General features: G+C 45.5%; 2 protein-coding genes across 9 annotated transcripts in view; one reads left to right on the forward strand and one right to left on the reverse strand.

Annotated features, from left to right (window-relative positions):
• Positions 1-22,599: 22,599 nt before the first annotated feature.
• Positions 22,600-121,099, forward strand: NUMA1 (nuclear mitotic apparatus protein 1). Of its 7 annotated transcripts, XM_075592815.1 has the most exons (27): positions 30,949-31,170; positions 63,324-63,395; positions 65,906-65,991; positions 68,032-68,114; positions 69,405-69,493; positions 70,596-70,676; positions 73,018-73,108; positions 73,906-74,032; positions 74,444-74,601; positions 76,353-76,467; positions 82,953-83,070; positions 84,363-84,503; positions 85,741-85,863; positions 90,201-93,917; positions 95,804-95,845; positions 98,268-98,336; positions 99,123-99,233; positions 100,986-101,216; positions 104,680-104,852; positions 106,585-106,840; positions 108,469-108,748; positions 111,542-111,678; positions 112,172-112,411; positions 113,547-113,651; positions 114,422-114,676; positions 115,905-115,926; positions 117,975-121,099. In XM_075592815.1, the coding sequence occupies exons 2-26, from the start codon at positions 63,354-63,356 to the stop codon at positions 115,914-115,916; spliced, it is 6,882 nt and encodes a 2,293-aa protein (XP_075448930.1). In that variant the 5' UTR covers positions 30,949-31,170; positions 63,324-63,353; the 3' UTR covers positions 115,917-115,926; positions 117,975-121,099. The 7 variants fall into 7 exon arrangements, with proteins under 7 accessions (XP_075448925.1, XP_075448930.1, XP_075448924.1 ...); XM_075592810.1 differs by lacking the exons at positions 30,949-31,170; positions 115,905-115,926 and adding an exon at positions 22,600-23,052; XM_075592809.1 differs by lacking the exon at positions 115,905-115,926.
• Positions 121,100-126,699: 5,600 nt separating this feature from the next.
• The window catches only part of IL18BP (interleukin 18 binding protein), a 27,041-nt gene continuing 9,561 nt past the window's right edge, over positions 126,700-144,179 (reverse strand). Inside the window, exons 2-6 of one of the 2 annotated variants that reach the window (XM_075592816.1) lie at positions 142,509-142,583; positions 132,521-132,580; positions 131,655-131,784; positions 129,032-129,208; positions 126,700-128,586 (exon numbers count right to left, since the gene is read on the reverse strand). In XM_075592816.1, the coding sequence (XP_075448931.1) occupies positions 128,544-128,586; positions 129,032-129,208; positions 131,655-131,784; positions 132,521-132,580; positions 142,509-142,583 (485 nt within the window). In that variant the 3' untranslated portion in view covers positions 126,700-128,543. The remainder of the gene's footprint in view (positions 128,587-129,031; positions 129,209-131,654; positions 131,785-132,520; positions 132,581-142,508; positions 142,584-144,179) is intronic. The other variant, XM_075592817.1, reaches the window with a different exon arrangement.

Here is a 144,179-nt window from a genome sequence, read left to right on the forward strand (position 1 = left end):
TCCTCCCTAGCCTGACTAAATTTTCCTCTACGGATTTTTTTTATGTGAACTTTCCAACTTTATAATTTTTCCGTTAAATATTTTTGTTTTTCCATTTTTATTTTCTTTCTGTAAGACGCTATTGAGATGAGCTGTCCTCTGATCATGGTCTTGTGTGCCTCCCATACAATTGCTGTTGATTCTACAGGTCCATTGTTGGTCTGAAAATAATTTTTAAATGAGTCTCCAATTTGTTTACTAATCTCTGGGTCACAAAACCCCAGCAAGCTCTTTTTGGGAACCCCTGAGCCCCCACAAAATATATATATGTATATGTGTCAAAAAGGAGTGCTATTGAGCGTTGCATATGTATACAACAGACGACAGAGAAATCTAATTACATGAAATTAATGAATAATATACAACTAATGTTATAAACAAAAAATTTCAACTAAAGGCACTCTATATAAATAAAATTATTAAACTAAATCATAAATAATCTAATTAATAATTTATTTAAATAAGTAATTAATTGAGTACATATATAAACATAGATATCTTTAAGGTAAAACCATACTTATAAATATTACATAAATTAAATAAATATTAAATCATATCTATGTGTAGCCCCGAGGTAAATTTAAGCTCCCTGACCTCCCTCCGCGCTTACCGGGTGGTCGCGGGTGCCGTCGGAGGCAGCGGTGGACCCGCCGGGAGAACGCGAGGGTGGGGGCCAGTGCAGGGAGCAGACCGGGACTGTGTGGCGCAGGCCGGTTGCCGGGGACGCGATCGGGCCGTCGCTAGGGCCGCGATCACGTTGCCACCGGCTCGGCGGCTTGAGAAGAGGGCGCCGCCATTGCGCGTTAGCTCGCGCATGCGCAGTAGGCGCACAGTGCAGGGAAGGCCCCAGAGAGATCGCGCGAGGGCAGGACAGGGAAGAGAGAGGTTGAGGCGGCCATTAGGGGTTCGCGCATGCGCAGGGCAAGTGCGCACGCGGTCCCAATGCTTAGGCAGCCCCCTGGGAACTACAATTCCCAGGAGGCATAGGGAGACGGGGGTCAGGTGTTCTATTGCGGCCAATAGGGCTGGAGGAAGCTCAGCCCGGGAATATAGATACATTTCCCGGGCTTTGCAGAGTCAGTCAGGAAGAGGCAGAGGAAGGAGTAGGAAGGGTGTAGGGAGCGAGTGGCTCCTGCACCAGGTAAGGGTTCTCCTTAGGTCCCCAGGCAGGCCCCAATTCCCGGTAAGGGCAGGGGGTAACTGAAGAGGGACGGCCCTAGATAAGGAGGTTACCCTTAGGTGCGGAAGGTGCAGTTTGGCAGTGCCACAGCGGATAGGGCTGTGCGCACTGGCAAATAGGCACAGCGTGCAAGCAGTGGATTTGCTGCGGGTTCCAGTGAATGGTGTGTATCGTTCTGTGTATGTTGCTGCATGTGCTGGGCGCAGTGTGTGCAGCGTGTGTGGATGTCTGCAGGCTGACAGTGTGAGCTGTGTGTCTGCTGCAGACTGTTAGCTAGTTAATAGCTAGTTGTTAGTGAGACAGATAGGACTGGGTAGCTAGGGGAGGAGGGGGGCAGGTTATTGTTCCACAGGCCCTAGGAGTTTTCCCCAAGCCATCCCAGGTTGCGGTTCATCAGGGACAGGCCCTAGGTTAGGGTTACTATCACTCTAGGAGTAGTTAGTGATAGGAAGGGATAGCGGCGGTTGCTGTTCCCGTGCGACGGTGGTGTTACCGAGAGACGGTTGAGTTCCCGTGGAGCGGTGGGACCCTCGTTGGGGTCCACGGCAGAAGTACCTGGAAAGGATCAGACGGACGTCTGACCCTTTGAGAAGTGTGTTGCGGTCCCGAGCATCGGAGTGCTCGGAAGGTACTTCAGTATTATAAGTGCACCAACAGGCCTATTCACATAGTGACTGCGCAGTCACCCACGACCTCCGTAGGAGTACGGGACATTGGGTGTGGGGGATCACAGGACACTGGGTGGGAACACCAGACATTGGGCTGAGGTGATGCGGATAGAGCATCAGGTTATGTTATGTTATGTTATGTGATGTGTGACATGTCGTGTTAGTAAAGTGTTAGTATTTTATCTATGAGTGTTATTGTATTTCTTACCCAAGGCTATCTTTCATAACGGGGATCCTGGGTAAGTGGAGGCGCTGCACCAGGTAATGGTAAGGGTTTCCCCAGGCTCCCAGCTAGCGGAGGCTCAGATCTCCTGGAGCCACAGGTGTTATGCAGTTACCAGTAGTCCCTTAGAGCAACAAGAAAGAAAAAAGTGAGAAGCGCAGACAGTGGGGGCTGTGATTAAACTAAAATTCTTTATTAAAAAATGTAACATCAGCAAACACTCATTTGCACCGGACTGGTTCATGTCACATGCCTTTTTTGTTTTTGTGATTATATCTTTTTTATTTTGCTCCAGTGCCCATTTTCAAATATCAACCCATTCGGCGCTTTTATACTTTTTTTGTTTTTTTCTTGTTGTAGTCCCTTAGAGCAGGTGTGTTGCGGGGAAAGGAACCGGTTAGACCACGAGGGGCCAATGTGAGATTGGGTGGGTCGGCCGGTTCACAAAAAGGGCTACATATGCATAACAAATTCTGTTCTGAAACAGAATTTGTTATGCATAGATATGATTTAATATTTATAATTATGGTTTTACCTTAAAGATATCTATGTTTATATATTTACTCAATTAATTACTTATTTAAATACATTATTCATTAGATTATTTATGATTTAGTTTAATAATTTAAATTATTTAGAGTGTCTTTAGTTGAAAAATTTTGTTTATAACATTAGTTGTATATTATTCATTAATTTCATCTAATTAGATGTATTATTATGATTCATGTTTATGAGCTCTGGGTGATCTTGATTGTTTGCTTTTGATCTCACTACTTCAGTATGTGTGTTTTTAATTTAGTGTGTGCAACAATATAGTTGATATATGTACCTGCTTATTGTTGCATCAGAGATTTATATAAGTGTTTATTGTATATGTTTTTATGATATGTGTTGTTATGTTATCTGGTATCTCTGTGAGTATATACTGCCCTCGGAGTACTACAGACTGTGATTGGTTGTCTGTTTTGTATTCATTAGTATTCAGTTATGCAGAGTACATGCCACTTTTGGATTGGCTTAGTACGAACCAATCAGGGTTCTGTGAGTGCTTTATAGAGGAGCATGCAGAGATATTGAATCACTTACTCTTTGACAAAGTCCCGGACGGGACGAAACACGTCAGAGTGGCGCTGACTTAGGAGATGCTGTTTGTCTGTTTCATTAAATAGCCAATTTTCATTCAGCTGCGTTTTTGGTCATTTTATTGGATGCAGTGCACCGCTCCCTCCTCTTTGGATTTCTCTTGGTTTCTCAGCTTACAGCACGCATACTCACCAGGAAGAGAGACGTAACGACTTAGCCGAAGAACCTGTAACCGGATAGTGGTTCCGGCGTCGACAGCAGGTACTCTGTGGGGGTGGGGGCTGAGGGAGAGAGGAGGTTTTTCCTGACGGTTCTCAGGCAGGACGGTTGGTCATTCCCTTCCATACCCGGTTTAACACCACCTCCCCCAACATGCTTAATAGTCCGCTTGGCTTTATTGGTGTAGTCTCATCATGTTCCTATCTGGAGGATTATTTAGGTTATTGACCTTTCATTTTTCAAGATGGATATCTGTGCAATTATTAGCTCTTGAGCACTGTCGGTGGGATTTATTTCCTACATTTTCTCCTGAGAGAAGACCAGGGACCACAAGTGACCTCCCTTCTTGGCCTCTCTTGACCTCCAATGTCTGAAACGGGATATCCAGTTTTATCAAAATCGCAACCCCCCTTTTCTTGCTAGTAAAAGACGAATAAAATACTACGGAGTATGTCCCGCTAAAAGTGTTTGGGGGTTCCTGGGTGTCAAAATGCGTCTCGCAGAAAAACAGTATCTGCTTTCAGTTTCCTAAATTCTTTTAGGGCCAGCCTACGCTTACCATTACCATCAGGTCCTTAACATTTAAGGACACCAAATGCAATGGCACTTGACTAGCCATTCCCGGTGTCACATCTCTCTCTTCCATGTGAAGATTGTGCTCGAGAAACTTTAATGGTTGTGGTGGGCAAATGGGAAAAGGAAAAAAAAGGGAGGAACTGTCCCCAGGGCCGCCAACAGAAATCATGAGGCCCAGGACAAATGAAATGAGCAGCCCCCCCCCCCACTCAAACTCATAGCGCACCTACCACGAAAAAATATTTTTTAGTGCGCAACTTTTACTTAACTGTTTTCTTATTGTAATACAGAAAAAAACATTACAATGCAATCTGTTTATTTTTTATATTTTCAACAAAAGACAGGTGACTGCCTGCCTGCCTGGGTGGGTGACTGACTGGCTGGGTGACTGACTGACTGGGTGACTCACTGGGTGGGTGACAGACTGTCTGGTTGGGTGGGTCACTGCCTGCCCGGGTAGGTGGGTGTGCCTGCCTTCACTGACTGCCTGGGTCGGGGGGGAGGGGTGACTGACTGCCTGGGTGGGGGGTGAATGCCTTGGTGGGTGACTGACTGCCAGGGTGGGTGACAGCCTGGGTGGGTGACTGCCTGGGTGGTGGGTGACTGACTGCCTGGGCGACTGACTGCCTTGACTGACTGCTTGGGTGGGTAGGTGACTGACTGCCTGGGTGGGTGACTGAGTGACTGGTTGGGTGGGTAACTGGGTGGGTGAGGGACTGGGTGGGTGAGGACACCCTGCTTCCCTGCGCATGCGCGCCGAAACCTGACTTTTTTTTTTATAAAACGGGCATGGCCGCGCTGGGGGCCAGGGTGGCTGGGCCCTCTGACTCACGGGGACCAGGACGCCAACACCGGCAGACTCCCCCTGTTGGCGGCCCTGACTGTCCCACTTTGGGAACTTGGGAAAGAACAAAAACAACAACAACAAATAATAAGATGTGTAACCAGCCACTCATTCCAATTTTGCAGCCAGACCCTACATGGTCTGGTGGGCATATGGCCCTACTGGGGGCATCCTGACGTCGGGCATACAGGTCTCCATCCCCCTCTGAGCACCCCACCCACTGGTATTCTCAACCTCCTGAACGCACCTCCGCTTTAACTTGGTCCGAATATAGAAGCTTAACAAAAACAACAACAATTCCTACCAACTGTGGAACACTAGTAGGCAAGGTGGTCTGCCAGCAAATGAATGCAGCAGAAACTCTGCTCAAGCACTAGGAGGGAGGGAAAACGCCAAACAGTGGATAAGGGCGGTGCTCACAGGGAATGGGGTATTGACAAGTATAGAGAAAAGAAAGAGTCCCTATTGTGTGGCACTGGAGAGTACACCCTAATTAAAAATTAAACTTTATTCTTGACTTGGTTAAAATAAACTGTTTGGAAGAACCACATACATAGAACAAACACAAAATATTTATTAAAAGACGGGGAGGTGTGGTAGGGTGTTTAATGGGGATATTATATATATTCCCTCTTAATTAAACCTTAGTGAACCCTACTCCTGGGTAGTCTCTAGCAATGGGTCTAAAAGGTCCCTATTAGCAATGGGGTATGTGTAATGAAATACAAGCCTGTCTGTTGAATGGAAGACAAGGTTACACCTGGTGCTAACTAATATGAAGCAGCAGAAGGTACCTTGATCTGCATATAGTCTGCTGTTAACAGTACATGAATGCCGCTAATAACATTAAGATGTATGCAGTAAAGTGCAGGTCCATTTGTGCGATGTCAGGCAGAGCTGTGCCTGAATATTACCGGTACCTGGGTCCCTGTATACAATGGAGTGTATGTAGGTTGAGTGCAGGTCTATATATGGAGTGCCAAGCAGAGCTGTGCTTGGCAAATACCGGAGTAGAGACAACTTTGGCACTTCAGTAGATTTAAACTGCACACAGGCTGTACACATATATACCAGAGAGACTGACCCTAAAGTCTGAGTTTCTCCCTCTGCAGTGATTCACCCTCAGGAGCAGCTCTCACCTCTGAATCTTTGCCAGCGGTGTCCTTGTTTGCTAAGTTTCTCAGTGTTGCCCGTCGCTCTAGAGCCTCTCCCTCCAGCCCAGCAGCCTGTCTCTCTATCTCCCGGTCTGGGGCTGGTGCTGCGCACTCCTCTGTACTCACGTTGACGCCTGTTAGGACCAGTTTGACAGGCCAGAATCTGCACTCATGTTAAGCTTCCATTTTGTCTGGTCATAACTAGTTAAGATTCTGTAGTCAGCCTTTTGCTGAAATATAATTCATAAATGCACTCAGTTTCTCTGCTAAATTGCATTTCCTTTCTTCCTGGTCAGGATATTACTAGATACTTTTGTGATGTCAATTTCCTGGTGTTTTAGTAGAATATAATAGAATGGTTCTCTGCAAAAAGTCAAAATAGTGTAATATAGTTGCAAGACTCAAGGTCTCTTTTGATAACAGACAATGAATAAGCTATGTATTTAGACAATTGCTTGTATTGAAAAAGACACGTCTCAAAAGTCACGCCACTAATATGTCCTGCCCCTAAATCACGCCTCTAATCAAAGCTACGCCCAAGACACACGTAGAGGTATACGCCTATGTCATGCCTATGATACGCCTATGTTACGCCTCTAACCAATATCTTTTTTTTTTCTGTATAAAAATCATTACCCTTGAGTAATAAATTGAGACAAAGGATTTGAAACCTGGCGTGCGTTACGTTTCATTTCGTTCGTCTTCCAGGCCTGAAGTTCATCAAAGACCGGAGATAACAGTTGCAGGGCGTGAAAGCTTCTCCGGGGAAGTCTGCTGCAAAACGGGTGCAGATGGTGTAGTATCCAGTCACAAGGCTTCAGTGTACCTGGCAGAGGAAAGGTTCCTCTCGGTTCTGAAGCCCGGGGAGGAAATAACGGATTTTCCTTCAGTTTTGGCGTCCAGAAGTGGGAAGTTCACAGAGGTTGTGAGTATATATGTAAATTTTTATATATGATGCTTCACCCCCTCTGGGAATTTTATAGACCTAAATTGTGACTGAAGAATTGGGATAGGCCCTTTTAAACAGAATTTTTGGTAAGAGTCCAGTAAATTCTGTGCACGACTGGACTGTTATCTCTGATCTAGCTGAACGACCATTGTATATTGTGTAAGTATAAATATTGCAATTATTTGTCATAATTAAGCTGTTTTTCTTTAAGCCACTAATGGGTGCTTGCATGAGTAAGAATGACTCTGGACGGAAGCCTAGGAATGTACAATTTTTAAATGCGAGTGTAAATCTGGTCTGATTCCTGAGGAATTTGTTACTCAGACAGCTAGTCATTACCCGTTTGTCGAATATGCAGAAGGTTGTTCTCGGCATGAAAATAAGGCAATGTATTTACAAGGCAGAGGGCAGAATAGACGGAGATCTTATGCTGGTCCCAGAAATCAATCAGGGAGAATAGCTCAGAATAATGGTGTCTGTTTTAATTGTGGTGGTTTTGGTCATTGGCAGAGAGTGTGCCACTATCAGTCAGAAGCAGGGAAGTGCTGCTTTGCCCGTGGGGGCTCAGAGTGAAAGTCTCTGTAAAAAAAAAAAAAAAACACCGCTACTTTATGTAAAGCTTGTTTGTAACCCTGATGAATTTTTTCCTGAATGATTTCTTGTGTGAAAGACACTGTGTGGTCATGCTGATTAACATCTGTACAAAAATATGAATATTAGTTGCTCATGATGAAATCTAAATTTTAAAAGGTTTTAAAAAGGTGTACACCGAATAAGGGAGAAATACCTCACAACGGAAGGGGAGTATATTCAGCTCGGTCCCTGGTTATAGTTTGAAAGGTTTATTCATCCTGGCCACGCGGATACTTTTTAAACCGGACACATTTCTTTTCGTTTGTGGTATTTCTATCTTAATAAAAGGAGGGGCACAGCCTCTCCCTTACAGTTTAAAGAATGCGAAGCATTCACATTAAAATTAACTAGCTCTGTGCTTAAGCAGTTCATGAGTAAAAAGGTAATGTAGAACTGTCTTCTTTTCCGTAAAGCAGTAAGATAACACATTTCAATTTTATTTCTGCAGGATTAAGATGTTTTTGTTTAAAATGCTTGTAAGAGCTCATAAGCACTGTTTGAATTAATATATTGTATTATATATGTATATAACGCCATTAATGTACATAGCGCTTCAAAAGGAGGGTGTGCGTGGTGTGAGCGGAGTGTGATGATATCTGTCTTTAGCAGCATGAAGGTCAGTTATTTTAGCGAGAATTGTCTCCGTTAAATAAGCAGTGTAGAAGCCATACAAGACAGGTAGGGTCAAGCTTGCTGTTTTTTTAGTCATGGTATAACTGTTGCATGTTTGAAGATATTATGTTTAGTTTAAGAGAGGGCATAGTTAAAAAGGGATAGCAATTGTATTGATGTAAGTTTGCAGGAATATGAGATTTCTTTCAGAAGGCATTCAGAGGAATGAGTGAAAGAATGTTGCATGCTCTTGTTGGCATAGACTTGGTGTTTATAAGTAACTAGCTGAGAGACCCGGCGTTGCCCGGGATGTGAACCGTGCTCACACTGACACACACTGCTCATTGTTCACACTGCACACTGCACACACACACTGCACATTGCACACACACTGCTCATTGGTCGCACTGACGCACACTGCGCACACACAGCTCACAGTGACACACACTGCACACTGCACACACACTGGTCACACTGACACACTCTGCACACTGCACACACACTGCTCACTGGTCACACTGCACACACACACATACACAGCTCATTGCTCACACTGACACACTGCACACTCCACACACACTGCTCACACTGCACACACTGACGCATACTGCACACACACTGCTCAATGGTCACACTGCACACTGCACACACACTGCTCAGACTGACACACACTGCATACTGCACACACACTGCTCATTGGTCACACTGCACACACTGACACACTGCTCATTGCTCACACTGCACACAGTGCACACACACTGCTCATTGCTCACACTGCACACACACTGCTCACACTGAAACACACTGCACACTGCACACACACTGCTCACACTGCACACACAGTGGTCATTGCTCACACTGCACACACTGACACACTGCTCATTGCTCACACTGCACAGTGCACCACACACACACACACACACACACACACACACACACACACACACACACACACACACACACACACACACACACACACTTACAGACAATCACAGAGAGTTACACACACTCACACACAGTCACACACACTTACACACACTTTCACAGTTTCAAACAGTTTCACACAGTCATAGACAGTTACACAGACTTACACACACTCACACACTCTCACACTGTGAAACACTTACACACACTGTCACACACAGTTACACACAGTCACAGACACTTACACACAGTTTCACACAGTCACAGACACTTACACACACTTACACACAGTCACAGACACTCACACACAGTCTCACACAATTACACACACCAGCACCAACACCCGCTCCCCCCCCTCCTCCTGCGCAGGCAGCGGGGACAACGATGGGGAGAAGGTGAAGCGGAGACCGGAGGGGCATCCCCCCTCCCATCTCACGTCCCGCGGCCTGTCACGCGGTGACAGGGGGGAGCCGGGACCGGAGGGGCATCCCCCCTCCCATCTCACGTCCCGCGGCCTAGGGGGGAGCCGGGACCGGAGGGGCATCCCCCCTCCCATCTCACGTCCCGCGGCCTGTCACGCGGTGACAGGGGGGAGCCGGGACCGGAGGGGCATCCCCCCTCCCATCTCACGTCCCGCGGCCTGTCACGCGGTGACAGGGGGGAGCCGGGAGCGGAGGGGCAAGAGCAGCACGTAGCATGTGGAGGGGGGGGAGCTCACCCGTCCTGCCGCTGCCTCACTCATCCTGCCGCTGCCTCACTGATCCGGCCGCTGCCTCACTCATCCGGTCGCTCCCACGTGGATGTGAGGCGGGAGGCCGCGTGTTGTGGCCGCTCCCCCGCGTGTGTCCCGGGCGCTCGCTCCGCTCCCCCGCTGACTGTAGCGGCGCCGGGGTGTGAGCTTGGGGGGGTGGGGGGGTGAGCTTGGGGGGGGATGAGCTTGGGGGGGGGTGAGGTGTGTGTGAGCTTGGGGAGGGTGGGAATGTGTGTGTGTGTGTACACGGGACTCCGGGTAAGTTCGGGCACAGGGAGGGTGGGGGGGGGTGTGGAAGTTGAGGTGCGGTCCAGCTGACGGGGGAGAGTGAGGGGCACCCGGGAGGGGATTGTGTGTGTGTGTCCCCGTCCGTGTCCGTGTGTGTGTGTGTCTGTGTGTGTGTGTCTGTGTGTGTCCCTGTGTGTGTGTGTGTGTCTGTGTGTCCTTTGGCCCGTCACTCCGCCTCAGGCCAATGAGAGGTGTGCGGGCCAAGGGACCAATGAGATTTCCCCTAGGGACACCGGACATCCAGGCAGGCAGGCAGGCAGGCAGGCAGGCAGGCAGGCAGGCAGGCAGGCATACAGTGCTTTCACTAATATAGTATAAGATTTGAAATATTCCCGTTATTTAATTTTTGAAAGGCCATACAAAATGCAGTTTTAGGACAGCGTGGAAAGCTTCATATTTAACATTAAACTAATGTTACAATCCCCTGCGTGAGGATTAATCCAGCAGTTAATATGAATTAGACAGTGAAACCCATTGTCTGCTATCTGTACTGTGAAATTTCTGGCTGTTTTCCCAGAAAGAAAAAAAAAAAAAAAAAAAAAGAGAAAGCGCTTTGGGGGTTGTTGTTTTTTCCTTTTTGGGGTCAGAGTGTCTTTTGGAGTTGGTGCTGGCCGTGTGCTCGGCACTTTGCAAGGAGTTCAAGGTTGTTTGTCTGTTTTGGAGGGAGGTCTTTTGTTCGGGATTTCAGGATTTTTTCTTGTATTGTGGATGCCACGGTTGTTGGGGGACCTGCTGCAGGCTTTTTCTTTTAACACAAGCAGTAAATATTTTTATAGTCACAACACATACAAATCTATTTACCAGTTTAATGTTGCTATATATCAAAGCATAAGAGAACAAAAAAAATACTGGGGTTGAAACCCCAATTAACCAATGCTACAGAGCTTTTAACCCACTGTTTTAAATGTTATAAAAATCTTTCTGCTTAAGAGACCAGGTCACGTGATGTGGTGAATGCATGCTCGAGGCTATGTATATTAACCCCCTGAGTGTCATAGACTGTAAAAAAGATTCAACACCATTGTATTTTATTACACAACACAGTCGACAAGCAAATACCATACGCTCCATCGTAGCTAGACACTGGAACATCTTGTCATTAGACAACAAACTCAAACCACACATTGAGGAATTACCAAAATTTGTGTTTAAAAAAGCCAAAACCTTATCAAATTACATATCACCTAGTATGTATAGAAAACCATACAAAAAAACTAGGGGCTTTGTTCCCCCAATTGGCTTCTTCAAGTGTGGTTTTTGTAAAGTCTGTACCCATGCAAAGTCGATCAAAGCAATCCATTCAAAGGTAAACAGAAACAAGATCAGATTGAGGAGTTTTATCACATGCAATACCAACTATGTGGTATATATTCTAACATGTGGCTGTGGCATGAGCTACATAGGGCGTACAATACGTCCACTAAAGCTTCGAATAATGGAGCACATTAGAAGTATTAAGAACAAAGATCAGAGGTTCCCGGTGGCACGACACTTTATGGAATGCCCTAAAGGTAATTTAAACCATCTAACCTTTAGTGGTTTAGAACATATTCCACTCCCAGTCCGACGTGGAGATCGCCAGAGGATCCTGAATCAAAAGGAAATGTTCTGGATCTTCACGTTGGATACCATGACACCTCGAGGTATCAATGTGGACTGGGAGATAAAACACTTTCTGTAAAAAACCTAAATAAACTTAAACATGGAGTGGTCTTGCCATTAGGAATTCCCGATATACCTACATATTCTTGTATATGTTCCTACACATGCTCTTACCTGTGTTGTTGACCCATGTGGCTTGTTCATACTGCTGCGGCACAGTTTATTCGAGCATTTGCCCGTTCTGTGCCGCAGCAGTAGCCTGGCGCGCGCCCGAGAGTGACGGGCGCACGCCGAAGCAGCGGAAGAGCGCCCTCCGATCGGGGCGCTCTCCCTACCGCTGCCGGGTCCGCCGGGTCCCCCGGAACCCCCTGCCGCTGTCCCGCAATCGCGGGACACCAGGGCTCCCTCGGGGAGCCCCTGGACGCGCGTGCAGGGGGCGCACGCTCCCGAAGACGCGTGACCGCGCGTCTATGACGCGCGGCACGCCGAGGGGCGGCCACTAGCAAGCCGGGAAATCTCCCGGCTTGCGGATCTGGCCGCAGTGTAATAAACTGTGTCGCCAGTGTATACACACTAATCTGTAACAGCAATTACCATGTGTATACTATATGTATACATGACATGTATAGGTAACAAATCGAATGATTAATTAGTTGTCCTTTTGTATACCTTTCAGTTCCAGTATATACATCTCTCTCCCTTGATGTGTTAAAAATACCTTGGATTCAGGTTAATGACCTAAGAATTATGAATATTCATTTTATTCTTGACACAACATGTTCACTAAATGATCCAATTTGATTGTCACATGATAATACTGTATACATTATTTAATACATACTCTGGATCATATAACTAAGTCGTGTTCCAACTTTCCTATTATGTCTTCCCCATAATCCCCCTTCCTCCCTTCCCCTCCCCCCCCCTTCCCCCCCCCTTTCCCCCCCCCCCCCCTCCTCCTCTCCCTCCCCCCCCCCCTCCCCTTTCCATTTTTTTCCCACCATTTGAGAACACATTATCCATTTAGGTCTCTAATACTCATATTGGTGTTGATGTAAAAATCATTATTAATATCAATCATTCTCTCAATGATCGAAAATTGCATAACAAATGGTGCCCTTCATGTTTTAACTTTAATCATGAATTATGTTGGTGTTAGTAATATCAAGATTTTCTATTTTTTATTGATTAGGAATTATTTGAGCTTTCCACATATATGTACTGACTATTTGGTTATGAATTTATTTGAATATTATGACTCATGTTATTTGGAAATAACAATTACCCCTTGCTATTACTTGTTTTTAAACTTAAAATCATTATTGTTAGTTGCCATCCATAGTTAAAAATATAGCCAATTGAATAACCTCTTTATATACTACCACATACATATATATGTCACCGGCCGTTTAAGACATATATTAAATTAATTAATTAACATCTATTGTTAGTATAGCTATATGTGGATCGCAAGATGAATTTACTTTGTTTTTAATCCCTTCGATTTCTACTGTGTATGACACTGATGCCCCTGTATGCCGCGCGAGCGCCCTCCAGCCAGGGACTCAGTTTCCCATCATGCTGTTCGCAGCATACTGGCAGTCCATTGGCTGGGTGACGTCACGTCCGGTCTACATCCGGTATATCAGAGCTCACCAGACACGAGTATGCTACTCTTTGAAAAAGCCCAATTGCAGGGTGAAACGCGTTAGAGGTGCAGGGGTATGCCTCCCCTCCTCTATTTAACCATTTTTCAATAAAGGTTTTTGTATGCAGCACAGTCCGGCCTCAGAAACTTTCTTCCTGCATCGTGGTGCCCGCTGGTCTGCCTGTCCCCGTCGGTATAGGTACCTGTTCTATATATCAAAGCAACCTGTTTTCATAATTTTTTTTGTATTTTTGTTCACATATATAGATAATATATGAACAAAAGAGGGGAGATACATACATAGGTTATTGAATTTATTATAGCAATGTTAACTCCAAGAGCTGACAGGCCCCTGGTAAATAATAATAATACCTTTGCAGATGTCACAGCAAAGCAGGTAGCAAGCCGTCCCTATGTTGAGGGATATATGATATGTGCCAAATTTATAATTTTGTAACCATTTATTTGTTTTTGGGTATGTCCTGGAAATAGAGTTAAAGGACAGGGGATATATATATAATTGCATAAGTGAACAGGGTATATATTATATACAAGGCATTTCACATTTTTAGCAGAATAGTTACAGTGGAGTGCTTGAGGTGAAAGCCAGGAGTGACTGTGGGTGTGGGACAATAGCCATGAGTGCAGGCTGTTGGGATGCTTGATTTGTGGGGCGAGTTTTAAGGTTAGTTAGTATTAAATGACTAAAAGGTTGACACCATTTGCATCAGAGAAAATGGCAGATGGCAGTTAGGTATGAATGAGAGTAAGTGTGTATTGGGAGAAGAGAGATTGATTTGTAGTTTGAGACAGTGTTTTTGTCCCCATTTTTGTAGATTGGGACAACTCTAGCAGTTTTCCAGGTCTTAGGGATTTGGCCTGCAGACAGGATAGAGTTGATTATGGAAGCAATTGGTTTGGCACAGGCTGAGGTTCCAAGTTTTAGGAACTTGGATTATAGCAAAGTTAAGTCCATATTGGTTGCTTAGTTTAAAATTTGAGGAGCATTAATAGAGAATATCTCTGTTTAATATTGCGGATGCTAATAATAGTAGTAACCATCTTAATACAAGAATTTATTTCTAGGTATAAATTCTCTCCCTATGAGACACTTATGGGATGAGTTATGACCATCAGTAGTTCAAAGTAACGAATTAAGGACCATGTTATTGGTAATAAAACAATTAATAAGTATTGCATGCAATTAATATATATTTTTGAGTCTTTCTAGGCACAGGTTAAAGCTGAAAGTGCACCTACGCAAGACGGGTTAATGGTCAAGCATTTTCTACGCAAGCACGCTCTTCATCCCAGATGAAAAGGCCATTTAAATGCTACTCATCACCAGCATTGCAGTAAAAATTTCTTATCATCATGGATACACATCACGCACGTCAAAATAGTGCCAGTCTAAGCACAAACAGCTAATAAAGACAAAGACATAGCACCTGCAAATAAGTGTTTTGATGGACACAATACTCTCTGACCACTAATCATCAAGGGAGAAAGGTTATAGGCAAAAATGTCCAGGCCTCAACACACGAACTTTGACATTTTTATTTTTACAGGTTTTTATTATTTTTCAGTTACAATGTATGCTCCATTATGTTTGTGTACGTGGCGTCCCATAAGGATGACAAAATAGTATAAGGTATTATTTGTTTAACTTTGTTTATTTTGTTTGGATTTCTAGGTTAATAGAATCTCCCTGCAGAATGATATCCTGGTGGGAGAATGCTTTATCAGTCAAACACACGGTTATGTTAATTGCTCACAGGTAGAGTTAGAAACAGAAGAGATGCACCCAATACACAAGTGCTAAAAAGTAGTCTATGGGAAGAATAAGTTTCAGGGAATTTATTCCCAAATGTAGGAGTTGGGTTACTGTATGACAGGTTTACAGGGATATCCCAAATCATACAGCCACAGACATTTACTCACTTAAGCAAGAATAGGTTTAGTTTAAATTAATGACCCCGCAGAATAAAATAGCTCTAGACTATATTTTAGCCTCAAAAGGAGGGGCATGTTTGCGCCCTAGTTAAAGCGCAATGTTGTGTATTTATCCAGGATTTAGGGACCATGGGGACTTGGTGGTTGGATTGATTTGCTTTGAGCGAAGCTAGCGAATGTTTTTGTATGTGTGTGTTTGTCCTACTCATTGCTCTCTATGTATCAAGTACAGCAAAACTCTGATCCAGAAGTGCGTTGCAACCCCCACCGACGCTATGCCTCTCTGCGGTGATGATGTCGCCAGTCCCCCAGAAGAAGAGACCAAAGAAGAAATCAACTGGGCTGATATAATGGCCGGAAAAGAAAGGAATGAAGTTATTCACAACTTGGACATCTTGGTCCATCAGGACTATGAAACGGTTAACTGTTCTGTTCTTTAAATAGACTGTCTCTTAAGGATATGGGGGGACTGAGAAGACTGGATATGAGGAAGGTGGGAGGTCACAAAGGGACGTGAGTCAATCACAAGGAAAGGATCATAAGTCATTCATTTTGACCACAGCAGCCATCTTGGTCCGTTTTGCCATTCTGAATAAATGCAGTATGAAAGATGTGTGCAAGAAGAATGTTTGTGCAGTCGCTCTTAGCAGAAATTAGCCCCCACCAATTCTCACAGATAGCTGACTCTTAGATTATGTGACATATTGAAATGTAAGCCATTTTCTCATCTATAGAAATATTTAATGATATATATATATATATTGGTTGTGTGGCATGTGGGCCACTAAGATTGTACCCTGCAATCACACTGCCCTTTGTTATCTGGGATTCATCCTTCCCACTTTCGTATGTATCTGACACATTACCCCAAGGGAAGCTGAGAAATCGAAAAGATCTGACCAGGACCATTAGTTCAACCCGCATTGCAGCTGGGGTTTTTATACCAGTTTAGGTGTTCTGGATCTCTATTCTAAATTAAGTGATGTTATGGTAAATATTAATGATGCTCTTAATCAGACAAGTGATGCTATTATCCGTCTGACTAATGAACAAGAGCAGATCCGAACAGTATTATTACAGAATAGAATGGCTCTTGATTATCTGCTAGCCTCACAAGGAGGTGTTTGTAAACTTGTAGGATAGAAGTGCTGTGCCTATATTGAAGATGAGTCTGGCGCTATTCATGAAGATATGGATAAGTTACAGGAAATTCAGGCAAGGATGCGTAAAGAATCCTCAGGCCTTAGCTTAAATTGGATGTCAGGACTCACTAGTTGGAATCGGAGAATTGGGTATGAAAATTCTCTATGGTTTTATTGTAGTGATTAGTATAATTGCAGCAATTTTTGTTATTTTTCACTGTGCTAAGTGTGCAATGCTTTCATTTGTCTCAAGGAAACCTTCAGTTTCATCTCACACCATGTATGCAACTGATAATTTATATGTGGCCATGAACAGAGTCTATGATACTATTGGTCCCCATAAGGCCATAGTCATAGAGAATTGTACCTAGTAAGGGTATTTGTTCTTTTAGAGAACAAAAAGGAGGGATTGTTAGAACCAGTATGCCAGGCCAGAATCTGCACTCATGTTAAGCTTCCATTTTGTCTGGTCATAACTAGTTAAGATTCTGTAGTCAGCCTTTTGCTGAAATATAATTCATAAATGCACTCAGTTTCTCTGCTAAATTGCATTTCCTTTCTTCCTGGTCAGGATATTACTAGATACTTTTGTGATGTCAATTTCCTGGTGTTTTAGTAGAATATAATAGAATGGTTCTCTGCAAAAAGTCAAAATAGTGTAATATAGTTGCAAGACTCAAGGTCTCTTTTGATAACAGACAATGAAAAAGCTATGTATTTAGACAATTGCTTGTATTGAAAAAGACACGTCTCAAAAGTCACGCCACTAATATGTCCTGCCCCTAAATCACGCCTCTAATCAAAGCTACGCCCAAGACACACCTAGTATACGCCTATGTCACGCCTATGATACGCCTCTAACCAATATCTTTTTTTTTCCAGTATAAAAATCATTACCCTATGAGTAATAAATTGAGACAAAGGATTTGAAACCTGGCGTGCGTTACGTTTCATTTCGTTCGTCTTCCAGGCTTGAAGTTCATCAAAGACCGGAGATAACAGTTGCAGGGCGTGAAAGCTTCTCCGGGGAAGTCTGCTGCAAAACGGGTGCAGATGGTGTAGTATCCAGTCACAAGGCTTCAGTGTACCTGGCAGAGGAAAGGTTCCTCTCGGTTCTGAAGCCCGGGGAGGAAATAACGGATTTTCCTTCAACGCCATTATTCTTTTCTTCTTGCCGGCGGATCACAAAAAGGTGCCGATCAGGGGTTATAACAAATTATGTTAGCGGAGTGCACGGAGCTATCCTAGCGAACGTGCATCCGTGGTGACGTCATGCGCGCTCCCTTGAAGGCATTGTAAATAGCATTGCATGTCTCATGAACAATGTTTGCCACTGTACTTGTCCCCATCTTAAAGGAGATAGAATAGGAGAAATAACTCCTATGCAATGCTCACAGGGAACGTCCATGTATAGATAATTGTCTTTCCAGAAAAAAACAGCATGCTTGAAATCAGACCTTCCAATCAGTAATGTCACTTTCAGACCCTTAAAAGCCACTCTGTGTGGACTCCCACTAACCTTTAGGATAGGTATATCTTGTATGGGTGTCACTGGCTAAAGGTACAATGATGCAGTAAAATTGGATAAACTGAATAGCAAATAGGCGTAAACTCACATGAGTGATTTGCTGGAGGTCCAGGTGCTGTTGGGCGTGCTCCTACCGAAGGAGTATAAGATGCATGAATTCCTGGATGGCGGTGCAACTGCCTTGGAAAAAAGCGTGGGACCAGAGATTGCAGGGTACTGGGTACAGGGTATGGCTAAATCTCGTCAAATCGAGGGGATTTCAGGTGCAGGTGAGTAGCGTCAGGGCGCTCTCGACTACGCTTTTCACTGTTGTCGCTTCGTCAGGACTCCTCACATCCCACTACCATTACCCACTTGAGTTTGGGTTACATGCGTGATTTTTTCAGAAAAAATGTGAGTTCTGAATTTATAGAAGTCTGCAGAAATTGGATTAATTCCTTTAGAGACATTGTTGCACTATATTGTGTCTTTTTCATTTGCATATCATCACTGATTGAGTTGCGCTCCCCTTCAACTTTCACACGTTCTAAAGGTATGAACACCATTCTTGTTGTAGTAGATCGGTTCTCCAAGCAATCACATTTCGTACCTCTCAAAGGTTTGCCTAGCTCTCCCAGACTTGCTGAGATATTCATCAAGGAGATCTTTCGCCTGCATGGAGTTCCTACAGTGATTGTATCCGATAGAGGATCACAGTTTATATCTAAATTTTGGCGTTCTTTCTGCCGGCAGTTGGGTATATCTCTTCACTTTTCTTCGGGGTATCACCCGCAAACTAATGGACAGACGGAGAGGACTAATCAGTCATTAGAGCAATTCGGTCGGTGCTTCGTGTCTGATTCTCAGGATAATTGGTCGGATCTTCTTCCTTGGGCAGAATTCGCACACAATTTTCGTAATGAATCTACCACTGAATCACCTTCATCAATTACGGATTCCATCCAGCTACTCTTCCACTTACAGTTTCTACCTCAGGGGTATCAGCCGCCGATGAGAGGATCAGGGTACTCCAGGGTCTTTGGAGAAGGACTCAAAGGAATATTAAATCTGCTGTGGAACGACAAAAACAACAAGGTGGTCTCCATCGTAGACCGTCTCCTAAATTTAAGCCTGGTGATAAAGTCTGTCTGTCCTCAAAAAATATTAGGTTAAAGGTTCCGTCCATGAAGTTTGCCCCTAGATTTCTCAGTCCATTCTCCATTTCTGAAAAAATTAACCCTGTTGCCTATCATTTGTGTTTGCCTTCGTCCATGAAGATTCCCTCGTTTTTTCATGTGACCTTGCTTAAACCTGTGATCCAGATCGCTCATTCCATTCCCGTTCTTCCCACGACCTCAGTGTTGGTACAGGGTCAGCCGGAATACGAGATTCAATCGATTCTGGATTCCAAAATATCTCGAGGTTCTCTACATTATCTCGTTCATTGGAAGGGATTCGGCCCTGAGAAAAGATTGTGGGTTCCTAGTCATCGGGTTCATGCGGCAAGGATGGTCATGAACTTTCATATGAACTTTCTAGAAAAGCCTTCATGGAGTAGCTCGGAGGTCGCTCCTATAAAGGGGTGGGGTGGGGTATTGTCAGGATTCGCCGTTCTGCTGCTCCTGCCCCTTTAACCCTCACCCGTCCATTGGACTGCCATGACACTCAAAAGTGGCAACCTGGCGGCAGTACTTACGCACAGCGCGTGGGTTCTGTGTGGTTCCTGGGCATAGGGCGTGCTCTCGCCCCTCTTGTCTTGGTGCGTGGCGTGCTCAGTCTCCTCAGTGGTCTGCGGTCTTTGCCCCTCGGTCCCGCCCCTGGCCTGATGTCACCATTACGCAGCGCGTTCGTGTTCCTTGTTTCGCCTCTAACTCCGCGAGTCCTGCCTCTGGTCTTCGCCCCAGCCGTGACGTCACCGTTACGCGGCGTCGCTCCTCGCTCCGCCTCCTGTCCCGCAGGTACCGCCTCTAGTCTCCGCCCGTGTTGGCACAGCTCTTACGGTGCGTGTTGATGGCGCGTGACCAGGTCGCCTATGTGTTGCACGCACGCACATTCTGACACACTGGCTATTGGCTGTGTAATAGGACGCACCTGTGTGGTCCAGCAGCCTATCCTGTGTCATTCTCCTGCTTTGTGGTCGTCTCCCATTGGTGGGAGGTCCTATAAATATGTTCTCAGTGCTCCGTCATTGCCGAGCATAACCTCTGTTTGTGTGACGCTGCAATCACTGCCTAGTTCCTGTCTGCTGTACCCTGCTGCCTGACCCTGCCTGGATACTACCATGTGTTACTCTCCTGCACTGACCTTGGCTTTGGACGACTATTCTACTCTCTCCTGCACTGACCCTGGCTTTGGAACCACCACGATGACGCTGCTCTCTCCTGCACTGACCCTGGCTTTGGAACCACCACAACGACGCTGCTCTCTCCTGCACTGACCCTGGCTTTGGAACCACCACAATGACGCTGCTCTCTCCTGCACTGACCCTGGCTTTGGAACCACCACAACGACGCTGCTCTCTCCTGCACTGACCCTGGCTTTGGAACCACCACAACGATGCTGCTCTCTCCTGCACTGGCCCTGGCTTGGCTCCACGACTACTCTACGCTCTCCAACCCTGACTCTGGCTACGTACCTGTCACGATGACACCAACTTTTATCAACACATTTATATTTCTGGGTACTTGATTGAACAGAACAAGTTGCAAAATAAATTGTGATTTATTACCTTAATAGACAAACACACATCTGCAGAATACACTTGAAAACAACACTTACTGGAATAAGGGAATGAAAGAAATTGTCCTTTGAAACAAAAGAAATTGTCCTCTGCTTGCAAGCGCAAGAAATGCAGCCTTGGTTTCAAAAGTCCTGTGGTTATGTGGTTATTAACCCCTTCACTCCTGGACTGGTTGCTGCTGTACTGGAACAAAGTCTTGCATCTTTACATCATGGATTAAAATTCAGGAATCACACTGGGGATACCTGGGGGATCCAGTTATAGACTGCCCAAAGCTATCTTTAACATGTGGATCCAATCCCCTCGTGGGAACAAAAAAACCCACGAATAGCCAAGTTACCCACAGTTCATAAGACCGGTCAAAAGGGCTGTCCGGTGGGCAGGGTGCATGGGTCAGGTTGATGCCCATGCCACTTAGCATACCTGGGCTACACCCATAACTTGGGGCCACTGTGTCTGGTTTCTGACTCAAAGGTGTCACTAGCCTGACATCTGCTGTGCATCAGTATGCCAGTATTGTACACATTATGGGTCTCTGGGTCTTTTCATAATTGACACTCTTTTAGACAGGGGGACTCTAAATCTGTGAGAGCCTTTTGAGGCTCCGTCATAAAAATAACTACAGCCCTTTAAGGCTTGGTCATAAAAATAGCCCCAGCTCATTCACCCATATCGCAGCTGGATGTCCAAGTAATTCCTGCTTGGACTTACAAAAAATACCTCCTGCCTTACATTTAAGATCTGCCATCATGTGTCGGTTAGAGGGTATGGCAAGCAATGCATCTTGTCTTTTACCCTCGCAGACAGGGAATGGCCTGCAAATGGGGAATAAAAATGGCGGGGACAGGGCAACAACAGTAATGCAGGTAATGCAGGTATTAACCATTTTCTCCCCGTCACAGTACCCCAACGATCCGCTGCTCTATACTCCAAGACCCGGCAAGTACCTCACGCTGTCTTCTGTTACCCTGATCCGGCCTGCACAACTACCCTATACTCTTGATGTGCCCTCGCGGTTGTGGTTGGCGTTCTATACAATTCCCTACCTCAGTCCCGCGGTCGCGCCTCGTTTGTGGTGAGCTACGCGTTACAGATGTATAAAAGGTTCTTATGGTCGGTCAAGATTTGCAAAGTATTGGCAACTCTGTGATAGGTGGAAGGAATTATTCCCACAGAGTAGATTGGCTGCATGGGTTAAGTATAAGACTATTTAGTGCATAAGAAACCCTGCAGCCCATCGGGAAGGAGTTCCATCATGTAACAAGTTTTCATCATGCTGTAAGGTTGTCATACCATCTAAGGATTCATGCAAGAAACATCTTGAAACTTAGATTTTAAAGTTTCATCACGAAAGAAGCAGCTCCAGCGGAGTTAATAGCAGCACCAAGTTGCGCTGCTGACCGAGGACGTTTTCAGGCTCTTTTTGCAAGCAACTCCCGCTCCTGGGAAATTGCTCCTATAGACTTTGTTTTGGTAACATTTAGTTTTGGCAACACTTTATTTCGTTTGACCCAGTTCCAGTGAATGTATTTTTCGTGGTAATTGTAAGTCAAGCTGTATATGTTCCTTCTGTAAATAAATCACAATTTATTTTATCTCTTGTGTTGCTCAATCAAAGGATCCGGGTATTAAAGTGTTAAAAGCGCTAGTCTCCTGTGACACTCTCCTATAATATAATCTCCTGTCAGTGATTCTCCTACAATATATCTTCCTGTTAGTGATTCTCCAATAATATACCTTCCTGTCAGTGTGACTCTCCTATTATATAATTTCCTGTTAGTGTGTCTCTCCTACAAGATAACTTCCGGTTGATTCTTTATGTCACTTCCTGTTATTCTAGCCACAGCGGAACAGCAGCCAGATCACGTGACCCCCCGCCCTCGCCAGGCATTTCTTGGGCTCGCACTGAGCGGAGTACAGTTGGGTGTGGCCACATCACCTGTGACATCAGCGTGGGCGGGGTCTCAGCGTCCCTGGCTGGCGCTCCAAAGAGAGGTTTTGAACGCACAGTTCGCGTTTCAGTGACGTCAAACGCCCGTGACGTCTCGCACAATTACGTCGGCCAATGGCGGCCGGGCTCGTGGCTGGCGCCATAGTTTGAATAGTTCGGAGGGCCGGGTCTGTGTCCCTGGGGTTTGTATTAAAGAAAGAGTGGGCGGGCCGGAGCGCGGGGACACCGGGAGTGGGCGGGCCGGAGCGCGGGGACACCGGGAGTGGGCGGGCCGGAGCGCGGGGACACCGGGAGTGGGCGGCCCGGAGCGCGTGGACACCGGGAGTGGGCGGCCCGGAGCGCGGGGAACAATACCGGGTCCGAGAGGTGAGTGCGAGAGGACTGTGACTTGCTGGGGTAAGGGGAGTAAGGCTGGCTGAGTGAGGGGTAAGGGGAGTAAGGCTGGCTGAGTGAGGGGTAAGGCTGGCTGAGTGAGGGGTAAGGGGAGTATGGCTGGCTGAGTGAGGGGTAAGGGGAGTAAGGCTGGCTGAGTGAGGGGTAAGGGGAGTAAGGCTGGCTGAGTGAGGGGTAAGGGGAGTATGGCTGGCTGAGTGAGGGGTAAGGGGAGTAAGGCTGACTGAGGGGTAAGGGGAGTAAGACGTGGGGGTGGGGGGTAAAGGGAGTAAGACATGGGGGTGAGGTGAGTAAGACTGTGACTGGGGGGGAGAGAAGGGGAGTAAGACTAAGGCTGGGGGGGGAAGGGGTGTGGAGGACTGGCTGAGGACGTTGTGGGGGGCGTAGGACGCAGTGAGTGGGCGTAGGACGCAGTGAAGGGGGCGTAGGACGCAGTGGGGGGGCGTAGGACGCAGTGAGGGGGCGTAGGACGCAGTGAGGGGGCGTAGGACGTAGTCAGGGGGCGTAAGACGCAGTGAGGGGGCGTAAGACTGACTGCTAGGGGGGGAGCTTCACTGCCATGCAGGAGCTGGTTTGACAGTATCTTAGGTAGGGGTTTGCAAGTAAGGCTAATATTGAATAGAACAGACAATGTGCCTTTGACAGGGTCCCTTTTTTCCCATTACACCCAAATGTCAGTCAATGGCCCCCAAGTGTCACTCACTGAGCTCCCCAAACTGTTACAGCTTCACAGGTTTCACCTGCGTGTCATAAAATAAGCTTGGACGTCTTTCTCGTTTGGATCCTTGTTAAATGTAAGCAACATCATCTATGTATCCGTGGACACTAGCCACTTTGGTGCTCAGCACCATGTGGTTTGTGTGTGTAATATTATACTCTTGTTTTTGTGGTCTTGGCATGCTGGCTAATGTTTCAGTTCTATAGAGATTGTAGATCTTGTCTATTAGTTGGCTGTATAGTGGGCACCAGTTACTCACCGACATACCCGTTTTACCTCGTTCACTCTGTCCCTGTACTACATCTTTTTAAGCCATTTCTAAAACGGCGCTAAAATCTGTAACGTACCTCCAGCATTGAAATGTGTATTTAGTGTGATGCTGGTTCCCTACAGTAATAACCAGGAGAGTCTTCCCCCTTAGTAGCTGATTTTCTGTTGGTGTTTGGGGAGTATTGCATGGATTTAGGCTGGTTAATAGGTCAGCTGTAATGTGTTTTTGCTTCTTGGGCCTACATGGTCTGACTATAGGAAGCACCAACCAGTTGGGAGTTGGCGTCTTCTGCTTGTTAATTCTAAGGGGGTGGATATGCCAAATAAGTAAAACGTAGGGAGAGTGTTGGTCAAGGATGAAATCTGTTTGCCATTAGTGGAGTCGTGGAGGATTTTGTCCCCTTATGCATGGGGTGAGAGCTGGAACAAGTGTCCCAGGCCCGGCCGACACTGTGAGTTTAGCTGGCCAAAGATCGGGCCTAACTTCCGCGTCTGACTGTTGGAGCCTTTGTGTGCCGCGGGGCCTGCAGTCTCATGCCAGTCCCTCACCGTGCACCAGGCTGCCGCTGGAAGTCGGGTCCCAACTTCCGCATTCGCCAGCTCCCTTCCGCTGCGGGACCAAAGGACCTTCCCTTTGCTCCCTCCCACCCCCCAATCATTTTTTTTTTTTTTTTTAAGAAGGAGAGGACAGTAGAGTGAAACGGGGTGAAGAAAGAGTGGGCTTGCAGGGCCGCTGACACGAGGGGCGGGGGGAGAGCTGTCGGCGACCCTACCCGTACGAGACATAATTAGCAAAGTTTTCACTAGGGTTTTTTTATTTGCTTCCTCTGCATAACTATAAATATAGGATGAGTATCTCGTCCAATAAGAATTTAACAGAGGGTGAACTTTATGAACATGTGTCTCCAGCCTAATCTGCTATATAATCCCAAACAGTATTTATTTGTCACTGGTTAATAAACTATTAAATGCATTACGTTACAGTGACTGCAGTGTAGATCTTCGACGCCATTTCCCCTCATTGAGTTCACAGGGAAAGACTTCGCTGCAAGGAGGCATCATAAAATGAATCTGGATCTCTAAGGCCCGGGCCATAGACGTGTGGGGAGAGCGGAGGCGCGCTAACGCTGAGGCTCGCCTGCTTCAGTCAGCGCGATTGCACGGACTTGCAGGCGAGCCAGCGTGCGCAGGGGCAGCCGGGGGGAGGTGGTTGGAGGCGGGGCAGTGACGTCGCTGGGCCAATGGCCAGCGACGCACTGATGTCAATGTCACGGCGCCGACGTCACGGCGCCGTGACGTTGACGCTGCTGTGCTGTGATTGGAGGTTTTCAGCCGACAGCGCGCTGAAAAACAGCTTGGCGCTCGGCTGAAACCTCCAACTCTTAAGCACACCTGCGGACGCTCGCGTGAGCTCCCTCTCAAGGCATCCTCATTGAGGATGCAGGGGCTCAGCGCGGAGCGTCCGCACGCCTCAGCACAGCTGGTCCATCTATGGACGCAGCCTAAGTGTGGAGAGTGAAGCTTCGGCTCGCACAACGCGCACTGCTCTGTGTTTGAAGTGCCAGTGGAAAGATTAGTCCGATCATGCAACAAACACAGTTGCTGTCTAGTTCCATAAGTTAATTCCTGGAAACCAGCTGGCAGGCCACGTTGTTTGTGAACCCTCTAATACTTAATCAGCTTTCACCATCTCTTGGATAACTTGACGAAGTAGGCGTGTTGGAATGAACACGAGGATCCCTGCAGAGCAAATGTTACGGTTCTCCCACCCTCCCCCTTTTTATAAGGTGTTTCCAACTGGGTGTTATAGAAGGCTCTGTAAGCAGCAGGTAGTGGGTGTAGGAAGCAGTTTTTTTCCCCAGAAAATTTCTTGTGGGCCTTGGTTCTGTAAGGGAGATGTTACTGTGCTGACGGAGGTCACACTTGTGGGCCTTGGTTCTGTAAGGGAGATGTTACTGTGCTGGCGAAGGTCACACTGCAGCATGGCGGTTTGCGGAAGAGGAGGAATGTCATTTTCAGAGCTTTCCAAAACCTTTCTCACACATAATACCAGAAGCTTCATTCCAGAGAAGCTAGGATCACTGAATGCTGTGTTCATTAGGGGCTTGTCGGGTGACTTTAGCTTAAATAAAATGGTAAATTTAGGAGTCCCTAAAATGTTTTGTTTAACTATTTCTCTAAAGAGAAGAGGATTGTGTGATACTTCCTCTATCTTACTTGATGCCACCAGTCTTAACTGTCCTAACAATTACACAACGTTGTAAAATAAATCGCACATCGTCCCAGACTCCCCGTCCCAGACTCCCCGTCCCAGACTCCCCGTCCCAGACTCCCTGACCCCCCCGTCCCAGACTCCCTGACCCCCCCGTCCCAGACTCCCTGACCCCCCCGTCCCAGACTCCCTGACCCCCCCGTCCCAGACCCCCCGTCCCAGACCCCCCGTCCCAGACCCCCCGTCCCAGACCCCCCGTCCCAATTGTGGTCGCATTAACTTTTAATATTTTCATTGGCAATTTTTACTGCTCCATTGTTATTCTTGTGCTGTAATATGTAACTTATTGGTTGGATTGTTCATAGTTCATAGTGGCTTGATTTATTATTTATTTCAGACTATCAGCTGTTGGTTGTTTTTGACTTTGATCTGTGAACTGTCGACTTCTTTTTATGGTTTGAATTTATAATGAGGAAAATTATATGCTTTCCTTTTTCAATCAGTTCTCCGGTAGCTTATCTGTCGTACAATTTCTGTGCTGTGTTTTTTTTTTTTTAAAGGATTAGTACAACCAAGAACCAGAGTGTACTAATGATAATGCGCGTGACGTGTGTTATATGTGAGGGTCTTTAAAAACAAAGTACTTTAAACAATTATTTAAAAGTTGGTTTGTAACCCTTTGTGAGACGAGACTTGGGAGTGGTTTGATTTCCTCTGGCTGCTCCCTTTTTGTTTGTCGATGTCAGGTTTGCAAAGCCCCCTCTCTGTCCCCCTCCCCTTATCGTTATTGGCTTTGTGGTAAGGATCCCGGTGGGCTGAGACAAAAGAAAATACTTGATTGACACACATTTCCCCCATTCGGAGGCCCACAACAAAAATACATTGTGCTTCATTTCCAAAGAAACAGAAGCAGCCAAACCTTTTGCGTTAAGCATGGTTACATTCGTTTAAAGAAGCCAACTAGATTTGTTAAATTCTTTACGGATTCAATGTAGGTTTAATACCCTTTAGCGAACCAACAGTTCTTCGTAGACGAGATTATAGTGAACAGAGCTACAATTTGACATTCTTTCCAAAATGTTTGTATGACGGACTATCCCTTTAACAACACACTCACAGCACATACACACAAGAAGCTTCTGACGGCACTGGATTTACACAGACAAATTGGGTGTCGATATCTTGGAGGTCACTTTTCCTTCCAGTTTTTTTTTAAAAGATTATTACAAGAACATAGTTACAATAAATCTCCACACTCTGCAATGCTAATGCCCTGGAGGACAAAAGGACTCTGAAATCACAGCTGCAGTTAATCTGAACCCCTTCAGTCTACATATGCGTCGCCCCAAAAGCGTACAGCCTTTGGCACAGTAGAAAGGCAGCCAAAGGGTGTGAGCCGTTTGTTGGTGTTAAAATTGCTGTATTTCAATCTGAAACTCTCCAACACTACTTTTATCCCCTGTACCCAATTTGCCAACTCTGTCCATGAAATTTCTTTGAATTGACTGTATAACCCTGTTCATTTAATGTAACCATGTATTGTTATAACTCTGTGCCCAGGACATACTTGAAAACAAGAGGTAACTCTCACTGTATTGTATAGGTGGGTAGCATGCCCAGAAAGTATTTGAAGGCAAGACAGGAAAGATGAACTTTGCGCCTAGACAAGTGATGACCAATCTAGTTCTTTGAGCATTTCGCAGTGATGTGTGTTGTAGTTTCATTGAAGGACAAAGCAGCATTTTGAATTATAGAGGGTGTCAAGTTTGCCAAGGTGGGTTTGGGTAGCCGTGCCATAGACTATCGGGACATAGTCTATAATTGGCATCTGTGTGAGATACGCTTTCTGACCGGTAGACTTAGGGAGGATTTGTTTCTATATAGTACACCTAGTTTGGCATAGGTTTTGGATATCTGGGTATAAATAGATCAGCACTATGCAATAGTAAAATATAAATAAATACCAAAGAAACCAAAAGTAATTTCAAAACAGTATACTACCAGCTATTTTAATATAAACCCTCAAAGGGTATATAGCAAACAAGTAATATACAGAATAACCAATAATGGTGTGGTGGGTGTGGTGGGGGTGTGTGTGTCCTCTGAGGGTTTCATATTAAAACAGCAGGTAGTATACGGTTTTGAAATTACTTTTAGTTCCTTTGGTATTTAATTATATCTTACTATTGGTGCTAACCCATTTTTTACTTTTCGCTGGTGTTAAACATACAATTAACGTTTTTATTAATAAAGCCGCAACATATCCCACTGCGGGGGGCAGTAATTAATTTGTGTAGGCTGACAAAATAGGGCTGTATAAATATACTTGCACACTTCAGTTCTAGAGGAAACCAAAACCAACTGCCGGGAACGTGGCCCCAGCGGGTGAGCCTATAAAATGTGCGGGAACACGTGAAGTTTCATTACGGGACGGGACGTTTAACGCCCTACCCATAGGAAGAAGGCAAATTTCTCGGAATAATCTGGTGCTTCTTTTTATTGTTATCTTTAGAAATAACTAAATCTGGTCAATCCATATACAGCAAGGAAAATGGGTCATTATCACAAGCACATCTGTCCATGTTCCTAGAGCAGGGGAGCGCAAACTTTTGCTCCTGCACCCCCCCCCCGCCTTGTGTCCCCCGGTGCTCGCGCTGGGGTCATGTGAAGTCGCACTGCAGACCCCGCGGTGTCATTTGATGCCGCGTTGCCCTGGAGATGCTTCCAGACGCCAGCTGAATCACGGCAAGTTCAGCTTGCAGGGGCCTCATGCGATCTCCCGGCATTTAATTTTAATGCCTTGTGGAAGAGCGTGGGGCCTCTGCAACAGCCTGCGCCCACCCAGAAAAATCCGTTGGCGCACCCCTGTCCGAGTATAATATCGCGTTATTAAACGACTACCTGAGCTGTTCAACTGCACTTAGAGCTTTGGGTTACCTTTTACAATCTCAGACTGTGGTAGAGTTCAGACGCTTCAATAATTAACCTGTGTTCAGATCATGTATGTGTGTATCTGTACTACATGTATCAGTAACTGAATGTGTGTAGGTGCTCTACATGTGTATTAATGTGTAATAAAGAAAGGGTGTCCGCAGCACTCATGATGCAAAGAAGATGAGTTTCTATTTATTCTAGTGCAGCTTTTAAAATAAAAACAAAAGGAACAACGTTTTTGGCACAATGGCTTTGTCATGTCCCATTAGGACTTGTTTCTATTGTAAAGGCTGCACTAAGACACTTACATATATATAATCACATCCCGACAGCTGTAGACCCCCTTTCATTTTATAAATACTGCTGGAGGTTCTTGGTGGTGATTGCCTGTCCAATGCCCACCAAAGCTCTCTTCCCCTCCCCCTCCCCCCTCTCCCCTCCCTCTCATTAATTCTTATTAACAAAAGATTTCATGGGTTAACTCTTTTTTTGTTCATTGTGTAATCCAGTATTGCTCGTCCTGAGGAAGAGAGGAGAACTCTCGAAAGCTTGTCTCATAATATCAATTGTTAGTCCAAATAAAAAAGGATCACCTAATACTGAAGTACTCATGTACTCTCACAGCCACCAAACCAGTTTAAGTTCTTTCAAAACTAAAGCTCTCACATTTTAATCTGGTCTGTAACTGTTACATATGCCCATAATATATGTTATCTCTAACTGTGCATGCAATGTCTTGTATATAATGTATACCCTGTTCACATTTGTAACCATGTATTATTTGCCTTAACTCTGTGCCCAGGACATACTTGAAAACGAGAGGTAACTCTCAATGTACAGTATTACTTCCTGGTAACACATTTTATAAATAAATGTACTCTGCACTATTGCAACTGGACTAACACCGCTATTTCTAATAAAAAAATATATATATTTCTACAGTAACGCAATCGTGTATATAAAAAGTCTGACTTTAAAAAAAATCATGAGTATATAGCCTTAAAAATCGAGCTATTGCACTTCCAATAAAAAGGAAATTTGAAGTGTATCTGGGGACTACAGGGAACAGGCACTATACACAACGTACAACTCGTACGCTCGTCCACCCGAACATCTCGCACCCTGCGCACAACGGAACAGGCACCATACACAACGTACAACTCGTACGCTCGTCCACCCGAACATCTCGCACCCTGCGCACAACAGGGAAGAGGCACCATGCACAACGTACAACTCGTACACTCATCCACCCGAACATCTCGCACCCTGCGCACAACAGGGAACAGGCACCATACACAACGTACAACTCGTACGCTCGTCCACCCGAACATCTCGCACCCTGCGCACAACGGAACAGGCACCATACACAACGTACAACTCGTACACTCGTCCACCCGAACATCTCGCACCCTGCGCACAACAGGGAACAGGCACCATACACAACGTACAACTCGTACGCTCATCCACCCGAACATCTCGCACCCTGCGCACAACAGGGAACAGGCACCATACACAACGTACAACTCGTACACTCGTCCACCCGAACATCTCGCACCCTGCGCACAATCTCTCACACTGCATGCTGTGTGGCTCTGCAAAGACATGGTGAGGTCTGCTCTCCCGTCTCCCTCGCAGTGCAGCCAAACCCCTCCACCCCTCCCCGTCTCCTTCCACCCTCCCTGCATTGGCTCATCACGGCCACATCACAGCCGTGTCACCGCCCCAAAGCACGCTGGGAATTGGCATGCAAATACAAGCTAGAACTGCCATGGAAGCTGCCCTGGGACTCCTGCAGAGCCTGCAGGTCTCGCACAGGCTGCAGCCCGCACGGTGAACTCTGCAAAGTTTCCTTTGTCGTCTCGCTATCACTAGTCTCTCTTGCGACTCCGGCTTTTGATGAAGTGGAAATTTCTGGCCTTGTGCGCGGGAAAAAGTTGCAAAGTTTACAAGTTCCCATGTGAGTGGTTTTTTTTCTCCTTCTTTCATTTATTTATTTATTTATTTAGAAGGCTTGGGCTGGCTTCCTTGGCCACTGCGTACCCTGTCCCACGCAAAGCAGGGACACAAAGAAATCTGATCTCTGCATCTAATCAACCCGAGGGCGGGATTTGGGGAGGGGAACACTTCTTTCCCCCCTCCCCACCCCCCAGCTTTTGGGCACAGCTCCATGTTGGCTAACGTTTTGTGTAAAGGTGCAGTCCCACTTACTCTACAACTTGCATTTAATTCCCCGGTGGGGTATTTCAGTTCGCAGCTCTCCTAGTTTCTCTATTTTAGACAAATAGGATCGTAATCCTTTGTCGGCGCCGTCACCCTAAATTGCCACCTTGGTGAGCGTTCTCGTAAACTGCTTTGTTGCGCCGCGCTACTTGGAAACTGCGGCGGCGTTCTACAGTAGCCCCCATGTTTTGCATATCTGGCATGTTTTTATTTAGCAAAAGACAGTCTCGGTGCTACATCAAGTACGGCAAAGCGTATAGTTATACTGATCTGTTTTTCTCGAAGTGAGGGTCATTTAGTTAAATTCTTTGGCCAAAGCACCGTGAGCTGTGCATGTTTAAGTTCTATTGGTAATCAATTTGGATGTTTGTGACCCTGAGGTTTCAAGCTCGCCCATCCCACCTTATAAATAGCAGATCTTGTTACACACCTGTGAATGACCAGTCTGTTGAGACCGCTATCCCCTCATTGAAGTGGTTTGGAGAGCTTTGTGTGGGTGCAGTGGTGTTGGGACTTGCAGAAGCGGAGATACCGTGGTTACCAGCCGAAAATGCTTATGAAGAGAAATAGAAGTATTTAACTGTATGATTTATCGTAATATAACAAAAGACTATCTCTGTAGCACTCCTCCTTTTTGCCATGTGTGCTGGGTTTGGGTTCTGAGCTTACAGGGGCTGTGTGCATGTATGGTTTTTATTTCACTTTAAGGCCTTGCCTTTGAAAATGGATTGGGCATAAATTAACCCTTGTAATGCCAGTGTGGGACTTAACGCCTATCTCTCGCGTGCGTCTCTGGCCTGTCTTTCAGTGAAATGGTTAAATAAGTGTTGGGCAAGGTAGTGTAGGTGTTATGACGGTGTGTGCGTTCACGTAATTACAATGTCTGTTTGCTAATATGACGGGAAAGACGCCGTCCCACCTAGAACCAAGGTGAACGAGAAGCCGTGATATGGTGACTAGGATAATGCAGGTGATGTTAAACAATGTGAGCGTGCAGGCATTTACGAAACCCATTTTAAATATCTGTTTCCATGGTTACCAAAGGCTTCTGTTTTTTTTTTTTTTTACGATGTTCAGCATAATCTCTCTGGATAAGGTTCTTTGTGAATTCTGCATCCTACATGAAAATTGTCAATTGCCCATATCTTCCTCTCTGGGCCGTGGAAAGAAAAACATACATTTTTCACCATGAAACATTTCACATTTTAGTATTGCATTGTAGGACTTTCCCTTTTAAATTCTGCTGGTTGGGAGGCGTGGGGGCGTTGGTAGTATAACCTGCACATTGTCAGCACGGTGCTCCGTGTAATAAGTGTGTCTCTTCTAACCTCGCTGCTAGCATTTCTAAGCATAATGCAAGAAAGCTGCACGGTGGAATGTCATTGTGCGTTTCCTGATCCTCTGACCTGCTGCAATACCCAGGGGACAGTCCTGTCCCACACTAGAGGTGTTTGGGATGAGCATCTGGTGAGCTGGGAACTCGCTGTCGAAGTTTTGGGAAGTGTATATAAAAGGACAGTTCGACCTAGGCTGAAAGTGCATTAAGGACAAGTGGCAAGTTACACAGAGCTTATATCTATGTGCATCTTGAGAAAGGTCCATGTAACAGGACGAAACATCGATCCTAAGTAACAAAAACATGGTACCTTTTGTAAATACGCCCTGTGTGTGCCGATTTTTGTGCTATTTTTGCAGATTTAGGTTTAATTTTATTTCTTTTAGGATTACGGAGTGCCTTCCAAAATGTAATTTTCTAAGGGTGTTTGTATATATTTCTTTTCTTCTGGGGGAGCAGGAGTGCAGATGTGCTCGTGATATATGTGAATAAAAATGAAAGCAAATATAGTGCAGGAGGCTGATAATGGTTATTTATCACTGTTAGCTTTAAGTAGTTGCACTCACAAAACTTCTTGTAATGGTAAGTCTGTCAGAGATTCTTCTCTCTCTGACTGGAGCCCTTGTGATGAATAAATACAATAGGTCTCAGGATACCCCTCAGTTGGTATATAAGGTCGACATGAAAAAGAAAAAAGCCACAATAGTGCATACTATTTGACCAAATATATTCAATAACATGTCAAGAGCAGTTAAACGCACATTTTCAATAAAATAAACAGGCGTTGGAGAGAACCGCCGAACATGGAAGGACCCGGTCGGTATACAGCTTCTTAGTGTCTCTCTCGCGTCTCACACTCTGATTTCCGCATACGTCACTTCCGTGGCAGCGTCACAGGTGAGGTCGGAAGCGCGGTCTGCCTCTGGAATCAACTCCGATTTGCCAGTCCTTAAGCCCTCCGGTTCTCCAGCAACGCTAACTCTACGCGTTTCGCTGGTGCTTCATCAGGACACAACTCCTGGCGAAGCATCAACGAAACGCGTAGAGTTACCATTGTTGGAGAACCGGAGGGCTGAAGGACTGGCAAATCGGAGTTGATTGCAGACGCAGACCGCGCTTCCGCCCTCACCTGTGACGCTGCCACGGAAGTGACGTATGCGGAAATCAGAGTGTGAGACGCGAGTGAGACACTAAGAAGCTGTATACCGAAGGGGTCCTTCCATGTTCGGCGGTTCTCTCCAACGCCTGTTTATTTTATTGGAAATGAATGTGCGTTTAACTGCTCTTGACATGTTATTGAATATATTTGGTCAAATAGTATGCACTATTGTGGCTTTTTTCTTTTTCATGTCGAACTTATATACCAACTGAGGGGTATCCTGAGACCTATTGTATTTATTCATCACAAGGGCTCCAGTCAGAGAGAGAAGAATCTCTGACATACTTACCATTACAAGAAGTTTTGTGAGTGCAACTACTTAAAGCTAACAGTGATAAATAACCATTATCAGCCCCCTGCACTATATTTGCTTTCATTTTTATTCACATATATCACCGAGCACATCTGCGCTCCTGCTCCCCCAGAAGAAAAGAAACCTTACATCTTGGGACTCAGAACAGTCCTATTTGAGGAAGTTGAGCAGCTAACTACACTTTGTATAATTAATACTTATTCTACCACTGGTTGGTGAAGGGTATTTCTTAATTTTTTAAGTCATTGAGTGTATTCACATCTTGTTGTTTTATTTAATTCCTTAAACACTGTTTTCACATTCACTTTTAGAAGAGTCCATTCCCTTTTCCCCTTTTCCTTTTATTTTCACATGTTTGTATATATGTATTTTCTGTGTGACAAGGGTTGATGCTCAAGTGCTTGGTCCCACCGAATAACAATTCTCAATCAAAAGGATGACAATAAATGGGAACAATAATCCATAAGACAGTGATAACAATAACAGTCTTTAGACCTATTTTAGGCCGTTGTAACACCCTGAAGGTGTGGAATGGCATAACTATACCCACCCCCTCCTCATTAGGGTGGCCCTTAGGTAAGTGATAATGTACTCCCTATGTCCCCAAAAGTCTCCTCCAGCATGCAGCCGTGTCCAGAGATATTCAAAAAGAATGTATGTGCAGCGCACAGCAACAGAGCAAGGTTAAGCAAATAAAAATACTTGCACCCTCGGTTTTTATTATTATTTTTTTTTTTATGCAGCATCAATAAAGTATTTTTATTTGCTCTGTTGCTGTGCGCTGCACATACATTCTTTTTGGATATGTATTTTCTGCCCTGGTCTCTGCACTGCTGGATGAAGTCTCCCTAATGATCTCCCAGGTCCAGCGGTTACAGCCTCTCTTCTCCACGCTGCTCCAACACATTTGCTAATTAAATGATCCCATCTTACTTTTGGTCGTTGTCTTTTCATATCCCTTGAGATCCTGTCGAGTCCCATCTTTGTCCAACGATGGTCATTTCTTCTTGCAATATGTCTGGCCTACGCCATATTCATTTCTTCACCCGGGTGGCGATGTCACAGACATTTGTTAGTTTGTGTGCTCATTTTGTTCTTTTTCTTGTGTCTTCGGATACTATTTTAATATCTATATATATATATATATATATATATCTCTCTCTCTAAAATCCATTTCTATAGCATCAGGAAGCCCAAATTCCTATCGAGTCCAGTATGTTTAGAGTCAAGCAGACGTATGAATTTCCGCTCCCAGGTTCATTCTTCTGTAATTATAGATCAGAGCTTTAGTGACCCCATTATCAAGTGGTCCCAATAATGTGTTTGGTTCCCGATTGTGTGCGTCTCTGCATATACCTCCGGTTGTGTAGTGTTTTGTTTTGGTTCTGCCTCATATTCAATATTGGGGCCTTTTGCTGGCTGGCATGTAAGTGTCCCCTGCGTTTTGCTGACTTATTTCGAGATGTTTAGGTTGTATCTTCTGTGAATGTTTGTAGGGGATTTGCATCTTGTTTTGTTCCGTGTGGTGTATTGAAGGGTGTGTTTAATGATCAAATTGGGTAGGTTGGGTGGTTGTTTGACCGTACAGTTGCCTTTAATTTATAATTCTTTAATGTCAGTGGTATTACAGGTCGCATTTTAAAAAATTCTATTTCTGTTTTTTAATGCAGCAGTTGCTTGGCTGTAAGGAAATGTTATTTCCTAAGCTGCAGATCCACCCATTCTCCCGCGATCAATCTGCAAAGATCCCCGGTTCACAATATGGCCGCCTGCTTTTGTAAATGGTTTGCTATAGCAAGGAAGCCAAGTACATTACATTAAACTCCTTAAAAAGGGCATAATGTGTGGGGAGGGAATGCAGTAAGTATGATTAAGTATATATAATATTGGTTAAATGTGCGCTCATTTGCATGTTATTTCCCAGAATCCCTGGCTGCAGTGGAAGCGTTGTGTGCTAAAGCTACTGCCCCAGTCAGTGTGCACACGCGCGTCGGAGCGCCTCGCGGCGCGTGCACTAGTTTAAGCTGCGGTCCTAGGGTCGCGATGGGAAGCGCGTCCGGAGAAGAGTAAGGGGAGAAAAGACGGATCTTTGGGTGGGGGCCTGGCCATGATGTCACGCGGCTGGTTCACCCTCATTGGCTGAACCACCGCCGCGACGTAGCCAGTGCTCGGCTGCCGCGCCAATAGATATTCTTCTTGTCTTTTGGCAAAGGCGGTCGCGCATCGCGCTTTCTGCAGGCAGTGACTGGGGCCAGCCCCATACAGGGCCGTATCTTGTTTGCGCAGCGCACGCTGAATCGCGAGCAGTGGAGACGACGGCAAAGAGATAATGGGGAGACACAGGGTTGCAGACCTTTCTGAGACAAGTGATGTTTTTATTTGCTTAATACTATACAGCTGATTCCTAAAAATATGAAAATCACACATCTAGGATTAACGTATTTTTTTAAGGGGCTGTAAGGCTCGTAGGTGCCTACGAGAGGTGTGTGACTTCAGTCGGTGTTTCCCTAGTATTGCAGTAGCTCAGTGCATTGGAATTCTTGTCGCTGGATCCTGCAGGTCAGTGGGAATATCCCTGGTAGAGAAATGCTTTACGTAGCTAACTCCTGACGTGTTCCTCTGATGTTTTGTATACTAGCATAACCTGAGGTATCGAAAGGGTTTGACTGCCTGACAGATTCTTGGTTTGTCTTTTGTTTACAAAGTAATTATGGTGTCAAACAGGTAAATAAGTAGCTGGCTTGGTTTCCGCGTTCCGAACTCTAACCGATTCATATTAACTTCTCACAGGATAGAAAAGACAGTTTAAGAGTGATCTGGTTCCGTAGGAAGATTTAAAGAAAAGTGTGTGTGGTTGTGTGTGGTTGTGTGTGGTTGTGTGTATGTATGTATGTATGTATGTATGTATGTATGTATGTCAGCTAGGTTGAATTACCCCTTTAAAGCAGAAAATACAGGTTTCATTTTTTTCTTTTTATTACAAAAAACCCCACAAACCTTTATTACAGGATTGAAACAGGGGGTCTCGTACTGAACCCTGTTAATTTCAGCTTTGCGGATCCCCTGCTTCCAGAGATACTGGCAACGCTACGGAGGCGCAGTGTCTCTATGGAGTTTAAAGGTCCTGGTCGCGCGGGCCAATGAGAAGCCATACCGGATGACGTCACGGCTTCCTACTGGGCCGTGGGACTTATATACACCACCATTTTGTTGAGCACACGGTTCCCTGACTGCAGAGATCCCAGCACCCGCTATGGGGGGGAGGGATCTCTGGAAGCAGGGAGCTGAAATGAAGTGTTCAGCTCCAGAGACCCCCTGCTTCAGTCCTGTAATGAAAACAAACAATAAATGAAAGCTGTATTGCTGCTTTAACACCTTCACTTCCAGAAAGGTATGTAGTGAAATTAAGATGCGTTCTAAGCTATTTTAACTTTTGATGGGGTTAATAGAAGGCTGGAATAACACGTGAGCACTGCCTGTGAGTTTGTGCGGCTCTGGGGGGCCCGGGAGGTGCGGCTCTGGGGGGCCCGGGAGGTGGCCCATGCTGGCTGTAAAAAGATGTATCTCCTTCCAAAACCCGGGCACACCCCTCTCCTTGTCGGACTTGATGCTGGTTTCTAGTCTGCATAAAGAAGCTGGTTTCCTGTCTCCCGTTCCTCGCATAATGTAACTGCGTTTTTAGGTGCCACAAAGCCACCTGGCCGTCGATGTTGATAATCGCTTTCCTCACAAACGTATCGGATTGTAAATCTTTACACGTGCCTTAAATCAGGGCTGCTCAACTTCAGTCCTCAAGCTCCCCCTACAGGTCAGGTTTTCAGGATATCCCTGCTTCAGCACAGGTGGCTCAATTGATTGAGCCTCTGAGCCACCTGTGCTGAAGCAGGGATATCCTGGAAACCTGACCTGTTGATGTGGGGATATGGGGGGGGGCGGCTTTGAGGTATGGAGTTGAACACCCCTGCCTTAACTTGTAAAAGTGTTACTGTAATATTACCGAGCGCTTTCACCTGCAACTTTAGCTCATATTGACAAGTGACTCTGCGACGTAGGGAGCAAGTGGCTTTATAAAACCCTTCAATGTCATTTGCTTCCTTGGATTCAGTCATCAGTCTGATATTACCTGCTAAATATTATCTCCCTTATTTGATTTGACAACATAATAAAAAAATAACACACACAGGAGGAGTCCAGATAGAGGAAAGATAAAACCCCCAGTAATTTGTATAAGCAGCTCTCTCCTTACATGCTGAAAGTGTCAGATGCCATTTTCTTTCCCCGTGCTGTCTCCTTAACGCAGCGTCCGGGGATCGGCAGCTTTCAGAATAACGCCCAAATATGCGCAAAGCCACGCGGTTTGACCTCTTTCGCAGAGTGGAAAACCAAGCGCTTCGTCTCGCGGCGATACAGCCTCCCTGTAACCTGCCGAATACTCTGCGTATGGGGGAATAACCCGCGTGGTTGGCACATATATGGGCGCCATTCCTGTCATGCTGCTACTCTAAATTTTTGCCTCTTCAGATCCAGTGTTATATGTGCGTGGGTGCGTGCGGGTGTCACTTTATAGACAAAAGAAATTGGATAATAAGCTTGAACTGATTTGTCTGTCATTATTTAAATATATACATACACACAGGGCTGGGGCTACGGTGCCTCCGCCCGTGCGGAGGCTGGGAAGTGACCCGCGTGAAGCCAGTGCTTTCCCTGGCCGTGGGGGGGGGGCGTGCCTAGGGCAATCGTGTAACTGGTTCGCCCTCATTGGGCGAACCGCTGACGTGACCGGCCTGTCGCGCCACGAAATCAGTTTCAACTGATTTCTTGCGCAACGCGCGCCACTTCCGCATGGATGCGATCACTGCCTTAAGACAGTCTGATCGCTCGGCGTGCGCACGCGTCCTCGCGGTCTGCGGCACCACGGCCCCAGCCATGCGCACACGCGCTAGATCGCGTTCAGCGCACCACGGGAGTAAGCGACCTAAAAGCCCACGACGTAGCCACTGCGTAATGCAATCCCGTGAGGGCCAGATCCCACCACTCAAAGGGTTAAACATGCCACCGAGCGTCCTGTTTGGTTGTAGCAGGGATTATCCCATGTAACTTTATTTAAGCCAGCGACTTTTATAAGGCTTTATCATGCTTCTGACACGTCATTTTCTTGTAGCACTCTTGCTTTTTTTTGTAGCTCGATCACTGAAACTTTGGAATAGCAATGGCATCACCACGGCATGTGGTCTGTAACCCATGGGGTCCCCACCGCCACGGCATGAGCGCTGGTACCCCAGGGGTCCCCACTGCCACGGGATCTGGCAACCATGTGGTCCCCACAACCATGGCAAGAGATCTGGTCCCCATGACCACTTCATGGCCTGTCTGCTCACTGTCTAGTGGAGATTGCGTTCTGTGGAGCTCTGGACACGATCCCAGCTGGCAGAGGAACGTCATCAGAGACGGTCAAGTGCTAGAGGGACTGTGGTGCTGCGGCCCCTCCGACACTCCAACGGTTTAATATTACTGAATTGCCTAATACGTTGTTAAACATTAGCTTTCCTTGTGACCTAGCAGAGGCATTTCCAGGAAATAGATTTGTCGGTCTTTTTTATGTCTTCCCCCCCCAACATTTTTTTTTTTTTTTGCCTAACGAAGTGACCTGGGGTGAGGGGGACACTAGATCTCATCAGCAGCACAGGCAAGAGCTCATTACAGTAAGGGTAGTGACCATGTGGCATTTACTACATGTCAACGGATACAGTAGATATCTTTTTTTAGGAACAGGTTAGACCAGGGGTGGTCAACTCCAGTCCTCGAGCCACCAACAGGTCGGGTTTTAAGGATATCCCTGCTTCTGCACAGGTGGCTCAATTCTTGAGGACTGGAGTTGGCCACCCCATGTCTAATGAGTAACCAGATTGAGTCGTCTGGGCTGAAGCAGGGATTGCCTTAAAACCTGTCCTGTTACTGGCCCGTGAGGCCTGCAGTTGGCCACTCCTTGGTTAGACCTCTTTGTAGAAAGGATGTGACAAATAAGTACACATGGGAAGGATGTGGATCCAGTGAGAAATCGGATTGCCATTACTGGATCAGGAAGGCGTTTATTTCCGCTTCTAAAACCCAATTGGCAATTGTTTCACTGGGATTTGTATTTGCTGCATTTGGATCATTGTAACTTTACATATAGGATGCGTATCTTCTACATTAGAATTTCACAAAGGTTTCACTTGATGGCCATGTATTTTCAGCCTATGTTACATGGATTTGGGTTACTATGAGGTTATCTGAGGTTGAATGTGCAGGACAATGAAAGATAACACCATATAAACATCACATTTCAAGAATTCTTCAGCTGTTCCTGAGAGCCTGGAGATAATTTTTAATTGTACTGCTGCTGCCTCCCTCTTTCCCCCCTATACGTCTCACTGACTAAACAGGACCATGTAGCATTTACTCTCCTATTTTCCTCCTGCTCACATCCTCCTTGTGAAATAATTGAATAGTTGTGTTTTGAAGACATAATGGTGGGAGACCGTTTTTAACCTTGCCGGGCCTTTGGCAGTAAAGAGGTGATATTCCCAGCACAGACCTCTTCCAAAGATGGTTGAGGTGCAAGATCCCAACCAGCGTCCCACAGAATCGGCATATTCTGTATTTCATGAAGCTTTTCTACAAATGCGAATGGGTTGCGGAGATCTACAAAGCAGCAGAACCTGGAGCACTGCGCCATTTTTGTTACGGTATTGAAGCAGGGGGGTCTCCAGGGCTGAAATTAACAGTTCAGCTCCGTGGACCCCCTGCTTCAATCCTATAATAAATAACATTTAAAAAATGTAACCGACCCATGTTTTGCTGCTTTAAATCGCAGGATTTTGAGCATAGCTTGCAATGCAGGGGACTTCCACTCTAAACATGCTGCTCACATGAAATGAAGTTTTTTGTTTATACCGTTTCCCCTAGGTGGGAAGCAGGGGGTCTCCGGAGCTGAACCGCATTAATTTCACCTCTGCGGCCCCTGCTCCCTGAGATACTTATCTGGGGTGGGTTTTAATGTCTTGGACACGCGGGCCAATAGGAAGCCACAAGGGATGACCCTGTGATCACGGCTTCTTATTCGCCTGCGTGACGTGAGGCATTTAAACCGCCATTATGATAGCCCCAACTAAGTCCAGCTGGAGCTGCTACCGACACCCGCTACGGGGGAAAGTATCTTGGGAAGCAGGAGTCCCTGGAGCTAAAATTAAATGCGGTTCAGTGCTGGGAGACCCTCGGCTTCAAACCTATAAAAATAAAACACAGACCGCCGTTAACTCGCTAGGAAGTGGAGCCCCCTCCCACTTCAAATCACGTCGCGTTGGGCGGTGGCTACAATCTGATCTCTACCCCAAGTGATGCTGGAAGATATTCTGCCTGTGATAGGGATGGCAACGAAGGACTTAAAATTGTGATTGATTCTGTTGAAATAATCAGATAAGGATCAATATTTGAAAAAAAACAAATGTTTCTGGGCGTGACGCTGTCCGTGCCCGCGTTTCTGTGGCGCCTCCGGGCGGAGAGGTTTTTGACAATCTTGTTTGCTCTGATTAATACACACTCCCTGCATGACATATTTCCAACTACCTGCCATACCGGGCGAGGGACAAGTAAGGGTAGAAAAGGCCACTCTAAAGCTCACAAACATTTGTAGGATAAACGTAAATAAAAAAAAAAAATAGTTTCAATAATTTATATTTTAATTTCTGAGGTTTATAAAAACATTAAAAAAAAAATCAATCTCCCACTAAACCGATCAGTGTCTGACGCCTGGCTCCTGACTTTCTATGTATTGATGCCTTCTTCTGTTTAAACATCCCTTGGCTGTTATCTCAAATCATGTGGCGATTAACCTGTCCCTCGCCTACAATCCATTAATTGGAGAAGCAGCAGCTCAGTGAGTTGGGTTCCGTCCCCAGTGGGCGCTACAGCGTGCGCGCCGCACACAAGGCACAGCCTTCTATGGGGCAGGCTCCAGTCGGGGGGTGTGTGCGCATGAGCCGCGATGCGCGACCGCATTGACCAGAAGACAAGTTTTTATCTATTGACGCGGCGGGCGTGCTTTTGGCCACGGCGGCGGTTCAGCCAATGAGTGCGAACCATGCGCGTGACGTCATGGCCGCGCCCCCATCTGATCTCCTGCTCTCCACTCCAAGCACAGCCGCGTAGCACAGGTCGCGGCTGAAACGGGTGCACGCGCCGCCAGAAGCTCCGGCACGCGTGCAGCCGTGACCACTGGAGCCGTAACACAGGGCTGAGTCCCCAGTGTCCACGGCTGCACGCGCGTCGTAGCGACTGGTGGCCCGTGCACACGTAAAAGCTGCTGTCTAGGGGTAGGGTTGGGATGCGCGGGGGGGCCGCGGCCATGACGGGCTACACTATCTGCACAACCATTGGTTGCTAGTCAACCATGTGACCGTATCGCTGCAGGGAAAGAAAATCCTAGTCTTCCTTTCCAGCGGTCGCTCCATCGCGCTTTGCGCGCGCACACGTGACTGGGACCTGTCCCACGCATACACGCGACTGGGGCCTGTCCCATAGAGGGCTGTGCTCCGGTATGTGGATCACACGCCGTAGCGCGCGCAGCAGAGACCACCGGGGACTCGGCCTAAAGACACTGGCTTTAAGAACAATGAAACAGTGTGAAGCAGGGGAGCCTGGCTCAATTCCTGGCGTGACCTTGTGCAAGTCACTTTCTCCCTGTGCATCAGGCACCAAAAACATAGATTGTAAGCTCCACGGGGCAGGGACTGTGTAACAATCCTATGTGCCGCGTACTCCACACTATACTGTCAGTGTGACGTGAGTGCCATTGGGAGAAAAGCGCTATATGAAACAAATGTATGATTACTTGTGTAGCACTGCATCCCTCTGGATGAGGAAGTGTTAATCAATTATTTTCTTGACCTATATCCCACCCTGTCCTTATCAGAGGCGCTGTACTTGATGAACACACTGTGACCTCCGCAAACCCCTGCTAAATCTCCGCTCACCGGGATTAAGGAAGTAAATATATGTATAGGTAGCAGATGTCTTAAAAGATATAATTAAAGATTTTATCACCCCTTAAAGGAGCAATCCAACCTAACTAATCGCCTATATTAATATTATTTGTTGTGCAGGATTGTACCCTCCGGAGCGGAAACCCACTTTTTCCAGCTCTGGGGACCCCGTGTTGGCCGAGATACTGGTGAAGTTACCTGCATCACTTCCTGTCTTTTTTAAAGGGGATTAAAATGGTCTTTCGATAGGAAGCCACAACCGATGTTTGCAATTTATTTCCTACTGGCCTAAGATTTGGCGGCCATTTTGTTCCCCCTGAACACAGTAACTTCACCAGTAAGTACCATTCTGACCCTGTGGTTCCAGGAGCTGGAAATAGTGGCGTTTGATTAGGGGTGACCCACGGGTTCCACCGTGCTAAAAACAAAAAACAAATGTAGGGGGAACTGCTCCATTACAAATGTTACTGGCACTCGTTTACATTGGTCTGATGAGAGAAATTGTACTTTTAGATCAATATTCTCATTTTAACAGCCTCTATAACAGGGGTGACCAACTTCAGTCCTCAAAGGCCACCAATAGGTCAGATTTTAAGGATATCCCTGCTTCAGCACAGGCGGATCAGTCAGGGGCTCTGTCATTAACTGAGCCACCGATGCTGCAGCAGGGATATCCTGAAAACCTGACCTGTTCGGTGGCCCTTGAGGACCGGAGTTAGCCACTCCTGCCTAATAAACGCATGAATTAAGGCACCAATCCTGCCTAGACCAATCCTAGCTACTTGTAGCTCCTGGGGGGCTCCCTGGTTTTAGCAGTGTAGTTACTGGTGTTACTTCCTTGATATTTTACCTGGGATCACTGCTCTCGGCTGCCGGAGGTCCCATGCACCCGAGCGTAACCAGACTTCCGGGATTTGCTCTCATGTCATCGCATTGTTGGCAATCACATGGCAGTGTCTGACGGAAACAGAAGTCGGGGGGACCCCAGTCCTGTTTTGATCAGGCAAACCACTTCGGGAGAGATCAGTGCACTCTATCCCCTAGAAAACAAGCCTTTTTACAATTGCGTTCCCATTGCGTCAATGAGGCCACTGGTGTGCCACAATCGGGTAGGACTACAGGGCACCAAAAAGGTCCAGGTTAGAAATCTTTGTCTATTGCGTTCTCAGAAGCCTACCTGCAAAATGTCGGATACGGAGGGTCATGGAATATGGACTGTTTAATAATGATGAATCATTGATGCGTCAATTCAAATGACACACCGAGGAACGCTATAAAAGTGACTGTGCAATGAGCAATCGTTCTTATCTGAGAAGTGCGGAGGGATGTAAACATGTAGTCTCCAAAAAGTTGACTCCTCTATAGCAGGGGTGTTCCAATCCAGTCCTCAAGATGACACCAAGGGGGGATCTTGAGGAATGAAATTGAGCACCAGTGGTTACACAGCTCACAGACTGAAGGAAACCTATCCTGGAAGCCTGGTGTTAATTGTCAGGTTTCTGTAGATGGTGCTATTTATAGGCTCATTGAAGCCCTGAAGAGCTCAGTGTAATTTTGGTGCATGAAACACAGCGAGAGTCATAAAGCGCTGGCACTGGGATTTGAACAGTGTTCCCACTTAAAGGACAGCGGGGCTTATTCAGTACCGTGCGATAGGTACTACAACAAGCAAAGTCCTATCCGAGTCCATTCTTTGCGGTAGTGCAGGAGCTGCACGCACACTAGAATAAGGCCTTGGCCATGTTTGGCGCTTGCTGGCGGAAGCGTGCTGACGCGCGCTCCCGCTCAGCACTGAGCCCCTACAGCCGCAATTAGAGCGGCTTTAGTAGGGGCTCACCTGCGCTTCCGCGCGCTTGCGGAAGCACAGGTCTTAGGGGAATTTTAAATTCCCCCGCTTGCCGGCGAGACGGGCCGGTCACGTGCGCGGTTCGCCCAATGAGGGCGAACCAGCTCCGTGACGTCACTGGCCCGCCCCCGGCCAGTGACGCGCCCTCCCCCGGACCGCCCCCTGACGGCTGCTGAGAGCGCTTGCGGTAAGCAACCGCAAGGCCAGGGAAAGCACCCGCTTTCCCTGAGCCTCAGCGCGCCTCAGCACGCCAGCGCTAAGCGTGTCCGAGGCGTAAGACCCGATGTCTTTCCTGCTAGGCCAGTGCTTCACCGGGGGACCTGAGTGAAACCCTGCTTGGACAAAGTGAGCATTCTGTGGCTTTTAGCACTGAAGGGGCTGCATGTCAATCTTACTGTATCTCTGTCTTGATGTAGCGTCGATTGTAACAAAATTTGCATTTGATCTCTTGGGGTTAACGTCACTTCAAACATGGCCGATTTACTAGCTCAGTGGTTTCCAAGTTTGTGGTTTTTGTTTTTTTTAAATAAAGGAACACTATAATTATATTATGACACACCGATAAGTAACATTTATATTACGACGCATAACACATTGTTACAGGTTTCAGAGCAATAGACAGACTGCTGTTTGTGATACTTTTTTGTCAAAGGGCATAGTTAAAAAAAGCGTGTCAGTCTGGTTTTAAAAGAGGAAGTGCGTAAAAACTGTCTAAATCAGTGTTTCCCTACCGGGGTCTCGTGAGAGGATCAAAAGGGTGCCACGGGATTTCCCTTCGCAGGGAGAGCAGGGCAGTTTCCTCTATCCTGATTGGCTGCTGCTGGGTTATGCGGGCAATCGGTTGTCAGGAGCCTGTGGGGTGTGGCCAAGTGGAGAAGGCAGCAGCATGGGCCTGAGGGGGGGTGAGGTGTGTGTGTGTTTGTTTTTGTTTCCACACTCCTGTGACTCCCTGCCCCCACAGGCTCCTGTGACCGTCTCCTGTGACACTCTATGTCCTGTTTTCTGTGACCCTGTTCTGTTTAAGGGGTACCACAGCAACTGAACACTAGTTAGGGGTGCCCTAAGAGAAATAAGATTGAAAACCACTGGTCTAAATGGTTGCTGTAGCAACCAAAGAATGAGTGCATTAAACAAAATCATTACAAATGGCATTAGGAGTAAAAATAACCACAGGCCTTATGATCTAATACTAGAGAACTGACTGATGTATTAAAAAAATAAACACATCAGATTTTTCACGTTTTGCTGCTTTAAAAGTGCAAACTGAAGGATGGATCTTTCATTTGAGTTGGATAGAGAGAAATGGATTTGTTTCTAAGGCCGAGTCCCCGCTGGCGCTGAGCGCGCTCATGCTTGGAGAGCGCCGGGTGTTCTGCATTTACAAGCACGGGGGGGGGGGGGGGGGAGGGGTGGGTGAGGGGTGTATTGCGGGTAGTTGAGGGCACGGGAAAGTTGGATTTTTGTTTTGTTTACCCGAGCACGGGTGAGCGTGTGTGCTGTAGGAATGTAAGTAACCGCTGCAAGCGCCGCCCGCTCAGCGCTAGCGGGGACGCAGCCTAATGTAGCTAATTATTGTGCCATTTTCTGCAAGTTTGCCCTAATACATTTTTGATGTGTCCTTAATACAGTCCTTCCAGTGTTGTGGCTGCGCGTCCCTTGCCCCGTGTTGTGGGCGTTAGATCGGTGATGCAGGGATTACTTATACATGTGATACAGCTATGAATTTCCTAAAGCCACGTGTGTGAGAGGGTGAACGGGTTTCATAGAATAAATGGAAATTAGAATAAACAGAGGGAAAATATAGTAAGATTTATATAATGTAATAAGGTACAAAAAAGAAAATACAGACACAAAATATGGTGAATAAATAAGAGACAAAACCCTCCACCACAGTGTACAGCACCCAAACATCATCTCCAAACATCATCTCACGTGTGAGCACAGTGCCTCAGACAGGCCTGCCTTTCCTCATTATCTCTTGGCATACACTGTTTCCACTGCAGCCAGGGATTCTGGGTAATAACATGCAAATGAGCCCTTACACAGTGTCACTTTTTGCTTCTTGTCCATTGTAACATGGACCCCTATAAATGATACCTGCCGTATTACACAGCCTGGGTTACAGAAGTGCAGAGTCGGGAAACCCACTCAGACAGCAGTTTTGACATAATGGTTAAAAAACCCAGAAGGTGACGAGACCAGCTCAGCAAGTAACCCCCAAAGAGACAAGTGTTTCCTCTGGGCTGCATGATCAATCAGTTATTGCAGTTGTCCTCTGAGCTGGACAAAGCCCAATATTCAGTAAATGTGTTTGTATATTGTGGTGGAAGCATTGTATGTATCGCTTTTGTTTATCCATGATTATATTTATGATAAAAGCGTTGGAGGATTACTTTAGAATCAAATTTTTCTTAATGTATTTATTTTTGTCTCGGGTCCCACACGACTTTTTAAATGGGCCATTTAAAAAACAAAAACAAGTGTATGTAACACCACTATTCTCTTCCCCCCCTTCCCCCCCCCCACACCCCCTGACATGAGGGATAGGTTGTACATGTAAAAAGTGAGTTAGCAACAGTCTGTTTTTGCAGGGCTTTTACCTGTTTAAAGAGGTGTGCGTTGGCTCAGCGGTTCTGTTCACCTCGGGGTAGATGGTGAGTTCGTGCCAGCTTGTGTAAGGGAGTTTGGTGAACAGGAGAGGGAGCCAGGAACTTTGTAACTTGTCTTTATTTAGAACCAGCAGCATAGTCCGGACAACAGGACTGGGTTTCAGCATATAACACACAGCATCCACAATCTCTTGCATTGCGAGTTAGTCCATCTCTGATCCCTACTTCAATCTGGAGAATGGAACCCAGCATAGATCCATCCCAGGTTCCTACTTAACCCTTTGCATGGACTGCGTCCTACTGCAATTGTAGATTTCTGCAGCACCTCTCTGGGGCCCTTTATTATAATACTGTCCCTATATGGAAACAAATAAAAGGTTTCCTGCTGCGCTCCTGATGTACAGGCCAGGAGAGCCTGGAGACCTACCTGATGTACAGGCCAGGAGAGCCTGGAGAACTCCCTGATGTACAGGCCAGGAGAGCCTGGAGAACTCCCTGATGTACAGGCCAGGAGAGCCTGGAGAACTCCCTGATGTACAGGCCAGGAGAGCCTGGAGAACTCCCTGATGTACTGGCCAGGAGAGCCTGGAGACCTACCTGATGTACAGGCCAGGATAGCCTGGAGAACTCCCTGATGTACAGGCTCCTGATGTACAGGCCAGTATAGCCTGGAGAACTCCCTGATGTACAGGCCAGGAGAGCCTGGAGAACTCCCTGATGTACAGGCTCCTGATGTACAGGCCAGGAGAGCCTAGAGACCTACCTGATGTACAGGACAGGAGAGCCTAGAGACCTACCTGATGTACAGGCTCCTGATGTACAGGCCAGGATAGCCTGGAGAGCTCCCTGATGTACAGGCTCCGGATGTACAGGCCAGTATAGCCTGGAGAACTCCCTGATGTACAGGCCAGGAGAGCCTAGAGACCTACCTGATGTACAGGCCAGGAGAGCCTGGAGACCTACCTGATGTACAGGCCAGGAGAGCCTGGAGAACTCCCTGATGTATAGGCCAGGAGAGCCTGGAGAACTCCCTGATGTACAGGCCAGGATAGCCTGGAGAGCTCCCTGATGTACAGGCTCCTGATGTACAGGCCAGGAGAGCGTGGAGAACTCCCTGATGTACAGGCCATGAGAGCCTGGAGAACTCCCTGATGTACAGGCCAGGAGAGCCTAGAGACCTACCTGATGTACAGGCTCCTGATGTATAGGCCAGGATAGCCTGGAGAGCTCCCTGATGTACAGGCTCCTGATGTACAGGCTAGGAGAGCGTGGAGAACTCCCTGATGTACAGGCCAGTATAGCCTGGAGAACTCCCTGATGTACAGGCCAGGAGAGCCTGGAGAACTCCCTGATGTACAGGCTCCTGATGTACAGGCCAGGAGAGCCTAGAGACCTACCTGATGTACAGGCTCCTGATGTATAGGCCAGGATAGCCTGGAGAGCTCCCTGATGTACAGGCTCCTGATGTACAGGCTAGGAGAGCGTGGAGAACTCCCTGATGTACAGGCCAGGAGAGCCTGGAGACCTACCTGATGTACAGGCCAGGATAGCCTGGAGAACTCCCTGATGTATAGGCCAGGAGAGCCTGGAGAACTCCCTGATGTACAGGCTCCTGATGTACAGGCCAGGAGAGCCTGGAGAACTCCCTGATGTACAGGCCAGGAGAGCCTGGAGACCTACCTGATGTACAGGCCAGGAGAGCCTGGAGACCTACCTGATGTATAGGCCAGGAGAGCCTGGAGAACTCCCTGATGTACAGGCCAGGATACCCTGGAGAGCTCCCTGATGTACAGGCTCCTGATGTACAGGCCAGGAGAGCGTGGAGAACTCCCTGATGTACAGGCCATGAGAGCCTGGAGAACTCCCTGATGTACAGGCCAGGAGAGCCTAGAGACCTACCTGATGTACAGGCTCCTGATGTATAGGCCAGGATAGCCTGGAGAGCTCCCTGATGTACAGGCTCCTGATGTACAGGCTAGGAGAGCGTGGAGAACTCCCTGATGTACAGGCCAGGAGAGCCTGGAGAACTCCCTGATGTATAGGCCAGAAGAGCCTGGAGACCTACCTGATGTATAGGCCAGGAGAGCCTGGAGAACTCCCTGATGTACAGGCCAGGAGAGCCTAGAGACCTATCTGATGTACAGGCTCCTGATGTACAGGCCAGGAGAGCCTGGAGAACTCCCTGATGTACAGGCCAGGAGAGCCTGGAGAACTCCCTGATGTACAGGCCAGGAGAGCCTAGAGACCTACCTGATGTACAGGCCAGGAGAGCCTGGAGAACTCCCTGATGTACAGGCCAGGATAGCCTGGAGAACTCCCTGATGTACAGGCTCCTGATGTACAGGGCAGGATAGCCTGGAGAACTCCCTGATGTACAGGCCAGTATAGCCTGGAGAACTCCCTGATGTACAGGCCAGGAGAGCCTAGAGACCTACCTGATGTACAGGCTCCTGATGTACAGGCCAGGAGAGCCAGGAGAACTCCCTGATGTACAGGCCAGGAGTGCCTGGAGAACTCCCTGATGTACAGGCCAGGAGAGCCTGGAGAACTCCCTGATGTACAGGCCAGGAGAGCCTGGAGAACTCCCTGATGTACAGGCCAGGAGAGCCTGGAGAACTCCCTGATGTACAGGCTCCTGATGTACAGGCCAGGAGAGCCTGGAGACCTACCTGATGGTATTTGGAGTCTGGTTCTTCCCTTGGGGGCTCGACAACCGTGGGGATCCCCTGGAGGTCTGAATACAACATGGAGATCCCCACCGTATCTACCCAAGGCGTGGCCAACACTCTGTTCCAGTACCTGGGCAGATTAACTGTTGCCACTTCGTCACACCACTAGGCATGTGACCCGCTAGCAACTTCTAGAGAAGCACAAGGCCAGACATGTGCCTAGGAAGTGCAACATAATATACAGTAATAATGTAACATGAATAAAGTGCCACATAATATACAGTAATAATGTAACATGTATAAAGTGCCACATAATATACAGTAATAATGTAACATGAATAACATGCAACATAACATACAGTAATAATGTAACATGAATAAAGTGCCACATAATATACAGTAATAATGTAACATGTATAAAGTGCTACATAATATACAGTAATAATGTTACATGAATAAAGTGCTACATAATATACAGTAATAATGTAACATGCATAAAGTGCAACATAACATACAGTAATAATGTAACATGAATAAAGTGCAACATAACATACAGTAATAATGTAACATGAATAAAGTGCCACATAATATACAGTAATAATGTAACATGAATAACGTGCAATAATAACATACAGTAATAATGTAACATGAATAAAGTGCAACATAATATACAGTAATAATGTAACATGAATAACGTGCAATAATAACATACAGTAATAATGTAACATGAATAAAGTGCAACATAACATACAGTAATAATGTAACATGTATAAAGTGCAACATAATATACAGTAATAATGTAACATGAATAACGTGCAACATAACATACAGTAATAATGTAACATGAATAAAGTGCAACATAATATACAGTAATAATGTAACATGAATAAAGTGCAACATAACATACAGTAATAATGTAACATGAATAAAGTGCCACATAATATACAGTAATAATGTAACATGAATAAAGTGCCACATAATATACAGTAATAATGTAACATGAATAACGTGCCACATAATATACAGTAATAATGTAACATGAATAAAGTGCAACATAATATACAGTAATAATGTAACATGAATAACGTGCAATAATAACATACAGTAATAATGTAACATGAATAAAGTGCAACATAACATACAGTAATAATGTAACATGTATAAAGTGCAACATAATATACAGTAATAATGTAACATGAATAACGTGCAACATAACATACAGTAATAATGTAACATGAATAAAGTGCAACATAATATACAGTAATAATGTAACATGAATAACGTGCTACATAATATACAGTAATAATGTAACCTGAATAAAGTGCAACATAACATACAGTAATAATGTAACCTGAATAAAGTGCAACGTAATATACAGTAATAATGTAACCTGAATAAAGTGCAACATAACATACAGTAATAATGTAACATGAATAAAGTGCAACATAATATACAGTAATAATGTAACATGAATAAAGTGCAACATAACATACAGTAATAATGTAACATGAATAAAGTGCCACATAATATACAGTAATAATGTAACATGAATAACGTGCCACATAATATACAGTAATAATGTAACATGAATAAAGTGCAACATAATATACAGTAATAATGTAACATGAATAACGTGCAATAATAACATACAGTAATAATGTAACATGAATAAAGTGCAACATAACATACAGTAATAATGTAACATGTATAAAGTGCAACATAATATACAGTAATAATGTAACATGAATAACGTGCAACATAACATACAGTAATAATGTAACATGAATAAAGTGCAACATAATATACAGTAATAATGTAACATGAATAAAGTGCAACATAATATACAGTAATAATGTAACATGAATAACGTGCTACATAATATACAGTAATAATGTAACCTGAATAAAGTGCAACATAACATACAGTAATAATGTAACATTAATAAAGTGCCACATAATATACAGTAATAATGTAACATTAATAAAGTGCAACATAATATACAGTAATAATGTAACCTGAATAAAGTGCAACATAATATACAGTAATAATGTAACATGAATAACGTGCAATAATAACATACAGTAATAATGTAACATGAATAAAGTGCAACATAACATACAGTAATAATGTAACATGTATAAAGTGCAACATAATATACAGTAATAATGTAACATGAATAACGTGCAACATAACATACAGTAATAATGTAACATGAATAAAGTGCAACATAATATACAGTAATAATGTAACATGAATAAAGTGCAACATAATATACAGTAATAATGTAACATGAATAACGTGCTACATAATATACAGTAATAATGTAACCTGAATAAAGTGCAACATAACATACAGTAATAATGTAACCTGAATAAAGTGCAACGTAATATACAGTAATAATGTAACCTGAATAAAGTGCAACATAACATACAGTAATAATGTAACATGAATAAAGTGCAACATAATATACAGTAATAATGTAACATGAATAAAGTGCAACATAACATACAGTAATAATGTAACATGAATAAAGTGCCACATAATATACAGTAATAATGTAACATGAATAACGTGCCACATAATATACAGTAATAATGTAACATGAATAAAGTGCAACATAATATACAGTAATAATGTAACATGAATAACGTGCAATAATAACATACAGTAATAATGTAACATGAATAAAGTGCAACATAACATACAGTAATAATGTAACATGTATAAAGTGCAACATAATATACAGTAATAATGTAACATGAATAACGTGCAACATAACATACAGTAATAATGTAACATGAATAAAGTGCAACATAATATACAGTAATAATGTAACATGAATAACGTGCTACATAATATACAGTAATAATGTAACATGAATAAAGTGCAACATAATATACAGTAATAATGTAACATGAATAACGTGCAACATAACATACAGTAATAATGTAACATGTATAAAGTGCAATAATAACATGGTTGACGCTATCTCACGTCAGAACCTTGTGAGGGCGTGACCCCTGCGCTGCCTGCAGCTCCAGGACTGCCATGCAGGGCAAAGGGAAATTTCGAGCGAGGTGCTACATTTACATAGGATTGAAGCAGGGGGGCTCTCCGGAGCGGAACCCCTGTTAATTTCAGCTCTGGGAACCCCCCCCCCCCCTGCTTCCCGAGATATTTACCTCCGTAGGGGACGCCGGTAGCTGTTCCGGCTCAGCAAGCAGGGTTCATGTAGTGGCGGATTTTCACCGGTCCGGCGTTCTGCTGGCCAATAGGAAGCAGTGACGTCATCAGGTTGGGCTTCCTATTGGCCCACGTGACGTGGGAGCTTTAAACTTTGCCGAGAATCCGGCACCCCCTTTTGGAGGCAAGTATCTCGGGAACTGTGGGTCTCTGGAGCTGAAATGAATGGGGTTCAGCTCCTCAGACCCTCTGTGTAAGAGAGAAAAGGGCGACTTTTCCCCCAATTGAAAGGATTTCCCCTTTAAAGCTGCTTACGCCCCGACACTTCCCTCCCCCTGTAACACTGTTCAGCAGCTTTCATTTGAGAAGATGTTAATGTCTCAAGCGGTTTCCGAAGTCCCACGTTGGGTTGAATGGAGGCGTTTCTGTGGAGTGTATACAGTGGAAGTTGAAGAGATCCTTTGTTTCCGGTTGGCTGCTTCCACTGAGCTCGTTAAAATAACCTGTGTAATGTTTCCTGCGTAGACATCAGTGGGAGAGTCTCCAAGGCCTGACCGTTCCTCACCGTTTGTCTCACCTGTCATATCGCACCCGTTTAGTACCCTCGCTTTATTATAATCTGTTCTTGTATGGCGCTGCTAGCTTTACGTAGCGCTTTACAGAGGCATTTTGCAGGCACAGTCCCTGCCCCGTGGAGCTTACAATCTGTTTTTGGTGCCTGAGTCACAGGGAGTTAGTGACTTGCCCAAGGTCACAAGGAGCCGACAGGTTCCCCTGCTTCAAACTCGGTGCCAGTCAGTCTTTACTCACTGAGCCACTCCTTCTCCCTTAGGCCTCGGGCATGGTCAGCGCTTAGGCGCTGACCCGTGCTGAGGCGCGCTGGTGCTTACCAGTGAGCCCCTGCAGCCGCAATGTGAGCGGCTTTAGTAGGGGCTCGCCTACGCTTTCGCAAGCGTGCGGAAGCGTAGGTCTTATCCAAATTTTAAATTTCGCGCTCACGGGAGCGCAGGGCCGGTCATGTGAGCGGTTCGCCCATGAGGTCGAACCAACTCCGTGACGTCACTGGCCTGCCCCCCGACATGCCCACGGATGGCACGCTAACCAAGGCCAGGGAAAGCACCCGCTTTCCCTCAGCCTCAGCGCGCCTCCGTACGGCTGCTGCAACCCTGGGCGCCGCCTTATATGCAGTAAATGCTTAGGATGCTCGGTAAACAAAATAACATTTTACTGACAAGTGCAGTTTACAAAATCACATCCCATGGATTATCCATCGCTCTGCCATTTTCTTCCTCAAACTTTTTAATTGTTCTTAGAAACATCACAATGCGTGGAATAGTTCTATAACGCTTGATCAATACGTATCTGAGTCTTAAAGCGGCAATACTGCATCTCCCCTTTTTCTTTTTCGCACATGTAAAGCATGTGGCGATGTGTAATTCTACATACCTACAGTAAGCTGACAATCGTTTGGTGCTCCTGTTATGAATCTGTAAAAATCCCAATTGTGTGACTAACATAATGGCCGCCTTTCGGTTTCAGTCAATCCTTCAGGCAGTGAAACTCAGCAGCTCCAATGTTACCTTAGTAATATCAGGATACATTGTCTACTGTTACAGCTTGCAGCTGAAACTGCTGGGCTCATTGGCAGCCAGTTATCGCAACCGGGAAAGTGTTGCAAAAAACTTGCACTGCTTGGGAGGTGGGCTAAAGCCTGCTATAGAAATCAAAGGATGCTTTAAAACTTATTAAAAATGGCATTAAGGGAAAAAGAAAAAAAGTCACTTGTCTAATACAGTACTACAGAATTGATTTACAGTAATTAAAATTAAAAACATGTCCTATGTTTTGCTGCTTTACGGTCATCATTTTCCACCAGAAATGAATTAAGGACATATGAGTAACATCTCCCACCACTGACCGCTGTTTGGGATTTGACACATTTCATCGTTTTCTTTAGGATGTTCACTGCATGTTTTTTATTTCTGGGGAAGTTGGTTACATATCCGCTTTCTTCGGGGCCTGTGAGTGGGGAGGTGTTTCCTTCAGCCTCGTGCCACCCTGCCCTTACCAGAGAGGCAATAAAGATAGGGGGGAGAGGAGAGAGGGTGCTCTGCTTATGCAAACTGCTGTTAAACACACTGACAAAAGAACAGTGGCGAAAAAGCACTACTATCAAAGGTGACAATTATAATCATGTAGACAGTGCTCCCCCGGGGCAAACCGGGGTATAAATGAACCAAGTAGAAACGGACTACCAGAGACAAGAATCCTAGAAACCCCCAAAAATGGGGGGAAATCAAGAACAAATGCAAAAAAAATAAATAAGTCAACTTGTTAATAGATCAGCAAAAAACAGGGACATACAAGATGAAATTCTAAAAACAAAAAACATATAAAGTCAGAGTAAAAATCCTTCCCGACAAAGTGCCAGGCACCTCACAGGAAAAATACCGCGCAATAATTGGGCTAAAGCTGTATCAATCGCAATGAACTTGCGGAGAACCATAAATCTAATAACTGCAAATGCTAGGTATGAAAGGGATGAGGAGGGGAGATTTGTGAGTGATAGAGTTTAATTGGAAACCAGGAGAGGGATTTCAGCAGGGGAGACGCTGAGACAGATTTAGTAAACAGTGATTCTAGCAGCAGTGGATAGGATAGATTGTAGGGGAGTCAGGAAGGCCGGACAGTAGGTTACAATAGTTGAGACGGGAGAGAATGAGGGCCTGTGTCAGAGTTTTAGCAGCAGAGGGACAGAGGAAAGTTCGTATCTTTGCAATGTTTTGGAGAAAAAAACAGGTTTTAGCTACATATTGTCTGTGAGGGAAGTCAATTTATAAATGTGTTTATTATTTATAAAATGTTTTACTAGGAAGTAATACATTGTGTTACCTCTGGTTTTCAAGTATGTCTTGGGCACAGTTATGATGAAAGATACATGGTTACATAGCAGAACAGGGTTATACAGTATACATAAAGACCTTGCATTACATTAAGTGAACAAGGTTCTACATTAAATATGAAGTCATTGCATGAACAGTTAAAGATAAAATAAGTTATAGGCGTCTGTAACAGTTACAGACCACATTAAAATGTGAGACGACTTTAGTTTGGAAATAACTTAGTCTGGTGGTTTTGAGAGTCTTGGGTAGATTGTTCCAGTTGTGAGGTGCACGGTAAGAGGAGGAGGAGCGGCCGGATACTTTGTTAAACCTTGGGACCATGAACAGTCCCTTGTAGTCAGATCTCAGGTAATACGTGCTGCGTGTGGTAGGGGTGAGGAGCTTGTTCAGATAAAAGGGTAGCTTGCCTAAACTATTTGAAGGCAAGATAAGAGAGATTAACTTTGCGCCTAGACTCAAGTGATGGCCAATCTAGCTCATTGAGCATTTCACAGTGGTGTGTGTTGTAGTTACATTGTTGGACAAAGCAGCATATTGAATTGTAGAGGGTGTCTAGTTTGAGAAGGTGAGTTTTGGGTGCTGTCCCCATAGTCTCTAATTGGCATCTGTGCAAAGCGCTTTCTTACCAGCGGCCTTAGAGGATTTGTTCCTATAAAGTACACCTAGTTTGCCATAGGTTTTGGATATCAGGGTATCAATGTGCAACTCAAAAGTTAAATGGGAGTCAAACCATATGCCCAGATATTTAAAACTAGTAACAGGGGCTAAGATGGAATTAGAGTTGGTTCTGATCTGCAGCACAATCATTAGTAGCGTTAGCAATTTTGCCTTGGTATTAAATACCATTGTTAGTCTTGTCAGTGTTTAAAAACGGTTTGTTTTGGGAAATTCAATTTTCAAGTCTCAAAGTCAGATTTGAAGTATGTGTTCAAGGTCGGAGAGGCGAGGGCTGTGTGCATATAGGATTGTGTCATCTGCATACATGTGTATTGAAGCTCCCTTACAAGCTGTAAGAAGATCATTGATGAAGACTGAGAAGAGTAGGGGCCACAGAACAGAGCCCTGCAGGATATCGCAGGTGATTATCCAAGGGGTTGGAGTTAGTACCCGAGATACACATTGGGATTTACCTGATGGGTAGGAATGAAAACAGTTTAAAGCATGTTTCCCTATTCCAGAGAACTGAAGTTTGTTTAGCAAGATGGCATGATCAACAGTATCAAACATCTTTGCAAAATCTAGGAATATTGCACCAGTGAGTTGTCCCCGTTCCATTCCACACTGGATTTCATTGCAAACTTTTAAGAGGGTAGTTACTGTGGAGTGTTCGGGACGAAAGCCAGATTGGAATTGGCTAGGGAATTTTGTCTTGGTACAGTAATCGCTTAATTGAGAGTGAACACATTTTCCCATGACTTTGGATAGTATTTGGAGAAGCGAGATTGGTCTGTAGTTTGAGACAGTGTTTTTGTCCCCACTTTTGAAGATTGGAACAACTCTGGCAGTTTTCCAGGTCTTGGGGATATGGCCTGCAGTTAAAATAGTTGATTAGGAAATCAAGCGGTTTGGCAATGGCTGGGGCAACTTTGTCGTAGAAACTTTGATTGCAGTAGGTCAGGTCCACATTGGCTGCTCCGTTTCAATTTTGAGGAGCGCTTGTGTAATCTCTTCTTCAGATACTGGGACAGATTGAAAATTGTGGGCAGTTTTGGGAGAGGGTGGGGCTATATGGGTACTCCCAGAATGAGCTTCATGTTTGTAGTTTGAGTTGCATTTTGGTAATGTTAGTAGCACACCCCACAAAGTATTCATTAAATGCATTTGCAATGTCAGTGGGATTTGTCATAGTAATATAATCCTTAATGATATTACATGGTTGTTGTTGGCTAGAAGTCTGGAATATATTGTTGATGACTTTCCAGAAGTGTTAGATTTGAAGTATTCTGGTGAAGATTGTCAGGGTAATATTGGGCTTTTGCGTGTCTTGTTTGCCTTGGGTATGTATTCAGCAGGTGTCTGTAGTTAAGATCCTTGATAGTGCCAGTTACTTTGTAGTTTCTCCACAAGGCATCCCTAAAATGGTAGAGCGCTATAAGATTGGTTGTAACCCACGGAAGGTGGGCCCCTGTACTCTTATTCTCCATAGTGGAGCACGGGTATCACAGAGTTTTAATAACTCGGATTGGAAATAATAGAGCGCAGAATTGGTGTCCGGTATTGAGTCCAAGCGCTGTTGGTAAGATTAGCCAGAAACTGTTGTGGGTTAAAGTTTCTAAAGGTTCTAGTTAATAGAACTTTAGGGCTTGATTGGGGTGGTCTTATTTTCCTTACACAGTATACTATTGCATGGTCACTGAAAATGTCAGGTAGGATGCTACAGGATTGGGTTGTGCTTGGTCTAGAGGATAGGATCCAGTCTAGCAAGGAATTGTGAGATTTTCCAGTTGGTCCGTGTGGGTTGGGAAATGAGTTGCGTTAATTTAAGTGACTTGAGTTGTATCTGGATTTTGTTGTTTTTAGGGTCGAGCCAATTGTAGTTGAAATCCCCAAGAACTAACAGCTCTCTTCACGTTCAGAGAGGAAATTGAGCCAAGAAACTGGGTGATACCAGTCAGGGATTGTAGATGGGCTTTTGGGGGGGGTGGTAGATGCCAGCAATAAGAACAGGCTTAGACAAGGGCAGGCACATTTTGCCAACTACGATTTTAAGAGGATGGACTTGAGGAGCAATTTATCAGCGTAAATTGTATTCAATGTAAAAGAACACCCCTCCTCCTCTCTTTGACCTATCTTTCCTAGAAATGGAGTATCTCTGGTGATATTTGCATCAAGGGTTTTAGGGGTTAGCCATGTTTCTGTGAGAATGATGGCTTTGGGTGTATGCATAAGGCACCATGCCATTAGTTTGTTACCCGCAGACGGCGTGCTTGGATTACCGAGTGTATGATAGTACTGCCAACAGTAATGTTGAAGGGACAGTAGGGCCAGGTTTGGGAGGAAGTATGAGGAGCTCCGTGGATGATGTACCAGAGAGACATTTGGAGACTTTGGTCTGTACAGCAGGTGTAAGGTCAGGGGTTGTAAGGTAATTTTGTGTCATTTCCATAGTTCCATAATGTCTCTTATGGAGTGGTGCCCAAAACTGTGCTCCATATTGAAGGTGTGGTCTTACTAATGCTTTATAGAGGGGCATAATTGTTTCCCCATCGGGCCAGGGGCTTTATTTACTTTAGTTTTATCAAGCCGCCTATGAACTTTTTGGAAGTGATTTTTCCCTGGTAAATGAGGCAAAGAATTTGTTTAATTCCTCTGCTTTCTCCTTATCTCCAATAATCTGCCTGCCCATCTCATTCAATTTATTACAATAAATCTTGAATCGCATAAGGTTTATTTTTGTAGAATGATAAAAAAAATAAAAGCATAAATCTTCCAATGGAAAAAAACAAAAGAAGACTTGCTTCGGGATTGTGACTAAATCCACCCAAAATAATGTTATGCAACTAAACCCAAAAGTCTGTTTCCCTCCCCCCCCCCCCCCATCTCACCGGAGGTTGTACAGAACTAGTCATATGTAAAACAAGAGCCATGAACATAATGTTCAAAATGGACTTCAACGGCAGAAATATATTATCTGCGTTTCAACGTTTCAATCCTGTTGATATATATTCAGGTTGTAGAAGGTGACACAATGTCTGAAATGTTTGGTAACCTCCACAATACTCCATATTACTCCGGGACTTGAGTCCATTCCTAGTTGTAATTTAACAAAGCGTGGCAATGTGGCCCACTTCCATCCTTTCACTTAAATCTGGCGCCATAAAGTTCTAGTTTTAGGGTGTGTGAAGGTGTCCTCAGTATTGATATTAGAAAGGTAATGAAAACCCTCTAGATTATCAGTGTGTACGCGCAGAGATCTTCAACCCAGTCTTCTGAAGTATTACACGACGTATAAAGTGTGACGATGTTGGTCTAGTTATATAAACGAGCACACGTCTTGTGACTGATTGAAGATGTCTGGTTATTATTTGCTTTCCCTCCAGTCATATGCCCAAATTAAAATACGCTATATAGGGATTGTCAAGAATAAGAGCCAGATTTACAACATGGCCTTAAGCTTTAAGGCCCCTGGGCCCTCTGAATGGTCCATAAGATAATGTATGGCGTAGCACCGTTTGGTACACATCTAGCTCTGTTTTCTGTAGTCTGTATTGTATTGGTTTTTAGGAGAAGTGTAGAGGAACAGGTGAGTTGACTGAAGCCTGTGCACCCACTCATATCCCCGAGGTAGCTCTCCTCACTCTTGGGGCAGAAAGCTTTTTAGATAAAGTCCAGTATATGTAGGGTGTTTATAAAACCTGAAGGTAATCACGTCTGTTATACCACGTGGTGTAGAACATTCTGGTGTAGAAAGATGGAGATCCTCTGCACTATGGTATAAAGCAGGAGTGGTCAGCTCCTGTCCTGGAAACCTGACCTGTTAGCCACCCCTGGTATAAAGCAAATGGCTTGTCACCGGTGGTCGGCGTAACGCAAGGTAAAATAAGCCATTGCTGTATTTCTCAGGGCAAGGTTCTCCAACTTCTAAGGTGCTGGATTATGCTGCGCTTCTCTCCTACATTCACGCGTCTCTCCTACATTCACGCTGCAACGTCTAATTGTGATTTGAAAATGTCTCTGGACAATCTTAGTTTACTTTACAAACAAAACAAAAAAAAAACATTTTTGTCCCTAGAATTTGGGATAAGGATACGAAGAAGGCTGTGATTATACAGGAAACGGCGCGACGCCGCCGCTTAAAAAACAACTTAAAAAAAAAATAGCAGTGCACATACCTGCTGCGGCGTGAGCGCCATGTGGAGCTGCAGGGCGGCCGTCTCCTGGCGCGATCTGCAGATATGTTCTTGGCTGGGGATGGCCGCGTCATGTGAGCGGTTCCAGCCAATGAGGGCGATTCGCTCACGGCCACGCCTCCTTGCCTGCTCTCCACCGGCTCCTTGGTATAATCACTGCTGCTCGGCGGCAGCGCTGGGTGACGTCACAGAATAGTGCTGCAGCATTTGGTATTATTGAGCCCCAAGCAGGGAACGGGGAGAGTAGTTAAGACAAATGTAATATTTTGCACAATTCTTTTTACAATCAAGTGACAATAGAATCTATTATAATAATGACATAACTGGGGAGGGAGGAAAGAGAGGGGTCTGAAGAAATACGTTTTCCGTATTCAACCAGTAATCATTGCAACTGATAAAGAAGCATTGAGCCCCCGTGCTACACGTTACTCGTATGTATGGGGCACAGGCAGAAGGGACATTGCAGCCGTGGGTAGGGGACTGCCCGCACCAGGTAGCTACATCATGCCAGTGTGCTGGTGAATACAGACCCGCTTCTTACACTGGGAACTAGTGATGAGCACAGGAGAGGAGCGGGCAGTGCAGGATCAGGGCACTGCTGCTAAGCAGCGGAGAGAGGGGGTAGAAACTACAATCCACGCCGGCAGCATCTTCGCCCTCTGCACTGGGGAGAGCGGGCAGCTGGGGTGGCCGAGGTTAGGGGGTTGCAGGTGAAGCCCCCCGGCTACCTGTTTTCCACCAATGGAGTTGCCTTTCTAAGACAGTTGTGATTTGATATGAAACATGTAATATATATTGTACATTTTTTGTAAAATAAAAATGTGCCGGTATCTAGGGAAAGCACGGGGCCGCGTAGAACGCACTAGCCTCCGCTCCTCCGTGACCCGGCGTCGTGCTTGAAATACAAACTTGTTTGGATTGCGAAGCGCCGCTCGCCCTGTAGCACATGTGCGCGCACTATGCATATATGTATTGGCGTCCTAGTGTTTGTTTCGACGCGTGCTATGTAGCTTGCGCTGTATCCTTCACTATGGACAAAGCTTTGGCTTCCCGTGCTCCTCATCGCAACGCGTCACAGTGTGACGTTGCCTTATCTTGTCGACGTGCCGTCACAAGGAGAAGATACCGGAGATGAGGACCAGGAAGAGAATGTTAGAGGCGCTCAGAAAAGAAGGTTCTGGTACACCGCATCGTCGCATAATACCAGAGTATATACAAATAAGGGCTTAAGCAGGAGAGTAAACATGAGGTGTACTTAACCACAGTGAGAGGATCGCACCATTTAGCTGTTAGTAAATAGTACACATCCACGGTTCCCAAATGAACATTAACAGCTGTAAAAACCTACTTATGTGAAACAACACTGACAAGCACGGGGTCCCCAAACCTGCTGTGCCCCATAATCACGGAGGGCTTCCATCGCAGCCCGGGATTCTGGGTAATGATAATGGTGGGGGTTGGGGGCTGTCGCCGTTACTCACATAACCTTTGTGTGCTCCTGGCTTGTAGCCATTAAGAACACTTCTCTGATTTTGTTGAAGAGTTGTCAGTGACTTACATTTAACCTATTGAACATGCCAGTGCCGTGCCTTCATTGTGCAGAAAGAGGGGCTGCTGTCCCCTTATAGATGGGGGCTGGTCGGCCTAATGAGTTGTGTTTTTTTATTTTTTTTTGTCTGATGAATATGTGTACACTTCTGAACTTCTGTATAGTTGATGATGGTCAGAGTAACCGCTGCTTTCTGTGACACCCTGACAGACGCCCCATGTGGGTTTTGGCCGTTCAGGGAGAGAAGACCACGGGTCATTTCAGGCAATTACAACAATAAAGTGATGAAAAATGAGCCGTCGCCGCGCAGAGCGCTGTAAATCCCGGCGTGCGTGTGTGAGGGTTACCTGCTTCCTCGCCATGCTATCTGCGGTGCATTATGCTGCTTATTTCTGTTGCAGAACTTCTAACCCCCATACTCATTCTTGTATCATTTGTTTTCTATCCCAGGCGTTTGAGTTCCTGAGAACGGCAGAAAACATGACACTGCACAGCAGCAAGATGGAGGCGCTCCTGTCCTGGGTAAATACTGCGGCTTTACACTTCCAATTTTCAAAAGCTGGAGAAAATGGCGATAGAACGAGTGTCCAGTAATGCCACGAGGAACCGTTTTATTGCCGCATGTTTCTTACCAGGCCACTTTTGTACCTTGTGAGCATGGGCAGTCGGGCCACTTTTTTCCAAATATATTTGGGGTCGGTGCACAGAAAGTCCACAAGGGAAACTTTCACCCAGAGAGCTGTAATGGGGTAACAGGGGTGTTTTACAAGGTTGACTAAAGGAGATTTCACCAGCCAACAATAGGTTATTTTTTCCCAGTAAAGTCAGTGAAAAATAGGAGCTGTATGTATATCTTTATTTTATATAGCACCCACAATGTACGCTGTGCTTTACAAAAGAGTGCAGGGAATTATAATACAATAAGTCAGACAATAGGAAAATAAATCCCAGCCCTGGAGAGCTTACAATCTAAGCGGTATGTTGGGAGAGTTACAGAGACGGCAGGTGAGGGAATAAGTGCAGTAGATGGCAGTGCTTGGCACAATGGTTGGTAGGAGTGACTGTGGGTGTGGGACAGTAGATGGCAGTGCTTGGCACAATGGTTGGTAGGAGTGACTGTGGGTGTGGGATAGTAGATGGCAGTGCTTGGCACAAGGGTTGGTAGGAGTGACTGTGGGTGTGGGATAGTAGATGGCAGTGCTTGGCACAACGGTTGGTAGCAGTGGGTGTGGGACAGTAGATGGCAGTGCTTGGTCACAATGGTTGGTAGGAGTGACTGTGGGTGTGGGACAGTAGATGGCAGTGCGTGGCACAATGGTTGGTAGGAGTGACTGTGGGTGTGGGACAGTAGATGGCAGTGCTTGGCACAATGGTTGGTAGGAGTGACTGTGGGTGTGGGATAGTAGCCAGGAGATCCCTGTCTTTGGAGACTGATGGCAAATAAGTGGATATTTGAAGAAGAGATGAGATACTTGTGTGACGAGGAGGCACCTGCGCTCTTTGCAGAGGATAGAGGGGCAGAAAGTCGGGCAGCTAAGTGTGGCAGTCCCCCTCCCAACATCTAATCCGTATTAAACCTTGGACGAATACAATGAATAAGTTAAAATGTGAAGGTAATTGACACAGGGAGAGTTTTGTGAAACATAAATGGCAAAGGTTGCACTGCTGTATTTTTTTCATATCACACCAGTTTAGCGTTAAATGAAAGGTCGAGCGTGGGAGGCATATTTGATATATTTTAACCGTTTCCTTGCTACTTCTGCTAGTTGCATAGTAGATGAGGTTGAAAAAACACGTACGTCCATCAAGTTCAACATATGCTAAATTTAGACAACAAATACTTTATCCTATATCTATACTTCCTTATTGATCCAGAGGAAGGCAAACAAAAAACCCCAGTATTTCATCCAATGATATCTCATAAGGGGAAAATGAATTTCTTCCTGACTCTAATAATTGGCAATCAGATTAATCCCTGGATCAATATCCTTCCCATGTATACCGTTGCTTTCTAAAAAGATGTCCAAACTTTTTTGAACAAATATTGTATCTGCCATCAGTCTCCATGGTTAATGAATTCCACATTTTAAATGCTGTTACTGTAAAGAACCCTTTCCTTTGTTGCTGGTGAAATTTCCTTTCCTCCAACCTTAAGGGATGGCCCCGAGTCCTTAGTACTGCCTGTGGAATGAATAGTTCATTTGAAAGCTCCTTGTATTGTCCCCTAATATATTTGTATATAGTTATCATATCCCCTCTTAGACGCCTCTTTTCTAACGTAAATCTAATTTAGCTAGTCTCTCCTCATAAGTTAGATTGTCCATCCCCTTTATTAATTTGGTGGCTCTTCTCTGCGCTCTCTCTAGTTCCATAATGTCTTTTCTTAGGATTGGTACCCAAAATTGTACTCCATATTCAAGGTGTGGTCTTACTAATGCTTTGTAAAGGGGCATAATTATGTTTACTTCCCTTCCATCCATTGCCCGTTTGATGCAAGATAAGATCTTGTTTGCCTTTGCAGCTACTGCATGACATTGGGCACTATTGCTAAGCCTGCGGTCTACAAGCACTCCTAAATCCTTCTCCATCAAGGATTCCCCCAATGTATCCCCATTTAATTTGTATTCGCGACTGGAAGTGGAGAGGGGCTGCACTTCTGTTCCGATGGGAGCAGTGAACGTGATCACCCCGTAGAAACCCGAGCAATAATTATGTGACCAACCCTGAACGTCATAAGGACCCCTAGTACAGGAGTGGCCAACTCCAGTCCTCAGGTGCCAACCAACAGGTCAGGTTTTCAGGAAATCCCTACGGCAGCACAGGTGGCTCAGTCAAAGACTGAGCCAGTGATTGAGCCACCTGTGCTGAAGCAGGGATATCCTGAAAACCTGACCTGTTGGTGGCCCTTGAGGACTGGAGTTGAATACCTCTGCCGTGGAGTGCTGGCCCTTATTACGTTCCGGGAACCTCATTAGGTCAGCCTACGGGTTAATAATATGCCGTGGTAATGTAACATTAGTGTCTGTCTGTAGGTGAACAGCCTGAAGGTGGATGATCCCATCGAGCGATATTCCCAGCTGCAGGACCTGAGCGTTTTGATTAAAATGGTCACCAAAATGTGAGTATTGCTTGGGTTTGACGTGTAAAGCTGCAGTCTGCGCTCATGGGCCCTTTTTTAAAAAAAACTGACTTAAGATTTCGTGCTGCTATTTTTATTTTTTATCTGGTGCTTCGTTCAGGAGATGTGTTTAACGTGTTACATGTCTGGGAGGATAAAATGGAGCTCTCTCCAGCGCCCAGTGCAGTCTTAGGCTGCGCTTATAGTGCCCGCGACGGCGATGCGACGTCGCTCCAAAACAAAACAATGGACTTCGTCACGAGTGCTTATAGTAAGCGCGACGTCGCGACCAAAAATTTGGAAGCCGGGTAAATTTGATTTTTCAGAGGCTGTCCCCACATGTGACTGTCTCTGAACCAATCAATGACCCGGTCATTAGCGAAGTCACTGAAAGTTAAATTATAACTTTCGCGGGTGGCGAAGGTTGACATCATGCATCGCAATATAAGCGAGGCGTAAAGGTTTGAAGGCTGGACGTGCTCAGGGGGCAAGATTGGAGCATTACATAAGTTAAACTCCTGTAGGCTTCTGGGAAATTGCTGCTTTAGAGGAACAGTTTCACAAAACCGGCCATGTAAATGAATCGTCCAAGTAACAGGCAAAGTTAATTCAATTATCCTTAAAGAAAAAAAGAAAAGGTGTGGTTTTGTCCTGCGCAAAATACATGTTCCTTTTCTTCAGATAAGCTGAAATTCCTGCTGATTGGCTACGTGTATTTACCTTCTCTTATAATGGCATCGAAATGACCTTATACAGAACTGAAAAGTACCTGTAGAGTGTTTGGTGGCCAACTCCAGTCAAGGGCTGAAGCTAGAACTGATTGAGCCACTTGTGCTGAAGCAGGGGTATCCTGAACCTGACCTGTTGGTGGCCCTTGAGGACTGGAGTTGGCCACTCCTGATGTAGATTTTAGGTCTGGCAAACCGATTTACCCCCAAGAAATTAAAGTGTAAACAGCCCTCCAAAGCCTTTGTTAATCGTGAAAACAACAATCGTTTTTTTAAAACTGAACGTCAAATATTTGTCTGATTAAAAGGATGGGCGGATGTTACCAATGTTTACTCAAGTAACTGCCCCTGCCACTATTTTACTGGTTGTGCTGCCCCGTTAAGGACTTGAGTCGAACCTACAAATCTTATGTATGGAAACGTACTCCTTTGGCACAACTTCCTGGCCACTTAGTGTGTTCTCAGTGTCTCCTCCGACCTTGCTTTCTCCGCTGCCTTTATCTTGTGGCTGCCTAAGGCCTTCTCTCTGACCATACCTGTGCAGCCAGGTTTCCACTCCAGACGTATCTGAATTCTTCATAATTATCAGAGCATAAAATGCTTTGAAATGGAGAAGCATGATCTAGATTTGTTTTCACTCGTAGGTAAAACAAACACCGTGCCAATTTAGATGGCTTTTTTTTTGTTGACAGTCACAGTTCACAGAGAAGGACCTTTGAGACCTGTGAGATTTGAAAGCTCTGTACAGTAATGCAATCACGCCGGTCCATTGAAGGCTATGGCAACCTGCAAGGAATCCAATAGTTAATGAGTGGCCAACTCCAGTCTTCAAGGGCCACCAACAGGTCAGGTATGGGGGATATCCCTGCTTCAGTACAGTTGGTTCAGTCTTTGACTGAGCCACTGATTGAGCACCTGTGCTGAAGCAGGGATAACCCTAATACCTGACATTCATGGCTGGAGTTGGCCACCCCGCACTAGTTTGAAGTTTGCCAAGAAGAGACAGACTCGTGACTTTATATCCATATTCTTTTAGAGTAATGTTTTACATTTGTTTCATTTGAGTAATGTGAGTTTCTAATCACTATACTGTACGCAGAGAGGGGGGGGGGAGAGGAGGTTGGTGGGTTCATCATAATTTATTTAACCTGCAGCCCTTTTCTAAAATGCAAAAATGATCTCGCATGTATCCCAGGAGTGCTACTGCGTATGGAACAAAGATTACGATCGCGGTGAATGGAATAAAACCCTGTTGTGTAGCTTCGGCTTCTGGCGGCGTGAGAGAACTGACTTTTTTGTTCTGTCCTTGTAGTAACGGGAATGAAGAAGAAGCCATTCAGATCCTGCAGCAGCCTCTGGACGACAGGCTGAAGTTCCTCTGCACCTTTATACAAAGTAAGACCGGGTGGGCGTGGGACGAGGGTGATGGGCGGGGCTGTGAAAAAAAAAGCCTTCTGCGCACCAAGGGCGAGATCCCCGCCGGGCATGGAAGTGCACGTCCGCAGACGCCCTTCCTGTAAAGGAACGGCATGTCACTGAGCCGCAAGCTTCCTCATCCCTTCCAGCCTCACTTCTCTCCTGGGGCGGGACAGACGGGGAGGAGGAGATTGCGGCTCAACGGGCCGGTTCATGAGATCCAGGGCTAGAGAAGATGCAGAGGGTAACGGGGGTGGGAGATTACTGATATGCAGTGGGGTGCAAATATGTGGGGGGGGGGGGTAGAGGAGGAAAAAAGAGAGATCCAGCGCTCCACGGATTTCAAGATAAATGAATTTATTGTGCCACACTAAATTCATTTATCTTGAAATCCGTGGAGCGCTGGATCTCTTTTTTTCCTCAGTGTACATTGAAATTTGCCTGGCAGGTACTTCCTTGAACCAGCAGCACCGGTAAACTGTATGTATTTATAATATTGTGGTGTGCAGCCTTAAACCCCTTTTACATTGGGGGGGGGGGGGGTAGAGGAGGCAGGGAGATGCAGAGGGAGTTGTGGGGGAGAGGTAAAGATACTGCAGAGGTGTACTTTTTTTATTCATTTAAAATTGTTTTTGTATGTTGACAAAAATGTTGCCTGGCTCTTAGGGATTCTTGTTGGCTTAGTACAGAGGGTATTTTTCCAGCTGATATAGGGGAAAGAAGGGTTGTCGATCCTACAGCGTGTCATTGTAGTGGTACGTACTCCTTATGGTAAGAGGGAGGTGCAGGCGATGGTCATGGAGATTTGGATATATCTAATAATATTCAGCACTTGTTGATCCACTGCTGGATGACGACCTCCCCAATGGACGAAGACCTCCCCATTGCTCGCCCCGGTACTGCGCTTGAAAGCCTCACTTCTCCATGTTGCTTCAACACATTTTCTGATTTAATTCTCCCATCTTCCTTTTGGTCGTCGTCTTCGTCTTTTAGTTTCCCTAGGCATGCAGTAGAGGATCATCCTTTTCCAACGAGGTCATTTCTTCTTGTGATATGTTTGGGCCACTGATATTTTGATGTCCTCACGCTTGTGATCATGTCACAGACATTTTTGTTTTGTTCCGAACTCATTCATTCTAGATCTAGAAGACGGGGGATTGCTGCTTTAAGGCTCAGACCATTCTCAGACTTGCGTGAATTCGCACAGCATCTTTCTCCCCACTCTCTTACTCCCCGCCCATTTTTATCTCATTTGTATCTATCCCCCAGAGTACTGCAGATATGGTTCCTCGGTGGAGAACTTCGTGCAGTGGCAGAAGATTCTGCAGGGGGAGAACGCAGAAGCAGAGCTTTCTAAGGTAATGGCACGGTGCGAACCACATGATGCTGTCAAATTTGGCCTGGGTCTTCCCTTGTTCATGGTGTACCACGGAGTCTTACATATTGACCCATATTTATTAAGTGGTGCTAAGCTGTTAGAAACATCATGACCATCCTCTTGAATCTGCTGTTAGGCTTAGCACTGCTTACTAAATATGGGCCATTTTCCTCTTAAGAGACAGTTATCAATGGGATTATGTAGCTGAAAGCAATATTGTGTCAAGAGGCCCATATTTTGACTATATTACAGAAACCTAGCCACGGCTATTCTTACGCTGTACTCCATTTATAAGTATATTTATATATACATGCAATGTAGGCTTCAAATAACAAAATAATTGAAAACTTCAGGCTGGAACGTGCTCGGAGCTGTATATAGCATTTTGTAGGCACAAGTGCCTGCCCGTAGAGCCTAGTGTCATTTTCAGTGGCAGGAGCACAGGGTGAGTGTTTCTTGCTCACGGTCACTGGGATTGGAACCTGGTTTACCCCGTTTGAAAGGCAATGATCGTACCACTGAGCTAGCCCAACTCCCATGCCAGGCCCCAAAAGGCAGAAGGGCACGCTTTCAGGGACCAATGTTTAATCCTTAGCTGGCAAAGTATATACATAAACACACTGATATTTATATAAATATATATCTGTACATGTATGATATACAGCACAAAGTATGCAGTGCTCTACATGCAATTAATATTTGTCACTTGATTGTGTATATACACACTTATCTCATTTGATACAGTCCTTACCCTATAGAAGGGGTTCTCAACTTCAGTCCTCAAGCCCCCCCTCCCCCCCCTCAACAGGTCAGGTTTTGAGGATGTCCCTGCTTCAGCACAGGTGGCTCAATCTGAGTCACTGATTCAGCCACCTGTGCTGAAGCTGGGATATCCTGAAAACCTGACCTGTTGGGGGTCTGGCCTCTAGCCCCCCGCTAGAGGACTGGAGTTTTGCAAAATCCTGCCCTTAGTGTTGCTGGTCTCTCAAGGCACTCTGAGAAGCTCTCGGGTTACACTGTGTGTACATTACTCTGTTGCAGGAATACTAATGTCTTTGCTATGCGTTTTTCTCTGCTCCCAGGTAATTGTGCTGCTTCTGTACTACTCCACCATGAACTCCAAAAATCCCAAGGAGTCGGAGGACCTCGACTACAAAACTCAGGTAAGGATCACAGAACCAGGGCGTCTGCTTCGCTGTTGGAGACAGACCTTCCTCATACTCGGCTCTTTAATCTCCATCATGGCAGAGTGGGCATACCATGTGACTAGCCCTTTAACAAAGGGATGTGAGCCGCTGGTCAGGGGCACAGTGCTCTGCGTCCCACACTGTGTTGTATTGGGAGTTCTCTGCTTTCTCTAAACATTTAGAACAATCAGAAGGCTGGCTTTTTAATTGCTCTAAATTCTGTCCATTATTAGCCCAAGAATAACCAGAATATCCTTCAGAACCCACCACACAAGTGCCCTGTCTGGCCTCGCCCATAGGCGCCCGCTCCCCTGTGTCTGGCCTCGCCCATAGGCGCCCGCTCCCCTGTGTCTGGCCTCGCCCATAGGCGCGCCCGCCCCCTGTCTGGCCTCGCCCATAGGCGCCCCCCCCTGTTTCTGGCTTCGCCCATAGGCGCACCCCCCTTCCCTTGTGTCTGGCCTCCTCCATATGCGCGCCCCCCCCTCCCCGTGTCTGGCCTCGCCCATAGACGCGTCGTCCCCCCCCCCCCTGTCTGGCCTCGCCCATAGTCGCGCCCCCCCACCCCCCCCCCCCTATGTCTGGCCTCGCCCATAGTCGCGCCCCCCCCACCTCCCTTGTGTCTGGCCTCGTCCATATGCGCGTCCCCCCTGTCTCTGGCCTCGTCCCTAGGCGCCCCGCCCCCCCTGTCTCTGGCCTCGTCCCTAGGCGCCCCGCCCCCGGTGTCTGGCCTCGCACATAGCCCCCCCTGTGTCTGGCCTCGTCCACATGCGCGCCCCCACCTCCGTGTCTGGCCTCGTCCATAGGCGCCCCCCCGGTGTCTGGCCTCGCACATAGCCCCCCCTCCCCCCGTGTACTTTTTTTTATATACAGTACAATCTAATTTTGGTGGCTGAGGCACAGGGCGATAGTGGGTTGCCCAAGGTCACACGGAGCTGGCACTGCGATATGAACCAGTCTCCCCTCCTTCAGTCATTGTTTAGAGTTTGTGCCTTTACTCAGCGAGCCTCTCCTTCAGCCCCTGTACCTACCTGTATAATAAGACTGGACGCTCCTCCGGGCGGGGGCCTGGCGGGAGGAGCTTGTATGTCTGTCCTTGTTCACCGTCTTCATTGTTACGCTGATCTAAATGAAGACTGAGGTAAAAGAAACAGCACAGAAAAAGCTCATATTGGGTGATATATAAAAAAGATACAAATTGTATTACAGATATTAAAAACGATTAATTAGCCTGCTAGGGGAAAAAACTGCTGCTCCACCACTGTACAATGATGTATTCCTGCACAAATAATAACTGTGGTTTATTCTGGCAGGAGCCAATAGGGAACAACACAATGCACAAATACGGTAACAACTCGCCAGAAGAGGGGGCCATGGGGCACTACTAGTAAATCGTGGCGTTACTGTTGGGTCAGTTCATTTCGCTCTGTGACCCAGCTTCGTGTAATACTGCACAAGGAAGCGGGTCTCTTCTTCTGTTCTGTAGTTTGGACTGATCACTAATATTTTAGCAGCGGCAAACCAAAAGATGTTAGTATGTTGAAAAGCGCAAATCTGGCGAGGAAATAAAAATGATAAAATATGGAAAATGAATCATTGCTGTGCTTATCGGTAGAAATGAACTTCACCTAAACATAGCACCGCACAGAAAATAGTGCAATGGCCCGGCAGTCAGATGCCTGTGTCTTCGAGGCAGTGTATGCATACACTACCTAGTTGCTCATCTCTTATGGGAAGTTTTGTAGGATGGGGAACATGGTGGTATGCAAATTATCCGATTGGTTAGTATGAAACCAGGGCATAAAGGTCGGCTCAATAGCAAAATCGTTGTAACAATGAACACGTTGGCAAATAGCAGTGTCACATAGTAGTTTTGAAGCCACTGCTGTCTCACTATTTGCCAACGTGTTCATTGTAAACTAGTGAAGCAGCAGCTTATTTTTCAAGGTCCTGAAACATTCTACATTATATTTAAACAGTGACAAGTCCCCATTATTGACTCCCTTAAGCTAGAAAATAAGGATTAGTTGGCCAAATGAAGGGTCTGCTTCATGGGAAGTACTGGCTTTGGTTTGAGGCTTCCCGTCTACAAAACCGGCCTTGACTTTGCAGTAAGCAGACAAATTAAGACCTGTTACACTTTGCAGAGGAGATGCATGGTCAATCGGGGTGTTGGCACCTTTTCGGGAGACATCTGGACAAGAGCGACCTTGTCTCTCCTTGGCAAGGGGGCTCAAGTGTTGGTCCCACTTAGTTCCATTACTTGGCCAAATGCCATGGATACCTTTTCAGTTAACCTCCCGACATCCTTCGTTCACAGTCCGAGCTCGCCTCCATCCTGCGATTCGTACTGGATAACGAAGATGAACTATGCCTGAATGAAAACCTGTTCAACTTCCTGCAGAAGAAGGGTAAGGGAGTGGCTGTACCTACAGGGGACAGGCGAGCATTTGCTGGCTCATTTAGTGGAGACATAGGTGTTGGAGATTCGAGCAAAATAATTTGTGAATTGAATGACTCAAACAAAACTTGAATACGAAATACAAAATGACGCCCATTTGTTATTTCTCCTCGTGTCATCCATCTTTAAACAAACAAGGGCTCACGCCCCTCTTCTAGTTACTTGGAGTTCTCTGTTCTGCACTTTGAGGTCCTATCTATCTATATCGCTTTAGTTCCTCTGTCCTCAACAAGGCAAATCTTCCCTTCTACATAACTGGTTCCGGTCCTGCAGTGGGGTTTCACACCTCTGGCAGCAAAGGGGTTAAGTAAAATACGTGGTTTTGATGCGTTTGTCATTCTGTTGTGCAGTGTAACCACGTGCTAAGCCTCTCCGCTACCCCAGGGACAAGGGGCGCGTTGCAGAGGAATGGGGGATACCACTTGGGTAATTGTGTTGCACATCTCCGGCAGTCCAGTGTGTCACTTGAGGTTATAATGCAGGGGTGAGCAACGCCAGTCTACAAGGGCCACCGACAGGTCAGGTATTGGGTATATCCCTGCTTCAGCCCAGGGGGCTCAATCAGTGGCTCAGTCAAACTCCTGATTGAGCCACATGTGCTGATGCAGGGCTATCCCTAATACTTGACTTGTTGGTGGCCCTTGCAGACTGGCGTTGGCCGCCCCTGTTATAGCGGTTCTGTTGCGTGTCGGGTTGGCTATGACTTTGCCAGCCAGTAGCACTGATGACCTGTGTTCCTCCTGGCAGCGCTGTTTCCATCCTCCAGCGACACGTGCTCCAGCTCGGAGGACATGTCTCCCATCGTGCACCACAAGAGGAAAGCGGAGGTGCGGTTTCTGGAGCTGCACCGCGTGGCTTCCTCTTCCATGAAAGGGTAGGTCTGTGGCTCGTGTGCTCGGACAGATCTCCCCCGCTAGAGGTGTCACTGACTGGTAATGCCACTGCCTTTGAAGCGGGTGAATCCCGTTCGACTCTTGTGATTTTGTTGGTCAACACCATGTGATTTTGGGCAAGACATGTTATCTCCCTGTTTCGTGTGTGGGGGTGGGGGTGGGGGTGGGGGTGGGTGTGTGTCATACGTTCTCTCTGCAGCGTGTTACAATTGATTGAAAGCTGACCTGGATCCATAGACGACTGTCTTCCTCTGGATCATTGCAGGTCTCACTGGCAGTGTCGGTATCAACCCTTTAACTGCCAAGGGGCCTGCAATGCATGACATCGCCCCACTCTCTTCCCCCTGAGTGCGCGAGGTCAGTCTGACCGCGGCCTCGCTGTGTCCCTGCAGCTTCGTGGCGGACTCGCCCTCCTCCCCGATGATTGAGGTGCTGCACACCCCTCAGTTCCAGATGAGGCGGTTAAAGAAACAGCTGAACGAGGAGAGAGAGTGCAGAGACGAGCTGGAGGTGGAGCTGTCTGAGAACCGCAAGCACCTGGCTGAGAAAGGTGAGCGGTCCCACTGCTGACTGGCACGGATTCACACACAGACTACAAACACTCATGTACACACTGTGGCTGCGCTTATAGTGGCGGCGACGCGACGTCGCGGCAAAACCAATGTATTGCCGCCGTCGCGTGAGCTTATCATTTTTGAAGCCGGTCAAATTTGATTTTTCAGAGGCTGTCGCCACATGTGATGGCCTCTGAACCAATCAAAGACCTGGCTGCCCGAAAGCGACTTACAACTTTCGCTAGCGGCGACGGGTGACGTCATCCGTCATCCGTCATGCGCACTATAAGCGCGGCCTTACAGATATCTGAGCCATGTTTTTTTTTTTTTTTTCTTAAACCTGTTTTAATGATATAAGCTGTTTAGCTATAAAAATAAAGAAAACCGGCAGTACACCAAAGGAACGTTTAGTTCGGTGGCACGGAAACCTCACAAGGTACAGTACACACCCCATTCATCTGCTGTGTTAAAAACATAATATAGAAACATGCTGCATTAAAACAAAAAGTGCTCTCGTGTGTGCTGTTGGTTTTTCTTTATTTTGATGACTTTGACGCACCCGCATCCAGTTGTGTACTACTGTATTTTATTATTATATAGACTATTGGATCCATTTTTGCTCTTAGAGAATATACATTTTTGTTTTTTTATTCTCTGCCTTCTGACAAGACTTGTGGTTTTCCCAGTGATTTTTTTTTCTCCATTTTGGGGCACTCTGGAGAATTCGATGTCTAAAGCGTGTTTGTTTTTGACTACTTGAAAGAAAGATGTTTTGCACATCCGGTTATAGAATGAGTGGGATTGTGGGATTGTGTATTGCGCTTATTTAATAACTTATTAAACCTGGAAAGGGCCTATATACCGTAAACTAGCTGCTTATGTAAGAAATCCCTACATATTTAAAAATGACTCAAACTTAACATGTCAAAGATTGAGCTCCTCATACTTTCTCCCTGTTACATTACTGTTGGCAGTTAAACGCTAATACATGCCCTTCTTCTCTCCCGTCTCGACTACTGTAACCTTCTACTGTCCGGCCTTCCTGTCTCACCTGTCTCCCCTGCAATCTATCCTAACCGCTGCTGCCAGAATCACTCTTCTTTTTCCTAAATCTGTCTCAGCGTCTCTCCTGCTGAAATCCCTCTCCTGGCTTCCTATCAAATCCCTTATTTAAAAAAATGATCCTCCTCACTTTTAAATCTTTACTCTCTTCTGCCCCTCCTTACATCTCAGCCCTAAATTCTCGTTATACACTCGCACAACTCTTGCGTTCTACTCAAGGATGTCTTCTCTCTACCCTTTTTGTATCTAAAGCGCCCTCCCACCTAAATCCTTTCTCACTTACTGCCCCACACCTCTGAAATGCCCTTCCCCTAAACATCCAACTGGCACCCTCTCTCTCGTTATTCCATATTTCCCTTAACTTGTAACAAATTGGTTTTATTCTAGAGGTATAAATGGTTCTGAAGTGTAATTGTGACTCACTTTGAACTTGAAAAGGGGTTATCTAAAGGCAAAATGTTACTGGTTGTGTATTTAAGGGCTGAGACTGAGCCAACTCCGTTTATAAATAAGACCCCCCCTCCCCATAAAATGTGAGTACACGTGTAGGAAAGTCAGCAAGGTATGGCACGAGTCTGGCTACAACAGGAAGACTCTAGAGAGGAGGTTATCAGCTGGTAACGCAGCTCGTACACTCCACCTGGTGACCCTGTCTGAAGTCTCTGCCCTCCTCTCCCGCTCGCAGAGGCGCAGCTTTTCCTGATGCAGCAGCGTATTGAGCGTCTGATGGTGCTGAGCGAGAAACGCGTCGACCAACAGGAGCCCAGAGAGCTGGAAGAACTGCGGGAGAAAAATGAGAGGTAACCAGGGCAGTGACATGGGCAACAGTTACACGTTTGTGCCCAAGGAAAAGTCAGGGGACTTGAAGTGCAGTTCCAGTAATATAGTGTTATTTATTCAATGTGAAATGATGCGGTTATAATAGATATGCCCATTCGGTTAGCAGGATTGGTCTCTGGAAATGACCGGAGTGGCATATTTAGGAAGGGCGGTGCCATTACACTTGTCATACAGTAGATGTCATGTTGGTCAAAGGGGCAAATTGTCATCCCTCTGACTTCATACTGATCACATCGCACACTTTAAAGGGGTACTCATGTTTCCTATCCACAGACTTCAAAGCTAATGATTGTAAGATCACCGTAAATACTTTGTTAATTAATAGATTTTTATATTTATGGGGTCAAATCTGCATGATTGATTACCGTGGAATTTTTTAAATAAAGATCTGACACCTAGAAGTATTTTTTCATCTTTATTTAAAGTTATTTTGTAAACACGGGGAGCTGAGACTTGGGAGAGGGGTGTGATGTCCTCTGGCTGATCCCTTTTGTCTGATGTCACTGCGTGTTCAACGCGAGTTTGCACAGGCACAGCCCACGCCTCTCCCCTCATCTTTATTGGCTCTGGTGATGAGTGGGCGGGGGGGGGGGGGGAAGAAAAAGGCGCTCCAAGGAGGAAGTGATGACCGTGAATGTGAAAAACGTGCAATATCAATACATATATAGTGACAACAATTGTGCAAAGAAGTGTTGACAAGTGTGAATAAATGCTGCTCAAAAACCTTTCAAGGAACTGTCCGCAGTGTTCCCTCTTTGAAGGACGTTTGTAGACAGTAGGGGAGCGCAGATCAATAAGTTGTATATATTGAAGAATAAAAATATAACACACTGCAATAAAGTGTTTAACAGTGGTGGTGCTTCTCTGTGGTGATGTGTTCTATAGAATGGGAACTCGCATTCTCCCAAAGAATACATTTCTTTAAAATATGGTGATGAGAGGCTGGGATAAGTGTAAAGGAAACACACTAAATGAAACACCTCCTAAGAAAAGCAATCTCCAGAGAAAAAAGCCAAATCTTGGCTTTTATTGTGATTTTTAAATTAGTTTGAAAAAGCCAATTTGTAAATTCAGTATCAACCACAAAATTGAGCTTAGCAAGGGCCCTTTGCTACCTCCCTCCTGTGGACGGTAAGCAGAACAGCGCTGGGTGATGTGCAATGTAATCTGTAACCTGCTGCCGTGAACACTTTAGTCCCATCAGTGGCTTAGAGAGGATCTTATCTGTGATGGGATTGTAATGCAAAAGTAGGGTTAGAGGTGAAGGAGAAATAGTGCGCTTCAGAGAGAGAAGCATTTAACTATATAATTTGCCATATCGGTGTAGCATTGGGTGTCTTTGTCTTGTTATATTACATGAGGTCACAATCCCAGTAACTCCTTTTGATACAAATATACATGGTGTGGTGCGTTTGGGTTCTGACTTTACAAGGTGTGTGTGTTTGTGTGTGTGTGTTTTTGTGTGTGTGTTTTTGTGTGTGTTTTTGTGTGTGTGTTTGTGTGTGTGTGTGTTTGTGTGTGTGTTTGTGTGTGTGTGTGTGTTTGTGTGTGTGTTTGTGTGTGTTTCTGTGTGTGTGTGTTTCTGTGTGTGTGTGTTTCTGTGTGTGTGTGTTTCTGTGTGTGTGTGTTTCTGTGTGTGTGTGTTTCTGTGTGTGTGTGTTTCTGTGTGTGTTTCTGTGTGTGTGTTTTTGTGTGTGTTTTTGTGTGTGTTTTTGTGTGTGTGTTTCTATTGGTAACAGCTGTTTTGGGGGTTTGTGACCCCTCCGCCCTGGTTTTTAGCTCACCCAGGCCAGTTTGTTTATTTATTTCCCCCAAGCTTAGTTTTTATTATGTTTTTTAAAGCATACACAAACATTTGGCGCGGGAGGGATAGGTGACCAATAGGTGGGGGGGGGGGGTGTGTGTGTAACTTTACATCAGAGGGGCACGGTTTATCCGTTTTCTTCACTGGAACATTTTACACATGGAATATCATTTAATTTCATTGAGATAGGGAACCAACAGAGGAGCATTGTATTACAACTTGTCATTACCTGTTCTGCATACCTGCGTTCAGAACCTGGAGGGGAGGCCTGGATTAATGATTTTACCCCATGTATACGAGCGGGCTACCTGCTTGGGAGACAGACTTTTTGAAATGTATGATGTACTGTATCGTTCAGGAAGCTGGTCAGCCTCTCCATCTAATAAGAAGGAAAAAACCTGGGCACTGCGGATTTCTGCTTAGAAATGTATTGTTTTGATATATTGGGGAGTGCAGCATCATCCCACTGTTCAGCTTCTCCACCTGACATATGAACCATGCTTGATTCCTGATATTGGGCAGTGTTGGTAACTTATTTTGTTTCCGTGTGTGTGTTTGTATTTCGGAACGTGACGGGTTCTGAAGTGGCCTGTTTATGAGGAATAATGGGAATATTACAATTTTAAGATTTGCCATCCAGGATTTTATCTCTTTCCATAAGTCCTATCTGGGGGCAGGTCCACCACATATGATAGAAAGATGCTTTTGCTTTTAGGACATAGTGGGGAATATCTTGGAACAAATTGAGAGCTTCTGGGGTCTTGTAACACCGCGTCATTACTTTGTACGCGTTTTCTTTAATTGTCGTACATATTGAGCTCCTCACCACGATGTCAAAAATATCACCCAGCCCTCTTCCTCCAGTTCCTTTCTTAATAAATGGAAGCTGGCCTTGATGTTCAGTGAGGAAAAATACCCGTACAATGCGGAGATTAGTTTTTGTTGAGTCGGCCTCTAAACATAATCTCTCAAACTCTGATTCTGGTTTTGGGGGGTTCATTTTGGCAGAGAAAGCGGAATATCTCTCTGGATGGAAGATTTTCTCCTTGATCAGTTGATCAAACTGCATTATTTTGAGGTCGTTGCTTATAGCTCGTAATCTACAAATGTTTGTTCTGTGCCAATTTGTCAATGCCGGTCTGGACAGACCTGGTGGAAATTCTAGGTAGTCAAAAAGGGGGAAGGGGAGGGGACATCAAGGAATTTATATTTGTAAGTCTATACTTGAATTTGAATTTTTGTCCCAGAGCCTGAGTGTGTGAGATTGTCGGTAAAGTGGGATGTCTTGTTCTGGCTCGGGAGGGCAGCCATACAATTCTATCTAAGGCTACTGGGTTTATTTGTGAGGCTTCAAGAGATACCCATCTTCTGAGTGAGGGGCTTGTGTGCCAAGCTACCCATTGGTTCACTTGAGTTGCCTTGCAGTTTGGGAGTAGACATGCGAGCCAGACCTCCTGCCCTTGCGGGACACGTTGGTAGCCTTCTGCTTAATCTGGGCTTCTGGTTGTTCCAGATGAATTTTGTGATCCGGGACTGGAGCTTAAGAATGCCTGTGTTAACTATTGGGATAGGGAGTGTTTGAAAGAGGTATAAGAACCTGGGCATCCGATCCATCTTAACTGACTGGACTCTTCCCCATCCAAGAGATTTGAATTTGGACCACATCTGTAGATCTGCCTGTAGGGTCTTTAAAATTCTGGGGTAATTAGCGTTATATAATGAGTCGTAGTCTCTGGTTAGGGATAACCCCAGATATTTAATGGTCGAATGTTGCCACTTAAAATCAAAATTGAGCTCTATTAGCTTGTTTTGTTTCCTTTCGCAAATTGATATTTAATACCTCGGACTTGCTATTGTTCTTAAATCCAGATTAGTTTATTGAAAAACGAAAGGTCACTGAACAGATTAGGGAGGGCGATTAAGGGGTATGACATCATCAGCCAAGAGTGCCAATTTGTAAGATTGGTCTCCTGCCTTAATACTTGTTGTTTTTACTTTTTTGTCAAATATGCGCTCACAAGAGCTGCATGCATAGTGCGAATATAAGAAGGGACAGCCCTTCCTTGTCCCGCTTTTAATTTGTATCTGGCTTGATGGGAAACCTTGGCTTACCTCTTTGGCTGTGGGGTTGGTGTAGAGGGTTAATATTGCTTTTAAGGAAGATACCAGTAAAGCCAAAAGCCTTTAGTGTTTCCCTCTTCTAGACGCAATCTATGCGATCAAAGGCTTTCTCTGCATCAAGGCGAAGTAGCATAGAGGGGGGGGGGGGTGTCCTCTCTCTTAGCCGGGGAAGTCAAATCAATAATCCTTCTGATTTCAGCAGCTTGTCTTCCAGGGATGAAGCCAGCCTGGTCAACGTGTATCAGGGAGGGGAGAATTTTTATTAACCTGTTTACCAATATTTTGGCGAAATATTATGATGCCCGAATTGATTAAAGAAATCGGGCGAGAGCTTCCACAGTTTGTCGGATCTTTTCCATATTTCTGGGTTAGATATATAGAGGCCTGCAGCAGGCTAGATGGGAAAGATGAGTTTGACAGAAATGAACAAGTTCAGTAAGCGTGGAGCGAGGATTCTACTGAATTCTTTGTAGTAATTATCAGTAAACCCGTCCGGGCCTGGGGCTATGGGTGATTTCAGGATTTAAATAACCAGTTGGATTTCTTCTAGTGTTGTTTTTTTTTTTTTTTTTTAACTTCAGCAGAGTCTGTTGGGAGTTCGATACTTTAGGTAAATCTGCTGAATTAATGTAATTCTGAATTAGATTTTCTGTGTGGACATCATAGGCCACTTTTCTCCCGTCGTACTGTTTGGTGTAGAATTTCTGAAATTCGCCTACGATTGTTTCCGGGTTCGATGTTGTGGCACCTGATTTGTAGTTGGATAAATTAAATATTGTATACTTGGCATCTATTTCTCAACCTGGCCGCTAGCAGAGAATTCGATTTTTCTCTGTGTCCAGCTCGGGAGTGCCAACCCGCCACATATTTCGTTCGGCGTTAGTCTCTCTTAGGGCTTTTAAGGTTGAGGATGATAGGGACGTTTTATGGGTCATCGACAAGAAGTCTATTTTGGCTTGCAGAATCGTTCTCTTTTTTTAGCCTTTGCCATTGCCCGAGGACAGAGAAATTCGATTACCTCTTATGATGGCCTTGTGGGCTTCCCAGAGGACAGCCAATGATGACACACTAACCGTGTTGGTTTGGAAAAAAGCTTCAATCTCCCGTTCAAAGGTTGTCACTGTATCAGGAAGTTTTAGCATGGATTCATTCAAGTCTTCTATTGGCCTTTGGGGACCTTATGTCCAGGTTGGTAATTGTTGATTCTACTGGGACATGGTCTGACCAAGTTATACTGTATATGCTTGTGTGGGATCAAGCCTGCGCCTGTGAAAATATAATCTAGGCATGAGTACGATTGTTGAGGGGAGGGGAAAAATGTAGTCCTTTTCGTATGGGTGTTTAGCTCGTGCCTGGTGTCTACTAGATGTAGGGCTAACAGACCCCTTTTAAGGACTTTGATATCCTGGGTTCTAGTCCTGTTTGGCTTGGCAACCGGTGTTTTTGATCTGTTTTTGATCTGTTTTTGAAGCAGGGGAGCCTGGTTCAATTCCCGGTGCCTCAGTCACCAAAAACATAGATTGTAAACAAAAACGAGTCTGTTAATAATAATAGCATGTTCTTGGATAGCGCTGCTGGTTTTACGTAGCGCTTTACAGAGACATTTTGCAGGCACAGGTCCCTGCCCCGTAGAGCTTACAATCTATGTTTTTGGTGACTGAGGCACAGGGAGATAAAGTGACTTGCCCAAGGTCACAGGGTGCCGACACCGGGAATTGAACCAGGCTCCCCTGCTTCAAACTCAGTGCCAGTCCGTGTCTTTACTCACTGAGCCGCTCCTTCTCCCCAATTAAGACATTTCTTCCATCAGAGCGGTGATGAGAGCGTTTGCAGATAATGTTGGGACCTGTAAAAAGGACCATACCCATGCATGGTTACAGGCTTAATAATGCTTTGGCCAAACAATTTTATTAACCGACTCTTATGAGAATACAGATTAGTATTATTTAACGATATAATTTGCCATATTGGATGTAGCATTGCGGATTTTGTCTCTTATTACATTGGGTCACAATCCCAGTTGCACTCCCTTTGACACACACACACACACACACACACACGATGTGGCGGGTTTGGGTTCTGCGTTTGCAGGGCTTGTGTGAGCTTTAGAGAGACAGAAAGAAGGGATACGGAAGTAAAGTGAGCAAAAGCATTGGCGAGAGAAAGGAGCAAAGAAGTAAAATCCGGGGAAATAAGAGGCGTGTGGGAGGCTGAAAGAGGGAAGCGCTTTTATTTGAACTTTCTTTAATCCCTGTGGTAGCAGAAGAGCTAACAACTCCTTCCCCGGGTCGCAGGTCCCTGTCACACTGAAGAGGTTGGATTTTTAGGGAGTTATAATTTTATTTTGTTGTGCTGATTAAGTTTCCGGTGACTGGAATTTTTGGGGCTAGTACAGGTAAATTTTGAAGCGGTTATTACAGGAGGAGCAGGCATTAATGAATGCATTATGCAGGGTGACGGCTACCACTTGCTATGCTGATTGAGGAGCCCCCCTCCCTAATTTCGGTCTTTATCCCACAGTTTGATGATGCGCCTTCGAGACGCCCTTAAGCAGTGCCAAGATCTGAAGACAGACAAGAACCAAATGGATCGCAAGATTGACCAACTGTCCGAGGAGAATGGGGACCTCTCGTACAAGGTACATGGACTTCTGTGTGTCAAGCAGCTTCTTGTAACCATGGCAAGTTTCCCAGCCCGCGGTAACACTGGAAAGACGACGTGGTGCAGTAACGCAGTGCGCAAATTGCAAACAGTTTAACCCAGGCGTGGCCAACTTCCGGGCCACCAACAGGTCAGGCTTTCAGGCTATCCGTGCTTCAGCACGGGGAGTGCAGTCATTCTGATTGAGCCACCTGTTCTGAAGCACGGATATCCTGAAAACCTGACCTGTTGGTGGCTCTTGAAGACTGGAGTTGGCCGCCCCTGGGTTAACACCGTAGCAAGGTTAGTTGATGAGTGAGTTTTGGATCGATGTCTTGCGGGTTTAAACTGTGTGGCTGTGTAAACTAGCAGCTTCTGTTAATTATATCTAGTTACTGCAACAAGCTATTGAGCCTTTTTAACCAGGACACCTACACGAAGAAGCAGCGTGTGAGGTATTGAAGTCGTGACCAACTACATCCGTGAAGAGCTTATGTCTGTTCATTTCAATAGATCTTCGCTAGTATTTTAACGTTCCAGTAGCAGTGTTGATAAGTAAAGATTACTTATGGGTGATCATTTTTTTTAAAAGGCGCAATCCGCAGGAAGCAGGGGGTTTCCGAAGCTGGACCCCATTAATTTCCGCTCCGGTGACCCCCTGCTTCCTGAAATACGTGGCTCCGTAGGGGTTGCCGGTATCTCTCTTCTGTTTAAAGGTCCTGGACACATGGGCCACGAGGAAGTGGCGCCAGGTTACGACACGACTTCCTATTGGCGTCCGTTGGACGCAGGCGCTTGGAAGCAGCGGGAAGCCCAGCCGCAGCTGCTACCAGCACCCCATCTTCGGAAGCAGGGTGTGCTCGGAGCTGGAATTAATGGGGTTCAGCTCCGGAGACCCCCTGCTTCTCTCCTATGTAAAAAAAACATGATGGATTTGACAAACCTTGCAGGTTTTTTATTCAAATGTGCGGTCATTCCCCACAATACATACCGGTTTCACCATCTCTACGTTTCTGTTGGGAATTTTCAAATGAAGCTGAGATTTGCCAATTGACGGTTTGTCTTTAGTCTGATCTGTTACAATAATACAAGATGGAAGGAGGTTTTGTCATTCGCTTACTCGGCAGCAGAAGAGGTTCTTGCTTCGCCATGCTGAAATTCCCCCACGGTTATGTCGGAAAACACGTCATTGACCTGTGACTTTGACAATGCACAGTTCAGTTTTGTGTACAGTATGTTTGTTGTCTTGCAGCTTACCCTTATAGCTCCTTTTCCCCCCCCTTTGTGTAGGTGCGGGATTTGATAAACCGGTTGTTGCAGTCGCAGGGCGCCCTGAATGAAGTCTCAGAAGACCATGAGCAGTCCTTGAAAGACTGGCAGCAGAAGCAGAGTCAGATGGAAACGGAGCTCCACACGGCGGTCGCCGAGAAGGTAAATCGGTAGCACGTACTTAATGAGAATTACCCAACCTCTTTTACAGAATTTACTAAGCGGTGTTGTCAAATAAGACGTATGTATGTACCGAGGTGATGGTTCTGAGACCATTCAAAGTACCTTTCCATGAAAGGGTTCAGCAGCCTACGTGTATCGGAGCGAGATAGATCAGCAGTAATGGGCCATGTCTGGGCTTCATTCTATGGAACAGCTGATGGGTTGCCAGCTCTGTAAATCTTCTGCTCATCTGGTTTTGGGAATGGTTTTGATCACAGCCTCCATTGTATCCCTGGTCATCTCTCTTTCCAGTACTGCATTTCCTTTTCTCCACCCATCACTTATTGGTTTCACCAGACTTGCCGCACACCACACAGAACCATTCAAACCGGACTTGTGATCCCAGAAATATCTAAAAAATAACAGCTAATTTATCTATCCGTCTCCTTATATATGAACAATTACACAGGCTAAAGCAATATGGCAAATGGCTACTTTTCATACTGTGCATTACCGGCCAGCAATTCAAACACAGACAGATTCAGTACCGGTGTGTGTGGCATGTTTGTTTGTTTGTTTTCAGGGCAGGAAGAACAATTTAAGCCTATGCTGTGTTGTGTATTTTTTTTTTAATTATATGTTTTGAAGCATGGGGTTTCTGGACCTGAATGTGGTTTTGTAGTCTAAAGTTCTTAAAGCAGCAGAAAAGGCTTCATTGTGCTTAATTTTGTTTTTAAATCACAGGATTGAAGCAGGAGGTCTCCAGAGCTGAACTGCTTTAATTTCAGCTACGGGGACCCCTTGCACCCAGAGATGCATACCTTTGTAGCGGTGTCGGTATCCCTGTGCAATTTTTAAATGTCCCGGTCATGCAGGCCATAAGGGAGCCGCAGCGGATGATGTCACGACTTCCTATTGGCCCGCGGGACATTTAAACGCAGCCATTGTTAGGCACACTATTTTCCCAGCCTACGTAGATACCGGCACCCGTATGGAGGCACGTATGTCTGGAAGCATGGGGTCCCCGGAGTTTAAATTAGCGCAGTACAGCTCTGGAGACCCCCAGCTTCAATCCTGTAATTTAAAACTAAATAAATAAATAAGCGCCTGTTCTGCTGCTTTCAGCACTTTAGAGTCTCTTCAAAAACCATATATTTTCTTCCATGTGAGCGGTTTGTTTTTTTTGTGCTGCCTTTTTGTTACCGGAGACATTGAGCTTTCTTGGTGTCTCCCACAGAAATGCCTGGAGGAGCGTCGTCTAATCCTGCAGGGGAAGATTTCAATGCTGGAGGACCAGCTAAAGAAAATGGGGGAGAGCAACTCGCAGGAGAAAGGCGAGAGCATGGGCGATATCCTGAAGGTACACGCTCGCCCTGCAAATGTTAATGGGGTCATAGGCCATTAAATGGGGCCTTGCATAGAGAGATTTGCAGTGTGCAGTCTGACATACGGTGACACAGATCCTAACTGTCTTCTGTGCAGTCAGGCAGCCATTTTAGGTGTGTCTGTGTGTCTGTGTGTCTGTGTGTCTGTGTGTCTGTGTGTCTGTGTGTCTGTGTGTCTGTGTGTCTGTGTGTCTGTGTGTCTGTCATTACAAGATGGGGGATTTTGAAATTCCAGCTTGTCCTTTTTTGGTTTGACTTCTTTTAGCACAAAAATAGACTACTGGTGTCAACATTTGAACCAAGAAAATGTGCATTTGCTGTCAGCGACCATAATATCTCCGTTTGTGTACGTAGTGCTGTTATACGCAGCACTGGAATTACCCAGGCGTACGGAGCCCGGGGCACAGGGAGATAATAAATTTCCCACGGTGGCATGGAGCTGGTGAAGGGATTCGCATCTCGTTCACCACCTCCGCGAATATTGTGGCCCAGGTTGGGGTTCAATTCTAAAATTAAAATCTAGAACATGACAGCGGAGGGGACATTCATTCCCACAAGAAATATCAGGATTTCTCCACAATGTACAACTACTTGAATTTCTACATGTAGCGGGAAATCAAGATGAAAGACAAGGTGAAGGTAACGCGTGCAAAAACCATTTCTTTGCACCGGCCGAGCGAGGCTGCACTTTTTGAGTCACAAATTCAGCTCTTAAAATCCAGTGTCAAGAGATGTTGTAAGAGCTGCCTATCAGGATTACTTTGTGGTGGTAGGCGTTAAACTTTTAGTGAAACAAAGCTAAATATCCTTCTTTTTTTGCATAATCATTAATTATTCTTGTATAAAAAAAAAATCAACTCTTTTTTTTACATTGGAATATACACTGGGGGGAGGGGTACAAAATAAACTAGGATGGAGGGGGGGGGGGAAGGGAATGAAACAGATAACGAACTAAGGAGAATAGAAGCGGAAACAAGGGATTATGGAGGTAGAATGGGGACAAGTGCGAGTTTGACAAGCAGTGAGATACCCATAGTACATACAGCTAATACTAGAAAACTTCTAAAGACTAAACAAAGTGGGCGCAGAAAGGAAGGAGCAGATAAGATAATAGTACAGAATGGAAAAAAAACAAATGCATGCTTGCTAATGCAAGAAGCCTGACAGATAAAATGGGGGAGCTTGAATTAATAGCTGCAAGGGAGCAGTATGATATCATAGGCATTACTGAAACATGGTGGGATGAAACTCATGACTGTGCAGTTAATTTAGAGGGTTATTCCCTTTTTCGGAAGGATCGAGAAAATAGAAGAGGAGAAGTATGCTTATATGTTTAAACCGGATCTAAAACCTATTATAAGGGATGACATTTATGAAGGGAATGAAGAAATTGGCAGTGGAGGTTAAAGTATAAAGAAAATGTTTGTAGGGATATGCTATAAACCACCAAATATCTGTGAGATTGAGGAAGCTAAAATACTTTTGCAAATGGAGAAGGCATCAAAACTGGGTCATGTTTGCATAATGGGGGATTTTAATTATACAGACATAGACTGGGGCAATGAGATTAGCATTACAACAAAAGGAAACAGGTTTTTGGGGGTGCTTAAAGACAATTATATGACCCAAATTATTGAGGAACCAACCAGGAGAGTGGCAGTTCTGGATTGGGTCATATCAAACAATGTAGAAGTAATAACAAATATTCAAGTCCTGGAACATTTGGGTAACAGTGATCATAACATGGTCTCATTTGAAATAAATTCTCAAAAAAACTATTACTTGGGTTCAACAAAGACCTTCAACTTTGGAAAGGCAGATTTTAATAAAGTGAGGTCTAATCTACAAGTAATACACTGGGATTATGTTTTTGCAGGGGAAAATGTAGAAGATAAATGGGCGGTCTTTAAAACATTGTTAGAAAAGCACACTTATCAGTGTATACCCTGGGTAATAAGTATAAAAGAAATAAGTCAAAACCAATGTGGCTAAATAAACAGGTAGGGGAGGAAATGGACAAGAAGAGGAAGGCGTTTAGATTCTTTAAGTCAGAAGGGACGGAGACATTGAATCAGAATTATAAGGAATGTAACAAAAATTGCAAAAGGGCAATCAAATGAGCAAAAATGGATAATGAAAAAAGGATTGCAATAGAAAGTAAGATTAACCCTAAAAAGTTCTTTAAGTACCTTAATAACAAAAAATGAGAAGAAAACATAGGACCCTTTCAGTGTGAGATGGGCAGGCAGATAATTGAAGATAAGGTAAAAGTAGAGGTATTAAACAAATTCTTTGCCTCTGTGTTTACCAGGGAAGAATCAATGTCAATAGTAGTGCCGCAGGAGGAAGCCACAACCTCTATAATAACGAACAATTAGTTAACTGAGGAAAAAAGCGGCTTGAAAAAATTAAAGTAAATAATGCACCTGGCCCCGATGGCATACATCCAAGAGTTCTCAAGGAGTTAAGCTCAGTAATAGCCAAACCATTATATTTAATATCCAAGGACTCCATTTCCACAGGCTCAGTACCACAAGATTGGCGTAAAGCAGATGTGGTGCCTATATTTAAAAAGGCGCTAGATCACAACCGGGGAATTACAGACTTGTAAGCCTAACTTCAATAGTGGGGAAACTACTTGAAGGTTTAATACGGGATAATCAGGAATACCTGATGGGAAACAAAATTATTAGTAATAGTCAGCATGGATTTATGAAAGCTAGATCATGCCAAACTAACCTTATTTGTTTCTTTTGAGGAGACAAGTAGGAATTTAGACCAGGGTAATGCAGTTGATGTGGTCTACTTAGATTTTGCAAAAGATTTTGATACGGTTCCACACAAGAGGTTGGTGTACAAAATAAAGCAAATTGGACTCCATAATAATATATGCACCTGGATTGAAAACTGGTTAAAGGACAAACAGAGGGTTGTCATAAATGGAACCTTTTCAGGTTGGGCTAAAGTCGTGAGTGGTGTACCTCAGGGATCGGTACTGGGACCCCTGCTTTTTAACTTGTTTATTAATGACCTTGAGGTTGGCATCGAGAGCAAAGTCCCCATCTTTGCTGATGATACTAAATTGTGTAAGGTAGTAGAATCCGAGCAGGATGTAATTTCTCTCCAGAAGGACTTGGAGAGACTGGAAACGTGGGCAGGTAAATGGCAGATGAGGTTTAATACAGATAAATGTAAGGTTATGCACTTGGGATGCAAGAATAAACAGGCGACTTAAAATTAAATGGGGATACATTGAGGGAATCCTTGATGGAGAAGGATTTAGGAGTGCTTGTAGACAGCAGGCTTAGCAATAGTGCCCAATGTCATGCAGTAGCTGCAAAGGCAAACAAGATCTTATCTTGCATCAAACGGGCAATGGATGGAAGGGAAGTAAACATAATTATGCCCCTTTACAAAGCATTAGTAAGACCACACCTTGAATATGGAGTACAATTTTGGGCACCACTCCTTAGAAAATACATTATGGAACTAGAGAGTGCAGAGAAGAGCCACCAAATTAATAAAGGGGACAATCTAATTTATGAGAGGCTAGCTAAATTGGATTTATTTACATTAGAAAAGAGGCTTCTAAGAGTGGATATGATAACTATATACAAATATTTTTGGGGACAGTACAAGGAGCTCTCAAATGAACTATTCATCCCAAGGGCAGAACAAAGGACATCCCTTTTTAGGTGGGAGGAAAGGAGATTTCACCAGAAACAAAGGAAAGGTTCTTTACCGTAAGGGCAGTTAAAATGTGAAATTCATTACCCATGGAGACTGTGATCGCAGATACAATAAATGTGTTCAAAAAAAGGTTGGATATCTTTTTAGAAAGGAAAGGTATACAGGGATATACCAAATAAGTACACATGGGAAGGATGTTGATCCAGGGATTAATCTGATTGCCAATTTTTGGAGTCAGGAAGGAATGCATTTTCCCCCTTATGAGATATAATTGGATGATATGACACTGGGGGTTTTTTGTTTGCCTTCCTCTGGATCAATAAGTAAGTATAGATATAGGATAAAGTATCTGTTGTCTAAATTTAGCATTGGTTGAACTTAATGGACGTACGTCTTTTTTCAACCTCATCTACTATGTAACTATAAATAAATGTCTCAATTTTGAGGGAGTACCAAAGTAGCTATGGCCACACCCTTTTAGGGACGGTGGAGGACATCCCTGGGAGCATTACAGACAGTCGAATGTGTCAGACGCTACCTGTACAGTGCCTTGTAAGTGTTTTCCCTGATAATATACTTTTTTTTAAATTGCTGATACCTATGTATTTTTGTTTCTCTACAGCTTGAAAGCTTGAAGCAGGAAGTAGATGAACTCACTACGCAATTAATAGGACTCCAAGCTCAGATTACCCAGCTAGAGCAAGGGAAGAGCTTTGCCAAAGCTGAGCTGGAGGCAGAGAGAGCGCGATTTGAGTCTGAGAAACTTCAGCTCCAGGAGATCATCACCAACCTGCAGACTTCCTTCTCTGAGATAACGGTGCAGAAGGAAAAGCAGGACCAGGAGGCTAGAGCTCAGGAGGAACAGCTGAGCTGCCAGATCACCACATTGCAACTGGAAATCTCCAGGCTGAAGACTTCCCTAACACAGAAGGAGGAGGAGCTTGTGAGTGTTCACCAACAGGTGGAAGACGAAAGGAAGCAGAAGGCTCAGTTGGTGGAAGACCTAAATAGGGAAGAAGAGTCTTCTAGGCAGAACATACAAGGGCTCAAACATGAAGTGGACAATCTCGGCAGTGTCTTGAAACTGACCGAGGTCAAGCTGGCGGAGTGCACCCAAAAACTGGACACAGAGTCCAAGCAGATAGTTGAGTTAAGACAAGAACGTGAGAAGGTTAGTGTTGAAAGAGACTCAACCCTTGCACTGTTCCAAGAGTACAAAAGTGTCAAAGAGGAGGAACTGAGCCTACTGAACCAGACAGTCCACAATTTGGAGGCAGGCCACCAAGTGAATTTGGCAGCATCAGAAGAGCTAAAGAGGGAAAAGGCAGAATTGGCCCTAAAAGTGCAGGAGTTGGATGCAACCATTCTAGACCTTATTACTAAATGCCAGAACCTAGACACCGAAAATGATGCACAAAGTAAGGGTCATGCATCTACTGTGGAGTGTTTACGAGCACAGCTTCTTGAGCAGGAGAACCAGGTAAGAATTTGCCAGCAGAAAGTGTCTGGGAAAAAGTTGCTAACCGAAGAAAACATTCGCCTTAAAGAACAGTTGCTTTCTATGGAGAACACAATGAAAAACCTGAGGGAACTTCTAGAGAATGAGAAAAGTAAATATTCTGCCACTATTGAAGGTGAGGGGAAGAGAATTTCACAGCTTGAAGGGGAAATAAGGAAGCTAACTGAAAGCAAAGATCAGGCCATGCTGGAACTGGGTGAAGAGAGAGCCAATGGCAAAGGCCTTGAATCTCAACTCAAGCGCTTGGAGGAAGAATATCGGATTGGGAATGAAAATCTGCAGCGCAAGATGTCAGATACATCTGCTGCCATAACGGAGCAAGAGGGAGAGCGGGAGAGGCTGACTAAGGAAGTGGGTATCTGGCAGGCCAAGTACAAAGAGGCTCAGCAGTGTAGAGCTCAAAACTGCTCCCAAATGGAAGAACAAATTGAAAAGTTGAAAAAAGACCACGCAGATGTTTGGCAGGAACTACAGACCGAGAAGGCAAAAGTGTCCGAGCTTGAAGCACAGGCAAAGGACACCATGTCTGCTCAGCTGCAGAGGGTGTCCCAGTTGGAGTCTGATCTGTCTGCAGCAGCGGCTCTTGTTAAACAGAAGGAAGATGAAGCGCAGAAGCTGCTCACTGCAATTCAGTCTGCACAAGAAAAGATCAAATTCGCTCAACAAGAAGAAACCGAGCGTTTTTCTCAGTTGGAGACGACGTTAAGCGATGTGACACAAGATCTCGAGCGCCTTTCCAAAGAGCTGTCTGAAGAAAAGCTGAAAAAAGCAGAGCTAGAAGCCACAGTAAAGCAACTAGAAGAGCAGAAATCTGAAAGGATATTGGCCCTGGAATCAGAGATTTCCAGCACACTAGCGGTTGTCAAGGACCGAGAAGTTGAAGCAGATAAGCTTTCTCGAGATGTGGAGCTGCTGAGAAGCCAACTGGAAGAGTCACGGCTGAAGCACCAAGAAGAGCTAACTCAGAGAAGTAATGAGATCGGGCAACTGGTTGAAGAAAAGGAGAGAGCCAAGGCAGATCTGACAGCAGAAAGAGCTACCAAAGTAGAGGTGGAGGTCCAGCTACAGAAATCGGTCGACACGCATAAAAGGGAGTTTTCAGCCCTGCAAAACGAGCTATCCCGCTCTCTAGATCTGATTACAATGAAGGAGACTGAGTTGGAGAGACTCACAAAGGAGGCTGCTTTGAGGCAAAAGGAATTAAAGCTGCAACAACAGAGCGTGACCAAACTCGCGGAAGAGGTAGCCACATTGAGAGAATTAAAAGAACGAGTTGCCATGCAGGAAACGGAGCTCAAACGCTACACCGAGACTGCTCAAACTGGGGAAGCAGATATAAGTGGCCTGAAGTCCACCATTGGTGAAAAGGAGAAAGAGATTAAACATTTGAAGCAAGACATCCAGCGCAGGGAGAAAGAGAGTTGTTCCATTCAAGAGCAGCACCAAGCAACACTCCTCGAGATGAAGGCGCTTCGGTCCAAGATCGCTGAGCTGGAGAAGAGTTGCAGCAAGCAGAATGAAGTGATCACCTGTGCGCGAAAAGAAGCAGACGATGCAAAAGCAGTTGCGTCAGAAAGGGCTTCCGCGTCAGAGCGGCAGCAGGAGGGGCTGCAGCAAGAAAAGCAGAAGACTCGAGAGCTAGAGTTACTGTTGGAGGCCTCTGTGTCGGCACAAGCGGAGCGAGAATCTGCCGTTGATGCTTTAAAGAAAGAGCTAATTCATAAGGTGCAAGAACTGGAGCAAAGCCAAAAAGCTTTCGGGGAAACAAGTGGGGAGCTGTCTTCTGTGCTTTCTGCGGCTGGGGAAAGAGAGCGGTGCTTGGCTGAAGCTAAAGAACAAGTAGCCAAGTATCAGAAAGACATTGAAAATAAGACTGAAGAAATGGTCAGCTTGCATGAAGAAACGAGCAGCGTAACGTCAAAATTGGCAGCTAAAGAGGAAGCGTGCGTGGAGCTTAAATCGCTGCTAGCGAGAGAATCGATAAAACACGGAGAGCTGGAAGACCAGCTGAAAATTCTCCAGTCGGAAGTGGAGGTGGCTTCCAAAGAATTGCACGAGAAGAAAGGCGCAATTGAGAGCCTAAGAACAGAAGCCCTGAGCTTTAGAGAGGACGCTGACAAGCAGAGGGTGTCTGTTGAAGAATTGAGGAAGGAACTGTCTTCTCAGAAGGAACTGACCGATGGACTTCAGCAAGATATCAAGTCTTGGCAGGGGAGATGTGACCAGAAGGAAGGGCAAATGTCTTCTCTACAGCAGCAGCTCAGCAGCTCCCAAAGTTTGTTGGAGGAACTGGCATCCCTCAAAAGCAGTTACCAGGAGGTTCAGGCAGACCGAGCACTGGTCGAAGAGAAGCACAAGGAGGAACTTGGGAAGCAGCAGAGAATAGTTGAGCATTGGCAGGCTGAACTGGAAAGGAATAAAGCAGAAATAGCAGAGCTCTTGTCACTGAAGGAGAAGCTGTCCCAGCAAGAGCTTGCATTACAGAGCTTGCAGACCGAGAAGAGCGGTTATCTGATCCAGATTAGCCAGTTCCAGCAGATGAACAGCCAACTGGCTGGAGAAAACCAGAGTCTGTCCCAAGTCTCTAATCAGGGGGTAAAGAAGCTGGAGGCTGAGCTGTCCAAAATTACAGAGAAGCACTCTGAAGAGCTGGAGTCTCTCCGTCTGCAGTACGAGAAGGTGGTCTTTGAAGGCAAAGAACAAGTACAAGATCTCAGCCAGAAGCTGGAAGGTGTGACTAGTAAATATGACCACGCCAAGTCGAAGGTTTTGGATGAGACACAAAAGTTCCTGGAAGAAAAACAGAAACTTCTTCTGCAGGTACTGTGCTGTTCTAACTTGTGTTTTAGATGTCAATATGGAATTCATATTTTTGTATCGCTATACTCACGCTGGAAGAGACTAGAGCCTGCCCCCCCATCTCACACGTGCCGCCCTCCCCCCCCCCCCCCCCCCTCACCCCACACTTTGGCTCCGGCCTTCTGATGTCACGTATCCATGGCAATGCGACGTTATGTGACCCCGCAGCGTCATTTGATGCCGCGTTGCCATGGTGACGGCAGAAGCAGTCTGAGCCAAGGTAAGTGAAGTTAAAGAGGCCTTCGCCACTTCCCTGGTATTTCATTTAAATGCCTTCGGGAAGAACGCTGGGCCTCTGTAAACGCCGCGCCCCCCGCAGAGAACCTCTGTTTGCACACCCCTACTAGAAAATGTATCTAGTGATAGAAAATAGATGCATCAAGGGTTTCAACAAGATACAGGAGGGAAGCATACTTGTTTTTTTAATGACCTTGAGGTTGGGATCGAGAGCAAAGTCTCCATCTTTGCTGATACTAAATTGTGTGAGGTAATAGAATCAGAGCAAGATGTAATTTCTCTCCAGGAGGACTTGGGGAGACTGGAAACTTGGGCATGTAAATGGCAGATGAGGTTTAATACAGATAAAGGTATGGTTATGCATTTGGGAAACAGGAGTAAACAGGCTACTTACAAATTAAGTGGGGATAAATTAGAGGAATCCTTGATGGAGAAGGATTTAGGAGTGCTTGTAGGACAGCAGGCTTAGCAGTAGTGCCCAAAGTCATGCAGTAGCTGCAAAGGCAAACAAGATCTTATCTTGCATCAAACGGGCAATGGGTGGAAGGGACGCAAACATAATTATGCCCCTTAGAAAAGACATTATGGAACTAGAAAAGGTGCAGAGAAGTGCCACCAAATTAATAAAGGGGATGGACAATCTGACATAGGCTAGCTAAATTAGATTTGTTTACATTAGAAAAGAGGCATCTAAGAGGGGATATGATAACTATATACAAATATATTCGGGAACAGGACAAGGAGCTTTCAAAAGAACTATTCATCCCACGGGCAGTACAAAGGACTCGGGGCCATCCCTTTAGGTTAGAGGAAAGGAGATTTCACCAGCAACAAAGGAAAGGGTTCTTTATAGTAAGGGCAGTTAAAATGCGGGATTCATTACCCATGGAGACTGTGGTGGCAGATACAATAAATTTGTTTAAAAAAAAGGTTGGACATCTTTTTAGAAAGGAAAGGTATACAGGGACATACCAAATAAGTATACATGGGAAGGATGTTGATCCAGGGAATAATCCGATTGCCAATTCTTGGAGTCAGGAAGGAATTTATTTTTCCCCTTATGAGATATAATTGGATAGGTCACTGGGGTTTTTCGTTTGCCTTCCTCTGAATCAATATACTATAGGTATAGATATAGGATAGAGTATCTGTCATCTAAATTTAGTATAGGTTGAACCTGATGGACGTATGTCTTTTTTTCAACCTCATCTACTATGTAACGGTGTAAATATGTAACCATGTAAGCATACATGAAAGGGCTAGAACGAGATCTTGGGCTCAGACGCATGTGTGCAAGATTGGGGGAGGTAAGGGGTTGGTGAATGTACACCAGTGCTTCCCAGGAAGTGTTGTGGGTTGTAAAGGCTAATACAATAGAAAAAATGCTTTAAATACTCAATGCTCTCCTATATGAGAGAGACGGATCTAATAAAGTGTGAGGTGTCACAACAGAACCCGCTTGGCCCACCTAATTTAGTCTGCACCATTTTTCTATGTTTTTTAAATAACACCACCTAAAAGATCTTGACAAAGTTACACACGTGTGCTGGTATCTTAGTGTTTTATACTAAATCTCTACTTGGTTGATGTCCCTCGCCCACAACAAACAGGTGGAACATTTGGAGGCTGCAAAGAAGGATCATTCTGAACAGGTAACGAGTGTAACCAGCTCTCGCCTCCAGCTACTTAAGCGGTGATTGTGCATGCGGCTAACACACCCTCTTTACACAACACCGACTCGTGTGTCTCTCGGTCGACTTCCGTTTTCGTTGTGAACTGTTTGCAAAGGGGGACGCAGCAGCACGCGGAATATCGCACAGGCGGGAAGCGGACGTGCGATTTTTCACCCCCCACCCCGGTGTCAGATTCTACATGCATTTGTAGGGTGGTAAGCGTCCGCTTCCAGTGCGGACCGAAACGTGCTTATCCGGGCACATCTGACATTTAAAGGCCTTCGTGCTGCAACACAGGTTAGAACCGTTTCTGTTCCTATGGCGTCTTTTGCTTCCAAACAGTAGAACTCTCCTCCCTCCCTTTTTGATTTTGCTTGGTAATTTATTCCTACCTAGTGCTGCCAGGGCACATGATTTGCACACACAATATGGACCTGTACAATGAATCGCTGCCTTACAATGCTTTCACAATCTATCCCAAGTGACGCCGAGATAATGACTTGCCCAGGATTGCAAGGCGTCTCCCACTTCAAAGATGGTGCTGTCAATGCAAGGCCTCTCCTAAATCATTAATTAGCTTTGTTTTATTCAATGCTAGATCCTTTACAAATTGTGCAATGTGCCCTTTGCTCTAAGTTTTTAACTGTAAGCTGCACATTGGTTGCACTAAAGAGGCTTACTTAAGTCGAGGGGAAGTTTAAAAATAATAATAATCCGCTCTTATTGCCATGTTTGTGGTTAAAAATGGTGGAGCCATGGGGTGGTGGAGCCAGCACAAGTCTATGAGCCTTTATCCTGACCTTTTATCAGGCAAACAGTTTGCAATGAAGACTGCAGCGTAATCTCCTCTCCCCATCAGATGGGAGGCGGTTAGCTCTTCCGCTGCTACATGGGCATGTGATATATGGCTGTCCCTTCGGGTGGTGACGCGGTTAAATATGTGCTTCACATTTATTTCAAGTGGGTTAATCTACAAACTGTGGCCCGATGTGTCGGTTGTGCTGTTTCACCTCTGTATACACAAAGCAAACTAACATTGTCGCTGTAGGAACACTGCACTGCATGCTTCTCTTGTGCCTGCTCCCATCGCCTGTCTGATACCCCTTTTGGCTGTTTTTTGTCTGTTTCTTATTTCAACACTTAAAGGTGCAATCCCTCCAAAGACCAAAATTCCCTGTTAGCAGAGAAGTGTGTGAATTTTGCCTTTTTTCACCCAAATCTGACACCCATATCCAAGGCTGGAAAAAATACTAAGATTCACCAAGCAAGAAATAGCCATTTGTCTGCCACACGTTGTAAAGAACACTCTTAGTTACTTATCTGCTCTTAAACAAAACCTTATTTTCTCCATGATAAACATTGTATCTACCACCTTAAATTATAAAGAACCCCCTGCTATTATCTGTGTCAATGGTGCAAGAAGGGTCAAGCTCAACCAGCCCAGGGGGGAGCATTGTGCATGCTATGCTGCTGCAAGGCATTGTGGGTTGCATCTTTGGACGCTCCCATGGTGATTGGCAGTTATACCACCCATGCAGTCTGCACACGCGGTTCAGTCAGGGGCCTTACTGAGTGCGGTTTACCCTGACCGGCTCAAACGAACTGTACTGCAAGGGATCAGTAAACTTGATTAAAAACATGTAAAAGCAAGCAAAAGGTTAGCTCTTCTCCCCTGGATTTCGATTCGGCCGAGTTTTCCCAGCCCTGCCCATGAATATGTTTAAATCCATCATTATATAAACAAGGTGAACTGCCTCTATTGGCATGGTTACATTTGTTTTGGGAAGCCAATTAGACTGGCTATGTGGGATTGCACTTATAAGCACCGTGTGGCTTCTATAGGACGCATTTCTCCTGTACCCTACTTGCTTTTTAAAACGGACATTTTTATCGCCCTCGAATGTACCATCTCCTGTTTTTTTTTTTACATGACTTGGTTATTGCATTAGCACGATGCCCTCTCTAAATGGCTACAGTGAGGTTCCATGAAAGTAAGAATGGAGCCCCTGGGTTAAATGCCTATTTTATGTTCTGAGACGAACTGGATGCAAAAAAACACTGCTGTCAATTGAGTGCTATTGCCCCCTTACCTCTCCCATAAAATATATGGGCGGTGTCTGCTGCTTTAAGGCTTGTCGAAGACCAGGAAGTGGCCAGATTAATCCACTGATGGCCCCACAGTTTGACTTCCTTGGCCCAGCAGCAGCGGGATTAAGGGGGCGTGAGATGGATGTCCTTCATCGCTGTTGGCATGGGCAGTGTTCACCACATCTGATTGGACCTTTGCTGTTTTTAATACCCGTAGTGCTGAAGATGCAGGGTCTGGCAGATCACTCCTGCACTGGCTGATCTAGGGCTGTGTGTTCTCTACAACTGTGTGCTCTTCCATGTTGTGTTGCAGGTGGAGGATCTGAGCAAACAACTGAGTCAGCAGGAGAAAGCCACGAGGTCTCAGCAGCAGAAGCTGAAGGTATGAGGGGTTAGCAGGGTGCTAACTTTGGTCTAGGACCTTTTTGGTCACGGCCATTTTTGCCTAGTGGCTGCCTGTGTTTAGCCGTCCCGTACCTCGCCCCATGGACATTTCTCCGCCGGCCGTTTCGCCAACCAAGGTAAGCCCCTAAACCCGCCTCCTCCCAAACCCCTCTTTCCCTCAACCACCTATCCCTTAAGTTAACTTACCCTATTGGCGAAGCGGGCAGTGGCTGCGGCGTAGGGTCCCCTCGGCAGCCCAGCGCTGGCGCCCGACTTGGTCGCAGCCAAGTGGCCGCGACCGAATGTCCAATGCCGCTATGCTCAGGCTGGTGGCCTTACACACAGGTGATGTAGCACAGTGTAACGGGTCAGTTATGGTGTCATTCAGTGCAACTTATCAGTGACTTCGGTTACTCAGCTCTTCGTTTCCGTGCTTGTAATTTATTACATCCCTTCCAGACTGTTTACTGTCCGATTTTAAACGGATTGGCTAAAGCTTATGACATTGATAAGTTTACACCCTTTAGTTTACAGCCCTTTTCTATCCTTTGTTTTTTTTTTTTTTTTAAAGTCCATCTCCCATTTTCCCAGAACCCTTTGCGGTTTGCGATTGCCATACGCTTGCTTCCATAGTGTCCCTTTGGGGTTTGCAGCTGTGTCCCGAGTGTACAGTCTCTTCACCTGTTCTTCCAGTTCGTTGCATGGGCTGGAGGTAGTAAGAAGATTGATCAAACATCTGTTCCCCTGGGTTATGTGTTTTTCCCTTCCCGCCCCCCCTGTAAAGCAGCGTGAGAGCGATGCTCATGAAGAGGTAGCGGAGAAGCAGAAGAAGGTGACTGAGCTGTTGTCACAGCTGGAGCAGAAAGAGCAGGCCGTGGAGCATTACAAATCCCAGGTGGGCCTCTCCTCCATTGCCGCCTGTGCCTTGTTAACCCCTTCTATGTTTGTCGACTGCAGCCATCTCTAGCAATTAATCAACCAATAGCTTGGGTGTTGAATGAACTTGTATGTCTGTGAGCAAGTCGGATATGGATGTGTGTTTGACTGTCTGATATTGTGGCCTCTAAGACTAAGTGATCCAACTCTCCCACCACTATTATCCCCTTCCAAATATTTTCTCCAAATATTGCACGTTCTGCCCTTTTACAGTCACAAACATATTTAAACAGCACGACAGTTATCTGATTATCGTGTGTGTGTGTGTGTGTGTGTGTGTGTGTGTGTGTGTGTGTGTGTGTGTGTGTGTGTTTGTGTGTGTGTGTGTGTGTGTGTGTGTGTGTGGCCTCACCACCTCTTTAAGAGGCGATTCCACATATCCACCACCCTTTCTTTGAAGTACTTCCTCCCACTTCCCCTTACCCTGCCAGCCTCCAGCTTCAGCGCTTGACCCCTTGTTCTAGTTCCTCTTTCTCAGAAATATGCTTCCTTCCTGTACTTTGAAAGTCTTGATTGAAGTAGGCGATAAAAATGTGTGATCCTTCCCAACTTGCTGTTGATAGAATAGTATGTGAATACTTAAAACTTATGGGATGTGCTCATTTACACCCCAAATTTGCACACCCCACAGATATTTAAAACAAATCGTTTCCGAACACACACTAATCACATGTTTGAGAAAGGCAAGAAGTGTATACTGCAGGAGTGGCCAACTCCAGTCTTCAAGGGCCACCAACAGGTCTGGTTTTCAGGATATCTGTGGTGCAGTATTTGACTGAGCCGCTGATTGAGCCACCTGTGCTGAAGCAGGGATATTCTGAATACCTGATGGTAGAATAATTTCACTTTATTCTTTGTTCATAAAGATTCCAATACGTCACAAGATTGTTCAGCAGACAAAGTTATAGTTTATTCTTATAGCATTACTTACAGATGAATGTTGAATCAATGGTGATAACGTGCTCTTTCTCTCAGATGGTAATGATAGAACATAGACAGAGAAACCTTTGTCTCTCACATTGCAGTTTAGATGTTTTTTTGCAGAGAGAGGTCTTGGGAAGAGAGAGAGCTGATCAAGACACAACTGTATTTATTGATCACCAGCTCTGCTCCCTTTCTTCCCTCAGGGTTTCTGTAACAGAACTTTACTTCATGTTAGGCGAGGCCTGTAATATTATACCTAAGCTTACCTCTAACATCTGTCCTGCATAACATCTGCAACTCATCTGTTTTGGCTGCATAAGAATTCTAAACCTTAAAAGATAGTCTCATTCAATTGTCCTAATATAAGTTCTCATTCATACATTTTAATATAATAAACAGCTTTCTAACAACTGAACAGGTTGGCTGCCCTGGTATACGGCAAGATCTGTTTCCCAGAGAAATGTTCGATGAATAGGCCCCAATTATGATTGAACCATAACATGGAATTTCCCCTCTAATTTGTAGATGGAATTTCTAATGTACGTTCTTTGTTACCGTTCTGCATTTTTATTTTTTGGGCCAGTTCAGACCTCAACGTGCATCTCCTCTATTTGTATATCTTTATTTATATAGCGCCATCCAGGTACCTAGCGCTTCACAGCAGTGACCTAATAATATAACACGTAGTGGGAATAAGCGCTTGACACATAAATGTAACATTAGGAAAAGGAGGCCCAGCCCCGAAGAGCTTGCAATCTAAGTGTTGTTTCCGGCTTCTCTCGGTCAGATTGAGAAGGCCAGGTTGCACTACGAGGCCAAGAAGCAGCAGAACCAGGAGCTGAGTGAAGAGGTGCAGAGCCGGACCCAGGAGCAGGAGCAGCTGCGCCGGGAGAACGCGGAGCTCAAGCTGGAGCACGAGCGGCTCAGCAAGGAGCTGCAGCACTCGCTACTGCGGGCCAAGGAGTCCGAGCAGAGCAGCAAGAGCCTGACCAACCAAGTGCGCAGCCTGGAGGCGCAGGTGAGAGCAGAACTCTTACACATGCTGAGGCTCATAAAGGTGCAGTCCCCCTCCCACAATGCAAGATAGGAGAGACACACTCATAAAGGTGCAGTTCCACCACAGTGTACCAATGGCACGAATCAAGGAGGTTGCAGCAATCCAAGCACTTTTTTTTTTTTACATTTATTGTTATTTTTTTTACACAGGATGGAATTAGGGGGGCGTCTTCAGTGCTGAACCCCATTAATTTCCACTCCTGGGACACCCTGCTTCCGGAGATACTTGTCTTCATAGGGGGTGCCGGTAACCCTCTGCTTTGTAAAGCAGACGACGTCACGGCTTTCTATTGGCTGGCAGGACGCGGGAGTTTTGAACAGCGGCCACTATGTGACCCTTGCTGCCCGAGCAGCTGCTGACACCCCATGTGGAGCTCTGTATCTCGGGAAGCAGGGGACCCCTGGAGTTGAAATTAACGGGGTTCAGCGCATGAGACCCCCCAGCTTCAATCTTGTGTTTAAAAAAAAAAGCTTGCATTGCCTCTTTACAGCTACGGCCCGCTGTCTGCGCTGCTCCCGCGCCGGGCAGGTGGTGCATGCAGCAGAGTTCCCCGGTCTGCAGGGGGAAAGATTGGGGGGGGTGGGGTTCGTGACAGGGGCGCAGCCATGACATCACCCGGCAGGTTTGCCCTCATTGGCTGAACTGCTGGGGGGCGTGGCCTACGCTCTGTCAGTGTTAATCACAATTTTCTGGTCTGCAAAAAAAACTCGCCGCGCAGCGGGCCCGGCCCCAGAGAGAGGCGCTCTTGTCCCCGTATGGCGGGCGCGGCAGTAGCCAGCAGGGACAAAGCCTAAAGCGCTAATTCCAAATTTTGAATAATACCTGAAATGGGGGTTTCCTGACCCCCATGTCCTACATTTTGTACAAGGGTGTGGAGGGGGAGGGGTTGTGCGAAGAGCTGACAATCTATAATGCAGATTTTTCCTCCTCTAGCCCAAGAGTGGTCAACTCCAATCCTGAAGGGCCATCAACATGTCCGGTGTTAAGGCTATCCCTGCTTCAGCACAGGGGGTGCTAAGTGAGCTACTGATTGAACCACCTGTGCTGAAGCAGTGATATCCTTAATACATGACGTGCTGGTGGCCCTTGAGGACTGGAGTTGGCCACTCCTGCTCAAGTCCAACCATGTGATCTGTCCGCTTCATACTTTAAAGATCATGTCATAAACTGATAGGGTTGGAGTAGCATCTTGAGTGACAAGGGCTTATCTCACTTGTGGAAGTAGTTAAAGGTGCTTTGATATTCCCGAGTCCCGTATAGGAGACGGTCTTCTGATGAGTTACCTTGTCCCCCATTAAGCCACAGGTTCCTCTGGTACTGAAGGGGTTATCGCCTGTGAAAGTGGCTTTATATATGTATATGTGTGTGAAAGGCGACAAATAGGAGCTCCAATTTGATGTAAAGGTGATTCCTAATTATAAAATGTGTAATACATAAACAATGAAGATAATACTGACCATAACAACGATGACCCTTTTTATCATTTACTTTTATCTACCATTTAGTATTTTCAAACATTGGACCAGTTCCTGTGCTGCTCATGCATTATCCATCCTTCATATGGATCTTTTGCAAATCTTTTTTGAGTAGGCCAGGTAGAAATCGGTAATTAGGGAGAACCTCCGGGAAACTGGAAAAAAATCTAAACCAATATAGTGAGTATTCGTAGGCACTTATTCTATATTGTCTGAAGATGCCACTTGGGCTGTTTTCCAATGAAAGTCCCCACTGAAGTCAACATGGACTTTCTGCATGAAACTGCTTGAACGCCCATTCAGACACCATATAGAACTACCCCCTTAGTTCCCCCCTTAGCATATAAAGCCGGTAAGCATTGCCCTCGCAGGATTCTCCTTATTTTAATCGCCTATAATTGTCCCCAGTATGGCTTCAGGGTTGGATCTGGTGCCCAGCAGTCGGCTTCTCGGTTTTCCTCTGGCGTCTCTATCACACACTCCCGCAAGCTGCATTCAAGCTCCACCCACCTAAAACACCGACCGAGGGTGTCCAACCCTGGCAGCCTCCGGTGGAGTGAGTGATAATCTCCTCTCTGCCCAGTCTTCCCTACGCATTTTGCCTAATCTCAGCTTCTTTAGGGGACAGTCTCCATCGCCTCCTTCCATGTTGTCTTATATATACACCATAATATTGGATACTTGAAAATGATGTATAGCTAAATTGAATGTTTACTTTTTCTACTTTCTTTATATTTCGTTGAATGATAAACATTGCTTAATTTATGTATGAATAATATATATTGCAATATATAGCAATTGTGTTTAATTTACTCTATGTTTATAAATGAAGCAAAGTTAAGTCCAGGTGTGAGGAATGTATAAACCATCTTATTTAATACCAACAGATTAGTATTAAATATGGAGTATTTAAAAAAATAAAAAAACTGAAACTTTGGTTTATAATTTTTTTGTGGGGGTGAGGGGGGAAATTATAGCAAGAACAAAAAATATAGCCGGGGGGGGATTTTGAAATAGATTTCCATTGTCGGATGAAAGAGGGAGGTAACAATATGTAAACGACACTTAAAAAATGATTTGTAATGGCTATAAACTGGGTTGTGCAGATCGGGCGCTACGCCGATCACGCGCTACGCCGGGGGTTGTCTGTTACAGACCCCCACATTCGGTGTTTCAGGAGGGCGTAGCTTCAACGTAGCCCCCTGTCGAGATGCCAGAGGAAAACCAAGCAGCTGACGTCTGGGCGCCAGATGTAGGCCTCAAGCCATACCGGGGACAATTATGCCATTCAAAACATCAGTGCAATAGCAAGCAGATTTATGCTACACTATACTATAATTGCTTATTTTTTGTACCTTTGCTGGAACTTTGCTGGAGATTTAATTGATTTCTTCCTGGACTTGCCACTTCTCTGAACAGTTAGAGCGCTAGTCTGCACATTTCACATTAAACGGGTTCCTAATAAATGTTGGCTGATGCAACCTTATTGTGTGTGGTTGCAACAACCACCAGCTTCACAATGCAGAAATAGAGCCAAACGCAAGCTGCTGGCCAAATATCTGCTTTTCAGTGGCTTGGTTCTCTAACTGCACAGGATTTAATATACAAGCTGTGTCATGCAAATGGCTAAAACGTTTTGTTTTCATATTCCAAATGCAAGCTGAAAAGTATCACTGTCATTTCCATGACATTACCCATAGGCCTCGTCTGTAGTTTAACTCCTGTGTGACGTGACCATGAATTTGAGGACATATTTTGTGTTGGATATTAAAATAAAAGTTGAGCTCACCTATTGTATATAAACGGGACATTTAATGAGCGTGTATGACATTGAGTCAGGCTAGGGGCTCGGTATATTTATAAGGACAGATAAGCTTGGGACACGAGCTCAGACTAAGCGTCTTCAAGTCCAAATAATAATCGCCACCTCTTCTCCGTCCCGTCCCCAGGTTGTGTATGCCGACCGGCAGCTGCGAGAACAAGGCAAGTTTCAGGTGGCCACAGACGACATGAAGAGCCGGGACACACGTGCCGCCCCACGGGCGACCCGGAGCCATGCGAACGTCAGCATCGACAGCCTGGACGAGAGCGACGACGAGGAGCATCCTCTGAACTCCACCAGGTACAACGGGGGTTTCGTTGGGCAGGAGACCTGCTGTTTGCATGTAGACCAGAGCCGGAGTGTGTCATAACTCAGGGATAGGGTTTCTGATTGGCATGGGGTGGGGGGGGGGGGCTTTTTTACATGACCCATGGATAAGGGGGAGAGATTTGGTTTGGCACATGGGGTGGTCTCACTTTTCCATTGTTGTAAAGCGGGTAGAGTTCGTCACATCTCTTCCTTTTAACCCTTCACCGTCCTCACAAATAGCACCTACATTGAATACTTTTAGCAGAAGGTAATTTCTGTCCCGTTACCCCCCTCGCGCCCTGTCGCTTTCTCGCTGTACATTTCACACACTCATTGAATCTGTTGGTAAACCTCAGCACCCCACCTGCCCCTCTCTTTTTCCTTTTTATATTCAGCCTCATGTAGACCCCAGTTTTGATTACCCTTGCTGTATTCTCCTCTGCCACCTTTGCTGGGGGGCGATTCCACGAATCCACCACCTTTTCCACGGAGAACTTGCTCACATTTCCCCCCTGACCTCCCATTCCTTCAGCCGGCAGAGAATCTTATTTATTGCAGAAAAAACAAATGTCCATGTCCGTGTTATCGCCTTCATTTCATTTCACATTCAGAGTGAAAGTTGTGTTTTTTATAAAGATATATTTCCATTGAAACTGTGAAAGTCCTGGGGTGCTCAAAATGGCATCCAGTGAGGCTCTTATTAAAGTGGCTTCCTAATCCCACCCTCATTACTGTATCATAGGAATCCTTGTAGCGCTTATATCTAGGGCAAATTCCCTCAGAGTTTTAAATGCACTATTGTTACATTGCATGCCCCTTGTTTACATAGTCACATAGTGGATGAGGTTGAAAAAAGACATACGTCCATAAGGCCGTGCTTATAGTGCCGGCGACACAAATTCGCCCAAAAGCATTGCTGCCCTGTGCGCTTATAGTGCATGCGGCGGAGCGACGTCACCGTCGCGAAAACCCGCCGCCCGCAAAATTTGATTTTTCAAGGGCCGTTGCGTCACGTGACGGCCCGTGAACAAATCAAATTGCGGTAATCCCGCGATGCGGCCGACCGGCGAAACATAACTTTCGCCGGTGACGTCACCCATCGTGTCGCCGTCGGCACTATAGGCAAAGCCTTAAGTTCAACCTATGCTAAATTTAGACGACAGATACTTTATCCTATATCTAAACTTACTTATTGATCCAGAGGAAGGCAAACAAAAAACCCCAGTGTCATATCATCCAATGATATCTCATAAGGGGAAAATAAATTCCTTCCTGACTCCAAATTGGATCATTCCCTGGATCAACATCCTTCCCGTGTTTACTTAGTTGATATATCCCTGTATTTATTTGGTATATCCCGGTATATTTGACTGTGGGGACACTGATAACATGTCAGTTCTGGAATCCTGCACCTGCTACAGCAACTTGAAAGGCGTCACCCCAAAATGTTCTGTGATCTTTTTTTCTTTTTCTTTATTGGCTTTTATTTTTTCTAAAAATATTCATAGTATACACATTTGTAAAAAGTAGACCGGCGCTGGAAGGTGTCTTATGGAGTAGTTCTGCTTGGTGAATATGGTCCTAAACTATATAAAGAAATACGCATTTAATAGCACATATGAGTCGGGCCCAGTTTTCTTCTATTAGTTTGGGTGCAGCACTGGTCATTCATCCAGGGTGATCTTGCCCTATAATGCATCCCATCCATGGTTTTCTGTTACAGAAAGAATGGGCGCTCCCATCAAAGGCCCACCACATCGGCCGTCCACGAAGCCAGCCTGGAGTCCCTAGCTTCTAATCGACTCCCTGCCAAGGTCGAGTCGCTCGAGAGCCTCTACTTCACCCCCATCCCCAACCGGGTGCAGTCCAAGCTGGACAGCAGCCTCGGCTCCATTGGGGACCTGTCCATAGACTCCAGCAAGAAGACACAGTCCGCACGAAGACGCACAACCCAGGTCATCAACATCACCCTGACCAAGGTGAGAGGAGACGCTGGGACACTTCCAGCGATCCCGATAGAGCAGCCGAGATCCTTAGTGTGTTGAAAAATAATACACAGATCACGCACCAATCCCAAGTTGACCTGGCCTTTTTTTTTTTTTTTTTGTTTTATAAACCCATTTGCTATCTCACTGGCCCCATCCCCACGAGCAACAAAAAGGTCCAATAAACAAGCTTACACCGGTCCCCTCGTGCAGCAAAAGCGGTAATAATTCAATGATGTTATCTTGTGCTGTTACAATGTTTTAAAAAGGGCAGCACAAACATATATATGCGTCCCTCGCTTATCCGACGGAATGCGTCCCCCAAACCGCCAATCGGTTAACGGGCCGTCGGCTTGCGGGTCCATATTAATGGGCAGCGGTGACCTTCGGATAAGCGTGTCAGACGACGGATAATGCGTCCGGTGGACTGCATTATGTGGCGGGCGGATAAGGCATCTGTCGGTAAGCGAGGACCACCTGTACTGAAACTGCAATAAATTGAGCGCACTCTGTAATATAGAAAACATTCTATATAATGTTTTTATAACAATACCTGCTAATGCAGCACCAGTCAAATTGTGCGTATCACCAGTTGTAACAAGAAGTAAAACGTTGCCACGCAGACATCTGATGCTTAGACAAAGGATGTGTTTTATTCGTTTTTCCAATTTAGACCTCAAAGTACAAGATCTCTGCAAAGAACGAACCTGTTCCCCTTTTGTTGAGCACTTTTTTAATAGCTTAAAGCTCACTTTAGAAGAAGGAAGATCTCCGCTGTCCATTTTGACATACTGTAATACCCATCAGTAGTTAAAACCCTCCCATCTGGGATACACACAGCCACCGCTGGATTTACTCTCATTTTCAGCTCAGTGGTCCGAGAAGAAGGAAGACTTTGCCAGCAAAAAATCCCCTACTAATTAACATGCATATGTGCAAACACCATTACCTCTACTGTGTGTTAACAATTGGGTTATATGCTTAGATTGGTAACTCTGTAGATCACGGTTGATTGTGACCGCAAAAAATCCTTTACCGTAGCATGGTATGGTATCAGCCCCACGGTATGGTATCAGCCCCACGGTATGGTATCAGCCCCACGGTATGGTATCAGCCCCACGGTATGGTATCAGCCCCACGGTATGGTATCAGCCCCACGGTATGGTATCAGCCCCACGGTATGGTATCAGCCCCACGGTATGGTATCAGCCCCACGGTATGGTATCAGCCCCACGGTATGGTATCAGCCCCACGGTATGGTTACCAGTCTATTTTTGCTCAACATATGGTAAGTAAAAATGGTATGGCGCATTTTCTAATGGGTTTAGATCTAAGGAGTGAAAAGGGATTGCAAGCTCTTGCTGCCATGAGACTTTTGGGTTGATTTGGACTCTGAGCGGTAGGGCACAGAAATAAGCACAGGCTCTGGCAGGTAATCGGAGGATCCCCACTTGGCATCACGCTGCTGCCCATTTCCATGAAGGTGTAGGGAATGAGGGTGTCCGTAGCCGCTTTGCCCCGGAGTCTCCTGCTGGTAGGAGTACTGGAGAAGACAAAGCCGTGTCTCTGTGCTGGCTGTACCGAAATACTTACTGTGCTGTATTTTTGTTTTTAACCTTAAGAAAACGAAGACAGAGCGAGAGCAGGAAAGCGCCAACACGTCCTTCTACAGCCTGCGCTCGGCTCCATCCACCCAGAGCCTGCACCAGCAGAACCCCCGGAGGCGCGGGGGTCCCAAGGCTGCCATCTCTGCCCCGGCGTTGGCTATCTGTCCGTCTGACGATTCTCTGGGGAAGCTGGACAAGTGCTCCTCCGAGGATAGTCTGAATAACTCCGTGCTGATGAGTTTGCCCGGGTACCGGCCGACCACTCGCAGCTCCGCCCGGCTCTCCCAGGCTGGAGGTAGGTATCTGGCGGGGAAACCCGTGAACCCAACATGCTTACACCTGTCTCAGTTTTGTCTTGGACTCTGGCTTCGTTGTTTACTAGGCCAGCAGAGCTAACCCCTTCATTGCCGAAGGCACTGTTTACATTTAGAATAAATAGTTAACCGAAAAGGTTGTCGATACATGGAAACTCGTCCCAGCTGAGGTTATTTGGGGCTGATACAGTAAGGGAAGTCAAACATGTTTGGGATGAACGCAAAGGGTCCTAAATCCGAAAGGAAGCCAAGGATCTCACGGGGTCTGAGGTTTTACAGCAGATAGGAAAATAGGCAGACACGGTGGGGCAAGTGGTTCTTATCTGCCGGCAGTGTGTGTGTGTCTGTGTGTGTGTGTCTGTGTGTGTCTGTGTGTGTCTGTGTGTGTCTGTGTGTGTCTGTGTGTGTCTGTGTGTGTGTGTGTGTGTGTGTGTGTCACTTGTGAGCACATTCACATGTCTGACAGGTCTGCACCCTGCCTTTCAACATTATCACCTAGCATACAGTACTTCCACTGCGGCAAGGGATTCTGGGAAATGACATGCAAATGAGCACACAGTGGATTACCACAGTGGAACGATGTCACGGATGCTATATTTTACACCCAAGTCTCCAGACACTGCCCTTATCTCCAGCCATATACACTAGGCCTGCAGAAAGGTGTTAACATACAGTAAACCCACTTTTGTACTTTCCACACCCAACTTCAATCAAGCCCTTTTGAATCTAAGCACAGAGCTGGAAAAGTCCCGACATGTTACAACTCCAACAGATGTTATTTTAAAATAAAACTCCAATCCCATTAACCCCTTAAGCACCAGAGGGATTAAAAATACCCAATATCGCATGACTTTATGACCATTCAGTAGATCATGCAAGGCTTTTGAGTAATCCAGGGTGTATGACAATATTGGGTGTGGGTCAGGAGGGAGGCGTTTGTAGTTGGTAGAGACAGTAACATTTCCAGGAGGCCACAGTAAATAGCAGACGTGCGGTAAGTAGCCTGTTAATTATCACAGAGGTAGGTAACTTTGCATGACGCTGTGGTGAACCAAGTTAGTGTGTGCATTCAGTAGACAGCAGATGGGTGCCTCTTACTTGCCACTGAAAGTGTGCTGCATTTGGCAGTGTCGGGGTCTGTTAAATGATTGCAGAGGGATTTGGAGGATAGGAGAGACAGTTGTGTGCAGAGAAGTGTTGGGAGAGACTGCAGTAAATAAAGTGTTCAGGGGGGTCAATTGTACAGGCTAACATGCATGGGATCATAGTGTGGTCAGATAAGCTCACCGGTTGTTGCCTTGTGTACAAGAATTTGCAGAAAGATTCAGCATCCAGTCTAACTACAGTCTAACTACATATTCATGTAAAGATTCTCACTTTAAGATGCACACTCTTAAGATGCTATAACCCAGCAACGCTACTGCTTTTAAATGTATACATCTAAACAGTCACATGACAACCCTCCCCCCAATAAATCTGCCTGTTAGAAGCTGGACAATTAACAGTACACAGTTAACAAATCTAAATATACCACAGATCACAAATACAGTCCGGGTGGGGAGATTCTTGTATACAGCGGCTACAAAGGATTCAGTGGGTTAAACATACCTGTGGGTCACCCAGTTAAAGCCGTTCAGGGAAGCATCGCAGGGTTCTAGCATAGCGCGGTACATAGACATTTTCAGGCACGTGTCCCTGTCCCGTTGAACTTGCAATCTAATTTTGTTGCCCGAGGTCACAAGGAGTTTCCCTTGCTTCAATATCTGTCATTGTTTTCAGTGCGTGATTTCTCCTCAAGCCTTTCCATTTCCAGCCAATAGGATCAGTACAGAGCTTTTTAACTGGTATTGTCACGGGTCTAATCATATGGAGTTCTGTGTCACAGTGATATCCCTGCATGGCATCATTTGGGGTTAAGGGCAGTGCCTGATGTCTCCCCCCCGATCACCATGGTCACACGCACAGCCAAGCTCTTCAGTCCCTCTTCTGCATTGGGAACAATTGTAGATCGGCAGGCTGTATAATGCATATGTATTCATTGTCACTGAGCCACTCCACCTGTCACAGCACTGGATAAATATTAAATTTATTCCATACAAATTGCAGCCCTGGCGCCCAATCGTATATCACCCTTGTGCAATTTTTTGTTGGCCCCATATCTTAATTCGTCAGCGTCCATCACTTTAACCCTGTGGATGGTGGGGGTTGGAGGAGAAGGATGCTACCATCATTTTGGACCACGTTCTGTGCTTTCTCATGTCCCAACCCGTAAGTGACCCCAGCACTGATGCCTGTTTGTACATGAAAGATGCCGGCAACACTGCAATGTCCCAGGTTAAGGGACATTAAAATAAACATGCCAACGCTTTCTCTCTTTGATATAGGTTTCGGTTTTATTCCCCCTAATTCTGTTCATTGCGGCCTTTTATTCCCGAGGAGCCTGTAGTGCAGGAGCGGCCAACTCCAGTCCTCAAGTGCCACCAACAGGTCAGGTTTTAAGGATATGCCTGCTTCAGCACAGGTGGTGCAGTCTTTGACTGAGCCACTAATTGAGCCACCTGTGCTGAAGCAGGGAGTGATTGAGCCACCTGTGCAGGGTTATCCTGAGAACCTGATCTGTTGGTGGCTCCTGAGGACTAGAGTTGGCCACTCCTGCTGTGGTGCATTGCAAACACCCCAGAAGTGAACTTCTCCAGCAGCCCAATACCTATTACTAGTCTCCAGTTGCAGAATATTTCCAGTCCCCCAAGTTTATAACACCTCTCGCTTCTCAGGTCGGAACAGCTTCTACATGGGCACCTGCCAGGACGAGCCGGACCCCCAGGAAGACTGGAGCCGAATCGCAGAGATGCAGCTACGAAACCGTGCCTGCCCGCCCCACCTTAAAACATGCTACCCGTTGGAGTCTAGGGTACGTGGTTCTGAGGGCTGTGCAACGGGGGGGTAAGGGGGCTGGGCAGCAGACCAAGAGAACCTGTAAAGATCGCACTCGCGTGATGTTCCTGCGGGTGTGTCAGGTGTAATATTACAGAAATCTCCACCGAGATACCAAACACCCAGGGCCTATCCTAATGGCAGCCAGTCTGACAAATGCAAAAAGCTTGAGTCTTTGTGGCCCTCACTGTGTCAGTCACACACTGTGTAACCATATGCAGGCCTGTATATTCCCGGGAAGTTCTGATAACCTTTCAATGGACCAGCCTGAGAGGAGTTTATTGCTCTAGCTACATGTGAGCTGGGAAGGCATCACTTGTCTGCTTCAGATGCCCTGCGTGTTGGCACTAATACATATGAACTCTTGCCGGCCCCTCTGGTGGCGAAAGCATTAAATGACATCCCTGGTTTGAGCATTTTTAACGGGATATTCTTGCCCCTTGCACTGACCTCTGTCTCTAACCCCACAGCCAACCCTCTGTGCCACCACCATCACAGACGAGGAGGTGAAGATGGGCGACCCCCAGGAGACGATGCGGAGGGCCACCATGCTGCCGTCCCAGATCATGGAGTCCACGACCAGCACACGCAGGATGACCCTGGCTCCCTCTGGGCCGGAGTCCTCCTTGGGGGGGAGCAGCAGCATCACCACACGGCGGCAAATGAAGAGAGTGTCCGAGGAGGGTCATCACGGACCGGACACACCAGAGGTGTGTGATCTTCCCCCCCTCCTCGAGCCTTTAATAAAGCACAGTGCTTTAAATTGGGTATTGTCAAGGGCCAATTCCTATGAAGGTGGTCTGTGTAATGACCATGTGGTGGTAAAGAGGGAGCCTGATGTCCGCAGCAATCGCCGTGGCCTCTTACACACAGTGACAAGCTCGTCAGTCACTTCTCTGCATGTAGGACACATCCTCCCTCAGCAATAGGCCGCTCGCGGATCAGCAAGCTGTGTATGGTTTGTGTATTCATTTGCCCTGTTTCCTTAACGGGGCAGTGCCACCTAGCGGATTAAAATGAAAGGTTTCCAGCAGCTTGGTAGGAGCGATTAAACACGCCGCTGTCTTTGGATTACTTTCATGCCAGGCAGTCCTTGCAGCACTTTAAAATAATAACATTTAAAAAAAAAAAATTGTTTTAATATGTGCAGCCTTTGATTACTTTGATTGAAAACGAATTACCTAAGCTGCCGATCGATTAGTTCTCCCGTGATCGATCAGCAAAGATCTGGCTTCCCAGGGTTCGCTAAATGTCTGCTTTTCAATTTCATTCAATCAATCCTTAAGTGTAACTCAGCAGCTACAATGTATTCTTATTACTATGGTAACATTGTCTATTGTTACAGTTTGCAGCTCAAACTGCTGGGAATATAGGCAACAAATTATCCCAAACAGGAAAGTGTTACAAAGATCTTGCACTGCTGGGGAGGTGGGATAAAGCCTGCTATAGAAATCACAGGATGCTCAGTATATTAAAACGCATTAAAAATGGCATTGAGTTAAATGAGAAAAATGTAGTAAGTATTCTAATACAGAACTGGTTTATTTAAAACACATGTAGGATATTGCACGGATTGTCCCTTTAAAGGGCCATTAGGCAGTGGTAAGTACTGCTTGGTCAGGGGAACCCTACCTTTTTTGCAATACAGGTTTTTCATGTTAGAAGTGAGATAAAAGACAGGAATAAAGTCCGTATAACATCTGAGAATCCAGTAAGTGAAATACCTTTCATCGCATAAGAGCAAGTGCCACTAACCATTTTAACTCGCAATAAGTGACGGTCTCAACGCCAACAGAATAGAACCCCCTATGAATTGAGTGAATGGAACTTTGCTTCTCTCCTCAGTCCAAGAAGTCCGCCAGCTGCTTCCCACGTCCCATGACCCCCAAGGACAAGCACGACGGGCGCAAACTGCTTGTGGCAGAAAGAAGGAAGAGCAGCAGTCAGCAGGTGTGTTACTGAAGCCCCATCTGTGCACGTGGTCGCCCCAGACTGACCCCTACACTCCGTGTAGTGAGAGTGTTCCACCCGCTGGAGGACTTTGTCCTGCGCACTCCTTAATACTGTACCCATTGGTAGCAAAACGAGTCCTAAAAGCGCTCGCCTCTTTACTGAAATAGCCGTTCTGTTAACCACGGTCTGTCGTACAGTAACCCCCAGCTGTGTGTTTTTTATTTTTTTTGCATTCCTGTTTCACTGCTAACCAGGACACTTCAGATGGGGGGGGAGGGGGGGGGCGGAGGGGGTGCTGACCTAACGCCCACTGCCTGGACCCCTAAGAGATCTGTAGAAAATCGAGCCGCGTATCCCAATTGTATGGACACTGTGGGGTATTCCTCTTTGATAGCCCCATTGAACTCACTGGCTGTTTCCATGCGATAATGCCCCTCTGCACTATTGCAGTTTAATGTATAACCCCCCATACATTTAGGTTGACCGAATGTAGGCTGTAATGCGAATATTTGGCGTGCCGCTTGCTGCATTATAGTTTGGTGCTCACAAATGCAGATATGGTGCTACAGATACATACAAGCCACATGTCATTCCCACAGAAAAGAAGTGAACTTAACATTGCTGGGTCCTACAGCCTTTCTTTGATGGCCTCTCCTGTCCAGCATGGAGCTAGTGGTCATTTGTAAATTCAAAGCTTCCCCTGCCTTGTATAAACCTGTAGCTGAGCCACATGGGACACTGACCTGCTCTACTCCAACCCTCCCCAGCAGACGCAGGCCAGCAAGGGGCAGACCATGTCCTTCAGCATCCTGAACACACCCAAGAAACTTGGCAGCAGCCTCCTAAGAAGGGGGCTTGGCAAGAAGGCAGCATCGCCCAAAAACTCCCCCCGTGCGCGAGGCGGGAGTAAGAGTAACCGTTCCAGCACGCCTACCAGGTCCCCGCACCTCTCCGTCCGCAAGTCACCCAGCAGGCGTTCCCCCAGGGGCTCCGCAACAAAGTCTGTCAAGACATCACACAAGGTGGGTGGATGTTGTAAGGACCTTCAGACCTTCAGACCTAGTCTACTCCCAGTGGAGGGAGCCTCGCAGTTATATATACTTGTACTGTTCTGTGTCGCTCTTTTATAGGGTTAGATATAAGTTACAATAATAACTTTATTTATATAGCGCTTTTCTCCCAATGGGACTCCTAGCTCTTCACAGTTACAAAAAGGAAACGAGAAGAAAACATTTAGGGTTCGAAAAGGGACCAAACCCAAGGAAAGGTGCAATGCAGGATGGGACGGTGCTGTGGTTATTAAATGCCAGACAGGTTGTGGTTTATTAATGAAATGTTATAACAATAAAGAAAAAAACGGCACTTGTGATATAAATTATAAAATATATAAATAGCAACTCTTGACCCAAATAGAATTCACCTCTAAATTCACAACAGATATACAGAAAGAATGAGGGGAGCACTATTTAGTTATGTGCAAATACGTGCAACTATGTGCTATTGAAAGGGCTATTAGTGCTGATGTTGTGCAAAATGGTGCATCATTAAAGTGACAAAATAAAGTATACTGCTTCCGGTCTTGGCTTCACAGCAGCTTTTTTCTTCCTCCAGCAATCATATGAAAAAAGAAGTACTTTATTTCACTTTAACATGTATATCGTTTTGTTTGTAATATATAGTTCTCTTTTTCTATATGCTTTTTACCAAATCTAAACGGGCCGCTTGCTAATAACACTTCAGACCCAGCGGCTGTGTGTAAATGTGTATAAAGAATTTGTTCGGAGCCAGATTTTCTTTACTCGCAGCTGCACAATGCGTTTCTTTCCCCTGCCTCGCCTGCGCGTGCTGCATTATATAGGCGGGGCTTCCCAGGTGTGAGACACGGGAACCCGGGGCAGAAGGGGCACGGCATGAAGGCAAACATTGAGGGGAAGCAGACTTTGCTCTGAAGAGCTTCTCGCTCCTGAGCTTTATACACCACACGCGTCACATTTTACTAAGGTTTCAGGCAGTTATATATTTATTCTTTAAATAAACTTGTGCGCTTTTTGACCTTTAACACCTTCACTGCCAGAGGGGCCGGGAAAGCATTGCTCAATGTGGTATTTGGCGGCCTAGCAGAAGATGGGTTAAAATAAATGGCAAGGCAATAAAAAAATAAATAAAGATTTGTGGTACTTAATTTGATACTCGGAGAAATGTGACTTTTGGTGTATGACATGTTACATTTGTGGGTTCTCTCCTGCTCAGGTGGCCAGATGAGCGCAAACAGGTAATTAAACGTGTAAGAAGATTGGTGTGGGGTGTTCAGTGGGTGGATGGGTCACTGCACACTGGGCTGAGGATCTGTCTCTCATCCCCCTAAACTCTCTAGTTCTACACCTTTAGGGTGCGAAGATGCACTTTGATCATGTTTGGGTCGCCAGCTCAATTTAGAATCCATTACAAGAGGACAGCTGGTCTAGCAATGCGGATTAGTGTGTGCTAATGAAGGCTTAATTTGTGGTTTTATCCCCTCGGTGCTGGAGGAATCTGCAGGCTGCGTAACTGAAAGTGTAGCTTCTATACATAGTATTTTCCAACCCAAAAGGGCAGCATGTGCAAAACTAAAACATGGTGAATGGGAAGTTGGTGATGTCCCAGCTTCATTTTCAGGCCCTTCGCATGTACAGTGCAAATTATAATTAAAACAAGTTCCCACGAACTCACGGTGTGGCTACGGGGAGGTACAGTATAGCAAAGTATTTTCTTTTTACAAAGTGTAGCAAGAATAGGCCCATTCCCTTTGCTTACATTAGTGGTTTTCGCCTCCTAGCACTTAACCCTGGGACACACGTGGGCAGTTGGTGCATGCATGTCACCGTGGTCTTCCCCTCTGCACCCTGTGTGTGTGTGTGTTGTGTATTTGTCGTGCACGGTTGCTGCATCGTGGTAAGTGTTCCCGTTCCAGCTGGAGAGGCCTGCAGTGTGTTTCCTTTCAGGCCTCTCCAGCCTTCGGGTGGTAAATGATGGAATCGCAGCTCGTCCGGTCTCCTTAATGTTTAGTGCTTTTATTTTGCCTTTCCACAGTAATAATGTTTTTGTTAACCTTCTCATATTAATCCCTTTGCTGCCAGAGGCCCGCAGGGTATTGTAGCTTTGAAGGCCCCGAGTCAGAGTTGGCAGGGCTGCATTGGCATATGTTCAGGTCCCACGCAGACGGTTGATGGCTTGTAATGTAGCTCATTACTTATTACATAAATAGCGGTCTCTAGCCGAAGCATTAATTGCAGCACACTGGTGCACGTGTCAAAGAACAGGCACGTGATAAAGGTGCAGTCCAACGTAGGAACAAGTTCAAATAATGACCACGGTATGTTTAAAGCTGCAATCCCCTCTACTTACCATCAAAATAAATGCTTCATTTTTAACTGCTGTGGCTTTCGTTGCTGTATTTAGCAGTGGTGCCCTATTTAAATGAGGTGAAAGTTTGCCTCTGGGAAATTAAAATGGCCGCTGCCATCCGCACTCAATAAAACAGGCTTCCATGCTAACTGCTAATGCCGTGGGGAAAAGAACAGCCGAATCAGCACAGTATAAACTGACCAGTCCGAACTTATTAGACAGACTTGGGCCATCAAATGATGTTGTTCTTCATTTAACATGGACGGGCGTGAATAAATCTGACCAATTGGAAACGCATGCAGGATAAGGAAGAGATGGGGGCAGTAAAACATGCTGTAAACTAGAAAAATACCTGATTTTAGCTCAAATAAAACGGCAATAGCCTGTTGAGCGTGCTGCTGCCAGCACTCAGTTGTGTCCTGTGTGGGAATTCACCTCCAGCAAACCTGTTCCATGCAGTGTACGGGGATCCTGTCCTGTTATTCCTGCAGCACTCGGTGCCGTCCAGATCTCATTTCATTATTTTAATTATAACGTTGTTGCTTAAACTCGGGTGCTTTAGAATTGTCCTCAGAGCAGTGTTTCTCAACCCCAGTCCTCAAGATATCTCTGCTTCAGCACAGATGGCTCATTCTCCGACTGAGCTTCTGATTGTGCCACCTGTGCTGAAGCAGGGATGTCCTTTAAAACCTGACCTGTTGGGGAGGTTTGAGGAGTTGGGAAACACTGCCTTAGTTCCAATAGAGAAAATACGCACACACACGCTTGGACACATGCAAGCAAGTTTTTATATTTTAAAGTCCCTGCATATTTTGCTGCACAATTAAACTGAAAAGTAGGCAATCGTTTCATTGAAAAGTTCTATATAAAGTAGTAAATTGCACACAATGAAAAAAAATATAATTCCATTTTTTTTTCCGTCTTCCCCCTTCCCAGTTTTTTGAGCGCAAGCAGTCCAAGAAGAAATAAGCAGGAGGCAGGTGAAGAAGCCAGCGGTAAATCGGCAGACTGCTTGTACGCGGGTCCCAGGCCTGACTCTGCACACCCATGTATTTAACCGCTGCCCGGGGAGTCCGCGGTGCAAAATCACGTGCTGCGAGGGAGGGGGTTATGTATGAACACTTTGTCACGTTCCCCAGTCTTTTTTTGTTGTTATCGTAGATCGCTGAGAAATACATGCCTTGCCTTAAATAGGAGCTCCGTCTGTGGTCTGCATCGTCCCAAGATCTCGGTGTGGCCGCTCTCATCCGAGATGCATCGTTTTTCTTTTGATACAGGTCAGACATTAGGCCTGACACCAGCAGGAAGGCCGCACACAGCAGGTCTTTTGTCCTAGTTATCCATACAGGCACCCATCAGCGGGGGTTTTATAATGTGGGGTTGGGCAATCTCCATGTAACTGTGCTGTGGCTTTCTAAGCGAGGAAGGGAAGGCATGCTATATAATGTACAGACTGGATTTTATGGGTGGGGCAGGATGCAGATCATTTTCAAATCATTAAAATCTCTTAATGTGTCACATTTTGTGCTTGGCTACTTTGTGTCGAAGTAAAGTTACTTGCTGGGTATATTGCATTCTGTTTGCTAGACGGTAAGATAACTCCTTTAGTGCCTTATTGCCGTGGCTCTAACGTAGCAGTTTTATTTATGTGTATTTAAAGAAATATCCATCTCTGCCTAGCAGGTTTCTGCCCCTTTTGTATTAAAGAAGGATTGCATAACCCCGTAGGTTTCTGCCCCTGTGTGTTAAAATCGGATTACATATCTCCGCATCAGTAGATCTCTATCATATGTTCTGTTTATAGCTCAATAGCTTTTGAGGACATAGTAATGTGAGCCGTGGTTACGGCTTATTGCTGAAGGTATTCGTATACTACATCATCTGTAACCCAAATGTGTTGAATGCATTCACTTTCAGCATGCATGTCCTGTACCGTTACTCATCCCAGGTATGTGTCCAATCCCCATGCATGTATTATCGCACACCCATCACACTTTACCTTGGTATGTACTGTAGGCGCATATTTGAATTACTTGTAAACGAATAACACAGCCATCATTTTCTCCTCCTTTGTTGCATCCACCTTAGAGCGTGTGTGTTGCTCGCAGGACTGCTAGGCCTGTTCCTCTCCATCCAACTCACCAATGCTCTGCTAGACGTAGCTCTGTTATACCAAACATCCTCCATGCTCTGATTTCCTAAAGTCTCAACCTATACTTACACTTCCAACACCTAACCACATCCCTCAAGTCACCCTACATTTGCCTTCAGTGTACCGATCCCCACGCATGCTCTGAAAGACCCATCTCCCTTAAACCCTGACGAAACTTACACATAATTGGATGTCATGTAACACGAGCTTAAACTCTTTCCTGCCAGAGGGGTCTCAACACATTGCTACACATCGCTAAGCAAAAAGGGAGTTATTCACTAAACTGCATTCACGCTAGCTCAGCGAAATATTGCATGGAAACGCCCGTGGAAGTTGATGGGCGTTTCCATGTGATAGTGCCCCGTTCGGCACTATCGTAGTATAATGAATAATCCCCCCCCCCCCGCCCCCCAAAGACTGAGGTTGGCACAAAGGGACTGTTTTCTAAATAGTTGAGTGGGTTGCGGACTGCCAGCACTGAAGGGGTTAATGGCTACAAAACACTGCAGTTTTTCTAACCATTCTGTCCCCATTCACCCAACAAACAGAAAAGCGGGGGGGGCTGGGGGGGGCGTGTGTGCGTGTGTGTTCTCCTTTTGGTCTGTAACGTTATTTATATGAAATGAATTCTGCCCTTCATGTTCTTGCCGTGTGGACTTGCACACTTATAAAGCAACCGTGCGTGTTTCAGAGATTGAGCTATAAACAGAACATGGCATCCAGCTAAAGCCTGTATTCCAACCTCGGGTGCAAAGTCTAATCTGCAATATCGCTAATAAAGCCGCAATACCCCCGGCAGGGGGGCAAACGGCACCATGTTTTCCCTGGCGACCTTTTGGTAAAAATGCTGGTCCCTCTCATTTTTGCCATTTCTTTTATTTTTCCATTCCCAAGAGCGCGTTCAGAAATCCAGGGCCCTGGGGAGATTAAAATGGCTGCCAGGAAATGTCTGATAAAGGTTTCTGCTGGATGAGCCATTATTTGAGGTGGCTCATGCCTTTAAAATCTTCTCCCCATTTCTGCAGAGTTATTAAAACCGCTTTCTCTGGGCTCCGTTTCGTCCACATAAGCAGTGAACTACAGGAGATTGCTTGTTAAAAACAATCAAATTGAGAGATTATACCTTTTTCAGCGTTTTTGTCACGTACGCTTATATCTGGATTAGAATTTGAAGGTAGTAAATGTTGAGGCAAATCATGTTATCGGTAAATGTACATGTGCCTCTCTGCTCCATATCGGGGCCTTGTAAATTGTACTATTGTTCTCATGGTGTGCCATCTTTCCCGGCTCATTGTTTCTCCCCCCACGTTTTCCCCCTTCTCTGCATGCGAGGATCGCTTTCAATTCCGCCCAGGCTTACGTTTGAATGTCCTCAAAGTGGCTTCATGGCTTTTAGAGATCTCTTTTCTCGGCATACTGTACCTTGTAGATAACTGAACACGTGTTCTGAATGTGGAGAGGATGCTGGTATCAGGAGATTTAAAAAAAATCTACATATAACAGATTATTGATCAATAAGTATTCTGTGTCCCTCTTCATACAGTCTGTTTGCCCATCCTTCCATTCACCCCAATTTTCTAATATTGTCTCCCCCCCCCCCCACACAGCAAAGACCTGGCTCCATTTCAAGTTTTTCTTCTGCTGGCGTTTTTGACCCCACTTTGCAACATATTGGAGTTTAAAGTAAAGTGAAATGATTCCGACATTTTGCACGTGTTCAATCATTCTCGCGCCACGGAATGTACTATACACATATGTTCCATACATGTCGTCCTGTCCAAATGCAGCGCCGTCACCTGTCTATTCGTGTGTAATTACAATTCAATGTAACATGCTATAAACATGAGCATACAGCATCTTTATGATTTGCTGTGTCTTCTCTGCTTTGTAAATAAAATTATTCACTCGTGCTGCGGTCTGTTTTTTATTTGGCAAAACCAAATTTGTGTTTGATTTTGGAAGCTGTAAAGGGTCAGGTCCGTTGCCAGGGTAATACATAGCATATACATACAAGCATTCAAAGACATTACACTTTTAATGAGAACTCGAGAGAACCATTGTATGTTACCCAACACTTGCCACTCGGAGGGGAGGTCTCCCTAGCGACCAGGGTCGGCTCACAAATGCTCTCCTGGTGTTCACATTTAATGTATACATTAAAGGGGAGTATAATGTGTATTTGAACTTAATGAAATTAATAATTGCCGGTGTAATATCCTGGCAACATTTTGGAAACGGTAAGATGACGACATACTTTGAAGATAAAAAATAAAATCAATAAAATGACCTCATGTTCTAAATGGTTTCATTTTTCCTTAGACTATTAAAGGCTTAGGGCCTATTCTAGAAGCTTCGATCGACAGTTTTGGGCACTTCTCGAGCGAGTTTGCATGTGTAGTTATTCAGAAAGCTCCGATAACATGTCAAACTTGCTCGAAATACTCCTCCCCGTTTGGTCTCTCTCCCACACAGACAGACCGTGCGTGAGCTCAAAATGCGAGTTTGAGAATTTTTTTTTTTTGAGAAATAGTTATTCGGGCAGCTCAGAGATACACATCGTGACTGCAACTCGCAGATTTCAGGTGGCGAGATGGGATCGGCAATGTGACCCAGAAGGAAAAAAAAAATTGTATTCTTACTACACGCATTAATATCAGCTCCGGAGACCCCCTGCTTCAATCCTATGGAATAAAAATAGATTTACATGCAGCTTCATTACCTTGGCGGCTAACCATGAAGGGGATTCCAGTGCTTGATTTGTTGGGGGTAGAGTGGGTGGATGAAGGTTGGATTTGCCCAGGGTGGATGTTTAGGCCTACCAGGAGGGTTGCAGGAGAAATTAGCGTTTACTACTGCGAAGGTAATGAAGGGGTTAACCCCCCCCCCCTCTCCTGCTACCCACCCGGTAGGCCTAAACTCCCACCACAGGCCAAATACCACCAGCACCCATCCCTCTACCCACAATAAACATTAAAATACAATAATACTATCCAATGCACCCATTGATTGCCAGTGTGGTTACCTATGCCCTCAATGGGAGCAAAGATAACCCCAATGGCAATGAATGGGCACGTGCTACCCAGCCCCCAACATAGACAGTACAGTATTGGGCAAAATCCCTATTATCCATGTCTGCATAATAGCACATTTGCCCATTAAAAATAAAACCGTACCCAACTAGCAAAGTAAATGAAAGTTGGATTTATCCCTGCCAGGATGAAGGCCGCCCTCGTTGTCCGCTAAGTTGTCCGTGGGCAGCTACATTAAAATGGAAAGAACTACTGGCAACTAGCTAACCGCTATAGTAATTACAGGGTTAACCCCGCCTGCTAACCACCCTTGCTGGGGCAACTACCACCATCCCCCACTCCCTCTATTCCCATCACCACACATACAGATCTATAAAAGCACTAGTAGCCAAAAATGGTTAATAGCACGTTTGCCCATTTATTTTCAAAACAAAAGAAATACACAATAAAATAGCATTTACAGAACAATACATTACACAGTAGCCAATAAAACCATTGATTGTCACTGGCAAACCATGCCCACAATATGAGCATGGAAAGGACAACCTAAAAAAAAAAACTACAACAAAATAAGACATGACCTTAAAATAAAAACAAATTGCCAAAAAAATGAATTGTTTGTCACTGTGCTTATCTATGCCCTGAAAGGTTCATAGATAAACACATTGCCAATCAATGGGCATCCTAAAAAAAAATAAAATACACAAAATATAAGCAATATGTTTCCTACCTTTGCTGGGATGAACATTCATCTTCCTCATCCAACAGCGGCACCAATGATCCTCAGCAACATGATGGGAATATGTCCATGATCCTCAGTTGCTTGAAGAGGAGGCCTCGATGAGTAGTTCTTTCTTCTCCAACAGGTCCAGAGATGTGTATCGAACGGCTTCCTGGGATCAAATGAGACATGACGGATCTTGTATATTGCCTCTGATGTCACATTAGACCGACAAATGGCACATCCACCAATCCGATTGGTGGCTGTACCATGTGACAGCTTCCATTTTTTTTAATGATGTGACATCTTAAAGGGAGGGAAGCCACTAAGGTAATGAAGGGGTTAACCCCTCCCACAACCTTCCCAGTAGGCTTAACCAACGATAGATAACTCGCTCAAGCTATGGAGCACCCAAAAAACTGCACAACGTCACTACAGGCAACTCTCCAATGACACCCTTATTTGGTAATCGAGAGTTCAAACCTGGGTTGCATCAGAAAATGTTTGAGGCCTGGCACAGGGTAGGCATTACCAAAATCCGGGACGTAACCTCCTTTCACAGGCTGATCCCCTTTGGCACACTTAAGGAAAGAAAGGGGCTTCCAGGGAGGAAAAGATTCCGCTATCGCTAACGAGCGCATCTGGTGGCGAGGAGGCTGGTGTGGTCACCACCTCTGAGCTACACTTATTTTGAGAGCTTGAACTCCAACGAGGCAGGATGTGGAGGCTTGAACACCTCAATTTAACAAATTATAATCAATCCCAACAGGGAGGTTAAGTGTAGGTTCATAACTCGCTGGGAAAGACACCTTGGAGAGTCTATAGAGATGGAAGATTGTTTAGAGGTTTGTGAAACCATGTCTCGCTGCTCCATGTGTGCGACGACTAAATAAAACGCAATTAAAATGTTACATAGATGTGACGCTGGATGGGCTCCATAAAATGTACAACAATGCCCCCCTAGGAGTGTTTCAGAGCATGTGGGCAGGCTCTAAGGTCCATATCTGGTGGGAGTGTCCCAAGATTGTCCATCTGTGGTCCGAAATATTTGCTCTTATAGACAGAGTATTGGGGTCCTCCTTACGCGCTAACCCGCCCTTTTAAATAAACCAATGCAAGTGCTCCCACGCCCAGCAATGGATCTCCCACATTGTACTTGCAGCCCGACGCTGGATTGCAGCTAATTGTAAACACAAAGATCCTCCACGCGGGGGGTATATCACGAGACGTGTTTGGGAGGTGATGGCTATGAAGACACTGACCAGCTGTCTGTCAGACAGGTGCGATGACTTCTCATAGACATGGGACCCAGCGTTGGAGGTACTGGGTAGTCCGAGCGGGGGCAGAAATCCTTCTCTAAAATCTAACAAACGGGAAATACCAGGTCAGCGCAGACATAAAGACAAAGGGTACATGGTACCCGGATCAAGGCCCCCTCCCCCACATCCTCCCGTGTTATGCACCTAATTATGCTATGGTTAGTCATGTTTCCATCTTTTAGCAACAATGCTTAACCCTGTCAGCATCTATTGTATGTCATAGCTATTGTCAGGTTTTTTTTTGTGACCGTTGAGGCTGCAGTTGCTCTCTGCCTGATGTGGGGGTGGGGCAAACACTCCACACAGTCGAGGATAGAGATGAGGGTGGACGAGAGGAAAAGATGGTGGGTGGGTGAGAGAGAGGGGGGTGGATAAGAGAAAAGAGAGGGTGTATGTGAGAGAGAGAGATGGGGTGGTGGTGAGAGAGTAAGTTGGGTGTGGGCGAGAGAGGGGGTGAAAGGTGGGGGTGGTAAGAGGTGGGGGGTGGGTGAGAGGTGGGGGTAGGGGTGCGAGCGGTGAGAGGTGGGGGGGCGAGAGAGGGGGTGAAAGATGGGGGTGGTAAGAGGTGGGGGGGTGGGTGAGAGAGGGGGTGGGTGAGAGAGGGGGGGGTAGGGGTGAGAGCGATGCGAGGGAGAGAGATGGAGAAATGGGGGCCTCGCAAGGCTGGCATATTTTTTTTTTTTAAAGCTCTGACTATAGTCAAATATTCAATGCCATACCCCACTTTCCTGTACCCCACCCCACCTTTTTCTTCTGTACTCCCCACCTAATTTATCCATGTCCTTTTTGTGTTTTTTTTTATTACTGTTGTAGCGTACTTTCCCCCACCCCGTGGGAGATGTGTGGCTACGGTGCGTGTGTGGGGCAATACCTGGTGGCTCACAGGAGGCCTGAGCCTCCGCTGCTAGGAGCCTGGGGTGTATCCTGGAACGGTACTCGGTAGCGCCTCCACATGTGCGGGATTCTATTGTGTAGAATGACCCCGTTACAGGACACATAAAGAATGCACACTGGGTAAAGCAGAACAGTTTACTATACACACTAATATAGTTATAGCCTACCCACCAGGCCTCACACGGCCGTACATTCCAGAGTACCTAGGGGCCCTTGGGCACCCAACCTACCTTGTGTCCACAAAGTCAAATCCCCCCACCCCATGTCTGGTACAGTGCTGCCCACTAATATATGAAGGTGAGTTGGTGCACATGAGGAGGTGAGGTACCTGCCGGGTGTGTCCACACCCGGGAGCGCAGTGATGCTGATGGGATCCACGGATACAGTGACAGTAACCGCGAAGCCTCCGCCTCTACGTTGGGTGGGTCCCGCAGGGATGTTACCACCATATGCAATGTGTCTGTGTTGCAGGTGTCTGGTCCCAGATCACCTAAGGTCAGGATGCAGCCATGTCCTGGCTGTGTCCCTCACTTTAATGCTACAGGGCAGTGTCCATATCTATGGGCCTGTCCCTGCAGCAACCACAAGCTGAGGGGAGTTGGGGCCAAACAGGGGGTATCTGGACTAGTACAGGAGCCACAGACCCCTGCACACACAACCTACCCCTTCCTTGAACCAGCTCCGACTAGCGTGGCAGCAAACGCGTGAAAAGTATCTTTCTGGTGAGCAGGGAATTGCTGCAGCCTTATTGGCTGTTCGCGCCCATGTGATCACAGCCACTGAGGCTTCTGGGGGTTGTAGTCCCTGGTGGAGCCTACTCGAACTAATGGCCGCCACTCTGCCTATACTGCGCATGCGTGGCATCTTGCGCATGCGCGGCCAATCACAACATGGCGCCCTGCAAAGGGAGCCGCTGTAACCTCCGGCAATGCGCTCGCCTGCGCAACCTTCCCGTCGGCACCGGAACCTGCCCCCTTCCTCTGCTGCCTAGCGCACCCGCTCCAGCCGACATTTTTAATGTATTATAATTTAAAACGCAGTTTTTGTTTCTATAGCAACCATTTACAAAGTCACATCCCCTTCCTATTCTGAAACAGGCTATGGCACACCCCTTTTTGAGCCCACTCTCTAGCAGTGCACCAATTGTATCTAGTGACTGCCTGGTCACATGATGTTCCCCACAGAACTTTGCATCTTTGGTCTTCTTCTGCTGCACTGACAGCCATTTAGTGAACCCCCAAGCCGAATCTTCACCGATTGATCACAGGAGAACAGATCGAGCAACTTAGCTAATTATTTATTGTGTGGATTGTATTGATGCACATATTAAAGGGAATTTTTTTATTTTTTTTATTTTTTTATTTCTTAAGTTTTTATTGATCAATTTTCAGAAATAAGGGAAAGTGGTACATAAAAAAATAAAATAAAGGGGGGGGGGTTATTTATTTTTTTAAACGGCAGCTTGGATTGCTGTGAACTGTGAACAAAAATTGAAAATGAACATGCAAACCATTGGGGGAAAAAATCAGGAAACTATAGCCAAATGTTATTGTAATGTATTTAATGTCTAATAAATATAGAATTGTATAATTAGTGATACAAAATGATTTGTCATAGTGGGTCATACTATATCAGATAACATTACATATATTCAATATATCAACTCTTTAACATATACATTTAACATATGTTACAACACATACAATATATGTATGTAACATATACATTTAACTAGATGGAGATATGGATATCATCAACAAAATCTATCACTGGCACGAGTAATCATGGCGCAAAGCACACAATGTCCGCGCATTTCTTGAAACTGGATTCATCACTGCGCCAATGGTGACAAATAACAGTGTTAGGAGACAAAATAAACCCCCTTCCTGCCAGAGAGGTCTGTGACGTATTATGAAGCAATGCCACGTGTTTACAAACCCATCTGGCAGCAACGGGGTCACTCACAAAAAGACCAGTCACAGCACTGTATAACTGTTAGAAAACGCATAGTAGGTGCAGTAATATTTAGTGTATAAGCGCACGTTCTATGTGACAATCCAGCAGCTTGTTCTGTAAAGGGGTTCTAGCAGCTTTCAGATTAGGGGTGCTCAACTCATCCTCAAACTTTCCACTGACCCCTCTCCCTCCCAGGATATCTCAGCTTCAGCACAGGTGTTTCAATCAGTCCCTACTTCACCACAGGTGGCTCAATCAGAGGCTCACTCTTCCACTGAACCTCTGATTGGGCCACCTGTGCTGAAGCAGGGATATCCAGAAAATCTGACCTGTTGAGGACTGGAGTTGACCCCCCTGAGATAGATCTTTTAAAATCACACCTCCTCAGAGAGACCCCAGAGGGGAAAACACATAGTGTAAAACTATATCATCCCTTTTTTTCACAGTGGGAATGTGTTTAGCGGCTCTTGAAATTCTAGATACAGAAGGTTAGATGTGAGATGCACAGCAGCAAATTTCACAAAGGATGCATTATCTGCTACTTGTATAATAACGCGCAGAAAGAAACATACAAGGCTAGTTCAGGATCCCGAACCCTGCAGCACTGACACAACTCCAGGGATCCTGGATAAGTCTCAAACAGTTTTTCTGCTATCACACTTTCACAGGACCCACAGTAAGTGTTAAACAGGGGCGTTTTCCCAAAACAGAAAACTGCTGGAGGATTTCACAACAAAGACTACAAACAAATAGGGCAAGAAAGAAAAAAAAAACTAATGGGAAAATGTCAACTTAGTGTGATTGAAGCCTTACTATACATATGTGACTGTGGAGAGGATGATGGAGGGGAGGGGAGAGGCTAGGGGGGCAGTAGTATGTAGAGTGATTCTGAGAAATCAGTAGATTGTCCTCCCAGTTTCCATATGGTTTTTGTGATGATAGAATAGAGGAAGAGATTTATGTTGAAATAAGCCGTGTCTCTTAAAAACAGGCAACGTTGGAGTTGTGTATAAGGAAAGCAGAGGTACTGTATATCATCCAAGTTATATGGACAAAGCCTGGGGAATTCTGCACATTCATGGAAAAGTAACACGAAACTTAAAACCCCCCATCTGCCAGTATCTTGCTTAGCGCCGACCCCAGCGTTTGTAACTAGGTCATGAGAAAAAACTTGGGAGATAGATTTCTCAGGTCGCAGAACTGAAGTTTGCATATTTGACCTTATGGATCGATTTAAATAACCTTGGCTCAAACATTTTGCTGACTTGCAGAGTTCTTCCAATTCCGAATGTGACCCAGCATAGGGTCACGCCTCTCTGTCACCGAGAGCCATCACACACACGTACCCCTGTGAAACCCCACAGTGAGCGCTGTCCATGGTGCTAGTTTCCATGTAGGATCCCGGCAGGATTTTGTAGTGATCCATCGGGTATGTTATAGGTGCACCTGTTCTTCCTCTAAGGGCTGGATTTCTTCTCTGCAGACACACAAAAAGGATCAATTATGAGATACTGGCATATCCTGTACCTTTAACCCATCCTACAGCTAGAGGAGGCCTGCAATGTATTTCAAGGCAGCACCCTGAAGGGGGCTATTTAAATGCACCGCCCCCCTCAGCTTTGTAATGGTCTTTGAATTGTGTTTATCTATTGGAAACCCAGCATCAGCTCCATGTCATTTCATTGTGTTATATACATTGTGTTATAGAGCATGGTGTGGCTATTTACGCCTCACAATTGTGTATGGCACTCTGTGAATCGAAAATAAGATTATTTATTCCTTTTTAAAAGTTAAATATAATCTCTTAGCTTTGCATATGTGGACCACTAGAGAGGTTATGACTGTGGACCATTGCAGACCCCTGCAGTGACCATCAGAATGTACAGTAACCAACGCTCTAAACTGGCTGGTTTTCTCTGTACCTGCTCCTTATGTGACTCGAAGTTTTATCCGCTCGCTCCTTTAAGGTGAAGTTTTTGACATCCACTCCGGAGGGGTCCTGGATAACGCAGGTGAACTGGCTGCTGAAGTCCCCGCTGAGGGTGGAGGAGAAGAAGAGAGATTTCTCCACAATGCAGAACGTCTGCTCGTCTTTCTGTCTGCAGGGGGAATGAAGCCAGAATAAGCACATGTCATTGTGGTTAAGTACAGACAACAAGGGTACACCCTTATCATTTCTGATGTGACCTGAACCCGTGGTTAAGGTGGCTTTAGAAAAGCAGTGGTCATGTGCCTGTTTAAAAATAAATCTACATTTATTTAAACATAGGTGCACAGCTCTTTGGACTGCATTTCAGATGTATCTTTTTAATGCATTATAAATGCACATGGTAGGTTATCATTAAAATGCTAATTTTCCAGGGCTGTGTTTTCAACAGGGGTAGCTAAGGACCCCTGGGTTCCCGGGCATCCCTAAAGTGTTCCCTGCAATTTTCAGGACATTTGATAATGGTATCAAATTCAGAAGACTTTACAATGCATCGGATCTCAGATGCGCTATTAGAGAGGGTTGGGGTTCCTTACAATGCATCGGATCTCAGACGCGCTATTATAGAGTGTTGGGGTTCCTTACAATGCATCTGATCTCAGGCGCGCTATTAGAGAGGGTTGGGGTTCCTTACAATGCATCTGATCACAGACACGCTATTAGAGAGGGTTGAGGTTCCTTCCAATGCATCTGATCTCAGACGCGCTATTAGAGAGGGTTCGGGTTCCTTACAATGCATCTGATCTCAGACGCGCTATTAGAGAGGGTTGGGGTTCCTTACAATGCATCTGATCTCAGACGCGCTATTAGAGAGGGTTGGGGTTCCTTACAATGTATCTGATCTCAGACGCGCTATTAGAGAGGGTTCGGGATCCTTACAATGCATCTGATCTCAGGCGCGCTATTAGAGAGGGTCGGGGTTGCGCAGAATTTGCCAATATAATGATGTGGTTCTTTAATCAAAAAAAGTTTGGAAACCCCCAGTTCTCAGGGATGAGGAGGGTTGACCGCTCCATGTTCGTTTACGCCGGCTGCTTGGTGGTCAGGGTCATGTGACCGCTACAGAAGCGTTCAGAAGGTCGGAAATTCCGTTGGCGGGCGCGGCGGCTGAGGCCGGACCTCCAGCAGTACAAAGGTCAAGCAAATATTTATGCTGCAACAGGAATGAAAGTCGCTTCCTCAAATCAATCTCTTTTCCTTTCAAAAGGAACGGGGACGGTAAGCTGTGAAGTAGAAAAGTAGGGGGGCTTTTTTTGTGCTGACGTGGGGGGCTGTCCCTTCTGAGTGTTGAAATGTCAAAGGAAACCCAGAAGTTCTGGAATGGTAAGTCAGCTGATGAAACCGGTCCTGTTTCCAGGTGATTCTGCTAAATAAAGAAGTCAAACTATTTTTCCCCTAGTGCGAAAGCTTCGTGCTGTTTTGAGAACCGAAGTGACGATACAATAATATAAATCCATTGTCGTAATAACAATGTCTCTGGTGCTACTGCCCAGCCTCCCGTAATCAGAAGTGTCAGTAAAGCATATTTAGACGCTTTAACCTTTTTGAGTGCAGGAGAGGTCGTGGTGCCCGAGTGCTTCTAATAGCTGTCACATGACAACGGGGGCCATTTTGGAGGAAACGGAAGAGGAGGGAACCTCCAGAGAATGGCAGCCCGTAGTTATAGAGAATGGCAGCCATCTCGTGGTGACAGAGAGCAAGGTGTCAGAGCCACAGCGGTCCCTTCTTCAGGCTGATTTGTAACATTGTGGTCCTGAAAGTTTGCCATACTTAACCACGAGTTAGCCATTAAAGGAGTGGAACAGGTGGTTGGTTTTATTCCCTTAGGTGGGAAGCCGGATACTTCCCTCTGAGATACCTTTACCTCCGTAGGGGGCGCTGTTGCAGCTCCGCGGGTTTAAATGCCCTGGTCACGTGGGCCGATAGGAAGACGCAAGGGATGACATCACGGCTTCCTATTGGCCCGCATAATGCGGGATATTTAAGCTGCCATTATGTTCCTCACACACAGCCCAGCCGGCGCTGCTACCGTGCACCCCCTACAGAGGTAAGTATCTCAGGCTGCAGTTGGCTCCCGGAGCGGAAATGAGCACAGTTCAGCTCCAGAGACCCTCTGCTTAAAAATAACATAAGAAGGAAATCAGGATGGCTGCTTTTAAGGAAATCACATCTAACCTACTTTTGTTTGTCTATGGAGGGTAATTGCACCCATGCATTGTTTGTCTATGGAGGGTAATTGCACCCATGCATTGTTTGTCTATGGAGGGTAATTGCACCCATGCATTGTTTGTCTATGGAGGGTAATTGCACCCATGCATTGTTTGTTGAAGTTATACTGTCCCTTTAACCCTTTGATTTCCTAAAGACATTCTCTGCACGTCTTATGTGTTGGCACTCTGAGGCTATCCTCCACATCCGTTCACATCCAGGGGGACCTATCCATGACCACGTGATCTCTACACCAAGTGATCTCTACACCAAGTGATCACGTGGTTGAGATCGGGAAGACCGGCGCCCAAAGGTATACGGGAGCCCCTAATACCACCCTGCTGTCTTACATCTCCGGCTCTTCCATCACCCTCCCGTTGGGGTATAGATCCTCGATGAAGTTGTTGTCTGCCAGCCAGTAGATAATGTGGAACTCAGGCCACGAGCTCTGCGCTCGGCAAGTTATCCTGAAGCTGGAGTCTGCAGGGGAGAGCAGAGGATACACATCATGCAACATCTGCATTACAGCAGCCAATCAGAGCACAGCATTCCGAAACACTACAGATGTGAAAACTCTTCTCCTGCCCCCCACCCCCCTCCCCTCTCCTCAAATGTACATGGTGATTTTTCGCATTTCGCTTAAACTTGGTGAATTTCAGCCAAATGATTTGTTGCGTGACTTTGATGTGAAATTTGGCAATTTTGCACATCTGTAACATCCACTTCTTCAGGGTCAGAGATGCCTGTAACTCAAAGCTTCGTCAGCCGACCCAGCACTGGTCAGACCTTCAGCCAGGACAGCAGCATAAGGAATAAAGTCCCAGGCTTACTATATCTGCTGTATATAGCGTGAATATAGCACGTGTATATAGCTGTATATAGGGTATATAGCAGTATATAAGCACGTGTGGGTCTGTGTGTATCTGTTCACGTGAACCTACTGTACATTTCAAACTATGATGTTGGGGGGCGTCGCCACGCAAAAACAAAAAGGTTGGAACCCCCCCAAAAACATCCTATTACAAATGAGATCTTTAAGATTAAATCAGTTATTATAAAATCTTCTACATTTTATTTGATCTCATAGAATAATTTCATTTCATACTGGATGAAGAAGATCCCCGACAGAAAAGTAATGATACAATTCTAAACAAATATACGCCGTGTTTTATAGATTAGCACCGCTTAGGTAATATGGGCCAATATGAACACTTACCTGCTGGGGGGATGACCGTGCTGCTTTCTGGGAAAATGATCACGGGACGTTCTTTCAGAGCTGCAAATACAGATATATAACATATTTATAAGGATTGTGTCACATATTATTGCCCTAAGCTGTATATATATATATATATATATATATACACACACACACACACACACACACACACACACACACACACACACACACACACACACACACACACACACACACACATCTTCCACAGTCCTTTACCTCATGCTGAGATTATCCTCCCACTAAATAATGGGATAGAGTGTCTGACCCATGTAGGATCAAAATGACCTGACGACAGTGACATATTTAAGGGGTTAAATATGTTTCATAGGGGAATGTCCGTCTCTGGCCTTGGGTACAAAATATTGCATTTTACTGGATACCAGATATCATCAGGAAAGTTAAAACATCCAGAACCCTAAGGCTGCGGCCCCAGTGCAGCGGGGTGCCTGGCGGCGCTCGTTCCCTGCATCAGCGCGATCTGATGGACTCCAGGCAACTCGTGACGGGGGCGCGGCCATGATGTCACGTGGCTGGTTCACCCTCATTGGCTGAACCGCCGCAGGGACGTGGCCAACGCTCAGCCGCCGCGGCAAAAGATAAAAATCTTGTCTTTTGGCAAAGGCGGACGGGCATCATGCTTTGTGCGCTCGCGCACAGACGCCGATTGGGGCCTGCCCCATAGAGGGCTGTACTTTGTGTGCAGCGTGTACGCTGTCGCGTACACAGTCGCGGCCACCGGGGATGAAGCCTTAGGATAGATAGATAGATAGACACACAGATGGATACACTCAGATAGACAGACAGATAGGACAGAAGTCACATGTCAGATCACAAAAGTAGTAAAAATACCGGGACTAGAAGAAAATATATATTTGATATTTTTGCTCCATATAACACTGCTTAGTCCGACCTTCTTCAGGGATCTGGGGACTGAAACATTGGGCTATCTGCTGTTATATCGAGCGATAAACACTTCAACAAAGTATCTTTTTGTCCAGTGCCGGCATTTTGAACACTTTTGTGATCTGACATATTGCTGTAACTGAATGCGGCCATCTTGTATCTCCCTCTCTCAGGATAAAATGGAAGCAGGCATGTATGTAACGCATCCTCTACCTTTGTTTACAATTGAGTTTTGTTATATATGATGTGTTGATTTCCTTTTCAAATTGAGGTCCAAAAAACAACGCCAACAAAACCTGAGGCACGTACAACATGGCGTCCCCCAGATTTTGCCGCCCTAAGCCCGGCCTATCAAGCCTAATTGGAAATAAGCCACTGCCAACACCAACAAAACCTGAGGCACATACAACATGCCACCTTCATTAGAGGCTGGTTAATGGGCCAGACCTAGGCGGGGTAAGGAGGCTGCATCGATTACGAGGATGCAGTGATCTGGTCTGAGTGAGACGGTGGCGATGGCGGCCATATTTAGGATGCAAAAATTGATTTGGCATCGATATGTTTCTGTAATTGAACATTAGGGCGAATTTCACAAGTGACATCCTGATGCTGGTTCTGGACATGCAATTAATTGCATTTCATCCGTATCTTGCACTCAGATATAAAAAGAAAAAAACTCTAAAAATAAATGTAGCCATGTGTAAAAATGGTGTACATCTCTTTCTCATGCTGGCAGTAAGCCTGGTAAGTATGCAGGGTTGCCAGCAACAATCATGGAGGTTTGCCCTCAAACCCTGGTGAGGTGTCATATGTAACAAAGGAAGTGACAACATGCTTTGTGTCCACTGTTAGTGACACAGAGGTGGGTCTGTTTTCTGGAGGTTATATAAGACACAGCACTGCCTAAAGTTAGGGTATTAACAAGGAGTTCTGGATTAGTCTACCAGAGTGTCTGCAGCAGTTCAAGGCTGTCAGAATCAAGTGCAGGCTAACTACACACTGTGTTCAGGGACCTGGCACAGATGGTGATCTCCCTTAGGGGAGAGGTGAACCAACTCTATTAAGAGAGGAGGAACCTTCTGAAGGGGGGTACCTCAACAAGTTGAGCAGCTAAGCACGACCGCTATGAGGGGAAGTCTGCCTATGGAGATGACATTAAAGATGCCCTGGTTCAAAAGATCCCTTCTGTGTGAGAGTGAAGTTATTCATCATGAGGATGCACCAAGAAGGAGTTCCCCATCAGATACTTCCCCTGCTGCCGCAGAGATCCTGATGGGGTGGAGGCGCTGTAACCAAATGTGAGTAGGACTCAGAGCACACTACCTCAGACGCCTGTCATGGTGATACTTCCCCATTACCAACCCAGCGGGAGACTCAGGAGTCCTGTTACCAGCAGGTGCACCACATATCACACAGACATGTAATGGGGCCATTAGACCACAGGGGCCAATATGGGATTGGGTGGGGGTCTAACCGTTACATAAACATGCTGCAATGTTAACCCCTTCACTACCACAGGGGGCCAGCAACATATCGCTTTGCGCTGGAGTACGTGGCTGGCCCCTCTGGCAAACAATGGGTAAAATAACAAAAATGTGTTAAATGATATTATCTGGGAGAATGGAGACCCAGCATTTCCCCCCCCCCCCCCTGCTCTCCGTGTAACTCCGTGGGAAAAACACACAGACATACTAACACGTCTGTCTATCTCCCCTCTGCCAGCACTACATTGTAAACTCCTTGGGGAAGGTACTTATTATGTATGCAGAATTCTATGTACAGCGCTGTGTACTATGTCAGGAAAAAGATGTCATTACTATTACAGCACATTGAAAAAGGGCCACAGCCGTAGACGTGACCACTCCTCTGATTGTTTGTAACGGACGTAGATTGTAAGCTCTTCGGGACAGGGACTCGGTTTCCTATTGTTTAATGTCTGAAGCGCTTATTCCATTGTGTTATAATATTATGTCACGTGTGTTGTAAAGTGCTATGTACTTGGATGGCGTTATATAAATAAAGACATACATAGATTAATGCAGGGGGGTGTTCAACTCCAGTCCTCAAGCACCCCCCAACAGGTCAAGTTTTCAGGATATCCCTGCTTCAGCACAGGTGGTGCTCTCTTCGACTGAGTCTCTGATTGAGCCACCAGTCCTGAAGCTGGAATATCCTGAAACCCTGACCTGTTTGGGGTGCAGGGGCTTGAGGACTGGAGTTGAGCCCCTCTGAATTAATGGTCAAGTCTATCTGTCGCCCATATAAATATCCGGAGCCTGCTGCCCAAACTGGATGAACTAAGGGCCTTATGCATAAACCCAAAGTCATTATCACAGAAACATGGCTCACTCCTAAAACCCTTGATGCAAGTACAGTATCGCCATTCAGGGATACTCCATTTCGAGGAAAGACAGGTCAAAGAGAGGAGTTGGGATGTTATTTTATATTGCAGACACCTTACAATTTACATTGTTAAATTGCCCCCCATGCCAACCCTTTTTTGAAAACCTACTTGGCAAAATCTGCCTCCCCTTTTCTAAGCCCGTTCTTATTACTGGCATCTACTGCCCCCCTAAAGCCCCTCTACAATCCCTAACTGATATCATCCGTCAGTTTCTTGGCTCCATTTCCTCTCTGAATGAGAAGAGTGAGCTGCTAGTTCTCAGGGATTTCAACTACAATTGGCTCAACCCTAAAAACCATAAAATCCAGATACAACTCAAGTCACTTAACCTATCACAACTCATTTCCCAACCCACACGGACAAACCTGAAATCGCACAACCATTCCTTGCTAGACTGGATTCTCTCCTCAAACCCCAGCAGAATCCAATCCTCTGGCATCCTTCCTGATATTTTCAGTGACCATGCAATAGTGTACTGTGTAAGGAAAATTAAACCGCCCAATTCAAGCCCTAAAGTTCTCCTCACTAGAACATTTAGAAACTTTAACCCACAACAGTTTCTGGATGACCTTACCAACTGCCCATGGCACCGAATCGATTTAATTCCCGACCCTGATTCTGTGCTCGACTATTTCCAATCCGAGTTCTTAAAACTCTGCGATACCCATGCCTCACTACGCAGAATAAGGGTACGGGGGGCCCATCTACCGTGAGTGACAACCGACCTTACAGCACTCTACCATCTTAGGGATGCTTTGTGGAAAAGCTACAAAGTAACTGGCACTACCAAGGATCTCAATCACTACAGATGCCTGTGGAACATGTGCACAAGGCAAACAAGGCACGCAAAAGCACAATATTACTCTGACAATCTCCTCCAGAATACATCAAACCCAGCTAACTTCTGGAAGGTTATCAACAATATATTCCAGCCTCCTAACCATCAACTACCAAGTAATATCACTAAGGGGGATATTACTCTGACAAACCCCACTGACATTGCAAATGCATTCAATGATTACTTTGTGGGGTGTGCCACTAACTTATTAGCGAAACGCAGCACACCCCCAAACATGAATCTCATCCTGGGAGTATCCCTACAGTCCCACCCCCTCCCAACACTGGCCACAATTTTCAATGTGTCCCAGTATCTGAAGAGATTACACAAGTGCTCCCCAAATTAAAACTAAGCAGCCAATGTGGACCTGACTTACTGCAATCTACGTTTCTACGACTTGGTGCCCCAGCCGTTGCCAAACCAATTGCGTCCATAGTCAACTCTATCCTGTCTGCAGGCCATATCCCTAAGACCTGGAAAACTGCCAGATTTGTCCCAATCTTCAAAAGTGGGAACAAAAACACTGTCTCAAACTACAGTACAGGCCAATCTCACTTCTCCCAATTCTATCCAAAGTTATGGAAAAATGTGTCCACTCCCAATTAAGCGATTTCTACACAAAGACAAATTTCCCTAGCCAATTCCAATCTGGATTTCACCCCAAACACTACACTGTAACTACCCTGTTAAAAGTTTGCAATGAGATCCAGTGTGGAATGGAACGGGGGCAACTCACTGGTGCAATATTCCTAGATTTTGCAAAGGCTTTTGATACTGTTGATCATGTTATCTTGCTTAACAAAGCTCAGTGCTCTGGAATAGTGAAGCATGATTTAAACTGGTTTCAGTCCTACCTATCAGGAAGATACCAACATGTGTCCATCTCAGGCTCTAACTCCAACCCCCTGGATATCACCTGTGGTGTCCCGCAAAGCTCTGTTCTGGGGCCCCTACTCTTCTCAGTGTTCATCAATGATCTTCCCACAGCTTGTAAGGGAGCCTCAATATACATGTATGCGGAGGACACAATCCTGTATGCACACAGCCATAGCCTCTCTGACCTTCAACACATACTTCAGTCTGATTTTTTGAGATTTGAAAATTGAATTTCCCAAAACAATCACTGACAAGACTGTAGCAATGGTATTTGGAACCAAGGCTACATTTCTAAAGCTTCCAATGAAGGAACGCTAACGCTAATACTATCCTAACCCCTGTTACTAGTTTCAAATATTTGGGCACATGGTTTGACTCCCATTTAACATGTGGGTTGCACATCAATACCCTGACATCCAAAACCTATGCCAAACTAGGTGTACTATATAGGAACAAATCCTCCCTAAGCCTGCTGGTCAGAAAGCGCATCGCACAGCAGATGCTGATGCCAATTATAGACTATGGGGGCATAGTATATGGCACGACACCCCAAACTCACCTTAGCAAACTTGATACCCTCTACAATTCAATATGTCGCTTTGTCCTCCAATGCAACTACAACACACATCACTGCGAAATGCTCAAAGAACTAGATTGGTCATCACTTGAGTCTAGGCGCAAAGTTCACCTTTCTTGTCTTGCCTTCAAATAATTTCTGGCAAAGCTACCCATCTACCTGAACAAGCTCCTCACCCCTACCACATGCAGCACTTATCATCTGAGATCTGACTCCAAAAGACTGTTCATGGTCCCAAGGTTCAACAAAGTATCCGGCTGTTCCTCCTTCTCTTACTGTGCACCCCAAAACTAGAACAATCTACCAGAGACTCTCACACCCACCACCAGTCTAATTTCTTTCAAAAGTGAAGCTGTCTCACATTTTAATCTAGTCTGTAACTGTCATTTATGCCTATAATATATATTATTTCTAACTGTGCATACAATGTCATATATAATGTACTGTACAACCATTTTCACTCATTGTAACTATGTATTTGTAACCATGTATTTGTCATCATACCTCTGTGCCCAAGACATAAGTGAAAATGAGAGGTAACTCTCAATGTATTACTTCCTGGTAAAACATTTGATAAATAAATTAATTACATTTTGGGAGCGTCTCCCTTCATTGGAGATCGACCACTAGAGGGAGCTATTTGAACGTTCCCCGGTGGAGATTTACAGTGCAGTGTGATGCCCAGAGACGAGAATCCATGCCACAGCTGGACTCGTGGATTTGTATTTCATTTTTTATAACTAACCATATGCAAATGACCTCAATATAACATGTTACCCAGCGTGCAGTGGGTTCCCCAGAACATAGTCATGCACCGAAGTGTCAAATCTCCCAGATTTCCTGTAAATTTCACGGATTTGGAGTTACATAGTTACATAGTAGATACATAGATACATAGTTACATAGTTACATAGTTACATAGTAGATGAGGTTGAAAAAAGACATACATCCATCAAGTTTATCCTATGCTAAATTTAGACAACAGATACTTTATCCTATATCTATACTTATTGATCCAGAGGAAGGCAAACAAAAAACCCCAGTGTCATATCATCCAATTATATCTCATAAGGGGAAACCTCTTGTGTGGAACTGTCTCAAAAGCCTTTGCAAAATCTAAGTAGACCACATCAACTGCATTACCCTGGTCTAAATTCCTACTTACCTCCTCAAAGAAACAAATAAGGTTAGTTTGGCATGATCTAGCTTTCATAAATCCATGCTGACTATTACTAATGATTTTGTTTTCCATTAGGTATTCCTGAATATTATCCCGTATTAAACCTTCAAGTAGTTTCCCTACTATTGAAGTCAGGCTTACAGGTCTGTAATTCCTCGGTTGTGATCTAGCTCCCTTTTTAAATATAGGCATCACATCTACTTTACGCCAATCTTGTAGTACTGAGCCTGTGGAAATGGAGTACTTGAATATTAAATGTAATGGTTTTGCTATTACTGAGCTTAACTCCTTGAGAACTCTTGGATGTATGCCATCGGGGCCAGGTGCCTTATTTACTTTAATTTTTTCAAGCTGCCTATGAACTTCTTCCTCAGGTAACCAATTGGTCATTAATATGGAGGTTGTGGCTTCCTCCTGCAGCTCTACTATTGCAATTGATTCTTCCTTGGTTAATACATAGGCAAAGAATTTGTTTAATACCTTTGATTTTTCCTTATCTCCAATAATCTGCCTGCCCATCTCACACTGAAAGGGTCCTATATTTTCTTTTCTCATTTTTGTATTATTAAGGTACTTAAAGAACTTTTTAGGTTTGATCTTACTTTCTATTGCAATCCTTTTTTCATTATCCATTTTTGCTACAGATGCAGCGGCCGTTATTTGAACAAATCACTGCGCCATTTTCGTATGCGCTGCTGTACTCCACGCGGCATGAACGTGACCAATTGCTCCAGGCACACGTGTTTATCGCGGCTGCTTTATTTGAATTTCATGGATTGTGTGCAATTAAATGCAATGAAATGAATGAATTGTAATGTGTGCAGCACTGTGCTACTGTGTTATTTCAGGTGTTTAAAAACCAGAACACTAAAATGCCATTTTCTGCACTCGCGTCTAAAGGCGGTACGGTTGGAGAAATCACGCGCCATGACATGGGTATTCCGAGGTATACAACGCGTGAAGTGTTCGAATAACAGCTGCTGCATCTGTAATTTTATTGCCCTTTTGACATTTTTGTTACATTCCTTATAATTCTGATACGATGTCTCTGTCCCTTCTGACTTAAGGAATCTAAACGCCTTCCTCTTCCTGTCCATTTCCTCCCCTACCTGTTTATTTAGCCACATTGGTTTTGACTTATTTCTTTTATGTGTTTTTCCCAAGGGTATACACTGATAAGTGTGCTTTTCTAACAAAGTTTTAAAGACTGCCCATTTATCTTCTACATCTGTAAGAGTGAGTCTTACAGACTTCACCAGAGTCTCACGGATAAAATAAATATTAACCCCTTTTATGCCTGACAGCAAAGAAGTTATGTACACATTTTTGGGTATTAAAAATTCCCCACGTCTCATTTATTTTGGTCCTCAGAGATTGATATCTGTGAAGTTGCCGTGTCAATGAAGTGTAATATCGTTATAAGCCCAGACTTCTGCAGTGCAGGGGCTTGCATTATTTTACAGACAGGGTCAAAGGTTAATAGCTTTCCAAAGCAAGGGATGCTGGGACACAGGATTATTGATGGCCTCGGTTGTGAATCAGGGCCTACTCAGGTTGCGCGGTTAGTGAACTATATTTTGCAGTCACTGACGGGCAATCTCTTTAAAAAAAGAGAGTTACCCGTTAATCCCAAAGTCGGGAGAATTAATCCAATCCTAGTCCCCTCCTCCCCCCTTTCCCCCACCTAGGGTTGCCAGGTGTCCAGCATTGAACCGGACTATCCTGTTTTTGGGGACACTGTCCAGTAAAAAATGAGAGGTAATACTGGACATGTATGTGTCCGGTATTACCTCTCAGGACATAGTGATCTGAACGGCTTGGGTGGGTGCAGAGGGATTTCCCTGTGTAGGGCTGTTGCTAGGGGGCTGGGCAGCTTCCACCATCCTGATTGGCTGTGTTACCAAGCAGCAGCCAATCAGGAGTAGGACCAATGAGAGGAGGAAACAGCATGGAGTAGAGAGGGGTGAGAGGGGTGTGTGTGTGTGTATATGTGTGTCGAGTGTATCTCACATTTCACCATTGTGTCCAGTATTTTTGGAGAAGCCACCTAGCACCCTTCCCCCACCCCCTGCTTTTTTTGCAGAATTAAATCAGCAAAACACCCAAATTGTTTGAGATACAAGTTAAAAAATGAAATCAGAAGCCTGCTGACACTGTTTTTGATGGAAACCCTATTAAACCTGTTTCTTTTCTGGCAGCAAAGGAGTTTGGGGAGAAATCCAACATCAAATCAACTTTATATGGTGTGTTTAGCTCAAATAGTCTTACATTCGAACCTTATTTCCAAAACTTAGAATCTACCATAAACCTTTTCACTTTCAAGGATTGGCCGCTGTATCAGGGAGACTGTGCGTTGGCTATTCCCTGTCCCAGAATCCCGCGCTCCTCTCCATCACTGGTTCTTGGCTTCTCCCTCCCAAGTGAGGGCAGTGACATCATCAGACTGGCATGAAAGCTTCATCTGCTTCCGTGTGCCATTTTGTTCTATCCCAAGCAGCAGGGGATTTTTCGAGACACTTTCCCCAATTTAGGGAGTTACTGTTACTGTGCTGGGTCACTCTTCCAATAAGGAAAAGCAAAAATAAAAATAAATAATAATAAAGTGTTTTATTTTAGAATCGAGCTAATTAAAATAAGAATGTGAACCAGCCTGTCCTGCTTAGCTGCTTTCCAGAGGGTTTTTCAGAGACCTGCCTTCCTTTCTCTTTTGCCTAATACTTAACCCAATGCCCTTGCCCCCCCCCCCTATTCCCCACCTAATAGCAGCTCCAGCCAGTGTAAGACTTAACCCCTTCACTGCCAAAGAGGTGTGCAACATGATACATTTAGCACCAGTCTGGCAGTGAATGTGGTTACATTAGTCAAAGAGGATTTAGGATTGAAGGTTATTAGTCTGAGGGTCTTGAATCTAAATTATCTGACCTATCATCCACTTGTCCCCCGCTCCCCCCCAAACAAATGTGTGTGTTGGGTGAAAAACAGGGAAAATCAAAGCATGACAAAAATATTTTGTGTTTTCTTTCCTCTTTCACTTTTCCTTAGAAGCCATAAAGTATAACGACATCCGTCATGCAGGACGATAAAGATCAGTAACGAGCCAGAGACATGGTTTATAAATCTCCCATAGACAATGAAATAACATGGAGATTTCATGTGGAACGTGTCGGGGTCTCCAGGTCTCCTTACCTTTTACTTGGGGTTCAATACAGCTGTAAATCATGAGCAGAGAGAGCAGGTACAGACTACTTATCCTCCCCTCACCTGAAAACAACAGAGGCCAAGCGTGAGTTGGGATTGGAGACACCCCCTCCCTGACCGGCAAACTCACTTCGAGGAAGCCTATTCATCTCCCGTGTTCTCCTCTACCTTCTCCTCTACCCTGTGACCTGTCACCAAGATAAAAGTATCCCAACTTCCTGCTTCACGACAAGCAGCCTTTGGAAACATACCAGCCTTCTTCATCCACTATGCCTTATAATTCCAATCTCCCTTCCTTTTACCTGTGGGGTCATTTGCTGTTGTGATGTTGTACTTATTGTCTTCACAACCCTCTGTATTGTACAGTAAATGTCAACAACACCCCAATCTCATCAACACCTCAAGCCCGCTGTCTAGGGGTCCGGTTTGACTCTGAATCTTTCCTTCATTACTCACATTCTGTCTCTCACTAAGTCCTACCGTCTCCACTCCTGAAATGTCACCAGGATACACCATCTTCTCACTCATGATGCAACTGCAAACCTCCTTCATTCGCCCTCATCCTGTCCCGCCTGGACTACTGCAACCTTCTTCTAGTTGGCATTCCCCTTGTCCGCTTATCCCAACTATTTAACGTACTCTAATATCCCCACCCTCAAATGTTTACTGGGATCAGCTGTTGGGCTTGACCATACTGCACCCTGAGGCCCATTCCGTTCCCCAACGAGCAGCCTCTTTACCTTTCGTTTTGAACATGGTCCCTTATTCCCTCTAGAGTGTCAGCTCACAGGATCAGAGCCCTCATCACCTTCTGTATCTGTGCACGTTTGTCCTTATGTGTGTGAAACGCATTATGTAATTATCAAATCTATGTACCCTTCATTGTACCGTGCTGCGGAACGTGTTGGCACATTATAAATAAACAATTATAATGAAGGAGAAGTACACAGGGATATGCTGAATATGTAAACACAGGAAGAGGGGGGATCCAGTGAGAGATCTGATCTGCCATTTCTGAATCTCCTCTCTCTTGTGAGACATAGATAGAGTAAGGTCACTTTTATTGCTTTCTAGTTAGGGAGAGTTCCCTGTTAGATCGCGTCCCACTGGAAATGATCCGAGACTACCCTCTAAGTTCAGCGAGAGACAGCGTATGCCCAGAGGGGGCTCCCCAAGTCACAGCCCCTTAGGTATGGTTGGACCAGCCCCATTGGAGGGTCCGTTGCTGGCTTTCTTCCAGAAGGCCACGTAGTGGGAGGCCACCCCAAGACCGGGAGGCTGATCACAGAGGGAGTAGTACCAGGCCCGCCAGGGGCCCCAGTGGACATGGAGCATTAACTTCTCTATAGGAGAGAGGAACTCTATAGGTCAAGTAAGAACCATAAATCCTCAGCACCTTCCTATCGGGCCGAGATATGGGTGGCTAGGGAAGCCATACAAACAGTATGGTACGACGGAACATTCAACTGGATACACCATATGTACTGTATATATCAAATATGAGACTGTGTATAAGAGATAATAAAGCTGAATAAAAACCCAGCCTGTCCAAAACCTACACCCATAACAAGGTAATGCATCCTGAGCAGCCAATAATACAGACACTGATGTAATCTCCCTAAGAGGCGGGCAAGGGCGGGTTACACATACTTGACATCT

Source organism: Ascaphus truei, chromosome 3 (assembly GCF_040206685.1).
Source record: "Ascaphus truei isolate aAscTru1 chromosome 3, aAscTru1.hap1, whole genome shotgun sequence".
NCBI lineage: Eukaryota > Metazoa > Chordata > Amphibia > Anura > Ascaphidae > Ascaphus > Ascaphus truei.

Coding starts and splice junctions, on each gene's coding strand:
- NUMA1 (XM_075592810.1), top strand. CDS start 63,354: ATGACACTGCACAGCAGCAAGATGGAGGCGCTCCTGTCCTGG. Junction 93,918..95,803: donor AACAGAAACTTCTTCTGCAG/GTACTGTGCTGT, acceptor CACAACAAACAG/GTGGAACATTTGGAGGCTGC. Junction 113,652..114,421: donor GGAAGAGCAGCAGTCAGCAG/GTGTGTTACTGA, acceptor AACCCTCCCCAG/CAGACGCAGGCCAGCAAGGG.